Genomic DNA, 144,179 nt, shown 5'->3' with positions numbered 1-144,179 from the left:
GGAAATGGCTGAAGGGAATCTCTACGCCAACCAGAGGGAAAGGCCTGGCCGAAGCTATCTCGTAAAACAAACAAACAAAAATGTGGAGTTAGAAGGCCCTGAAGAAGGGTATTTCTAGAAGGAAATAACCTGGACAGGATAGTATGGTAGATATTGAAGGGAGTTGATACTCTTATTTAGAGTCCAAGCTGGAAGTTTTAGAGAGGATGGGAGGAGATCCCCTTCAACAGTTGTCTCGGAGCCTGCCACTTTCTTGGGTGCAATTCAGACCAGTGAGAGTTTGTGTCACCACTTGGATAATAACCCTGAGTGCCCCCACCTCTGCTACTTGTGACGCCCTACCTGGGACATACATACAGCCAGCACGCACGCCGTGTTTTGTATGCTGTACTGCTCTGATTCAGCCACTTTGAATCCAACAGCCTTCTAGCAGTTATCATGGACACACTCTGGTCTTACCATAGTTGATTAATGTTGGCAGGTGACCCCAACACATCCCTGGTCACGCACTTTCTCAAACCCATGTGCTCTGCGATGTACATCCCTCCGCCTGCAACATTCAGAGGAATAATAAGATCTGTTTGTTCCTTTAAAGAGACAAAGCCCACCAGCTTGCTGCACGAACTGGAATTAACATTCATTTTAATTCAAACACAGCCCTGGTGGTTTAGCTTAATAGTAAAACAAGTTTATTAACAACAGAATATAGGATTTTAAGTGAGTTCAGGTGTAAGAAACAAACTTAGAAATGGTTACAAGCAAATAAAAGTAAAAACATGTATCTAAAATGCTAAAATGTAATCTAGTAAGGTTCAGGCTTTGTTCAAGATGGCTTTTCTCACCCACAATCTTCCTGCAAGATAGTAACTGAACCCCCTTGTCAGGATCTCCTCCAGAAGCCTAAAAGTGCTGGTTCCTTTGTCTTACGTGAAAGAGAGAGCTTGGGATTTTCTTCCCCTTCCTTTTATAGTCCAGTGAACCTTTGAAATGAAGTCTTCTGAAGGTTACTCCTTAAAGTATAGTTTATGCAAGGTGTGAGGAAGGTGACATGGTGAAGGAACATGGTGAAGGACGCACCATGCTGTTCCCCCACCCCAACTGGTGTTTGCTAAAATGCAGATTGCTCTGTTTCCTGCAATCTCCTCCCCCTGCTGTTTTGATGGTCCTGTTTACTGCCTATATGTAAATTTAGGTAAACACACATTTCTTTGTTTCAGATAGACCTGCTTAACAGCTTTACCTAGGCAAGGCAATCCTGGTCTTGAACATGTGCTAGTGACATTCTACAGAGAGAATTAATAAGTTTACATATAATGTTGCTCTATACATTTTACCATGATGTTATTGACCAGCAAGTCATTAATTTTCAAATGATACCTCACAAGGCATATTTTGTACAAAGATTATTACAATAGTGTGTAGGTGTGAATACAGGGTCACAGGGACTGGAAGAAGAATGATAGCCCAGTGTGGGTGAAAACACTGCAGGGGCCTGTGAGGATCCACCCACACCTGGCTGGGATAAATGGAAGTGCTTTAAGGTATCAGCAATAATTCCTATCTAGTACATCTCAAAGCGTCATAGCAGACAGACCCTTCTTCGGACAATTTTAACTGTGGAATCAAACAAGGCTAAAACTTATCTTCCCTCCTAAATAACATTTATTTCAAAGCATGAGTGGAAATGATGAGATGATATTGGCTGTAATGCCACCAAAACGTTAATGTCTCCCAGCTCTTTGTTCTTTCTTTATCAGGAGCAGACAATGCCATCTGCCCAATTTTCCAAATCTCTGCAAAAACAAGCGTTTTCAAAGCTCAGGATGATGAAGATGCTTTTATTTTTTTCACTTGGAGCTGGATTATTTGGACAGTATCTGATGATAAATGTTATGGCCTTTTCTCTTTGTGTATCTTTTAAGCCTCAATCCTGCAAAGGAGATTTATGCACGTGCTTAACTTTAGACACTGAGTAGTTCTATTGACTTCACATTATTTAGTAAGTAATTGTTTTATTTTTAATTGTTTTACATATGGAATTCCACTTATTTGTCCCTTTTTAGCTGTCTTTTTTTAGAGTTTCATCCAGTTTTGTTTGTTCCTTAGCTTTCTTATAAATATATTATGATCAGCTGTTTGCTTTGATTTTCAGTTGGGTAACTAGACTGTTTTCATAAATATGATATTGGTCAATTGATGCTTTGTGTACAGTTACTCAGAGTTACTTACAGAGTAATTAATTAGCCTCTTACAGTTTGTATGGCAACTTCCACGTTCTCTGCATATATCTATCTATCTTCTTACTATATGTTCCATTCTATGCATCCGATGAAGTGGGCTGTAGCCCATGAAAGCTTATGCTCTAATAAATTTGTTAGTCTTTAAGCTGCCACAAGTCATTTAAATGGTTAACTTTTAAAATGGTATTTACATCTCTAGTAAGTGCTTTGCTAAACTAAAGTCTTAGGTGTGGTTTACACTTAAATTAGGTCAACATAATCATAGTGCTCAGGGTGTATGAAAAATGTCACTGACCCTGAGTGCTATAGCTATGCTGACCTAACCCCCAGTGTAGATTCAGCTATGTTAATGGAAGACTGTTTCCCTTGGCCTAGCTACCATCGCTTGCGGAGATGGAGTTTCTACAGTGACAGAAAAACTCCTTTTAGTGTAGGTAGTGTCTACACTACAGTGCTGTAGCACCTGTAGTGTAAAAATGGCCGTAGACTACGTCTTTTATCTACAGAAATCTAATTGGAGATTAAGTGTTAATTTAACTGATCTTCACAACTCTGGATACGCAGACCAGGTAGATTTTTAGGTTTGTTGGATTTGCAGAGCTCTTAGACCTCAATGAGGTACCCTTCTCAATCTGCCGTGCCAGTAGGAGAAGGGGAATATTGAATGGTAAAAGAGCATGAGTGTGGCTTTGTCTGATCATGGTCATTGCATGTGCAACTTGCATCTCTCCGTGGGTTGTAACTGAGGGCAGGATTTGTTGTAGTCTGGATGTAACTGAGGGCAGGATTAGTCTGGTTGTAACTGAGGGCAGGATTTGTTCCTTCTGCATATTTTTGGGGAACAAGGCAATTCCAGTGTTAGGAATCATTGGACAGAAGGGCAAAATCTTTTGCTAGTGTTATAGCATTGATTTCAGTGGATTTGGGCAGAACATTTGGCCCTAAATTAGTCATATATTTTATCAGATATCATGTATGATTCCAGCTAACAACATGTTGCGTTTAAAAAAAAATTAGGTCCATCTCTCCTGAAACACACCCATTAACTTCAGTGGAACTTTCCATGGAATAAGGCACCCTGACTCTCACTGAATAGTGAAGAGGGACATAAGAAGAATTTACTACACAGTGCATGTCTGAGAACTATTCCATAATTTTCTTTCTAATCCTGAATTTAGAGTGTTCTATTTTAAACCAACTACTGTTAAAATTTGCTCTCTCTATATATATAACATTATGGTGCAATGCAATCAGATGAATTAATACTTACCTGCATTCAAAAAGAATAATCACTCATCATTTTGGTGGTACAACCGTCATCTATTGTCAGAAATCACATCCTCATCACAGTCAAACTACTACTTAGTTAGTGCACTGCTGGGACACAGCAGTCTTTGCAAAGATTGTAGATAACAGAGTACAGTGCAGAATAGCTTATTTTTCAAAGGAAATCTGCTTTAATTTTAATTTAATTCTAATTTAAAAAAAAATCCAGAAGATAAATCTATGATTATTAGATTCTGTGTACTCATCTCCAGACCAATGAAAAATGGGGGGTGGGGAGAGGTGTGCAGGGGAAGAACACTTCTAGATTTTGGACCTAATCTATTTGACTGTTTCTTTTAAAGCTTGGAAGGATTAAATTGTGGCTTTGCCACAAACTCTGTGTATGGGTCAGGTGGTCATTGCACTATCCCAGACACAGATTGTGATTCAGTTGCAACCTGTCTCCCTGCCTCACCTGTTTCAGGTGGGACATACCCTACAACAGCTTTATACATAGTGCAGCTATGTGGCCAGGTACATTAGTGCAGCTTTGCTTCCCAGAGTGATGGGGAGGATTAGAGTCAGGGCTCAACCCATTTCTTCTGCACTTGCACAGAAGAGAGGAGTAATGGGCCTTTGGAGCTTGTTTACCCTTCTCAGGTTGCTACCTGCAGTGCACATAGATTTGTGTTACATGTCAGAGGGGTGCTGAGTAAAATTATGTAGCGCTATCAAAAAGTGGAACTTTTATCCGGTGGGAAATTCAGATCTTTCAACATTCATTTTTGTCTCTAGTCAGGAGGAAAAATTGGAATATTTAAATTTCTCATGGAACAATATACTGCAAAATAATTTGAATTGGAAACATTTAACAAACATATAACTTCAAGTCAATTGAAAATTAAAGTGTGTCTCTCTGTTGTGCCACATTCCTTCATGGGAGTTGTAGTTTAGGTCTGATGCCCCCATCTTCCCCCGTGGATCTGGTTCCTAGGTGGACTACATCTGATACACCTTTGACCATGTGACTTTCATAATGCACCCTGTTGCTCAGTCAGGAGTGGGACTTCATTGCAGCATGGGCAATGGGCAATGTACTCTGGTCAGGGATTTTGGCCTTTAGGAGAGAATGGGATCATCAGGCCTCCAAACTGAAACTTCTGTAAGTCGAAGCACCACAGTAGGGAACTACAGTTTAATGTTGAACTGTCTCAAAACAAAATGATTTGGGTTAGTTCAACAAACCAAAATATTTTGATTCAGCTCAAGTCTAAACAGATATTTCAGTTCCATTTTCCCAACAGAAATTTGGGGAGGGGAAGAAAATCTGAAACTTTTATGTGGAAAATTTTGATTTTTTTTACATAAACAGCAATGTCCAAAAAATCATTCAGTTGGAAAATTCCTGACCAGCTTTAATATTAGCTCTATTATACTCACCCTTTTCTGCAGCTCAGCTTACTTCTCTGTTGAAGAGCAGACAAGAGTTCTTTCTTCAGGACTCTTCAAAAAAATATTAAAGAGTTAAACTTCAGAGCTATAGTATGCAAAGTATGGTGTCAGTCAGCCAACCTCAGGGAGAGTACCATACAAGTTCTTCATGAACAAACATGTAATTTATCCATCAACATTTGAAAATGGTATGTGGAATACTTTTAAATAACTTATTAAACAAAACAATAAGTCAGTAAATTTCTTGGTGTTCCTCATACAGACTTCCCCATTCTATTGCTCTCACATATACTTCAGTGTAAGGGTTCAATAGACAGATATACTTTGGAACTCACACATAATTTCTCAAGTCTTTATAGTGCGGCCTCAGAATGTTGTGTGTATCACCTGGATTCACCAGCATCTGAGGAGGACGGGAGCCTCTCAGTTCATTTCCAAACACTTCAGAATCTCTTCAGCAAAATAATTCCAAAGATCCTCACAGCCAGCAGCAAATGCCAGACCCTGAGCTAACAGTTGACTGTCTGCTCTGTTTCTAGAAAGACAGGGAATCTGTAGCTTGTGGTACAGGTATTGAAAAGCAAACACGTTTCTTGACTTGAGGCCTGAGTCTACAGGGCTATGTCCCTATATATATCCCTGCCCCCGACCTGATTGACTGAGCTCTCAGATGGTGAATGTGTGGAACCTGCAAGATGTCGTGCCCTGAATAGAATCTTTCTGTACAGCTACTGAGCATGCCTGGTAGGCACTACACTTCTCACTCCCCTATCCTTAGATATCTCTGGGCCTTTCTAACTAAATTATCCTGCCCTGCTCCCTGCATGTGTGAAGAGACACAGAGGATTCAATGAAAATCCATGTCTCCTTCCCACTGTTTTCCTCCCTTTCTTTGGCATTAATCAAATGCTGCAGTGTAAACATATGGATTACACTTGGATCCCCTTTCTTCCTTGCATGGGAGGATTAGACAGGCCATAATCTGGCCTTAATGGAGAGAACAGATAACTAGCTCAACCATTAAAAAATTATCCCATATTTGGATTAATTATATTAGCACTATATAGAATTCTGAAAACCAAGGTGGTGATATCATAGTTTTTGGCAGCTTGCAAATAGAGGATAGCCAGTCTAATCTTATAGTTTGTTAAAATATTAATAAAAAAATACACCACATATGGTGCAGCAAACCACAAGGGAAATTATACTTCTTTTCTGTAAAGCATTCCCAGTAGAAAAATGGTAAAGCCTTCTGTTTATCATTAAAGTTTATGAGGTAACTTCAATGATATCATGAAAGTATTATCATATGAACTGCAAAAGGTTTCATTTATTTTCTGCCAATACACTAAACATTATTCTTTCAGGTATATCGTAGAGATGGAGACAATTTTCTGTAATGAAATTTAGGTCAATAAGAATGGACTGGTTGGGTGACACAGGTCTCATATTCCTTTGATAAGAAAGATAAAGATGCAGTGGGTTGCCAGTGTTTTCAGCAAAACTTTTATGTGGGAGAGGGTATGCATCTGATGTGCTCAATTCAGCATCTAAGTTTCCCTTGTTATAAATTTTATAGTGAACTAGCATATGGCCAGAATTTAGGGTCACCCTAATGTTCCAAAGTATATATAAAACCAGCTAGGTTTTACTGGTGATATCATTAATACAAATATCCGTAGCCATTTTCCTGCTTTCTTTTACCAACAAATGGACAAATAGAAATAAAAACAAAAACAACCAACCAAATAAAAATCCTCTTTCAGGGTGTCTTTCTGAATTTTTAATGTGTATGCATTTGTTTTGTTTTATAAAAAAAAAGTGAAGAGCAGGAAAAGGAGAAGTTATTCACCCTCTGCTGTAATTGTAGATCTTCGAGATGTGTCACAAACGGTGTGTAAGATTTCCTAAATTGTTTAGTACTGTCCAGGTAAAAGGCTAATGCCCTCTTGACATCAAGTATATGCCATACTGCATCTTACTTAGTCAAGTGTGGTTTAGGGAAGAAAACTGGAAGATGAATGGTTTGGTTAGCATAGAACTTGGATGACACCTCTGGTAAGAATTTGGGGTGCAGTCATAGCAAAACCTTTTCCTTGAAAAATACTGTGAAAGGGATATGTGCCAACAAAACCCTCTCTCTCCATCTCTTGAAGCAGATGTAAAAGCTACCAGGAAGGTTGTTTTCATTGATAAGTTCAGTAGAACAGGTTGCCATTTGATCAAAGGGATGTCTCATTAGGTATAAGATAAGGTTTCAAATCAAGATATGATGTTTGACTTCAGGGAAAAGATTCTCCAAGCCCTTGAGAAATCTCACCATTATCAGGCATGTGTAAACTGAAAAAACCCTCCACTGGGGAATCAAAGATCACAGAATCATAGAATCATAGAATATCAGGGTTGGAAGGGACCCCAGAAGGTCATCTAGTCCAACCCCCTGCTCGAAGCAGGACCAATTCCCAGTTAAATCATCCCAGCCAGGGCTTTGTCAAGCCTGACCTTAAAAACCTCTAAGGAAGGAGATTCTACCACCTCCCTAGGTAACACATTCCAGTGTTTCACCACCCTCTTAGTGAAAAAGTTTTTCCTAATATCCAATCTAAACCTCCCCCACAGCAACTTGAGACCATTACTCCTCGTTCTGTCATCTGCTACCATTGAGAACAGTCTAGAGCCATCCTCTTTGGAACCCCCTTTCAGGTAGTTGAAAGCAGCTATCAAATCCCCCCTCATTCGTCTCTTCTGCAGGCTAAACAATCCCAGCTCCCTCAGCCTCTCCTCATAAGTCATGTGTTCCAGACCCCTAATCATTTTTGTTGCCCTTCGCTGGACTCTCTCCAATTTATCCACATCCTTCTTGTAGTGTGGGGCCCAAAACTGGACACAGTACTCCAGATGAGGCCTCACCAATGTCGAATAGAGGGGAACGATCACGTCCCTCGATCTGCTCGCTATGCCCCTACTTATACATTCCAAAATGCCATTGGCCTTCTTGGCAACAAGGGCACACTGCTGACTCATATCCAGCTTCTCGTCCACTGTCACCCCTAGGTCCTTTTCCGCAGAACTGCTGCCTAGCCATTCGGTCCCTAGTCTATAGATCATAATAGTTGCCAAATATATTCTATTAGAGTTCAAAGAGAACTTTTTTTCAGTTCTAGGATGTAATCTAAAATATCTGACAGCTGGGAAAAAGCAGGTGAAAGGTGTTTTAGTACCAGTGATTGAATCTCATCCATTTTGCAGGTAAATATTATGTGTAGACTCCTTCCTACTGCATAACAATACCATTTTCCCTTCACTGGAATAGGTTGTTTCTAACCCCGTGCACTATCAATAAGCCATGCTTTCAGGTGAAGATCTCTGCGGTTGGAGTGAAGGATTTAGCTGGCATCCTGAGACAGAAGATGAGTATGATTGGTCAACAAGCTGCCAACTGGGTGCGATAAGTAAATCATGTTCATCCCGGCCATGTCAGAACCACCAGTATAACTATGGTCTTGGCTTTCCTTATATTGATCAACACCTTTGATATTAGAGGTTTTGGTGGAAACACATATAACAGACCCAATGTCCAATGAAGGAGAAGGGCATCTCCCAGGGAGTGGAGATCCAGTCCCCCTCTCAAACAGAATGGGGGACACTTGTTCTTGGCAGTGGTGAAGAGGTCTAACTGTGGAACACCCCAACATTGAAATATGTGGTGGAGAATAAGGGGATCCATCTCCCATGTATAATCCTGAGAGAAACATCTGCCAAGGGCATCTGCAGTGCTGTTTTGAATACCCAGACTGTGTACTGATGAGACTTGGATATGGTTGTATATACACCAGTTCCAAAGTCTCACTGCTTCAGCACAGAAGAAATATAACTTCACTCCCTCTTGATGTTTGATATATTAAACATGGATTGCCATGGATGTCTTGTGGGATCCAAAAGAGCCCCATTAATCAGTAGCTTTCTAAAATCTGCAATAGTAGGTTTGTGGGATACCTGTGCACCTGAAGGTGAAATGGAGCACCCATAGAGACACTACTCGAAGAACAACTTTGATTTTTGGAGAATGAAACAGACAAAGATAGTGGGGATGGAATTTTCAAAATGACGTAAGTACTGCGATTTAGGAGAAAAAATTCCAATCAAATGGACATCTGTTCTTAACTTATGTGCTTTTCAAAATTCCAACCCAGACATCTTTGTAACACCCTGTTGTCTGAAATGATGTACCAGTTATTACAATTTACACTGAAATGTCCTTCAAAAGCATCATTCCTCTAGGTCCCAGATTCTCAGGGTTGTTAATAAGAACGCCTATTGTATTAATAATCAGAGTATGTATTCTACAGCAACAAAATTGTAACATGCTATATAAAGTGTTTATCCAGAAGAAATATCTAAACAATCTTTTTTGGGCACACTAGCTTAGGAAAGTTACAATGTTTGGGCAGTGTAGTATGTCTGTCTCACTACTGCACAGAAACAAAAGGAAAATGCATCTGTTTCTGGAAACTGAGCTTTATGGTAAGGCAGAGAGAATTACCAGATCTTTATTATAGAGTGAATGAACCTATAATGGGGTGTGTACTCCCACACTGGCGATGAAAGGGTTAACCAAAGTCACAGTGCACCTGGGTGCACCTGGAGAGTGGGTCAGGCCCAATTTAGAATGAATCCTAGCTGTGGGGAGTGAGACTGACCAATAAGGAAGGACTTCAGGGCAGGAGAGGGAATGAAGCCCATGAGGAGAGTAGGTCTTGGGATCTTGTCCTGTGAAAGCAGCATTGGAGAAGGGTCAAGAGACTTCACTGGGAAGCTACCGGGGCAAAGCAAATTCCTGTGGGGAGCCATGACAAGAGGGGAGAGGCAGACCTCTATAGGAAAGAAGTTCTGGGACGTGTCCCTCAATCTAGGAGGCTAGAAAGAACTCTGTAGAGCCCTGAATGGGACTGGGAAAGGGAGCTAGAAGTAGGCTAAAGGAGGAAGTAGTACAGGGAAGCAACAAGAAGTTCTGGAATCAGATCTAATCTGCTTGCCACAGGACTGGAACTCAGAGTACAGAGAGATGAATGGGAAATCTAGGCATCTACCCATGCTTATTTTAAAAAGCAATTCAAACAAACAAACACTGATTAGAGTATTCGGTGCTCTCCCACCATCAATCAGTACAAAAAGATTGTTGGGACTAGTCTCCTGTCCCTGATCACAAGCCCAGAGCCATTGGTGGTGAAAGGCCACATTCCCCAGTGCTGAGGGATGTATGTGGTATTGTTGCCGGCACCCAGTGCCGAGAGGCTGAACAACAGCTTGAGTGGTTTGTCACTTGGTGTGCTATATTTAATAATTACAATGGGGTGGAGAAGCAGAAAAGTTTATTTGAAGCTTTAAAAAGGTACAGGGAGATTTGAATTTCAAATCCTGTATATAAATCAGGAAGTTACACAGGGTTTTATATATATATTTTTAGCATATTTATTTAATAGCAAGCTGCTTTAAATATTTATATAGCCAGCTAATTTAGTTTTTAGCTAGTTTTTTGTTTTTTTTTGTATTATTTATTAAATTATATATAAAGCTGCTTTATTTAGCATCGTTTTTTATATTTGCTTTGTTTGGCCTTGTTTAGTTTTAGGCAGTTTGACTCTGCAACATATTGTTGCAGATTTTTAGCATAACTGCTGTGTGTGCCTTTAGGCGGGGGGGCCAAGGACACCTGGGCCTAGTGCGAGGGGGCTTTATTGACACTCGTGGTTTTTTATTTCCTTGAGTTACCTAGTGGCCATGCCCCAGTGTCCCCAACAACTTTTTTTTTTTTTTGGAGAATATTTAATAATTTTGGCTTTGAGTTTTTTTATTTGGGTTATTTATTTTTTATAATAGAATTTTGCATAAGCACTTTGTGATAGCCCTGAAGAGAATGATTTATTAATTTTTGTAAAAGGGCTTTAATATATGATATTGCATAGCATAATATTAGTAATATAAGCAATACAGGAAAGAGAAGTTTTAATAGCAGGCTAAATAAATTACCAAGCCAAGACGACAAACCCCAGCCTGAAAACAAGGTTTGCAATTAATTGTTTTTTGGGGCAGTATAGGCAACCTGTGCCTTGGCTTGGGCATGGGCTTTAGCCTGTACTATTTTTTTATAGATTTTATAATTGTTATTATTTATATATATATAATATTGGGGTCCGACGAGGGCATAAATTTTTTGGGGGGATGTTAAGAGATAGTTTAAAGCCAGCCTGTTTTGGAGGGAAAATGTTTTGAGCTGCTGTATTTTTTTATTTAATGTTTTTATTGTTGATTTTAAATTATTAACTGAGTTTTTTAATTTTAAGGCTATTTTTTTAAGTATTATTTGCAGCCTTATATTATAGCGGCCTATGCATGCCATGGCTGGCTCGGTAAACAGTGGCGCTATTTTTAGTATAGAGCACCCTACAAGCTTTTTGGTTGTGAGGGGATTTTTTATATTGCTTTTTAATGCTGTAGTTAGTTGCCGCAGGTTTTTTTTTTGTGATTTAATAGAGGTGTTTTGGGCATTTTTAATTTTTTTTGGGGGGCAGTGTGGCAGTTATTGATAGATGAGGAATTTTATGAGCTATATAATAGCTATTTGTTTAGTTGGCTGGCAGCACCTTGTATATACATAAAATAGTGATTTTGTAGGGCTCAGTAAGGACTGTTTTTTAAGGGGATTTTGGGGATATTTAAGGCTGATTTGGCTGTTTTTTTAAATAATTTTTATGTTTTTATGGGGGCATTTTATTCTTTTGATCGGGTATAAGTGGGGGTGTTTTTAATTGTGTTGTTTAAATTATATTTGTTATAGGGATTATTATAAATTTATTATTGGCTTGCTATATTGGAGATATTAACTGGATGGCAAGTTATATTTTTAAATTTTTTTTTTGTGGTAAGATTATTTGTAAGAGTTTTTTTAAAAGGGGAGGAATTATATTTATATTGTTAGCTTTTTTTTTGGTTTTTATTTAATATTTATTAGCTCACTGTGTAAATAACACAGGAGCTTTTTTTATAGGATGTTTACAGTGATTGGTTTTAGGTAAAATATAACTTTTTTTAGTGAGTATTGCAATTGAATACTTTTGGTTTTGATAGGTGGCTTGTTGTAAAGAGGTTTTATTTTAGAACGGCGAGTCCGTTCTTTTTTGCTTTTTGGTGGTGGCTAATTTTGCTAGGGTTAAGGGCAGTGTGTTAAGGGGCATTCCCGTTTTGGGGGGGACAGTGGAGTTGGAGCACATACCCAGCAATTAGTTTGGTTTGTTAAATTAGCAACATTGTGCGCAAGTGAAACAAAGGAGTTATGCTTTTAATATGCATAGTTTGGAAATACCAATACAGAGAATAATAATGTTACCTAATTAATTATTATTAGAGTTTTTTTAACACAGGGTCTTCAGTACCTGGGTGGGCCCATTTTAGCATTAAGGTGCCCGCTATTTGTGTTTTTTAAACAGTAGCTTTAGCCCGAGATTGTTATTAGATGAGGAGTCAGCAGGTTGGACGGTCCACTGTTCTGCTGACGAGGGGGCAGGTACTGCCTTCAGACGATAGTGATGGATCCAGTTCTTGTGTCCCTTGACCTTTGCAACTCTATGGGAGATCAGCAGGACGGTATAGGGTCCTTTCCACTTTTCCTGGAGAGGCTCGTCTTTCCAGGTACGAACAAGCATGGAGTCACCGGGCTTTAAGGAGTGGAAGGGAGAGTCCAAGGGGAGAGGCTGGGAATCCTTGGTATACCTGTGAAGAGATAAGAGAACAGCAGACAGGGAACACATATACTGTAACAGAAAACCATTACCTAACTTTCATTTCCCTGACAGAACTGGGGTGCCATTTATAGGCCATGCTTTTTTAAACATAATTTTAAAGGGACTGAGCTTTAATTTCTTTTTTGGGAGAACGCGGATACGGAGTAGGACGAGGGGCAAAGCATCAGGCCATTGCAGTGAGGCTTTTTGGCACACACTTTTGAGAGATGCCGTTTAAGGGTCTGATTGGTATGCTTTACTACACCACTGGCTTGCGGTCTTCAGGGCGTATGGAACTTTTAGGGGATTTGTAAGGCATGTGAGATGCTTTGAATAATTTTTGATGTGAAGTGTGTTTTGTTGTTAGATTTTATTTACGGGGAAGTCCAAAATGAGGAATGATTTTTTTAATAAACTTGAGGGCCACTGTTTTGGCAGTGCAGTTACGGCATGGGAAGGCTTTTGGCCATTTGCTGAACCGATTTATTATAACAAGGAGATGTTTGAACCCTTGGGTCCGGGGAAACTTAGTAAAGTTTATTTGCCACACTTGTTTAGGGCCCGGAGTGGGTTTTAGGGCAGCTGGTGGCACAGGATGTCCCTGTCGGGGGTTATTTTTTTGGCAGACTAAGCAGTCTGCTTGTACCTGGGTTGTTAGTTTGTTAGTTAGCTGGGTTTTTTTTTCAGAGTACTGAGGGGTTGGAAGCTTTTTTACTGATGGGATAAGGGCATGCATATGGGCGTTCTCAGTCTGAGGGGATGGCAGGGTGGCAGCATGCTTAGCCTTTTTATTTGCCCGGGCGTTATTTTTGGCCATATTTTGATTTTTTTTTTGATGGGCTTTATAGTGTACCACCGCTACTTTTGAGGGAAGTTGTACGGCTTCTAGGAGCCGGAGGATTTTGGGCTCGTATTTGACTGGGGAGCCTTGGGCTGTTAGCATTTTTTTTTTTTGCTTTTATAGGCTAGCATGAGCATGCAGCACATCAAAAGCATATTGTAAATTAGTAAAAATGTTGACCTGCTTTTTTTTTTTGACAGTTTAAGTGCACGGGTTAGGGCTATTAGTTTGACAAGCTGGGCAGAGGTCCTAGCAGGCAAACCTTTAGCTTCCACAGTGTCATGGAGGGTCACAACAGCATAACCCGCCCTTTTTTGCTTATTTATTATAGTACTGCTACCATTAGTGTACCACTCATAATTTGCATTTGGGAGGGGTACATCCGTTAAATTCGGATGGCTGGAGTACTGGGCATGTATAATTTTTAAACAGTTATGTTTTTGTTTTTTTGTTTTTGGCAAGAGAGTGGCTGGGTTAAGGGAGGGGCAAGGCTGTAAGATGACTTTAGAGTTTTTTAACAGCTTAGCCTGGTACCGAGCAATCCGAGCCTGGGTGAACCAAAGCCCTTCCTTTGCATCCAATAAGGCTCGGACCATATGGGGAGTATAGATTTGCATAACCCCTCCCAATGTTAGCTTTTTTGCTTTTTTAAGCACTAGGGCAGTAGCTGCAACCGCCTGTAAACATGCTGGCCAACCCTTTGCAACCTGATTTAATTGCTTAGAAAAATAAGCCCCGGGACGTTTTTATGCTCCTAACAGCTGTGTGAGCATTTTTAGGGCCATTTTTTTTTGTTTATGTACATATAACTGAAACGGCTTAGAGAGATCCGGCAGGTCCAGAGCTGAGGCTTTTATTAATTTTTTTTTTAGGATTTTAAATGCCCTATTAGCTTTTGGGGTTTAATAGAAGGGTTATGATTTGCTTTTTTTACACAGTTATACAGGGGTTTAGCCCATAGTTTAAACTTTGGGATTTATATTTTGCAAAAGCCTGTCATACCTAGAAATGCTCTGAGCCACTTATAATTACTTGGAGAGGAACTTGACAGATAGCTTTTTTTTTTTTTTTTTTTTGTTTGAATGCTGACACTTTTTTTGCCTTAGCTGTAACCTGATTTTTTTTACCTTAGAAAACAGGGTTTTCAGGAGGATATTACAGTCGTTTTAATTTGGCTTGTGACTACTGAGGCACCCTTTAAAGACTGAAATAAACCTGCTTGGGTTTGTTGAGAATTCCCCAGCCTGTGTTTTAAAAGCTGCTAAGTCTATTGGATTGAATGGCACATGAGTGTAAACTTGCATAGTGGTAGCCTGACGTCTGTCTGCCCCTGGGCAAGCCACAACAGTCTCGGAAAGCAAAGGATAGAGTACCATCGAGGGGGCAATCTTTGTAACCCGAGGCATCTTACCCTTATAAGGGGGTGTGGGGAGCCGAAGGGGACACCGGCTCTGCCATTACAGTAGGGGTGGGGGTCTGGGGACTAACATTAGCTACTACCGAACCAGTCGGAGTTAAATTACAATTTTGCAGAATTACAGCTTTGTTTTATTTTTTAAAGCTATAAACGCTTGTGCATACAAATATTTATTTTATTTACTTATTTACTGACAAAACAAAACTAATTGGAGGATTGTGTTGTAATTAATTGACCCTCCTGGTGGCCACCACTCCTGGTTTTTTAGTTGATATTGAGGCCACTTAATTGTATAGAATTGTTTTAATTGGCTTTTAGTTATTGGATTTGCACCAAATATTTTTTAGTCTGCTAGAATGCACTTTAGGGGCGTACACCGTGCCCTAACCCCTGAGCTCTGTTCCTGTCCCATACCTACAGGGTAACTCTGGGCATTCCCAGGTTTCAACAGAGCATACAATTTGGATTTTAAAAGGTTCCTACCTTATTTAAGGGACCGGTTTTTTACCGTGTCCTGCAGCTGCTCCTTCCCCATGTCTAAGGGACCGGTTCTTCACCGCCATCCACAACTGCTTCTCCACTATATGAGTGCGTTGCACCAGTGTGCCCTCCGGGGTCGATCAAATCGCGTCTCCTCCGAGGCCCCCGATGAACTCACCGGTGCGCGCTGGGCGTCGGTTCTCGCCGCAATCCTCGACCTCCAGGAAGGGTCCGGGCAAGGCTAAATTGCAGCCTCGTCGCCCACCCAGGGACGCCAAAAGCTGTTGCCGGCACCCAGTGCCGAGAGGCTGAACAACAGCTTGAGTGGTTTGTTACTTGGTGTGCTATACTTAATAATTACAATGGGGTGGAGAAGCAGAAACGTTTATTTGAAGCTTTAAATAGGTACAGGGAGATTTGAATTTCAAATCCTGTATATAAAGCAGGAAGTTACACAGGCTTTTATATATATATTTAGCATATTTATTTAATAGCAAGCTGCCTTAAATATTTATATAGCCAGCTAATTTAGTTTTTAGCTAGTTTTTTGTTTTTTTGTATTATTTATTAAATTATATATAAAGCTGCTTTATTTAGCATTGTTTTTTTATATTTGCTTTGTTTGGCCTTGCTTAGTTTTAGGCAGTTTGATTCTGCAACATATTGTTGCATATTTTTAGCATAACTGCTGTGTATGCCTTTAGGCAGGGGGGCCAAGGACACTTGGGCCTAGTGCGAGGGGGTTTATTGACACTCGTGGTTTTTCATCCCCTCGAGTTACCTAGTGGCCATGCCCCAGTGTCCCCAACAGTATCTTCTCCATTTGAAGAGGGTACTTACCCCCCTAACTGCCATTTGAAGATGGCCAAGTCTTTTTTCTAGCTGGCCATGTGTCTTCTTTAAAATTATATTATTTATCTTACTGTAACAGCTGCATCAGTCACTGGGGCCCTAATGTGCTGGGCATTGCATAAACACAGTAGAAACATAGTCACTGTGCTCCAAAGAGCTCCAAATTCAGGTTATGACAATAACTGAAACTGACAAATGAGACAAACAAATGGAGGAGGAGGGCTTGGGAGATGAGATTGCTTTAATTGCTCGATGCATCATCTAATGTCATTACCAAAAGCACAATTGCCATAGCAATTAAACTGAGTAGAGACTTTAACTTAATACCTAGAGGGGAACTGGCTTAGGTGGCCCTATAAATCATAATCAGAATTGGGTAGCTATTTTTGATGGGGAGGAGAATAGCATTCCAAATAGGTCTGTGCAGCTGCACAGCCCAAGAAACACATGGTTCAGAAGCCATAGAAGTAGATTTGGGCTGGATAGAATCCTAAGTAGGTAATGTGCGAGTGAAAGCTAGCCTAGTTAGATCAACACATTCAATGACATTTTTAAAATTGCCTATTAACCTCATATAAAAGGTGGTACATTGAGTGAATGGAACATGCTACTTTATTTCATTGCATTACACTTGAGCTCTTGAACCCGGAGGGGCAGAGTGATTAATGAGACATTAATACACAAAGTAGGAAGGATTTAAAGAATAAGGAAATTGTGGAACAGAATCATTTCTCTTGTATGCTTCTCATTTCAGAATTCCCCCTGGGAACCTGTGTAGATTATGGAGGACATTAATTAGCAACCCTAAACTGCCTTCAAAATGCGGGTGGATAAAGCATGCAGTCTGAGAGAAAAAAATTCAAACAAAATTTCCTGCCTTCTCTACAAAACAGCGCTAAGGCTAAATTAACTACTCAGCAAAGCTAGGAACTACAGAGGTGGGTGAAAGATGCAATAATAACAAATCTTCTCCAGTTAAGTAGCTCAAAATTAGGTTTGACATCTCTTCAATTTGTATTGAGGTTTGAGCAAACCTAACTGGCTTAGCATTCCTTATCTATAATAGCAATTATTATTCACTGCAATAACCTTTTTTCAAATAAAAACAACATAAAATCACAATATATGGGGTCTCTCTTGTCAATTATCATTAAGTTCTCAATAGGAAAATGCCATTCCTGTGAAACATGTTCAGAGTGAATCCACTATGAACAGACCTGATTAAGAAAATACAATGATCATTCACTTAAGTCTATGAATTTCTGAGATTCATTCCATCTTTCATGAATCATAAAGGCATCGTTATCCACTAAACATAGATCATTAAGAGTATTTATAACAGTGAAAATCAGAAAGAAAGCTGCGATAGTGGCAGTGATCTTCCATAGTTTTTTTTCTATTCAACGAGCTTACACTTTGAGAGGTCTTCCTTATCAGTTTTTCATAAACATCAATAAGTAAAGTGGTTGACAAAATAAAACATTGACACCATCTGAAATTGCTTTAGAAAATGATTATCATGCTGTACCAAAATAATCTTCAATGCTATATCCTAGCGACACTAAATAGAAATCAAATTGCCATGTTTTCATAGTACTCAGAGGATCGTTGTGCCTTTGTGAAAGAGAGGCTTAAAGATTAGGTGTTGACAGAATAACACAAGGCGTAAATAGTAGGCAAGAAACCTGCTCTGCACTATCTCTACAAATTGGTGCATAAGCATGAAAATAATGCTCATTACTACTGGGTTCTGGACAACAGTCAAGAGCATGACAGTCATTTGGAAAAGGGGAGGGAAAAATAGTGGATCATTGTACATCTGGAAACGTTTCTATAAACGGACAAAGAATATTTTACCCCGGTCTACATGATATAACATTACTGTGAACAGTATTGGTGTAGTAAATTATGCTTCACTACAAGCAAAGCTGAAATAAGTGTCTTAGGCCTGGTGTACACTATGAGTTTATGTCAGGGTTAGCAGCGTTAAATCAAATTAACCCTGCACCCGTCCACACAACGAAGCCATTTTTTTCAACATAAAGGGCTCTTAAAACCGATTTCTGTACTCCTCCCCAATGAGGGGATTAGCGCTGAAATCGACATCACCGTTTTGAATTAGGGTTAGTGTGGACGCAATTCGAAGGTATTGGCCTCTGGAAGCTATCCCACAGTGCACCATTGTGACCACTCTGGACAGCACTCTGAACTCGGATGCACTGGCCAGGTGTACAGGAAAAGCCCCGGGAACTTTTGAATCTCATTTCCTGTTTGGCCAGGCGAGCTCATCAGCACAGGTGACCATGCAGAGCTCATCAGCACAGGTGACCCTGCAGTCTCAGAATTGAAAAAGAGCTCCAGCATGGACCGAATGGGAGGTACTGGATCTGATCGCTGTATGGGGAGAGAGAAAAAGAGTACTTGTGGCACCTTAGAGACTAACAAATTTATTTGAGCACAAGCTTTCATGAGCTACAGCTCACTTCATCAGATGCATGCAGTAGAAAATACAGTGGGGAGATTTTATATACACAGAGAACGTGAAACAATGGGTGTTACCATACACACTGTAACGAGAGTGATCAGGTAAGATGAGCTATTACCAGCAGAAGAGGGGGGAAAAATAAACATCCACTCCCACTGTGTCATTACACAAAGTAAAACTATTTCCCCATGTTTATTCCCCCCGCCCCCCACTGATCCCCCCCACTGTTCCTCACACTTTCTTGGCAACGGCTGAAAATGGCCCACCTTGATTATCACTACAAAAGGTTCCCCCCAGCCCCGCCCTCCTGCTGGTAATAGCTCACCTTACCTGATCACTCTCATTACAGTGTGTATGGTAACACATTGTTTCATGTTCTCTGTGTATATAAAATCTCCCCACTGTATTTTCTACTGCATGCATCCGATGAAGTGAGCTGTAGCTCACAAAAGCTTATGCTCAAATAAATTTGTTAGTCTCTAAGGTGCCACAAGTCCTCCTTTTCTTTTTGCGGATACAGACTAACACGGCTGCTACTCTGAAACCTGTATGGAGAGAGGAATCCGTGCTATCAGAACTACGTTCCAAAAAACGAAATGCCAAAACATTTGAAAAAATCTCTGAGGCCATGAGGGACAGAGGCTACAGCAGGGATGCAGCACAGTGCCACGTGAAACTTAAGGAACTCAGACAAGCATACCAGAAAACCAAAGAATCAAATGGACGCTCCAGGACAGAGCCCAGGACATGCCACTTCTACGCTGAGCAGCATGCAATTCTAGGGAGGGCAGCCACAACTCCCCCACCTCTGTCCGTGGACTCCGATGATAGGGTACTCTCTGCCATGCCTGAGGATTTTGCAGACGGGGAAGATGAGGAGGAGGAGGACGAGCTTGAGGAGAGCACACAGCACACCGTTCTCCGCGACAGCCAGGATCCTTTTATCCCGCTGACTGAAATATCCTCCCAACCCAACCAAGCCAGAGAAGGGACCTCTGGTGAGTGTACCTTTTTAAGTATAAAACATGTTATAAAAACAAGTGTTTTAAATGATTAAATAGCCTGAGGACTTGGGATGCATTCATAGCCAGTACAGCTACTGGAAAGGTCTGTTAACGTGTCTGGGGATGGAGCGGAAATCCTCCAGGGACATCTCCATGAAGCTCTCCTGGAGGTACTCTAAAAGCCTTTGCAGAAGGTTTCTGGGGAGAGTAGCCTTATTCCGTCCTCCATGGTAGGACACTTTACCACACCATGCTAGTAGCAAGAATTCTGGTATCATTGCATGACAAAGCCTGGCAGCGTATGGTCCTGGTGTTTGCTGGCATTCAAGCAACATCCATTCTTTATCTCTCTGTGTTATCCTCAGAAGAGTGATATCGTTCATGGTAACTTGGTTGAAATAGGGGAATTTAATTAAGGGGACATTCAGAGGTGGCCGTTCCTACTGGGCTGTTTGCCTGTGGCTGAAAATAAATCTTCCCTGTAATTAGCCACGCTGTGGGAGGGAAGTGGGGGGGGGGGCATTAGTGCTGAGCTGTTCGTGTTTGGCTAGCAGGGATCTTCCCTGATACCAGCCAGGTGGAGGGGGGAGGGGAAAAGCGATCATCCAAGAGAATTGGATGGCAGGGGGGTGGGTAGTTTGGTTTCTGCTGCTGCACATTAAACAAGAAAACCGCAGCACTAAATGGCCAACTCAGTGTGCTTTGCTTGGTATGGGAGAGGAGGGCGCTGCTGTTATGAAGGTTGCAGAAACCGAAAGACTATGGCTTACCATGGCCGCCTGCAAGCCGAATTCTGTTGCCCTGCACTGCGTGTGTGATCATAGAATCATAGAATATCAGGGTTGGAAGGGACCTCAGGAGGTCATCATGTCCAACCCCCTACTCAAAGCAGGACCAATCCCCAATTTTTGCCCCCGATCTCTAAATGGCCCCCTCAAGGATTGAACTCACAACCCTGGGTTTAGCAGGCCAATGCTCAAACCCTTGAGCTATCCCCCCCCACCCCACCCCACCCCACCCCACCAAAGCCGCAGGTACTCAATATAAGATGCAAAATGCGACCTTGTACCAAAATCACATGTGCTATGTAATGTGAATAGTGTTGTTCACCGTGAAAGAGTATAGCCATTGTTTTGTAAAACGTATCTTTTTAAATACGTCACTCCCTTTTTTTCTTCCAGCAGCTGCAAATGTTTCAAGCCTCCCTCCTCCGTCCCAAAGGCTATCTCAGATAAGGCGGTGAAAAAAACGCACATGCGATTAAATGTTTTCTGAGGTCATGCAGTCGTCCGGCACTGACAGAGCTCAGCAGAATGTGTGGAGGGACACAATAGCAGAGTACAGGAAAGTGGCCGATGTACGTGAGGAGAGGTGGTGGCAGGAAGATCAGAGGAGACATGATGCAATGCTGGGGCTACTGTGGGATCAAACGGACATGCTCCGGCATCTGGTGGAGGTTCATGAATGGCAGCAGGATCACAGACTGCTGCTTGAGCCCCTGTTTAACCACCCTCCCTCCTCCGCAAGTTCCATAGCCTCCTTACCCAGACACCCAAGAACGCGGGGGCGGGGGGCAGGGCTCCAGGCACCCAACCACTCCACCCCAGTGGACAGCCCAAGCAACAGAAGACTGTCATTCAACAAGTTTTAAAGTGGCCTTTTCCTTCCCTCCTAACCTCCTCCCACACCACACTGGGCTACCTTGTGAGTTATTGCCCTATTTTTATAGTCAATTAATAAAGAATACATGATAGTATTAAATGATAGTGACTTATTTTCTTTGCAAGCAAGCTGTGATTGAAGGGGGGAGAGTGGGTGGCTTACAGGGAATTTAGAGGCAACCAAGGGGGCAGGTTTTCATCAAGGAGAAACAAACAGAAGTGTCACACAGTACCCTGGGCAGTCATGAAACTGGTTTTCAAAGCTTCTCTGTTGCGCAGTGCTTCCTGCTGTGCTCTTCTAACTGCCCTGGTGTCTGGCTGCACGTATTCAGTGGCCAGGCAATTTGCCTCAACCTCCCACCCCATCATAAATGTCTCCCCCTTACTCTCACAGAGATTGTGGAGCACACAGCAAGCAGCAATAACAATGGGACTATTGGTTTCTCTGAGGTCTGAGCGAGTCAGTAAACTACGCCAGCGACCCTTTAAATGTCCAAATACACACTCTACCACCATTCTGCACTTGTAAGCCTATAGTTGAACAGCTCCTTACTACTGTCTGGGGTGCCTGTGTACGGCTTCATGAGCCAGGGCATTAAGGAGTAGGCTGGGCCCCCAAGAATAACTATTGGCATTTTAACATCCCCAACAGTTATTTTCTGGTCTGGGAAGTAAATTCCTTCCTGCAGCTGTTTAAACAGACCAGAGTTCCTGAAGACATGAGCGTCATGAACCTTTCCTGGCCCTCCCATGTTTATGTTGGTGAAACGTCCCTTGTGATCCACCAGTGCTTGCAGCACCATTGAAACCCTTGCGGTTTATGTACTGGCTGCCCTGGTGGTCAGGTCCCAAGATAGGGATATGCGTTCCGTCTATCGCCCCACCACAGTTAGGGAATCCCATTGCAGCAAAGCCATCTAGTATGACCTGCACATTTCCCTGAGTCACTACCTTTGATAGCAGCAGCTCAATGATTGTGTTGGCTACTTGCATCACAGCAACCTCCACAGTAGATTTGCCCACTCCAAATTGATTACCGACTGACCCGTAGCTGTCTGGCGTTGCAAGCTTCCACAGGGCTATTGCCACTCACTTGTGAACTGTGAGGGCTGCTCTCATCTTGGTTTGGCTAGCAGGGATCTCATTCTTGCACTTCAGGGCAGGGGAAAGCAAGTCACAAAATTCCATGAAAGTGCCTTTACGCATGCAAAAGTTTTGGAGCCACTGGGAATCATCCCAAACCTGCAACACTATGCAGTCCCACCACTCTGTACTTGTTTTCCAGGCCCAGAATCAGTGTTCCACGGCATGAGCCTGCCCCAGTAACACCATGATCTCCAAATTGCTGGGGACCACGGTTTTAGAGAAATCTGTGTTCGTGTCCTCATCACCACGCTGCCGTTGCCTCCTCATCTGGTTTTTCAGGTGCTGGTTCTGCATAAACTGCAGGATAATGTGCGAGGTGTTTACAATGGTCATAACTGCTGCAGTGAGCTGAACGGGCTCCATGCTTGCCGTTCTATGGCGTCTGCTCGGGCAATCCAGGGAAAAGGGTGCAAAATTGTTGCCTGCAGTTGCTTTCATGGAGGGAGGGAGGGTTAACTGATGACATTTACCCATAACCACCCGCAACAAATGTTTGGCCCCATCAGGCATTGGGAGCTCAGCCCAGAATTTCAGTGGTCAGCAGGGACTGTGGGAACTGTGGGATAGCTATCCACAGTGCACTGCTTGGAATGTCAATGCTTGCCACAGTACTGTGGACACACACTTCCGAATTAATGTGCTTAGTGTGGACGCATGAACTCGACTTTATACAATCAGTTCCCAGAAATTGACTTCTGTAAAATTGGAGTACTTTCGTAATGTAGACTTGGCCTCAGTTTCAGAGGATTCATATTGAAAGTAAGTTCATGTTATGAATGCAAGTATGAAAATGGAGCGTGGTAAAGATGAAATATGAGGGTTAGATTGGTATTTTAGGTTGAGCCCTGAGCAAGGGTTGGAGAATAAACCAACTGTACCAATCCAGAAGTAGGATCAGGAGGCATAAAGACTGAAATGCTCCTCTGAGTCACAGTTCGTCTGCCATCCCCACCCCATTTGCTCCAAGCAGATAACAGTTCACTACTTGCCTACACCAGCAGTGAATTACCATCCCCAATTGTGGTTCAGCAAATGAGAGGTGGAGCCAAGACTCCTTCCCTCATTCTATGCCCATCTGCTCTTAAGAGTAGCTGGGTGAGTAGTCCCACTTACTCCCACAAACCTGGACCCAAAGTTTGTGCAGTAAGCATGCAAGGATGGTTCTTACTACATTGTATAGTCTTAGTTGTAATGTGTGACACATCATGTGCCAGAAGGTTCCTTCAAGTCAATGATCTACAATGAAGATGCTGCACAGCTACTCCATATCAGGGGAAGTCAGGGTGGCACAGTCCATCCACAAGCAGCATGGTTCACTAGGAATCTATCTAGGCTGCAGCCTACCCACAAGCTGGTAGATGGCCTGCTTGACACTGTCCCCAATGGAGGGCTATGCATAACTACACAATCTATCCCTGAGAAAAAATTGTGTTTTAAACTTAGCCATTGCTTTGAATATAATTTGTCTTTTTACTCTCCCTCGTTTTTAATACGCTTGAAAATATTGTTTCATCCTGGTTGTATCTATTTTATTTGTCTTATTATCTTACCACATTCTCCCAGCCTCTTTACTTATGGAGCATGAAAAACACATGGCTTTACCTTATTTACTTTCTTGGTATTACAGTTCAAGATTATGTCAATTATGGGAATAGGGTTTAAGGTATGCTGTTTTTACATGTTTGGCTGGTTGGATATTCTGTGAAACTTCCTATTGCATTACAATTTATAGATATTTATTTATCAAAGGCTATTTTACAGACTATGCCAATTAAGTCTGATAGGTTGCCTAAAATACATTTCAACTGAAAATGGTACAAGCTGATGACAGATCACCGGATAATAACTATGCAGTCAATGTATGCAACTTCATTTTCTTCCTACAACATTAAATAAAACCTCTAATGCTGTCTATAATGATAAAGTGTAGAGGCTAAGCATCATAACATTCTACCCCCATTGAGACACTGTTCTTGAGCCAAAAACTTTGAAGGGATGGAAATTCATGAAAATTAATGTTAGGAGTTGCTTGTAGTGGAGAAAGCATTGTAACTGGGTTACAATATGTACATTGATACTTAAATGAGTGGTAGAGCTAACCACTTTGAAATCAGAATTAATTCCTTGTATATTATAATAACAAAGGATTAATTAAGATCTTATTGTTTGGTGATCTGGGCTCTGTTATGTGACATGTGAGATCAGATTCTCTTCTCGGATACATCAGTGGTGTAACTCCATTGGGTAACTCCTAATTCACAATTATTTATGTAAAAAAAGAATTAAACTCATAATTTTTTTAGCTATTTATAGCTATAAATTTAAGTGCCATGTTCTCTGCTGTGCCCAAGGTGCAATAGAGTGAGAGGGTGGTTTGCAGTTCCCTGGCTTTCTGTCCCAGTACTAGTACTGGAATAAGCTAGAATGCATGGTGGCCGTGGTCCAAAGGGACCATATGTCTGCTGGAGATACTTCCAGCCCAGGCACAGATTCCATCACCACAGAAGCAATAGCTCATTCCAGATATGATTAACATTACTTACAAAGTAACTTGAGAACTGCTCGTGCTAAGAAACACTTGGCTCTGTCACTGGATCACCAAGCTCTCTGGAGAAATTCCACTGATCAGGGCTTCTGGTAGCGGTAAAGAAACTTTTCCTTGCCTCCTGTAAATCCAAGGCATAAGATCTCCAAAAGTCTCTGTGCTCTGTTCCAGGTGTGACCAATCTATGGACCATACATAGGCCACCAGAGCATGTCCTACGGCCCCCAGCCAGCTTCAACACAATATACTAACAGCTGATTCATTAGCATTTTGTCATCATGTTTACATCATTTTCATTTACACAAGTGTGTAAATAGACAAAACTGTACACAGAAACAAGCTATCTAAATACATATGAAACAACTAGTACTTAAAATATAAATCAATACAGGTGACTTTAAATCTCATTAAAATATGGAACATCTGTTTGACCCACAAAAGGTTGTGCTTAGGTTTATGTGGCCCTTCTGTGTAGTAAGGTTGGGTTCCACTCCTCTATTCAGACCATTTTAGCCTGAGAGTTCTTGCCACTAGCACTCTCTTTCTTTTCTCCACTTCATCAGCTTCAGAACATCTGAACAGCACAATGACTGGTGAGGACAAAACAAAGAAAGATGACATCTAGGAGCCACCATTATTATTTCAAAGGCACGCAGTTATTCTAAAGGTCCACCAAGCCACTGTTATAGTTAATTCAATTATTGGGATTGGGTCGGGAACTTCAAAAGGAAAACCAGAACCTTTTGGGTTTTGTTACCATTAATCTGCATTGCCTAACACAGATGGCACACTAGAATTCTGTAAGGAGGGTCTCCAGCATGCTCACTCTTTTTGTCTCTGGTTCCCATTGATTAGATGTATACGTAATGTTAACAACATGTTGGCCGAGCATCTCATTTTCTAGCATGGATAGCCATGCTAATACAGCACAGTATGAAGAAAAAACAAATGCACTGGCAACACAGAGAAATGTAGCTTCCAAGCAAGGGGGTAGAAAAGAAAGAGATGATTTCAGCTGGACCTCAAAAATGATTGCTTTGCTATCCATGAAGTGGCATAACAAAAGAAAATGAAATGACTTTTCTGTAGAGAATACATATTTTCTAATACAGGGAGATGGTACATCTTGCCTTTATACTCCTCTGTCTCCAGGAATATTTGTTTTTGAAGGAGTTGCTGTAGGCATTGCTGCATCTGATGTCCCTTATGAGTTTCCTGTAGTAAACTGATGTTTTATTTTCTTAAGAATCTGGTTTCAGCTTTATATATATCCTCTTACCTTTCTAAAAATAATATTTCTTCTTTATCCCCTTCTGTAGTCTGAGTGTATCCATGTTCTTTTTTCTCCCTGTTTCAAAACATTTTCTTCCCCACTCCATCATTCTTATTAGAGATTCACATATTTCTTCTGTCTTCTTTATGTGCAGAATGATGATGTCATACACTGGACATTACTAAATGAATTATCACTCCATCCATCATATTGCCTGCCCAAAGATGGGTGTAAAACCCATTTAAAACCCCAACAGCTCTGTCTGAATTCCCACTATCTTTAACATTACCTTACTGACTCATGTATACAAGACACTGCCTTGGGAGAGCTCTTTTGTAAGAAAAGTCTCTCCCCACAACAATAGTTATTGTGCAGCCTACTGGCAATATTTTGGACATTCATTAATACTAATTAGGTGGGAGTGCTTTGGAATTACATGCCATATTACATTCGGAATAAAACCAAATGAACTTGCTATGATTAATGTAATTACACCAAACGCCAAGGGAATTAATAATTAGTGTTCATTTGTTATCTACTAGCAATTTTTTCTTTTTTATAAGTGTAAATCATTATTAATTCCTTTTATATTCACTGGGCAAATATTCATCATGTTGAACTTATTTTTGGCATTGACATAGATGGCATAAATAACTCTAAGAGTCTTGTGGCTAAAGCCAAATTTCTTTCCTCCTCTTTTAATTAGAAAAAAAATAAGCTGATTATGTTGCAGGTTGGTCTGGAGGAAGAGTGTGTTTGTGTGAGGAGAAGAGAATGGAGAGCTGTGTATAAGAAATTGGGGATGGGATGGGGATGGGATGAAGACTGAGAAGAATCCATTTGTTTCTACTTTGGTCATGCAGGTTTATGTCTATCATAAAACACTGCAACACATTAATTCTTTGCATGGGTCTTCACTGCAGAGGATGAGAAGGAGATTTTCACACCTGCTCCATTCTTTCTGTGTGACAAATCTGAGGAACTGTCCCAGATTGAGGTGTCAATAGAAGAGCTTTTAGAACAAATTGATAAATTATACAGTACTAAGTCACCAGGACCAGATGGTATTCACCCGAGTTCTGAAGGAACTCCGATATGAAATGATAGAACAAATAACTGTGTGTGTAATATATTGCATAAATCAGCCGATGTACCAGATGAAAGGAGAGTAGCTAATATAATGCTGGTATTTAAAAAAGGCTCCAGAGGCAAACCTGGCAATTACACACTAATTAAGCCTATCTGCAGTGCCAGGCATATTGGTTAGAAACTATAGTAAAAAGCACAATTGCCAGACACATAGATGAACACATTATGTTGGAGAAGAATCAACACAACATTTGTAAAGGGAAATTGTGCCTCACCAATTGATGAAAATTCTTTGAGGGTGTCCATACATATGATCACAAGGGTGATACAGTTGTTATAGTATACTTGGACTTTCAGAAAGTCTTTGACAGCATCCCTCACAAAAGGCTCCTAAACAATGAGGGAATCATGGGGTAAGAGGGAAGGTCCTCTTATGGATGAGAAATTGGTTAAAAGATAGGAAACAAAGGGTAGAAATAAATGGTCAGTTTTCACAATGGAGAGGGGTAAATAGCGAGGTCCTCCAAGGAGCTGTACTAGGACCAGTGCTGTTCAACATATTCCCAAATGTCTGGAAAAAGGGGTAAACAGTGAGGCAGCAAAGTTTACAGGAATACAAAATTACTCAAGATAGTTAAGTCCAAAGCTGATTGCAAAGAGTTAAAAAGGGATCTCACAAAACTGGGTGACTGGACAATTAAATGACAGATGAAATTCAATAGTGATAAATGCAAAGTAATGCACACTGTGAAACATAATCCCAACTATACATTACAATAATTAGGTCTAAATTAGCTGCTACCACTCAAGAAAGAGATCTTGGAATCATCATGGATAATTTTCTGAAAACATCTGCTCAATGTGCAGGGGCAGTCAAAAAACTGAACAGAATGTTAGGAACCATTGAGAAAAGGATACATAATAAAACAGAAAATGTAATAATGCTACTATGTAAATCCATGGTACACCCCCACCTTGAATACTGCAAGCCGTTCTGGTTGCCTCATCTCAAAAAAGATAAATTAGAATTCAAAAAACGACAGAGAAGGGCAACAAAACTGATTAAAAACTTCCATATGAGGAGAGATTAAAAAGACTGGGCCTGTTCATCTTAGCAAAGAGACAAGTAAGGGGAGCTATGACAGAGATCTATCAGATCATGAGTGGTGTGGAGAAAGTATTGTTTACCTCTTCACATAACACAACAGCCAGGGGTCACTCAATGAAATTAACTGGCATCAGGTTTAAAACAAACCAAAGGAAGTACTTCACAATGCACAGTCAACCCGTGGAACTCGTTGTCAGGGAATGTTGTGAAGGCCAAAAGTATAACTGGGTTCAAAAAAGATTTAGACGTGTTCATGGAGGATAGGTCCATCAAACTATTAACCAAGGTAATCAGGGAAACAACCCCATGATCAAGGTATCCCTAAACCTCTGAATGCCAGAAGCTGGGACTGGGTAACAGGGGATGGATCCCTTGATAATAGCTTTTTTTCTGATCATTCAGTCTGAAGCAAACCAGCCACTATTGGAAACAGGATACTAGGCTAGATGGATAATTGGTCTGACCTGTATGGCTATTCTTATGTTCTTGACATAGGAGAAATGGGTGTGGTTGGAACTGCACTCTGCACCACTGTCCAATTTGTTTGAATAGCCCCCCAGGAGTTATGAGGAGCCACACACAACTTAGAGCAACCCTGAGACTGTTGTCTCAGGAGGAGTAGATAGATCGCCATAAAATATAAAGTTGTCTTTCTTCCACTCTGCTGCAGCTGCACCTTGCACAATCTGGTACAGCTGATAGTACATATATTGAACTGGAAATTCAGCAGTAAACACTGGTGTTACTGTTTGCAGATGCCTTGGTTTTCATTTTTTAATTTTAAATAGCAATAGTTTTTATTTTGAAAATTAAACTGTATTGCTGTAATAGCAAATTAATACTAAAATATCAATAAAATAAAAAGCAGCATCTGTCTGATAAATGAAGTGGCTTCAATGAATTCAAACATATCCATTTGAACAATAATCAAAATTAATGGTAACTTTTAGTTTTGTTAAAAATATTCAGTTTTACACCTACAGAATTTTTATTCCACTACCTATACAAACATCAAGCTTGTTAATTTGTGTTCAAATTACCTTATTTCTTAGTAAATTTAATCTGGTTTACAGTTAGATATATTAGGCATAATGGAATCTTAAGGCAACAAAGAATGGGGCCAATTTAGTTTTAGTATTCAAAGTAACCAAAGTTAAACACTGACAATTTTATTCTTGCTATCTTATATATAAACATTTCTATGGCACTTATTGCCATTGAAATCTGAGTGTGTGTCTCCATTTTGCTTTCAGACATGACTGATGGAGATGATGTGAGGATTAATTAGACTGGTAGAGCCATCCTCAGTGTTTTCCCTTCTGAAAATGAGAAACAACTTGCTGAGTGTTAGACAGGAAAGGAGATTCTGATTCAAGGAATCTTGGCTGAAATACATTGATAGGACATTCCAGGCACTCTTGCATTGTTCCTGTTTCTGCAATGCCTAGTCTGCAGCTATATTTACTTAAAATGATATTTGTATAAAAAACAAAAAGACAGAATGGGCATACAGAGTTATTACTTCACATTTCAGTCATTGCCTTCTTGCAAATCTCTCTTTTCCCTTTGCTCCAACATTAATGACAAGCCTTGATTCACCAATGTGTTGCCCATTTCTTAGCTGTGCTGGCAGCCAGTCCATTGGCCAGAATACAGAAAAGCATTGCCAGTACCTATTTGACATTTTTACTTGATGTATTTGGTATTTCAGTGACATCCATCACTGTCCTTCAACAAGTATGTCTTAGCAACAGGTTTACGTGGGATTCAGTAAAAAACAAACATCATGGTAAAGGTCATTGTTTTGAAACCCACTTCTCCTTCAGACACTGTTCAACATGAAAAGACTCTTGTTCAAGAGCAAAAACGTGCTAACCCTCAGGCTTTGAGGTTTCCTTGTAATTTAATTGAAAGAGATACATTACACAACTCACATTTAATCTATGCAACATCAGTATTGTACTGCCAAATATGTGCATTTGTGGGCTCCAGTTGAGTAATATAGGTGGACATGAGGAGAAAGTAGACAAAAAAAGCAGAGAATGGCCTCCATTAATAAGAGTACTTAACATGTCCCTAACTTTAAGTAGACAAGTATTCCCTTTGAAATCAAAGGGACCCAAAGAGGAAGGTAACTTGCAGAAACAATACTATTTTGCAGTTCTGTAGTACCTGACAGCCAAAGATCTCAAAACACTTTCCCAATAGTCAATAATCCTCTCATTTCACCAGTGAGTTAGATAAGTATTACTACATTTTCCTTATTTCACAGATGGGGAAAAGCCTGATCCAAAGCCCCCAGAAGTCAATGGAAACAGTACCATTGATTTTGATGTGTTTTGGATTAGGGCCTCATAAGCAGGGGAGCCCCCAGAAATTTTTCACATGGCATGCACAATGCACAGCACCTCCAGGGATTCTGGCCCAGAGTTTCTTCTCCAACAAAATGGAGAAGAAATTCTGGGTCAGAACCCCTGGAGACACTGTGCATCATGTGTGCTGTGTGAAAAATTCCTTGGAGTTCACTGCCTATGAGCAAGACTGCAAAATGGAGCCACCCACCAAGACGCATCACTGGGTCTAAGACAAAACCTCCTTGTAACTACTTCCATCTAGGGCTCCTGGCTGGCTTCTCTGTCTGGGCAGTCACTGCAGCTCCCCTTCCTTGAGATTGGACATGGGCTGCTGGAAGTGGGGTGGGGCCTGGCAGGCTCCCAGGGGGAAGCCTGGTGCAGGAGCCAGCCCCTGGGCAATGGCAAGGAGAACAATGCTGGGTGTCCCACTGCCCACTCAGTCTTTGTGCTGCAGCCCCTCCATCATGGTGGAGGATGAAGGGGTGAGCCAAACTTGAATGAGCAGCACTGCGACCCCCTTGCACCAGGTTGCAACACCAATTACTAAATTTTAGACCTTCTTCCTCCTCCTCATGACAGAGGGCCAAGGGCCATACCTGAGTGCACAGTGGGGCAGCCAGCACTGCTCCTCTTTGCTGCTGCTGTGGGGCCAGCTCTGCTCCTGCCAATGATATGTACCATACATAACGTTCAAATGGTGCTGGTGCCCCAGATCATAGGCACTGGCTTCTGTGATCCAGTTCCTCCCCTTGTGGGTCTGTGCAGCTGCTGTATCAGTGTACACTGCCTGGCAGGGGTAATGACTGAGTTAGCCAAAATTCTTCCCGGTAATTGTGTCTGAAGTGAGGCCCCATCCTATCTTTTCCAGGGTGCCCTTACCATTTGTTGAACTGAATGAGATCACTCGCCCGTGGTTATTTTGTTGTATGATGATGATTAAAGCACACAACCTTTTGGATACTTATCTGAGTCTTTACTACGACTCTGCAGAATTGGAATGGAAAGCTTACAAAATAAGGCTCTCGCGAGATTTCCAGTATTTCTTGCTTCTGACAGAGGCAGAAATACTTCCTGCTCTGACAAAGCAATATACTAAAGCAGTGGTTCTCAAACTGGGAGTCGGGACCTTAAAGTGGATCGCAATGGCTGGCTTAGACTTGCTGGGGCCCAGGCCAGAGCTGAAGCCTGAGCCCCACTGCTTGGGGCCAAAGCTTGAGCCCCACTGCCTGGGGCTGAAGCTGAAGCCAAAGCCTGAGGGCTTCAGCCCTGGGCAGCTTGGCTCAGGTTACAGGTCCCTTGCCTGTGGCTGAAGCCCTTAGGCTTTGGCTTTGGTTTCCGCGCCCGGATCATTGGGGCTCTGTCTTTGGTTTGCCACACCCCCATCCCCACCTGGGGCAGTGGTGTTTGGGCAGGCTCAGGCTTCAGTCCCTTCTTCTGGGGTCATGTAGAAAGTTTTGTTGTCAGAAGGGGGTTGCAGTGCAATGAAGTCTGAGAACCCCTGTACTAAAGTACTCAGAACAGATGCACAAACAGCTGAAAAATATTCTTTATAAATTATAAGAACTTTTTAAAAATGTCACCAGAACTTCAATTTGGATCCTGTTAGAGTTTGCCATGAACTTTTAGGTTGGTTTTTGTTTGATTTGCCCACTCCTGTTACAATAATATCTTCTATTGCAGAATAGGTGGGAGAACAATAGACAGCTGCATAATTCTACATGTTTCTGGAAGGGCTTTTAGGTTTGATATATTTTCATTTTAGTATCACCATTAAGCATATTTTAGGAATAGAGGGGAGGGGTAAGCTTAGGGTGAGCTTTCATCTACTAAAAAATACTGGTAGATTATCATCTGTTGAACATTTCAGATCTCTGACCTGGTTTACCACTACTGCAGTTTTACACTGGGGTAATTCCATTAATTTTAATTGGAGTAACAAAATGGTGAATCAGATCATATATTTCGGCAGTGTTTCTTGTAGATTTTCGTTTCTTTTAGTGGCCAAAATATAGAATATTGATCATGGATCATGCACACCTCTTTCCCCCATATTTTTCCACCAAAGCTCTGAGATCCTCGAAGTATTATTCAAAATTTCACCTTTCTGCAACTTATACTATGACATGGCAGCAAATTTTTAGGGGAACCACTACAAATAATGCAGGAAGATTTGTTAAGCAAAATATAGGATAATGAAGCAAAGAGCAAGCGTAAATGAAAATAGAGACTTCACTTATAATAGAAAAGCTGAATTATTCCCCTTTGATGTTGACAGTGTTATATTGACATTGCAGTTTTCTCCTTGACCTTCATATGGTACATCAAAGGCAAAAGGGTAATGCATTTTTATTGGAAAAGAGTTTAAAGTGTTTACAAGGCTAAGGGAAGGGTATCCATATGATCAGGGGCTGACATTTCTGTTTCATGAATGGAATGATTTAATTCTTTGACTCTGCTGCTGATGTCTGGTGAATAGTGTTAAGTCTGATACACATTTGAAATAAAATAATAATAATTAATAATAAAACCAACAGCAACTTCCTGACAACATCCACAAAGCTAGATGATTATCTTGTTGGAGTTCCCTTCCCTTCAGAAGATGTATAAAGTGAATATGAAGTCTGACTTACAAAAAAAGAGAAGAGGTAGAATTTCTTTGCTCACCTTGCCACTCTCCTAAGAGCCATTCAAAAGAGAGATAAGGAAAATATTTTGAAAGATCTCTAGTGTAAATATGCACAACTGTTTTAGACTTTGCAGCATGTACAAATTCAAAAGATACATCAAACAAATTAGTGGTGAAATTTCTTTGTTATAGCCCTCAAATTTTAAAAGTGAGTTAACTCCTTGCTTATCTGACCATTAAACTGTCACCAGAGAGCTATTTTAAAAATTTATGATAGTTTGAAAACTTAGTGCTAAATAATATCTAAAGATCTATTAAGATCTTCCTGGGATCTTAGATCTAAGATCTGCCTGGGATGTGAACCAGAGACTGGTTTAACTTTAGTGCAACGTCACTGTGTCAGTGAAATGGTTAAGGGGTGAACAATGAAACTGAATCTTAGCTCCTTTTGTCATAATGCAGTGATGACAAGTTACTGTCAGCATTAGCCTCAGATTAACACCATAGCATTACTGAGAGTCTAATCTGATTTCACAGGTTTTCACAGGCTTCCACTTTTCTTTCTATGATTTCTACAACTAGCATAAGAAGTGAAAGGACATTAATATTTAGCTCATTTTCACACATTTGTTTTTGGAAATCCTATGTGGATTTATTTACCTATTTATTTATGAAAATCTTAACCTTTATGTTTTATTACAATGAGGTCTTGTTTACACTACAGTTGCAGCCATACGTGTTAGGGGATTCAGCTTCAATGCAATAGTGTTATAACCATGTTAAGGCACTCTACTTGAACAAAGAAAAGGAGGACTTGTGGCATCTTAGAGACTAACAAATTTATTTGAGCATAAGCTTTCATGAGCTACAGCTCACTTCATCAGATGGCTTATGCTCAAATAAATTTGTTAGTCTCTAAGGTGCCACAAGTCCTCCTTTTCTTTTTGCGAATACAGACTAACACGGCTGCTACTCTAAAACCTCTACTTGAATAGTTAGTACTAGTAACAATCATATTAAAACCATTTGGCTTGATGTACAAAGGCAAAACCAAACTGTGATACAGCATGGTTAGGACACAACCCGTGTTGTAACTGGATGACTTAACATGATTGTAACTAAAGTTCAGACAAGATCTACGTTGTTTTTGGTTTTTGAAATCAATTTTAAAAATAACTGTATCTAACATATTAAGTAGCTGCAAAATGAAGTTGCATATATAGGTGGTTGGAACATCTGAAATTTCAGCAAACCATGCCGTGCTTTCAATGCTAAAATATCTCGGTGCAGACATCATTAAATAAGTATTTTTGTGGGGTGGGGGAGATTTTGAGAGGGATGGAAAAGGTAAAAGAGATTCTATAGCTCGCTGGTTAGGGTACTGGGTGGACTGTGCTTCAACTCCCTGCTCTGGACCGATTTTCAACTCTCTGCTCTTCCTGATTTGGAGTGATCTGGGATGAAAAAGTCTGCTCTGAATCAGCTAGAGCAGGGACTTGACCTGCATTGCGAATGCCCTAACAACAGATAGTACGTGATGTGTGCACACACACAGTTCCACTCTGGTTTTGTTCTAATGCAGAATGAAAACAAATGCCAAAAGTTACTGTAAAACGGAATTGTTGTTCCCCCGTTGCCTTTAATGTTTAGTCACTATTAATTAGGATATTTATCAACATGTTTTATCAAGATTATGAACAACTTGATCTCATGAATGAAGAATGACCAACCACATGTTAAGTAAAATAATATAGGATTATTCTGTGCATGTGGAAAGATGGAAGCAGATTGAGTTCCAGTTAACATGTATCAAAGGAGACACACAGTTATGACAGCTAAAACAAGCTCACATTTCACAAAACTACTTCATCTTTTCCTATGTAGATTGGAAAGTACTTATTCTTGAACTGCAGCTTTTCCAGAAATTTGTAAATGTGACATGTCGGTTGTTGATCCTCATCTATATTGTCATGCCCTAGTGTTCCTTCAAACACACTATAAAGGATCTGGAAGTTGTCCTGAAATACAGTTGCTACCATGGAAAGCAGGACCAGGGGACCACACACAAATTCAGACATGGTTATTGGAGGATTCACACACGTTCTCCTGGGCCATTACCTGCATTTTGCATAGCCATGGACTGTCAGATGGATTCTGATCTCAGTTAAAATGTTGCAGTCTCAAGTGACTCCACTGACTTCAGTGGTTCTATCATGGATATTGTGATAAATGAAGGGGAGGGGGGAGGGTAGCTCCCTTTTATGGACAGCCAGCCAGCCAGTAGCTATAAAATCCCTTTTAGTAGCTGTTCTTTAAGAGCCCTACCTATAAAGGGTTAAAAAGTCTCACTGCTATGCATAGGTAAAAGGAAGTGAGTGGGCACCTGGCCAAAAGAGCCAATGGGAAGTCTAGAACTTTTTAAAATTGAAACAAGACACCCTTTTTGTCTGTCTGTGGTTGTTCTCTGGGAAGAAGCAGACAGGACAAAGCTATGCTGTAAGACAGTGGTTCCCAAACTTGTTCCGCCGTTTGTGCAGGGAAAGCCCCTGGCAGGCCAGGCTGGTTAGTTTACCTGCTGCGTCCACAGGTTCGGCCAATCGCAGCTCCCAGTGGCCGCAGTTCGCTGCTCCCGGCCAATGGGAGCTGCTGGAAGCGGTGGCCAGTACGTCCCTCAGCCCACGCTGCTTCCAGCAGCTCCCATTGGCCTGGAGCAGTGAACTGCGGCCACTGGGAGCCGCGATCGGCCGAACCTGTGGATGCGGCCGGTAAACAAACCAGCCCGGCCCGCCAGGGGCTTTCCCTGCACAAGCGGCGGAACGAGTTTGGGAACCACTGCTGTAAGAGCTTGGAACAGGTATGAAAAAATTCTCAGTCTCAGACCTAGAAACTACTCATTTAAAAACCACAGAGATGTAAGTAAATCAGGAAATGTCTAGGAAGACGCAATTAGGTTTATTTCTTTTATTTCTTTATGGCTTGTGGATTCCTCTGTGCTAATCCCAAATGCTTTTGTTTTGCTTTTAACCTTTAAGCTGGACTTCAAGAAAGCTATTCTTGATGTTTAATCCTTGTGGTTGGGTTTTTTTTTTTAAAATCTAGCAAAAGCCTAAATTTCCTGGTTTTTTTTCTTCTCTTTTTTTATGAATAAAATCTACTTTATTGGATTTTTGTGTCGTAAGAGGTTTGTGCACATGTTGTTTAATTAGCTGGTGGCAACAGCTGATTTTTTTTTTCTTTCTCAGACCTTCCCCGGGTGTGTGTGTGTGTGAAAGGGCTTGAGGGTACCCCACAGGAAGGAATTCCAAAGTGTGCCTTCCTGGGTCCTCAAAGGGATTCTTCACTTGAGTTGTGGCAGCATCTACCCATCCCAGGTCAGAGAGAAGCTATAACCTTGGGAGTTTAATACAAGCCTGGAGTGGCCAGTATTAATTTTTAAAGTCCTTGTGGGCCCCCCACCTTCTGCACTCGAAGTGCCAGAGTGGGGAATCAGCCTTGACATATGTGCAACACTGTACCTGAAATCAGAATCTAGCCTTCTGTCTTATGCTAACTCAGATGGGGGGTTCCACATAGCAGGCTCGGCTTATGGCCTGTCCTGTCATCTTTTCCTGGAAATTAGGACTCCCCTTTTTCTTCCCAGTGGGACCAGGAGTTATCTTACAGCAAGATGACACTGTCACCTGCCTTGGAGAATAATGGGCTGTCTTTTGTATAGAAAGATCTGGAAAGAAAGGAATAGTGGGTATATAAGTCTAGCCAATTCATTTTCAATTTGACTATTTATTGCGTTGGCATTACAAGACATAAGGGTGTTGCCAAAGCTAAAACATAAAGGACAGCATGTGTGTCTGCTACAGATTTCACAACAGTAGCATTAGGGAAGACTCATTTTCATGTACATGTCCCTTTTTATACTGACTATAATAATCCTCACGACTGAGGTGGCACAAAAGCTCTCACTCTTCCCAAATTGACCCACTATCTCCCACCCATATTCGATTCTAGGATACATCCTGCACTCTCCCACACTCCAAACTCTGGATTCTGGACCATAAAAGTGGAGGAGCAGCCCAAAGGGAAATTTCCCCAGCACAGAGACAGTGTAGGGTTTGTATTCCCTTGCTGCAGACAGATAATGTGATTTATACTTTCTATAGACAATCCAGACAAAGTGGTTTGTTGACTGCTTACACTTCTTTTTTGCACTTTGATAATTTGTTTTCAACTGGTTTGTCATGAGGCACCTGAGGTATCAGGAATGATAATTTAAATAATGTTGTTTTATTATTTTCATTTTGCAGTACTGCCATTTATGGCATTAGTCCTCCAGTCCAGTGGCGGCACTATTGTGTAGTCTCTGACACACAAGTTTACCTTCCTGTCACCGACTAACTGCATATGGTATAAAATAGATTCAGTACTGGGCAATGGTGGGACAGAGGGCAACGTATCCGTATGTCCTCAATGTTGCAGACATTCTGTTAGAACTGCAAACGTGGTAATACTCTTATAATTTCCATATGCCAAAGCAAGAAGGGGCCAGGAAAAGGGGAGGGGGACTGTATTTTTAACAATTTGAATACATCTTCTATATCGATGTAGGTATTTTTGAAGACTTAAACAGCTCCCACTCTGTGTCTACCTTGCTCTTTGTTAACAAGGATATGTAATAATAAGCAAATAGAAAACACACATGGAATCCCAGAAAATAGGCTAACTCTATCAGGTACAAGTTCAGTCCCAGAATTTCAAAACCTGAAAATAGATTTTAACCCTTTTCATTCACTATAAATCATCGTCCTTGATTATTACCATGTGTAATAATGTTGTTACTGTATTAAGGGAACTTAAAGTGTTACCAGACATACTCTATTGACCTCTATTTCACTTGAAACTAAAGTTCAGTGATTTTACTTTCCTTGAAGTTACTATTAGAATACTTGCCTATGCTTACTTAAATTAAACATTTGATTTGAAAAAATAAACTCTTTCAGAACATTTTACATTTTAAAATAAACATCTGAAATAGACTAAATGCTTTTAGAGTATTCAGTCATTCCCGCAATGTGAGCCCCAAACTACAGTAATAGATCTTTAGAAGGATGCTCTGCTTTCTAGATTGTTGATATAATATCTCAAGGATCTGTTTGCACACAGTCCTATATTTCCACTTTGTTTGGATCTGTTTTATTTCACTGAGTGTAATCCCACAAAAATGTAAGCTCAAAACAACAAGGCTGCCATTGAGTCCCTAAATAACAGATATACAGCAAGAAGAAATGTGCACACTGCACACAGGGAAAATATAAAGAGAGAGAAAATTAAATGTAAAATGAAATCTGTCTACAAGGGATCTCAGAAAGATTACTGTCCTGGTGTCCAGTTTAGAGAGACAGGTTTACAGCCAAGGAAAACAGTTTTTCATACTAAAAATCTTTGATTTTCACCAGGGAGTAGAATAAACATGTATGGGACATTACTATGGGATTTTCTACAGGCATTAAATGACTTAGAAAAATATTAGGCATTAAATAAAATGAATTTATAACAAATGCTGAGATTTGCCAGAGTTCAGCAACCCCTTATCTCCCAAGTTATCTAGAAAAGATGGAAATATCTGGGACAAGTGCGAAGAATGAAGCCAGAGTGTCTGCTGTGGTGTCTGCGATGAAGGCATGTGCCATTGGACAACTGGACAAACATGAAAAATGAACCAACTGGAAGAATCTCTCCATTGTACACTAGTCAGAGAGGGAAAATTTATGGGACTGAACAACATAGAGGCCATGCAAAGAGCAGCCCAGGATAGACAGGGATGGCAGAGACTTGTTCATACCTGAAGCAATGTCAGTGTGGAAAGGATTCAGATTAAATAACCACTTGTTTCTTCCAGGAAGTTCATTTTTTTGATTTTGTTGCATAAAAGTTGTGGCCTGATCATCATCCTGGAAAGGGTGATTATACATCTCTCTTGGGAGAGAGTCAGGGGATTAGTATGGTGTGATGGGGGATTTCATGTGTCCCTCACATGCCATTATTTTCTTTATGCTCTTTCTTCTTTCAGAAAGTCAGTGAATGAGCTTTGTAAATGGGAGCTAGTGCACTTAACACAATGAGATATTTATTCATGGGTTTGGAAATATAGTTGATGTCAGAATGGGGACCAGATATGAACAGCCTTTTCCTCTAGGTCATTGCTTTTAATATTGCCCCGTTGAAAGTGATTAAAAGTAAATAGCTTTCAGCTGTGCGGGGAGGCTCAGCCCTATTTCTAATGGACAAGGTTCACATCACATCGCCCATCTCAGCTTACACTAGTCTCCCACCCCCACTGATACTATCAAAGGGGTCACAGAATGAATGGCCAGGAGGACTCCCTCTGTGCAGGTGACCGACTGTTCAGTGCAGTGCTGAAGTGCATTGCTGGGGCAGTGCAGGGATGCTTAGAGCAGCTGCTCATGCTGTACCAAATCTGTGAATGAAGAGAGCTCCAGAGCAGCCATTGCCCAGCCATGCTGGAAGGAGGACAGGAGGCAACTGATGTAGTTTAATTAGCCTGCAACTCTACTTATCTTAAAATATCTGGGAATACCTGTCAATAAATTGTACAGTGCAGGTCATCATTATTTCCACCTATTTGGGGGCTGCCGTCAGCCCTCGATTTTTCCTGCCTGGCCCCAGTCATTCCATTGCTGTGCCCCCACTGCTCTCCCCTCGTATGGGGTTAATAAATTTGAAAAGGAAGGGGGATTGGCTCCATGCTTTAGGATGTTAGGAGTCCTGAACCCAACTTCTCCAGCTTACTTATGGGATGTTTTCCTCTAAGTTCCCTTCCAATCCATTTTATCTAATAACTGTATCTCTTCCATATTGAGTACTGCACTGGACACCTGCCACAAGGAGGTGCCAATCATTAGCTTGGCTGCCTTTTCCCCTTCCCCACCAGGTTCACAGATATTTATCAATTCTTTCCTTAATATTTAACAAAAATGTATCCTCTACCCAATCAGATAGGTGCACCCAGGCCTTCCTGAATAATTCAATATGATATGTCCAGATGTAACCAATCTCCCTCAGTTACATATAAATTTAGCCATCTCCCTATTCACATACCTCCTGGCCTTATCAATCTGCGGAGGTTTCATGACTCCCTGCCATGTGCCCGTCTGCAACATTTCAGACCAAATAATCACCCCCAGGAACAAATCCTTGATTTGCCCTCAATCCCTCTTAGCCCTGATAATCAAGTCAATCCCTTACACATTCCTAAATAGTTTTCCCAGAGCTCATCCAAGGAGTGGACCACCCACTGTGAACCAGACTCCCATGCCACTGCCCGGGGCAGCACTGTGCTGAACTTTTCACATGCTGGGCATAATATTACACATCCCATCGGCATTGCTTTACTGAAATAAAAAAGTGTCTTCCCAAATTTCCCAAGTTCTAGCCCCCAGATTCATTTGGATTTCTTGTTGTCTTGCTCGTCCTGTCCCAGCTTACTTTCTGCTGGAGCTTCCCTGTGCAACAATGACAATATGTTAAGATATCGAGAGCTGAAGTAAACAGAAAGTGCACTCCCATGGGATCTGACGCTCGCACATTCTCATACTCCTGACTTACTGCCACGGAACCCGCAATGATTTGAGGCTCCCACAATATCCCCTGGACAGGGATCCTATCCCATGTATGTACATCCCCATTGCTTGAGGACTGCACTATCTGGTTATCCCAGCACTCCAAACCTGAGCCCGTGCTGGTTGATAGTTACTATACCTGCCAGCCTCCCCAGCAAGAAAAGCTCCCAGCTTCTGTAATAACTGTAAATTAGCCCGCAACAGCTGTGTAAAACTATTGACTTCTTTAAGAAGCCTGTGTACCCCAGGTGCTCCAGGCCCAGGCCCCAACAGCGGATTTCCCCCTGAGCACACTGACGAACATTTTCAAATTAATTTCAGGTAGATTTTGTGGTGGTACTTAATTTGCTAGTAAGCCTCGCTTAACAGACCCGCAATATAAGTTTCCTTATATTACTTTGTTACATAAGACTATAGAGATATGTACTTAACTTATTAATGATCTTGGTGAAGTTCAGTGAACGTAGCACTCTGCTTTCTTTAGCATCTCTTTACTCAAACTGAACTGGTAACTGTTTGCATGTAACTCATGATTCCCAAAGACACTCTGGTTTGAGCTGATGATCCCCAATTCATGCCTGGCTTCCAGGGAATGGGAGGTGGTTTTTCAGAAGCAGCATCAGGTACTGGGAGACCCCCCCACACTTGCTCCCATAGCCCATAGGTAGTGCAATCACTAGGACTGAAGAAGGCTGCTTCCTAGAGAGAGGACTGAAGATAGGCTGGCATGGAGAGCTTTGGAAAACCTGCAGGAAGAGTGATCATTTATAAATCAGCAGTTCCTGTGGCAACACCAGAAGGCTGCATGGGAAAGTTGTTTAGAGACAGTTAGGGCCAGTCGAATAGTCCAGTCCCTGGTTCAGGATGCCATACCTCCTGCCCCTCCATACACATACATAGTGCAGAGGGAAAAATTGTATGTGCTCCATGAATATTTTCAGGAGGTCCTGCCCATCCCTGCAGGAGAGAGTGAGACACTGCTACGCCTGAGCTGGCAAGAAGGTGACTGCAGGTGTTTGTGTGGTGGTCTCTAGTCCCCGGGGGAGGCATCACCAGTACCCTTGCACCGTCCTATCCCTTCCCAGCCCCACAGCTCCCCATTAGGTGCAACTCCAAGCTCTCTCCACCCATCTCTCCCCTGAATTCTCCTGGCCATCACCCCTTGGTGCTGATGCAACTCACCCCTACCTGCAGTGTCTGTGTCTGTCTCTGATCTCATGAGTTTCCTCCTAAATATAGCTCATTTCCCCGCTCTGGCACTGATTGTCCTGTAGCACCCTGTAATACCTGAATTACTGTGGAAACAATCTTTGTTACTCAGTTGAGGAGGGGAGTTGCACCTAACAGAGAGCTGTGGGGCTGGGAATGGACAGGACAGTGCAAGGTGTTGACCTCCTCTCCTCTGGTGCTCCAGTGGTAAATCACACTGGCATGACCTGATGACATACTGACCAAGTCACCTAGTATGGCAGGGAGGCTCCTGTTTACAACCCAAAATCTCCCTATTCTCCTTGTCCTGCAGCACCCTGTAGTACTTGAATTGCTGTTGAAGCAATTTCTGTTACTCGTTTGCGGAGAGGAGTCCCCACCTGGTTTCCCCCACCCCCTCATCTGCCTGGAGAGTAGCCCAACAGCCCTGAACCATGCCAGCCTGGCATCCCTCCCTTATAGGCTGGGAGAGCTCCCCTTCCTCCCATGCATCTGGGATCATGGGTCTGCACTCTTCCGTTGCTGGTTGGGAGGTTTTCCCCTCCTCCTACTTGCTCAGTACCCTGATCCTGCACCCTTTCCCACGTGTGTGAGGGAGGGATTCCCCTCCCAGGCCATACTGACCCAGTGCTCTCCCTCCTCTCACATATTAGGAGGGGGGATTTCCCCTCCCTCTTCCTGATCTCACCATATGGCAGCAGTGAACATGTGAAAGCATCTGGAGCTATTGCTGTCTGCTCAGAAGTAGAGATGCTTATGCCATTGTGAGCCTGTGAGCTGTGGCTGCTTCTGGCACCTTTCATGAACACTTAAAATAAAGAATGATAGTTGGCTACCAGTAAGCACCCGAAAACTACTACAATTATATTGAGGCTTCCACTTCCAAACTGGATTACGCTAAATCAGAAAAAGGGTGCTCTTATTCCAGTCCACAAATGCTTATTAAGTATTTTGGAGTAGCTGTTCTGGTAGATTTTCAAGTGCAGAAAAGCTAGTTATCAAATTTTACCTTCTGTGGATTGTTCTACAGGCTGCCTATGTAATCTCTAATTAGAAATATTTTATTTTGTTCATTTATTGTCCTGTAATCATTGCAGAATTAGATATCAGAGTGTCTGTTTGGCTTTTGTTGTAAATTTCAGAATCTTATATAATATAGTTAAATCCTCTCTGACGCTTTCGTTGATCAAGACTAAAAACTCACAATTTTTTCTATTGCCTTACTCCACTCTAATACATAACTCTACTGTATCTAATCATTGTTCTCTGGACTTTTTTCTAGCAGTGCAGTGAGGAAGAGAAGCAAGGGCATGGCTATTGAGTCCATGAACTATGAAAAACCACTGGCCACAACTCCCATAAACATGTTGAAAAGTGATTCATGCTCTCTAGTAGCTGGCTGAGTAAATTCTTAAGGCCTAATTCTGTTATCAGATGTTCACACAGAGATACCATTGACTTCAGTGGGAGTTCTGAGCAGAATTTGGTTGTGATCATATTATTTTGAATGCTTCTGATGAAAATTAGCTGCTACAAATGCACCAAACTTTTCAAAGTTTAATTGCTCCCCCATAACATGAACTACTCAACTGCCAAATCTGCTTCTTTAACTAGAACAAAACCACTAAAGTATCATCTGCACATCCACATTTTTGGATACCTCTCAACCATTTTTGGATTCAGTGCTGCCAAAGCCAGTGATCATTTTAGCAAAACTGGCACCTAACTATTCCATAAATTAGTATTCTGGACCTGGTTCACACTGCAACAGACAAAACACAATAATACATCTTCACTCCGATAGTCCTCATGAATTAACTTAACTGTATTCCTTCACAGGGACCAATGTTTCAGCCCTTCATCAGGGATTTGTTACAGAACTAGAGTAGATAGACAGCAAGTTCAGCAAGTCTATAAAATGAATTGGCATCAGTGGGGATAGAAGATAAAGTGATAGCTTTATTTGTGATGTTATGTCCTTAGGTAACTTTGTGAAACAGCATTATTTAAATATACCTCCCAGTATGTGTATGTTATTTCTGATTGACTAGATTAAAATTATTTGTTTTAGCATAGTCTAGTGATCTGAGCATGTGGCTTCCTTGCTTCCAGCCCTAAGTTCTAGTTCTGGCTCTGTAAATGGCTTAGTCTAAAGTCTGTCTGTATCTCAGACCTGTACTCCAACTATACAATGCATTAATTTACCTCACAGAAGGATTGCATGAATTAACTAGTTAATGCAGGTAAAGAGCATTGGAGACTTGGGGCTCAATCCAAGACCTGTTGAAGTCAATGTTATTTTTTCTATTGTCTGCACTGGGCATTGGCTCACGCTGTCAAAGTGCTACATACACTGAACAAGATGATTATTATTGTTGTATAACTGCATACCATCTTATTTACCAAGATCTCTCATCTTGTAAGCTAGCTGTTTGTGTTTAATTCAGTAAGAATATATAGCAACATTAGAAACATCCTATGTATAGTAACCAAACAACAGAGGGACATGTTCAATATATAATGCACTGTGCTGAATACTTTGATTCCCTAAGTCAATTTGAGTTTTGCATAATTAAGAACCACAGAATTTGTCCTATCGATATTAATTTCTTATATAAACTAAATAGAATGTAGTCATTTTGTATTCAGTTAGGCTTAATACAATTGTTGTCATTTACTTCAACAGCCCTATTTAAATGCTTAAAGTTACACACATGCTTAAGCACCTTCTTGAAATGATGCCAAAATCTAGAGCTGGAAGAAAGAGAGGAAAGACTGGTGAAGGTTCAAGACAAAAGCTCATGATGAAATACAGAAAGAGAGAGAGGATAGTTTAAGGATAACAGTGTTCCCCTTCTTTGTTTAAAATTAGAAGAAAACAACTGTCTTTGTGCCTTTATGCCATTGTCACATAATATGTGCCACAGGATCATGCTTTTGTTTCTGGACTGAATGAGCCCACAAGTGAACAAATACTTGGTTATGCAAAACTGCCATCACAAATACATCCACAACTCCGGAATTTGTTGTCTGTAAATGTTTGAGCTAGTAAATTTGATCACTTCACTGTTCATGGAAAGTGAACATAAAAGGGGTGCAGCCACCTCTGAAATAAATTTACAATTTGAGTAAATATTGGCAGACATTTTTCATATTATTTATCCTGCTCTAATACATTTCATAAATGTCTTGATAGATAGATTTGCATAATTGTATGTTATTCATAATTAGTCCTCTGCAGCACACCTAGTATTGTACATTTTTTAAAATTTTAACATCTCACAATTAAAACTGTATATACATCCATGCACACACTCATATAGATGAGAATAGAAAACACTTACCTCTGATGTTAGGTTTTGGCAGTTACTGTAAGAAGTGTTTCCAAAATGTATAGGATAATTTCTTAACTCTCCCTTTAAAGATTATGCTACTTGAAAAGGGACATTGAGCTTACAACTCTGATTTTGTGATTTGAGTATATATAGGGCTATGTGACTTCCATAAAGCTATTGAGATTTACATCAGCTGAAGATCTGGTGTCGTTCAGTTTTCTTACCCAATAACAAAGACAATTATGAACAGTAGGAAGTCCACAGAACCTAGGAAGTCCGCGGAACCACACCAACACCAGGAAGAGGCAGATCAGTGTGATTTGTGACTTCCTACTAAAAAAGGATAGACAGGCCTGTCACCAGAGCTGAACCAGAAAACAGAAAGGTAAGAGCTAAGTTATCGGATGTAGACCTGAGGCTGAAGAGGATTCAAATGGGAGCAAGAAAGAATTCATTGATTGGCCTTCACATGGGAACAAATGATACTGCTAGATTCTCTCTGGAATGGATCAAGGGAGATGATGCCAGGATGGGGAAGACACTTTAAGAAGTGGAGGCTCAGGCGATCTTCAGTGAATTCTATCTGTCCCTAGAGGAGGAGAATGAAGGCAAGACAAGATTATAATGATCAACAGATGGCTAAGGCAGTGGTGCTATAAGGAGGAATTTGGGATGTTCAACTACTGGGAGGCATTCATGGGCAGAGGACAGTTCTCATGGGATGGATTCCATCCGAGTAGGGAGAGAAATAGACTGCTGGGATAGAGGTTGGCACAACTGTTTAAAAGAGCTTTAAACTAGGAACTTGGGGGAAATTCTTGGAAGAAGCTCATGTAATCTCCATGCTTGATTCTAATATTGACTGGGAGGAAAATCAAAAGAGAGAGAATACAGCAATAGAGAAAGGAACAGCTATGGGTAGGAGAATGGACATTAAGAGGAAAGATACTGCCAATACCAATGAAGCTAACAGTTGTTAGGCGATACTGGCAGTAGAATGACTGTACCTAATTGGGTGCAGAATCTGGGCAAAGCCAAGCAAAAACACTAAGATATGTGCACGCCAAACAAAGGAGCCTATGTGACAAAATGGAGGAACTAGAACTATTGGTGAAGGAAGTGAAACCAGACATTATAGGGATAACAGAAATATGATGGAATAGTAGTTATGACTGGAGGATATGTGCTGTTCAGAAAAGACAGGAATAATTGTAAAGCTGGGGGACTAGCATTGCATATTAATAATGAGGTAGAATGCAAATAAATTAGAAATGATGGAATTGATAAAGCAGAGTCTGTTTGGGTCAAAGTCACTTTGGGGAAGAAAACTACCAGAGGGTCCCCTGGAATAGTGCTTGGGGCATGCTTCAGACCTCCAGAATCTGATATGGATAGAGACCTCTTTAATATTTTTAATGAAATAAACATGGCTGGGAATTGTGTGATTATGAGAGACTAACTTTGCAGATATAGATTGGAGGTCAAGTGCCACTAATAATAGTAGGGCTCAGATTTTCCTGGGTGTGATAGTGACAGATTTCTTCACCAAATAGTTGCCAAACCTACAAGAGGTGATGCCATTTTAGATTTGGTATTGGTGAGTAGTGAAGACCTCATAGAAGATCTGGTTGTTGGGGACAACCCTTGTTTGAGTGATCATGAACTAATTCATTTTAAACTAGGGCCGTGAAGCGATTAAAAATATTAATCACGATTAATCGCGCTGTTAAACAATAATAGAATACCATTTATTTAAATATTCTGGATGTTTTCTACATTTTCAAATATATTGATTTCAATAACAACACAGAATATAAAGTGTACAGTGCTATTTTAATTTTATTACAAATATTTGCACTGTAAAAACAAAAAAAAGTATTTTTTAATTCACCTAATACAAATACTGTAGTGCAATCTCTTTAACATGAAAGCTGAACTTACAAACGTAGAATTATGTACAAGACCCCTGAATTCAAAAATAAAACTGTGTGAAACTTTACAGCGGTGGTGGGCAACCCGCGGGCTGCATGCGGCCCATCAGGGTAATCTGATGGTGGGCCGCGAGACGTTTTGCTGACGTTGACCATCTACAGGCACTCTCCCTCCCCCCCTCCCCGCAGTTCCCTTCATCTCCTTCACTTGCAGGTGCCACTACCTACAGCTGCCATTGGCTGGGAATGGCGAACCATGTCCACTGGAAGATGTGTGGGGGCATGCCTGTGGATGGTCAATTGAATGCAGCCCGCAGGCCACGGGTTGCCCCCCGCTGCTTTAGAGCCTATAAATCCAATCAGTCCTACTTCTTCTTCAGCCAGTCACTCAGACAAACAAGTTTGTTTACATTTGCATAAGATAATGCTGCCTGCTTCCCGTTTACAATGTCACCTGAAAGTGAGAACAGGCATTTGCATGACACTGTTGTGGTCGCCGTCACAAGATATTGACATGACAGATGCTCTAAAGATTCATATTACCCTGATGCTTCAACCACCATTCCAGAAGACATCCATGCTGATGACGGATTCTGCTCGATAACAGTCCAAAGCAGTGTGGACTGATGCATGTTCGTTTTCATTATCTGAGTCAGATGCCACCAGCAGAAGGTTGATTTTCTTTTTTGGTGGTTTGAATTCTGCAGTTTCCACATCAGAGTGTTGTTCTTTTAAGACTTCTGAAAGCATGCTCCACACCTATGTATGCACATCCTCCACACCTCATGCAAACAACATGTGCTGAGTCATCAGCCGAGACTGCTATAACATGAAATATATGGCAGAATGTGGGTAAAAGAAAGCAGAAGACATACAATTCTCCCCCAAGGAGTTCAGTCACACATTTAATTAACACATTTTTTTTTAACGAGAGTCATCAGCATAGAAACATGTCCTCTGGAACGATGGCCGAAGCATGAAGAGACATACGAATCTTTAGCGCATCTGGCATGTAAATATCTTGCGACGCCTGCTACAACAGTGCCATGTGAACGCCTGTTCTCACTTTCAGGTGACATTGTAATTAAGAAATGGGCAGCATTATCTTCCTGTAGTAGTTCAGCGGTGGATTTCTTCCCCCTCTGGGTCTGTGGGAGGCCAGTTCACCTCACTATGTCTCTGGGCATTGCCTGTCATGGGGAATTAGCAGCGCGGCAAGAGTCTATAGCTCGAGCCTGTAGTCAGGGGCCGAGGAACAAATACAGTGAAGTAGCATGGAACCTTAGCCAGTGTGGGCTAAGGGGAGTCTGTAGCTCAGGCCTGCAGTCAGGGGCGGAGGAACAAAGGCAGTCAGGTAGCCCACGTCCTCAGTCGGGGTGGGGCTATGAGTCTATAGCTTGGGCCCGTGTTCTGGGCCGAGCAACAAAGGCAGTTAAGGAGCACCAGCCCTCAGTCAGGGCAGGGCAGCAAAGATCTATCGCTCGGGCCTGTGGTCAGGGTTGAGCAGCAAGGGGTTTGGGCATCCTAGCTCCAGTGGATGGCAGACAAGCATTGGCTTCTCAGCCTAGAGAGGGAGAGACTGCCACCCCAGGGTTTGGGTGGCCAGGGGGAGGGAGTGCAGGCCCCCTCACTCCTCTGTGCCCTGGCCCAGGGCCCTAACAGTGGTAGTGGGATTTGTCACTGGGTCAGCGGAGATCCTGACTGCAACATGCTGACCTAAACTCAGGCGGTGCTGCAGTCAGACTAGGGTCATCTGCCCCTGGGCCACTTCCTAACTCCCCCTCAGGGTGTACCTGGGTCTGTAGAGGGTTGTCAAGATCGTCAGGGTAGAAGGCCTATGGTAGTTCTGGCAACTCCTCTGTGGTCAGATCAACGTACAGTTCCGGCAGTCCTCAGCTCCCCGGGGCCTGCAGCAGTCTCCCAGCTTGGAAGCAAGAAGGAGGTGACTGGCTTCTCCAGCGGCTGCAGCTCAATTGAGCTTCCAGACCCACTTTTTATACTTCCTGTCCTGCCCACTGACTTCTGGCAGGAAGGGTGAGCATGGTCTGTCTCCGCCCACCCAGGCTCAGTGAGGGGTTCCTCCCCCTCCTGGTCCATGGGAGGTGACTCCACCTCACTACACTCCCGTAAATGTAAACAAACTTGTTTCTCTTAGTGATTGGCTGAACAAGAAGTAGGACTGATTGGACTTGTAGGTTCTAAAGTTTTACATTTTTTTGTTTTTGAGTGCAGTTATGTAACAAAAAACCTACATTTGTAAGTTGCACTTTCACGATAAAGAGATTGCACTACAGTACTTGTATGAGGTGAATTGAAAAATACTATTTCTTTTGTTTATGATGTTTACAGTGCAAATATTTGTAATAAAAATAATATAAAGTGAGCACTGTACACTTTGTATTCTGTGTTGTAACTGAAATTGATGTATCTGAAAATGTAGAAAAGCATCCAAAATATTTAATAAATTTCAATTGATATTCTATTGTTTAACAGTGCGATTAATCATGATTAATTTTTTGAGTTAATTGCATGAGTTAACTGTGATTAATCGACAGCACTACTTTAAACTAAATGGAAGGATAAACAAAAATAGGTCTGCAACTATGGTCCTTGATTTCAAAATGGGCAAACTTTAAAAAATTAAGAGAATTAGTAAGGGAAGTGGACTGTACTGAAGAACTCAAGGATCTGAATGTGGAGGAGGCTTGAAATTACTTCAAGTCAAAGCTGAACAAACTAAATGAAGCCTGCATCCCATACAAGAGGAAAAAATTGTAGGGAAGGCCAAGCATATGAAACAAGTTATTAAGCGAAAGCAGGAGGCCTACAAGAAATGGAAGATGGGATAGATCAGCAGAAAAAGCTACCTCTTCAAGCTCAGAAAGTATAGGGACAAAGTGAGAACTGCTAAAAGCCAAGCAGAGATGGTCCTTGCAAAGGAAATTAAAACCAATCGTAAAAGGTTCTATAGCCATATAAATAAAAAGAAAACAAGGAAAGAAGCGGGACTGCTAAACACTGAGGACAGGGTGGAAATTAAAAATAATCTAGGTATGGCCCAACACCCAAACAAATACTTTGCCTCAGTTTTTAATAAGGGTAGTGAGGAGCTTAGGGGTAGTGGCAGAGTGGCTAATGGAAATCAGGCTATGGAAGTGGATATTACCACATACAAGGTGGAAGTCAACTAAAACATCTTAATGGGACTAAATCAGGGGCCCCAGATAATCTCCATCCGAGAATATTAAAGGAATTGGCACATGAAATTACAAGCCCAATAGCAAAGATTTTTAATGAATGTGTAAACTTGGAGGTCGTACTCTATGACTGGCGAATTGCTAACATAGTTCCTATTTTTAAGAAGGGAAAAAAACTGAGGCAGGAAACTCTAGGCCTGTTAGTTTGACCCCAATTGTATGCAAGGTCTTGGAGCAAATTTTGAAAGGGAAAGTATTTAAGGACATAGAGGTAAATGGTAATTGGGATAAAATACAACATGGTTTTACAGAAGGTAGATCATGTCAAACCAACCTATCTCTTCCTTTGAGAAATAATTGATTTTTTTAGACAAAGGAAATGCAGTAGATCTAATCTACCTCGATTTCAGTAAGGCATTTGATACAGTTCCACATGGAAAATTATTAGTAAAAATTGGAGAAGATGGGGATTAATATGAAAATTGAAAGGTGGATAAGGAACTGGTTAAAAAGGAGACTACAGTGGGTTATGCTTAAATGAGAACTGTCAGGCTGGAGGAAGGTTATGAGTGGAGTTCCTCAGGGGTCGATCTTGGGACCAATATTATTTAACATTTATTATTTTTATTAATGATGTTGGCACAAAAAGTGGGAATGTGCTAATAAAATTTGTGGATGACAGAATGTTGGGAGGTATTACCAATGTGCAGGAGGACTGTAATATCATGCAAGAAGATCTGGAAGACCTTGAAAACTAGAGTAATAGAAATGGAATTAAATTTAATAGTGCAAAGTTCAAGATCATGCATTTAAGGGCTAACAACAAGGATTTTTGCTAGAAACTGGGGATTTATCAGTTGAAGTGACAGTGGAGGAGAAAGTCCTAGGTGTATTGGTTGATTACAGGAGGACTATGAGCCACCAATGTGATAAGTCTGTGAAAAAAGCTAAGGCAATCTTTGGCTGCATCAGATGAGGTATTTCCAGTAGAGATAAGGAGGTTTTAGTACCATTATACAAGGCATTGATTGGTAAGACCTCATCTGGAATACCGTGTGCAAATCTGGTCTCCCACGTTGAAGAAAGATGAAATCAAACTGGAACAGGTGCAGAGAAGGGCTACTAAGATGATCAGAGGCATGGAAAACCTCCTTTATGAGAGGAAACTCAAAGAGCTTGGATTGTTTAGCCTAATCAAACAATGGCTAGATACGATTGCTCTCTATAAATACGTTAGAAGGATAAATACTAGGGAGGAAGATGAGACTATTTAAGTTAAGTGTCAGTGCTGACACAGAACAAAGGGATAAAAACTTTAGGTTTAGGCTTGAAATTAGGTGAGAGTTTCTAAGCATTAGAGGAGTGAAATTCTGAAACATCCTTTCAAGGGGAGCAGTTGGGACAAAACACCTAACTGGCTTCAAGACTGAATTTGATAAATTGATGAAAGGGATGGTATGATGAAACTGTCTACAATGCTATTAGCAAATGCAACTGCATTTAGCAAATGTCCCATCAGCAGCCATTGGGGATACTAGATGGAGTGGGCTCTGAGTTACTACAGAGAATTCTTGGCTGTTGCGTCTTGTCGAAATTTTCAGGCTCCAACTGACCACCATATTTGGGATCGGGAAGGAATTTTCCCACAGGTCAGATTGTCAGAGATCCTGGGGGGATTTTGTCTTCCTCTGTGGCATGGGGAATGAGTCACTGGAAGGTTTAAACTAGGGTTAAATGGTGGATTCTCTGTAACTTTAAGTATTTAAATAATGATTTGAGGAGTTCAGTAACTCAGCCAGAGGTTAGGGGTCTATTACAGGAGTGGGTGGGTGAGGTTCTCTGGCCTGCAACATGCAGGAGGTCAGTCTAGATGATAATGATGGTCCCTTCTGACCTTAAAGTCTATGAGAACATTTAAGCATTGGTCTGAATTCAATGTGACTTTTGCCCCAGTAAAATTTACAAGATTACTCATCACTACATTTATAACCAACACAGTCAGATCAGCTGATTCCTCACTAACCTGCAGCTTATGTAGTCAAAATGTCTATACAAATCAGATTGGTAGCATTTTATATTCACTTTGCACTGGTAAAAAATAATTACACAACACATAAGATAATGGCTGAAGTTCATTCTCTTCAGTTTATAAGTATGATCTAACTATGCACACAAGAGCAATTAAAGGCAGGTAATATTGTCCTTTCTACTTTTGCAAGTTTTGCAAGTCTACAATGCTGCCTTTCTAAAAGGAGTATTTGTTACATCATATTCTACATGTAAAGGAATTAGCTTATTGCTTCTATATTTTGCCAAATCTGTACAATAAAAGAGATTCCCCTAAGTGAGCCAAGCATAGATACACTGTTTCATGTAGGGAGCTCACACTTTGTTTAGACTCCACTAGAATTACATTGACCACAACACACACATTTAGTTCTGAAAATGCACTAGTCTCAAGGCAGTATACTTGCTAACAAGAAACACTTGACCCATCCCCCAGTACAAAGTGGTTTTGTGTCCTTTATATTGTTAGTGTACAAATAAGCAGACTTTAAAGCGTTTTTTGAAACCATCAGATATGGCTGATGATCCCTTCATTCTTCACAAAAAAAGGAAGAGCTGTTATGTTAAAATATTCAAAAATACTGTACACAAAGCATATGACTTCTGTTAGCATCTTTTTCAAATTAACGCAATGAAGGAATGATAAATATTCATTTTCTTTTTTCCCACTGGCACCAGAATGTAAATAAAGCTAATTATGGCCTTCTAAATACAATTATTAATCAGTTTTGTAGCAACATGTTACTTGTGCCCAGATGTATGCAAGTGTTCAGGTTCCTGTCCCAGATGGATTTCATTAAATTAAAGCAATCACAAGCTGAACAAAGGTCTGATCAAATTCTCTGTTATCAATTCTCTCTCTCTCTCTCTCTCTCTCTCTCTCTCTCTCTCTCTCTCTCTCTCTCTCTCTCTCTCTGTCACACACACACACACGTCCCCCCCACCATGTTAAAACAACATCCAGGATCTGGCATAAACCACTACAGCTGGAAAATATACCATAAGACAAACTTCAGTATATTTTCTCCATACCCTCTGTGGCAATAGCAGAGGGGATTTGTTCTATGGAATCTACAGACCTGCAGACCTCAGAGCATGGAATCTGCAGACCTCAGACAGATCCACTAGGCCAATTCCATCAGGATGGGAGACTTGACTCTTCACACTGCCTACTGGCCTTCCTCATATCAGTGTCAGAAGAGCTTTGATCGACTCCTGCTCCTATGAGCTTGCATGCTAGACCCTAGTTCCACAATCTTCTTTGGTTGCAGGGGGTGTGGTAGTCCAGAGCAGACAGGGAAGAATCCATTATTCTAAAACCAAACAAGTCAGAATTAATTTAGGTTGGGAATCCCAGCAGCATGGGCAAGAACTACCCTGAAAAGCATCCATCCCTCTTGCTCCACCCCCTTTGACCTTAATCCACCACCTTCCCACCTGTGTGGATCCCACACTACATTCGGTCTGCCAGTTTTTAGATCCAAAAAGGCAAAGGAGATGACTTGATCTACTATACATAGTGACCTTTAAGTGATAAGTGAAAGACTGAAACACGTACCAATATAGCAAACTGAGTGATGAGTAACCAGGTAATTTTTCTTTCACTAAATTGTGAGACTCTCTAAACTGAACTAGGAAAATTAGTATTAACTAACCTTAACTTAAAAAAGAAGTGCTGGAATGCAATTCTAGGATTATCATTCATAAGTGATTGTAATGGAAGAATCAGAATGCCCTTCTGACTCTCAAAATAAAATAAGGATGTTTCCTGAGTGTTCTAATATGACTCAAGCTCTGGGCTTAATTGATGGATAGCAGGTGAAATTCAATTTAGATTATGGAGCAACAGCAGTCGCTCCATAGTTAAGGCTGAAGTTATCTCTCTGTTACATTACTCTGCTCCAGAATTCTATACAAAGATACCAAATTCCTCAAAGGTGAAGAGCCATATTGCTATCTAGGTTACATGTTTCCCCTGAGATTTAGGCAAAGTTAGAATTTTACAGCTATGATGTTGTGAAAATTTGATATTTGAGTAGTATGATAGGCCACACTGGATACCGCTTATCTTTTATTCATGAATATTAACACTTTATGTAAATCACAGGAGTATCTAAGTGCCTCCATGAGTAATGGACTGGCATAGCCAGGTCCCATATGGATGCTGTGGAGTCCTTATGTCTGTTTCTTCTCTGGTTATAGAAAATTCTGCTTGAGGTAATATTTTTGGTTCACCTAAGTCAAATAGTATTATTTCTGTTCCATGACAGACATTTCAAGGTGGTTCCAGGAGCATATTCAATGTGAATCTTCATATGTATTCTTATTTACAAAAGTATTAATGAGAATTTCACTTTTAACAAACATTTCTATTCAATGAAAAGATTAATTACCCTCTATGTCAGAAGGGTTAGGTCACTACCATACCAGACATAAGTGCTTACAAGATGGTCATCTTTAGAATACAGATAATCATGAGAGACTTCATGAAACATGGAAGCTTTTTCTGGACTATGACATCATTAACTCCATTTTGAATTGCATGGTACATCAAAGCATTACTTTCTTTGATAGTAGGTACAGTTTTATTTCAAATGTAATGTTCCATGGTTACTGGTGATAGTCCATCCACATTATCTCTCAAATCCCCATTTGTAATAGGAAACATACAACTAGAGGAACGCATGAGTATGGTAGTTAGGTTTACACACATTCACCTTTAAAAGACTGAAAAGATTAGACAAGTATGTCTGAAGGTAGTATTCTATAAACGTGAAACTTAAACACTGAGAGACTCACCCTATGGGAAACCCATAATTCCTACACGAGGATGCCAAAATGTTGCTCTGCAAAGTATAGTTCATGTTCCTCAGTAAACTCCCCTTTTTTAAGATACTTGAGTGAGTGACCTTCACTTCCTCACAGTGCTGTTCCCTCCTCAGAAATAAGACACTTATAAAACCTTTTTGTATTCCTCTGTATTATTAAAATATAATATTTTGTATCTATATAATCCATCCCATCCATAAATCTTAAAACCCTTTACAAATATTAATTCTCACAACACCTCTGTACAGATAACTGAAACACAATGTGGTTAACACTTGACTTATCCAAGATCACGTAAGTTAGTTGCAATTGTCAGGGATAAAACGAATAGGCCTCAGTTATGTCTGTAAAATTGAACTGCCTTAAAATCTACCCTCAGTTGCATCTGTGCAGTGTTGTGTATCCAGGTTGCACCTGTGCAAGTCCATTGTCCTGCCTGGCGTGGACTTAATTTTATTCTACACATACAACTTCATTAGTGGCTCTTTTTTAATTACAAAAGAAGGAATAGAAACTATTTAATGATCTTGTATCTGCTTTGACCCTGAGGTGTTAACGGGAATATTTTTTTAATTAAAGTGAGAAGATCTGGCTCGTAATATTCCCAGGGAACAGATCTTTTAAGTAAGACAGTGCCATTTTTACACAGTTTCTCTTCAGAGCGCAGCCACACTCTGCAGCTGCAGGTCCACAAAGAACACAGTAGCAGGTTAATGTAATGGAGAAGCTATCGTAGATGCCATGGACATGATTTTTGCAGACATTTCTGTGGAGATGAGAAGCACTAGCACATATCAGTTTCAGTCAGCAGAAAGAATGTCTCCTTTGATTTGCTGCTAATAAGATCAACAGTCATGCTGCTTTAATAACATTCCCTCTCACATATTAAAACTTGTTTTTCAACACACTACACAATGAAATTATATATGTGGTATCTAATGATGCAGAAAGAGGAGAATACTTTAATCAATAAAAATTTCCCATATACCTGTATCTGTATGTATTTTTCATATACCCGCCTTGTTTGGACACAAATAATTCAATGCTCGACATTGTTGGATATTTGGAGCAAGATAGCGCACACCGTTAAACTTCTTTGAAAACCCCAGCCATTATGGCAAGCCAAAATCAGGTACTTAAGAACTCAACTGTCATGTTGAACATCAGCATCATTATTGCCAAGTAGCAGTGTCTGATTTCTATCAGCGATACAGAGCTGGGAACAGCAATGTCAACAGTATCACAGGTTTGCTTAAAGAAAAGGAGTACTTGTGGCACCTTAGAGACTAACCAATTTATTTGAGCATAAGCTTTTGTGAGCTACAGCTCACTTCATCGGATGCATTCCTAAGTTAGTAGTATCTTGAAGATCACTATACAAATACAGAACTCTCAAAAATTTGCTTTATTACACTTTACTGAAATCTCAGTTACAACGAAATAATGTGATAAATGTAACCAATGATAAAAATGTTTTAACTATTAAATTATACAGATGCCTTGGGTCGTCAGCTCTTGTGCTCAATGCAACCCAAACACTTTATCCAATATGAAATGAAAACAGAGTTCATATGTAGCCTGAAATGAAATAATCCATTATCACTAAAGATAAACATCATTTATTTGCTCTCACTTGTGCAGCAGGGGGCCTTCAAAGCTCCTTACTCTTCCAATAACTTGAAGTGAATAGATGGCTATTTTGGCAAGAGGGTTTTGAATTTGCTTCGCTTTAAGGAATTAATTTTGCCTCAAAAGTTTTGTAAGAAAACAATTTTCTAACTATGTATTTGTTGAAGTACTAAAAAATCATTTAAAATTCAGTTGCTAGTCAGGGAAGACTAAGATCTTGTTGCCAAATTATTATGCACAAGATGTTTTTGCACAAGAGGAGAAATGAGCTAAAGGTTAGAAAAACATATTCTCCATTTTAGAAATCCAACAAAGCATTTTTGTTTTAATTTTAAATCAAAAGTAAAATAATGTACCAGATGTAAGTAGAATACCACTGGTGTGACTAAACAATTTACTTGTTGGTAGATTTTAGTGTTCTGAAGAGTAGAATGTTCATTCTCTTTGTTGAATCACAGCTACATAGGAATTCACAGTTCATTTCCGGGATTTATTATAACAGAAAAAATATATCACTTTGGAAAGTCACAATATGAATTCAGGAGTGAACTTCACAGTGAAAGATAAAGTAAATACCAAAATGCGATACTTATGGATTAGAGATGGTCCATCTAAAACCTCAGACATGAACATCTCAAACTTACAAGAATCTCAGATCCAGATGTCAATACCAATTTTGCAGCTGTCCCATATCTCTCTAATATGCCTGAATCAAAATTCTGGTTCCAACCAGCCCATTGGCTACCCACTAACTACATCTAATTATGAGCACCTAGGTACATGCAGTATCTGAGGGTTGGCAGTTTGAATTGGGGTTAATAAAAGGAAACAAGGCATGGTAGAAGGAACTGGGGAGTGGTTAAAAATGTCAAGAACCAGGCCCTTTACTTTCTTGCTCTTCAGATTTGTTTCCCCTGCTGGCACAGCAGATGTTCTCACGGCAAAAAGTGGACTCAGTAATGGATCATACATGCACATTCTCCTTTACAAAAAATATGGCTGCTGCACTGGGAGAAACTGCCTCTGGCTCTCTCTTAATTTCTCAGATCATGTGAGTGTCAAGGAAATTTGGCTCCAGGAAGTTCTGTTCTGGTAGGCTTAGGTGTTTGTCAGAGAAAAACACCAGCTCAGCATGGGATGAATTTCAATCTAGCTTTTTGTGTGAGCGCTTTAGAGCTGGTGCTCCTGAAATACCCCACTGAGCCTCTAGGGGACTTGCCCCTGGACTACAGCAGCAATGGAACAGAAGTTTAGGACTTGGTGTCCCAAACTGCCAAGGGTCCAGGGAGGAGATAGAACTGGCTACGCTGACAATCGGTTGGCAAGAGCAAATGGGACAAATGCCCATTTTTGCCAAAAAAGTCAGGACGTCCAGGACAGGGCTTAATAAGGGGACGGTCCCACCAAAACAGGACATATGGTCACCCTAGTAAAATATTATACCAGTTACTTAAAAGGTAAACATGAGCAGCTTGCTGAGGTGTGCCTTGAGTTGTTCATGTCTAGAGGGGATGGTCATATTAAATCCTGCTTTATAAACTTATGTCTCACTTAAAGAAATTTGTGTAGGTTAGTCACTTCTCAATTCTGATGAGCAGGAGGACCTGCTTTAACTGCACACCTCGAAGTACTGGGGGCCCAATCCAAAACCCAGTGAAGTTAATGGGCATCTTTCCATTGACTTCAGTGGGCTTTGGATCAGGACATAGTAGAGTTAGTATTACTGCTCAGGATTTTCTCCCAATATGCCCTGAAGTATTAACCATATAGCATTATACCTTAAACAAGCATGATGCCTTTACCCATCCTCAGCTGGGCAATATTGTCCCATACCTTCAAGCACAAGTGTCAGCAGACCAGGTCATAGGTACTGAGAGCTGGAGTCAGCCCTAGTGGTCAGAGTCAAAAAGCCAGAGCCAAGGATTGAGGCACAGCCAGAACCAGATTACCAGGAATTAGAGAAGATAGGAGCAGGGATAGTAGGAGGCAGGAACAAGGCTGGAACAGGATGGGAACATGGCTGGATGAAGGACAAGGTCTGGGCTGGAACTATGAAGGAACGGAGCAGGACTTGGAGAGACAATCACAGGGAGACATGAAAGTCCATAGGTGTGTGCAATGAGCAGCCAGCAAGCTAATGCAGCTGCTAGGTTTAATTGGCCTTCTGGCTTCCTCAGCCAATTGGGCAGGGTCGTCCACTAGTCCATTACTTCTGATGACAGGCTCTCTGGAGCCATAATAACTGCATTTCGAGTAGGATGCAAAGATGGTGGCATTCTAATGGATTTCTCCCCTCTACCCCCATTTGGACTTTTAAGGGGACACAGGAAAGATGACAATTTTTACCAACTAATTCCTCGTTTTGGTTTTTAACATTAAACCTGCTAGAATTCTAAATGTCTGATTTACTTACTGCATTTGACTCAGCTTGGATGAATCAGTTCTATTTTAATGTATAGTCATTTTAACTTTCTAGGTCTTATACTTAGCACAATGCTGTTTCCAAGTTTTACAAAGAAAAGTAAAATGTCATGAAAACCTTTCTATTCCTAGTATAACTGAGCCTTTTTATTTTAAATTTGGCTTGGAATTTGCCAATTTGCGATTCTGTTAATCAGTCAATTGCAAAGTTAGGGTGAATGAGGAATTTGTAGTTTTAAAGGATAATTTTGTAAATGCATTACATGTTTTTTTCATTAATTGATATACAGAACAAAGATTTTGCTTTTCAGAATTTATTTTTGTATATCATGCTGAGTTGTTTGGGAGTGATCACATGACAGGAGACATACAGCATATGTTTTAATTAATTGATTGGCTGTACCTAACCCATATGATCACTAAGCTAAGTAGAAACTATTTTCACTCTGATTCTCAGAAAGAGGAGTTGAGTTTTGTTCATATCCTCAATTCTGAGGCACAGGGGTTCTCTAAATTCTTCCCATTTGCTCCTCCTCCTCTTCAGTCTTCTTCTCTCTTTTCTCCTCCCTAATACCTTTCTTCTCTTCTAATCTGTTCCTTCCCCATGAAAAAAATTCTAGTATGGCCACAACTCTACTTCCACCCTAAATTTGTTCTGTGATTAAATGAAGTTCACTAATTTTGGCAATGACTTAATGGGGATAGGGATGGGAGACGAGAATGAAACAAAAAGGATCACATCACATCACATCAGCCACACTATCAGAGACTTGTTCACCTGCACATCTACCAATGTGATATATGCCATCATGTGCCAGCAATGCCCCTCTGCCATGTACATTGGCCAAACTGGACAGTCTCTACATAAAAGAATAAATGGACACAAATCAGACATCATGAATTATAACATTCAAAAACCAGTTGGAGAACACTTCAATCTCTTTGGTCACTCGATTACAGACCTAAAAGTGGCAATTCTTCAACAAAAAAAACTTCAGAAACAGACTCCAATGAGAGACTGCTGAATTGGAATTAATTTGCAGACTGGATACAATTAACTTAGGCTTGAATAGAGCCTGGGAGTGAATGTGTCATTACACAAAGTAAAACTATTTCCCCATCTTTATTCCCCCCCTCCCCTCCCCCGCACTGTTCCTCAGATGTTCTTGTCAACTGCTGGAAATGGCCCACCTTGATTATCATTACAAAATGTTGCCCCCCCAGTCCTGCTCTCCTACTGGCAATAGCTCACCTTACCTGATCACTCTTGTTACAGTGTGTATGGTAACACCCATTGTTTCATGTTCTCTGTGTATATAAAATCTCCCCACTTTATTTTCCACTGCATGCATCTGATGAAGTGAGCTGTAGCTCACGAAAGCTTATGCTCAAATAAATTTGTTGGACTCTAAGGTGCCACAAGTACCCCTTTTCTTTTTGCGGATACAGAGATACAGACTAACACAGCTGCTACTCTGAAACAAAAAGGATGACACATTTGTTAAACTCTTTGCAAAATGAAATACATCTCTTGTGCCCTTATTCAGAACAGACTTTGTATACCATCCTTCCCTCCTCCTCCTCCTCTTCTTCCTCCTTTTTTTTGTAAACACAAAACCTAATCTTGGAGTCTAAGCTACTTGACAACAGCTCTTTAATCAAATAGGCAATTAGCGATTTTCTCTGCAACCTAAAATTGTTAATCAGAATTAAGACTAATTTGATGGAGCAGTTCAGCTTGATATCATCCAGTCTGCCGTCTCAAAAGTAATAAATTCTATTTTGGTGCTATATTCAGAAACACCATCTTTTAAAATGAGGGCTGGCAAACTCTTTCAAGTGTACCTGTCAGTATTAAAATATACACCAGTCAGCTGTCTTTTTTCCATATTTTTTTTGTTTCAAACTATTGGTGGTATTTGTGCCTAAATCCAGATACTTTTTATCCCCCTTTTCACTAATTTATCCTGTAGCCAAGATCCTCAGCCTTGTGAACTTGCAAAACTTGAAAATCAGTGGCTATTTTCTGCTGGATCAAGCCTTTTGTTAGATGGTCATATAGTTCTGAGTAATGTGATATACTAGTTACCTGATATTTACTTTCCAAATATTGATTAACACTTCAAGTGTGGTATAATAGTTACACGAGATTTAATACAGCAATTGTGACAAGAGGCAGTGTGGCAGAGGTGCAGTTTTGAATAGTTGATTGAGACTGGGGTAGGACTGTGTGGAGAGGTACCATGTCCCTTCTTCCTTCTCTTCCTCCCTTTCTGTATGTGACACTGGAGAGTAGAGGTGGAGCAGAGCATAGGGCTGTGATTCATAGGGCTAGACCAGGGGTGGGAAAACTTTTTGGCCTGAGGGCCACATTGGGTTTCCAAAATTGTATGGAAGGCCGGTGAGGGGAGGCTGTGTCTCCCCAAACAGCCTGGCATGGCTCAGTCCCCGACCTCTATCCAACCCGCCCCCCCACACTTCTCGCCCCCTGATGACTCCCCTGGGACTACTGCCCCATCCACCCCCTCCTCCACCCCTGACTGCCCCCCGCTGCCCCATCCAACCCCTCCTCCTTCCTGACTGACCTCCCGGGAACTCTGCCCCATCCAACCCCCCGGTTCCACGCCCTCTGACCGCCCTGCCCCTATCCACACCCCTGCCCCCTGACCACCACCCTAAACTCCCCTGCCCTCTATCCAACCCCCCTAACCCCTTACCGCACCACACAGAGCCGTGGCGCAGTGAGCTGAGGCTGCAGCAGAGGGGGAATAGCAGAGGATGGGGCTGGGGGCAAGTGTCCCAGGCCAGTAGCTCAGGGGCCGGGAAGGACGGTCCCGTGGGCCAGATGTGGCCCGTGGGCCGCAGTTTGCTCACCTCTGTGCTAGACCCTTATGCAGGACATGCAACAAAGTGCAGCCTTCCCACCACTGCATACTTGCAGAAGTGCCAGGTGGAATCTGGTTCTCAGTGATTCTAGTCATATGGATCATATTATACTTGGCCTCCCTTCAAGTCATTTCCAGGAAGGGGGAAATCCAAGTAATTGACTTTGACTATATGGCTTGGGTCCTGGCTATCTATGACCTTAAGTTCACTGGCAGCAGAGTATCGGGTAGGCTATGCATAGCTATCTCTCTGCTGCCTCTCCTCTGTCTTTCCCTGATGCTGGAGTCTTTCTTTGTCATAGTGAAAGGCTCCAGTAGTGGAGGAAGCAGAACACTGCACTGCTAAAAATAGCTGTGTAGACATGGGAAGCATGGCTTGGGCAAGAAGCGAGCTGTGTAGGGTATATACCCTAAGTTCAGGCATGTAAGGCACTTTTTCTACTCTACTTACCTAAGCAGTACCACACCATCTACACTGCTGTTTATAGCCATGCTAACTGGGCATGCAGGATCAGTACATACTGCTGTAAGTGTAGCCATACCTTAAGAGACCACCTCTCCCCTTGTGTTCCATTCCAACTGCTGACATCTTCTGAGGTGCTCTTGCTTACAATCTGGCCTAGGTTTTGCCAGAGAGGTTTGGAATCTGAGCCCAGATCCATATTCCACAGCTGGGTTTTATGTGTAAAATGAGTGGATCCATTTAACCCAGAATCCAAATGCTTTGAATTCTGCAGGCTAGACACATTTTTTTAAATTACCTTCATTACAGCAGTATTGCCCAATAACTTCCTGTTGTTACTATTGTGTACATAGGGCAACTAACGCGCAAAGGAAAGGAAAGTACAATTTTACATTAACAAGTCAACGATTATGTTTTTTCTTACTAAAATCTAGTTCAGAAATTTCTCACCTTCCAAATTTGAGTTTGCTTTAAAACAATAGTTTATATCACACAAAATTGCACATATCATTTGGAAGAATCTGTCTGTAGTCATTATAATATACTACAAGGGAAAAAAATCAATTTATTTTTGATTGGTATAATTCAAACATTCTACTGTAGGGTCCAAATTATGGCTCCACTACCACACAGATGGTTAACTTAGCAGCAATCATTATTTTCATTACATTTTCTTCAGGTTAATGATCTGTGATTGGTGATTGGTGCCATGCAAGGCAAAAAGAAAGTCGGCATAAGGAATTAAAGCAATCAGGATTACACATCCTTGGATCACACCTGAGTCACCTTGAAAATGTTAAATGTAAAAAGGAAAAAAGTGTCTAAGTAACTTGAATTTGAAACTGCGAAGTGCCATGAAAAAAAAAGACCAAAAGAAAATAGATGAAAGAAAATACTATTATTTAATTTATTATTACTGCTAACAAGGAAGAAAGGCTATATCATACTGTCTGGTATGAAAGACTGAAATAGTTATGGTGTCAGAACAATTTCCACTATAAATCCATTGTTTTTTGTTTCATAATCATCAAAAACACCAATCTTTTGGGCTGATTTTTTTCTGCTTTGATTTTTCCTCCGTTATTAATTTTTCTGGACATTTGAGTAAAATCCCTTTCACATTTTTGAGTTCAGCTCTGATAAGATGTACAAAACAAGCCAAATTTGAAGAAAATTGGTTCAGCAGTTTTGAAGTTAGGAATGTGGTGGGGAGAGGAAGAGGGAAAGGAAAGTCTTGTGGTTATCATGTGGAACCATGAGATAAGAGATGTCAGCCATGGCCTTCTCTCCATATTGTCCCTGAGGATGCCTGGAGGGAGCAGGCCCTTCACTGACCTTTGCACAGGCACATGATTGTCATGCTTAGAGGAGGAAATGCTGTTTGTACATTCTCCCTCTTCATCCATACAAAGGCTGAGAACAATCTGACCCTAGAGGGAATTACTCAATCATCAACTCAACATACTAAAGTCTTTATGAATTCCAAATACTGTCTTGACCCAATCCTGTTTAGCTTGTGAAATTTGAGAGGATCCCAGCATGCAGCATAGTTGTAAGCCTTTCTGAGGTTATATTTAGTATATATAGTATAAATGGAAGAAACATAACCATGTTGGAAATTTCCAGTCGGGACAGCCAAATTTGCAGATCATTTACCTACAGTCCTGTGGCTTTACAGCATATAGAGGACCCTCTCTGAGGTTAGATGCATATGTAATGGTTCTCTTCTTTTACATAACAATTGTAGCTAGTTTAAGAAAGACTGATGCTACAAGCTCTTTCGTTAGCAGCACCTTTTATTTATTTCTGAAATAATAAACAGTGAAGTGACCATATTTTGGTGTCCTTTGTTTTAATTGCTTTGAAATGAAATTAGGGATGTTACATCCTGAGTCACATATTATTGATGTCATGTCACATCACAGGTAAATCAAGTAGGAATTATGTTTTAATGGCCAGTTTACAGTCAGCAGCCATACACTGGGAGCTCTTTGTTTTCATTTCCATTTGATTTATTTTATTGCCTGCATTTCAGTAAACTCTAATATTGTCATTTTCCTAGCAATAATAGAACAGCCTTTAGATGTTCCATAATATTCTGAACTGTGCACTAGGTTGTCCTGTCTGCCCAGAAAACCTTTATGTTTAGAATAGAAATTTGAACTGTGTCTTTAAAGAGATGGAGGATAGAGCCTAAATAAGTCAATAATTTAATTTCAGGAGCATTTGAATGTTTCCACAGTTCCTTTTCCTCTCTGGGGAACAAGTGCTACAAAGGCTTTCCTCTAAGAAATTCCATACAGAGATGTTAAACACACTCTGAAAGAGACAGTGAGGGACAAGAAGACTGTTTTTATGTGCTTGGGTACATTCTGACATCTAACCACAGTGTAATTCTGCTCCACTTTCCGTCTTCTTATTTCTGGCTTCAATGCCACAAAGTGAATACTTATGACTGAAAGCAAATTTATATTTAAAGGAAAACAGATTTTAAAAATATATCTATATACACTTCCATAGAGAAATAAGAGGTCAAGGAAGACCCAACTCTGAAATAATCCTCCTCGGTATTCAGTCCTATCGTGTCCCATGGTGTGACTCTGACACCATTCCAGAGCACTGGCAGAGGCAAGCCACTTCCACATAAAGGTTTGCAAACTACATGGCTTAAGCCCTCTCAGTTTCTCTGTTGTCACTGAGCTTGAGGACTTGATTCCTGCAAAGTATTCAGCAGACTCAACATACATTGAAGTCAGTGCTTAGGACATTGCAAGGCTGAGGCCTAGCAGAGATCATCAGACTATGCTTACAGCTTACAGCTCTGGTGACCACAGGCAGACTTATACATTGTGTTCAGATACGAGGAAGAGTATATCCCCCATATTTATCCCTAAAGAGGGAGTCAGAGAAGTGAAAATTTTCCTCAAATTCAACCCCAACAAAAAGTGCTCCCTATCCTCTGATAAACTTAGACAAAAATACCCTCTGAGCACTAGAAGAAAAGAATTTCTCTTACTTCACTCTTAAGCTCTTCATTTTAAACCTTAAAATACTGAGTCAATTCATTGCTGTCCAAATATTTCACACTGACAGACAAAAGAAAAGCACAGTAACATAATGGGCAAAAATAGGTCTCGGCAAAGCTTTACTTTTAGTATCCCTATGCATTGACAGCGAGGGTCTGCTTGCTTAAAGCATGGGACTTGTGGTAACAAGCCCTTAGATCTCTCCTTTCTATTTTGCCCCACACATGGACCCATGGACATAAGGAGGGCATTTCATGGCTGTTGGGGTAGTGAGTAACAGTGCAACAGAAGAAATGAGAAATGGGAGGTTGCAGAAAGAAAGCAGATGTGACCTCCATGTGCTAAGGCAATCTACTCAGGGTGTCTGAGCTGCCTTCGTGAAAACTAATGATCCCTGCACGATGGGAAATTCTGAAGTATGTGGTTCTTTATGTCAGGGAGGAGTGTGAATTCCCATTTGTGGAAGAGTAATGTGGCTTGATTGCCCAATTTATATAATCAGATTATAGCATCTTTTAATGCAAAGATAGGTAATTCTGTACAATCTAGGGGAAGTGTACTTGGTACTTGGCTTGCAGCAACTTCAAAGGAAGAGAGGGACAAAACTGGCAATTAAGCCTTATTTGCATCAACATGCTCCTCAGGGCAGCTGGCTCCATTTTTGGTTGCCAGTGCAAGGTGGAGGTGTTCTACGGCTTCACTGTCTAATGCTGGATGCCAGTGTCCCTAAATTGCTGTTATGGCAGCTTGGGATTGGGTAGATATAGAAGTTTCTGCTACATTCTCTTTTCCCCACCCACACCTTGGAGAAAGGTTGTGTAGCAGTTGCTAGACAGGAAATACCCTACACAAGTATTGCCCTGTGTTGAAGGAATCCCCAGACAGTTGGTGAAGGGGCTGTCCATAAATTACCTAATGCATTAGGGGGTGGGTGGGTCCTTAATTTTGTGTTTGTTTCAGTTTTATAAAATGTTACAAGAGGGCGGGTGAGTCTTGAAAATCAACAAAAAATGTAACGTAATTCAAGACACCGCTAGTTTGTTTTGCTTTCCCTTTTTGAGAGGTCTGTAGCAATTATTGTATATTTCAGGCATCTAATATTTGTGTTGTGTCTGGTCCAAACTAAATGAAACCGGAAAAGTATGAATTCCAATGACCTTTCTTTAGTCACAAACTTTATCCACAATCCAGCCACTGGATATTATTTAAAGGGGAAGGTGATAATAATGCATGTGAAAAACATGTATTTCAATTCTCCTTGAGTAAACCGGATTGGTTGTTTTTAAAAGCGACAAGAGCAATCAGATTAATATTAGAAGGAATGTATGATAAACACTGTATAATGCATTATTGTTTAGGGTGGTTCAAAGGCTCTTTAAATGGGAAGAGAGAGAACAAGCAAAAATGTAGAGTGAATATTAGGGAAAATGTTAACAATTAATTCTATTTAGTCATATTCATACTAGAAAATTTTATCTCAAAATTTCAATTCCACTGTTAGCTTTGTTAGGAGCCCTAGACTAGACAAAGCTCCCGCAAGTTTTGGCATTTTTACCATGTTGGTTTAACTCTCTAAGGTTTGGCAAATTTCCCTAGTGTACAATGACTTAGCCAGGGGTGCCAAACTGGTTGTGAGTCGCATATGGCTCTTTTAAAGTTAAAGTGCAGCTTGCAGAATCCCCATGCACCCGGCATTCTCTGCCTACCAGACTGGGGGAGACATGAGTGGTATGTGAACCCCTGGCTTGGGGAGGCTAAGCCCTTGGCTCCACCCCTTCTGCGCCCATCAGAGCCCAGCCCCCGCTGTGGCTGCTGGCCCCTGCCCCACGATAGTGCTCAAATCCCCACCCATGGCCCCAGAGCACGAGAGAGCCAGGCAGCGTGGGTTGACTCCCCAGCCGTCCAGGCCCCCCTGCCCCTGAAGGTGCCCCCTGGCCAAGCTGCCAGCCCCAGCTCTGGGCAGGTGGCACAACCAGAGTACCCCCAGCCCCAGTGCTGGGTGGGTGGTACGGCCGGAGCAGACCCTGCCCCAGCGCTGGGCAGGCTGCATGACCGGTGTGGCCCTGGCCCCAGTGCTGGGAGGACAGGTAGCGTGATACGGACCCAGGGGCGCACCATGGCCCCATGACTGCCTGCCCCAGAGAACTGTAGGTGGGACGAGGCCTGGGGGTAGAGCATAGGCCGGGGACCATCTGGCTGTTTGGTAAGGCAACGCCTTCCCATGCCTATGATGCCTGTTGCCCATGGCGGGAGAGCTCAGGGCTTCTGCCCTGGGGTGGGGTGGTGAGGCTAGGGGCTTCTGCCAGAGATGACAGGTGTCTGCTGAGCATGGATGGGGACAATTTAAAGCTTCGTCTCCCTCAACAGCTTGAGTCCCAGACACAGCCCCCTTCTTATGCTCAACATCCCCACCCTGAAGCTCCCAGGTGTTAGCTCCATGTGGAGAGGCAGCGGCAAACAGCTGAGAGCTACAGGAAGGAGCCACTGCTTTATCTCCATAGGGAGTGGCAGCAGCCAAAGCAGCAGCTCCCAGCTGTTTGCTGCTGCCTCTCCCCACAGCCGGCTATAGCTCCCAGCTTGCCGGCTCCAGTAGCTGCCATGCAGTGAGGGGGCCCAGTGGCACCATGTGATCGAGCGAGGCCAGCAAACCCTGGCAAAAATCTGGGAGGTCATGTGACCCCCCCATGTCCTCCCATGCATTGCCTCTGGCTTCTGCCCTGTGGGGCTTTAGCTAAAGCTCCGAGTCCCCAGCTCCCACAGGGCTGAAGCCCTGAGCCCCGGCAGGTGCTTCCTGTGAGGCTGAAGACCTGAGACCCCCCTCCCCACAGGGCTGAAGCCCTGAGCCCTGGCAGGTGCTACCTGTGGGGCTGAAGCCTCAAGCCCCAGCAGGTGCATCCCGGCTCTTGAACATCTGAAGATTGTCATATGCGGCTCAGAGGGTCAGCAAGTATGGCCATCCCTGTCTTAGACTATAGACAAGCCTTCCCAGGAGGTGGTGGAAGTGTATTTTGGATTTATTACTCTGGTTTTCATCATCCACCACAGGTATAAATGTTTCAGATAATGTTAAACTCATTAAAGTGGATATTCTGTATGCCATATTTCAAGATACAGAATCACTCATGATCACTTCTTTATTAGGTAGCCAGAACAACAAAACATTCTTATCCCCAGCTATTGAATAAATGCTAGCTATCGTTTTGGGTGGTTCTGGAAATCACTCCTGCAGCAGAGACAACCATATTTTTCTTGATTTCTCTGGTCCTGGTCCTGTGCAAAGATCCTTTGACAGCTGGGAGATCTTTGCTCAGATTTCTGTTGGTTCAGTTTGGCCCTCAGTATATTTGTTCAAGAGGTGAGGAGGTCAGCCTAGAAACTGGAATTAGAGAACTTTGTCTCGCTAACTGTAATGAAAGAATGTTCATGTTGCATTGTGAGAAGAATACTTTTCATGTGTGAAATGTAAACCAGCAGGGTACGTTATGAAAAGGAACAATAAATGATAGAAATTAAAGAAAAAAGAGGTGTAGTGCTGCAAATGGGAGATCTTGTGTCAGTCCAATTAACATTCCTGAACATAAAAGAAAAATCATGTTATTTAGCAACATCAGTTCCTTCAGTACCTCTTCCATATGCTGTTTCTGCTTTTAAATATTACACATGACAGTCTGTTCCACAATTACATAAGGCTAATGCAAATACGGTGCTTGAAGCTATGCTTTAAACTATGAGTTCCCATTGAAGAGATCAATGTGTTTATGGGTACATTGGATACTAGCATTTTTTGTGAGACTTTTTGAGCATCCCTTTATTTATAGAACCAAGGCTAGCATTTCCACAAATGCTTCAACGTTGCATCAGAAGCGGTTAAAAACACTAACTGCACTGAGATTGTGCTTATCAGACTATTGCATCATATTATTTGGATGGTGCTTGGGGGAATTCCTGGCTCCAGTGAAGCACAGGAACTGTCTTTCTATGTTTGTACAGTGCCTAGCACAATGGGGCCCCACTCTCGATTGGCACTATTCCAATGAACATGATGAATAATAAAGATATTGTTCCAGTGTACTGTATATTTATCAAAATAAAAACAAATAAAAACCCCTATGAATTATTCAGAAGCCTATATTTTATTTTAGGCTTTTAACACTTTGCTTTTTATATTAGGACAAAATGTTCAAGGATGCAAATTGGTACACATGTGGAAGCACTGAAAGATCATTTATTTTTAAGGAAAGTACTTCACTTTTTGAAATCCACTTGAGAATCCATGTACATTAAATTATTTTTTCACATTTCATTCAACCCACAATGGGACAATCAGCTTCAGGTTTCTGTAATGATTCAGTCTTTATCATAGCACATTCTTATAGTTACACAACCATCATTTGCTTTTCTTTCTCCAACTAGAGATGATTGGGTTGCTTGCAGCTTTCTTAATTAAAACACTGCTTATTTTGACTGGATTTAGGATAAGAAGAATAAAGAAGACTGTGAATATACAGTTTATGACTAAAATTAAAATTACCTGGGAAGAAAAGTGAAATAGGACTTTAGAACTGGCTCCTCTTTCTCTGACAAGTAACTTGGTTCAAAATGGGCCAAGTTTTCAAAAGAGAATGCACAGTAATTGCATATGTGCTTTTCTGTGAGCACAGCTTTGTAGTCCTTTTCAAAGAGCTATATGTGCATTCAGGCAGGCTGGAAAATAGCACAGACAAAAGTGTGGCCAATTTCACACACATGGAGGGATTTTGTAAAGCATTCACGGTGCTGTTAGGAGATAATGTCAGCTATAATGCTCAGCTATAATGTCCACTCTTTTAATCCCATTTACCTCCACCTCGTGAGGCAGCTGCATTTTACAATCTCACCTTTTTCTCAGCTAAAGCGAGGAAGATCACTGCCCAGCCACAAGTGGATTAACCCAGGGATATTAAGGTAGGTTATCCATTCTGCTTGAGGTTATGCATGGCATAGGTTCCCCGGACAGGCAGAGGCAATACAAGTATAGTAACAACTTGTAACACATTCATGTTTTAAAAAGTCACATCGATATTTGCAGTGACCTGAAATAAGCTTCCTCCCATTTCTTTACCGTCTGCCTGTAACAGAGTGATTGTCCCCTTAAGGACAGGTTTCAGAGTAGCAGCCATGTTAGTCTGTATCCACAAAAAGAAAAGGAGTACTTGTGGCACCTTAGAGACTAAGAAATTTATTTGAGCATAAATTTGTCAGTCTTTAAGGTGCCACAAGTACTCCTTTTCTTTTTGTCCCCTTAAGGGTAGTAAGGTCTAGTGGTTAGTCAACACCTGTTCCATGGTATGTTTCTTTATGATTCCTGAGACTTTTAGAGTGGAGGAAGATCAAGAGAAGGGTAGATGTAGGTGTTGGGATAGATGAAGATGTCCCCAGGGGAATAGTTAATGTTTGGGGAGAACCAAGCTGCTGTTTCTTTAAGGGCCCAGGACCAGTAATCTAGCCTCTTTAAGGGCTTAGGACAAGGACCCAAACAGTACAAGCTCTAGGAAGAAGGCTGTGTATACTGTGTCTCTTCCCTCAGCTTCTCAGGGTCTGTGCTTCTCAATCCTGGCCTCACTGGCCTATCATCTCTTGTCTTGGGTTCAGGTGGTTGCACAGCCCTACTCTCCTGAGGCCTGTGTTTCTGGGGTCTCAGCAGCTCCTCCAGCCACTTCCTCAGCCATTTCCTTCAGGAACCCTTCCATTAGTTCTCTGCATAGTTCTTTCCCTTAACTCCCTGCGCTGAAAAAGTTCTACATGTAGCAATCCTTTCCCTGCTGCTTTCTCTTCTGTTCTGAAGAACAGTAACAAGGTTTTCCCCAAGCCTCGACTGTTCTCTTGGAACCATTTTCCTTTCTCCCAGCACTGACTTCTGCCCTTCCCTTGGTCTTTCTTTTCTCTAAAAGTCTCATGGATCCTAAAGGAAGACACCATGGTCAGTACTGACTGACCACTACTCCTTATTAACCTGAAGGGGACAATCACCATGTTATACTGCCCCATCTCTCTTCAGTGTCTAAGTCCATGACTAAAAGATTGAATTTGGTATAACAACCTAATGTTCGTGAGACATCTGTTGTTGGAAGTTTGTTTTTGTGTAATCTTCACTTTGTCCTCCATATAATGTCTGGATCAACCAGTCAACATGCTTCCTTTCAATAAAATGTGCAGCCAGCTAAAGTATCCATCTAGTCCAGGAAGAATAATACCATGTGTGAGAAAGGAGGATACACCCAGGCCTGTCTAGTCCCCAGGATGTTCCACCTCCCATACCTTCACAGATCCCCATTGTTGTTAGCTAGAGAAGTGGTAAAGCTGAACTACACTTCAGTAAATTCAGGCCTGATGATATTTAGGGATAGGACACGATGAATTTAAAATTCATATCTGAATGAATATTGGCATTTGAAAATTACCATAAACATTCCCACAATTAAATTCATATGCAATGAAGTCTTATGACCTAAATCAGACTAGTTGAAAGCAAATGTGACTCCACTGAAGTCTGCTTCAATCAGTTCTAAAAGTTTCCTTTTATGTGCATAGTGACTTCACTGATCATTACACAGATTCAGATTTGTTGACAAAATGTAGATGCTAATGTTCAGTACAGTTGGCTGAAAAAGTAAGAAACATTTTGAAAGAAACACATTTTTGACTGAATTGTTTGATGAAAAAAATTGATACTTTTTTTTCAAACTTTTTCAAAAAGATTTTAAATGTTTTGTTTCCACAGGGAAAAATATTTTCTTACACTTACACCAAAAAATTCTCCCCCCAAGATTTAATAAGTATACAGAAGACCCTCCTTCCATCTCTTATTGCAGAATAACAACATATTTTACATCTCTTTCTTAGTCATAACCTCAAATTTGTGTTCTAAAGAGACTAAGTTGTACCATGCTTAATTTTGAAAACTTTGCCATATCCTAATATTTAGTTAAGGGGAATATAATTTGAAAAAATCCCTATTAGTTTTTTAAATTTAATTAAATAATCATAAAGCAGGGTGACTGCTTTCACTATTATGATTCTACAGTGTAGCTTAAACTTTTTATCAATTTAGGTTATTTTGATAAAGTCCTGTACCTAACACCAAAAATTCCTGACATGACTAAAGACAATCATGCTGTATGTGCAGGGGTTCCTGTATGGAATCAAAACCAACATAAATCATCAATTTTGTTAAGTGTAGCTCTGTCTATTAAATAGCGGCCCATCGTGTGTTCAATCCCATATTTTTTCTACTCCTGTTCAGTCAGAAAATTCTGCTGCTTGTAACAATATATAAACATGAGAAGCTGTGTGGCTGACTGCCACAAATTCTTGTACTTTATCATAATATCAGCATGGCCAATATTAATGGTCTTTTATTTCAAGCTCCAAGATAAACAGCTTTGTAATGGCAAGTATTTAAATAAAAATTTGATTGATAAATTACACTTCTGTTATAATTCTTTGAAAGGAATTAAAGTATTAGTTGGAAAAAGACCACAAATGTTGGCAACAATTGCCTCTAACCAATCATCCCCATGAAATTATGTCTTTCATGGGACAGAGATATGTCAAAAAGTGCCTCAATAATGAAACCAAGTTTAACTTTGGATGTTGTATTCCACTTACTATAAGCTTGATCAGTAGCTCTTGAGATAAACTATCCAATATCTGCTATGCTAGCAAAATAGCTGGTGTTAGGCTAATGGTAAAAGGCTTAATCAATTTTTCTTCTATGTTCAATCAATTTGGAAAAATATCTGTTCTGAGTCCTAGAATTACAGAAAGTGTTACAGGAGGACTAGTAAATGATGGATTTTTTTTTTTTTAACCAAACTCAAACCATTTATTGTATTGAATAGATAATCCCAATCACCTTTGTCAAACGTTTTTCAGTGTCGACAAACACAGTGCCAAAGAGCAATTAGGGTTACCCTAATATGGAATACAAAGAGTGGGCCTCTTTATTCCTTTTCCTCTGGTATCCCTATTATTCTGATGATATCTACCTTTGTACTGAAGGTCTAAACACCATGGGTGAAATCCTGACTGCACTGAAGTCAATGGAAAACTTCCCATGAGTGCACTGGACCCAGGATTTCACCCTTTTTTTCTATCCCACTCCCCCCCAAAACCTTTTGTTCCATTTTTCATTCCCTGACATTTATTTTGTCATCAGCTATATCTACTCACCTTCAGTGATGCCACCACTCCTTTTATCCAGGTAGGCCAGAGGGTATCTAGTTCTTTGTTACTTGACAAATTATGTTCTAGAGGAAATAAGCAAAAAATTCAGGAGGATCACAAGCTTCATCTCATTGACCACGGGTTATTCTGTCAGAGTTAATTTTACTGGTAAGAATGGGCCTTCTTTTTGTTTCTTAGAACCTCTGTGGCCCCAATCCTGCAAACCTTTAAGCCATTTGCGTGACTGTATGTGCATGAATACTCCCATTATATTCAATGAGACAACTCCAACATATAGTTTCACATATATTTTTCCTTTCCTATCTTAGTGGATGACATATTCAACTTTTAATGTACACCTTCTGAAAGGCCAGATGGTGATATGTTTCAACATGTTGAATAATACATTACTTTCTGAGTGGTCACATTGACTTCAGTGAGACTTTTACTGATGTAAGGTACTACTCAGAATGAGTAAGGGTGTCATAATATGGCCTTTAGAGAAATCTTTTTTTTTCTCTCTATCATTTCCTTTTTTATATATTTCCCAATAATTTTGGAGAGTGTATTAGAAGTTCTTGGCTACTATTTGAGGAAAATTGTAAACTGAAAGAACCTCATTGGAAGGTTATAAAGCTACTCTAGATTCTCTGTCCTTCCCTAATATAGAGAGTGATCAAAACTACTCAGAGAAGTATTTATTGTTAATATCCACCAATCAGAATTAATTTATTCATGTATTAATATGAATATTAATATTAATATTTCCCAGGGATAATTTTCCATATAATTTTTATTGATGTACATGAATTCTTGGAACTCGATGAATATCTTAACAATTAAAAACAAGACAAACTTTCAAAGCTTAATAATAATTTGTTTTTATATTAACTACAAATAAAAGTTATCTCAACTACAGAATATTTCAATTCAGTGTTTCAATACTTAGTTTTATCATTAGTTGAGTACTAGTCACTCTAGGGCTTGAGGCAACAAATTTAAGAATATTCCTTTAAGCCTATGGTACAATCCATCCCTTCTCAGCAAAACATTTAAGTATCTGGATACTTAGCTTTAAGAGGTGTATAAGTCCCATTGAAGGCAGCCACATGCTTAAATGGTTTGCTAAACTGGGGCCTGCAATATTCAATATTCAGTTTAAGTAAACCCAATATATAGATAGATATAGATATCACATGGATTTACAATTAAAGATATTAAAAATGTATTAATTAAACTCATCCCTGGTGTAACTCCACTGAGCTTTGTTCAGTGTTGTTAAATTATAGTAACATTTTGATGTCATAAGTATAGGCAAATTATTTGGGATTTGTATTATTGAGGTGGGTCTTTGAAGATTTTTTGATTTATTATTCAGGGTTATCGTGCTTTATATTGTCCATTGTTTAAACTATGTTTAAAGGAAGATCTAGATATTGGTGATGACTCCGATCCCATTACTACTTTTTAAAGTGTCTCTCAGGAAACCTTCTGCCATTTTCCAAAGTGCTTCAGGATTTACTTCAGTGACTGCAGATGTCTTAGTTTCTGTTCCAAAAAATATGAACTTCCTTTCGAATGTTTTTGCTAGATTTGTGTGTTGTCTGACAGAGACTGAATTTTTTTTCACAAGTAGATAGCATTGGTTTTCCTAGATCTATCACAAATGACAAAAATTCATCAGAGACGCGAAGTGACGTTGATCCCAGAAATAGAATAAGTCTATGCAGAAATCACGTTATTCTATTTCATGCCTTTGCCATATTAAATATTAAAGAAATATTCTTTTCAATTGTATGATCTAGATCAGACCATCAACTTGTATTTAATAAAAAAATGGTACTTGCCTTAGAGAGTTTTCATCTAGTCAAACAGTACATATTCCTACTGCTATTGCTAGCTATCTGCTATTGGCTAGCTTAGATGACTCCCTGCTTAGTGTGCTGGCTTTTGTGAATCCCATTCTTAGGTGCCTAACTCTCCCCTTGCATTGCATAGGGAGCCTGGCCCATAACTCAGGGTTGTGAGTTCCACTGGTTGGCCAACTGCCTAAACAGTAGTCAGTGCAAAACTGAGCATTGCAATGCATAAATCCCCTTTGTAAATCTAACCCGTAGTCCCTGATCTTGAATTTGATAAGGTTACTTACATGATTAAAGTGGAGAATGTATTTCAGTGTTTTGCTGGATTGGGACTGTGTTTCATTTCTAGGGTGAAATCTTGGCACCTTTGAAGCCAATGGGAGTTTTGCCACTGATTTTAATAGGGACAGGATTTCAGCCCACATCTCTCATTCCTTGACGTAGCAGGGGCTGGAAAGGCGCATATTCAGCTCCAGGAGAAAGGTAATGCTTCTTTCTCAATAGCATCCAAAAGTGGAGAGGACAGTCTCTGAATGAGGTCTGGTAGCATAGAGAGTTATTGAATTATGGAAACCTGTAAAATGGAGTAGTGCTAACAGACTGACAGTGTTCAGTTAACAGTGAGTTGCTAACATTGAGTAGTAACAAAACTAATATTTTGTTCATACTTCAGTGGAATGAAATTGTCTCATCCAATCAGGGTCCAGGAGTGCTGCACTATTACTGCTCTAACACTTTACAAATGTGGCTGAGATCTAATGGGAGCAAAAGCCTATTGTTCCTGATTCCCCCCAATTGGCTGTGTGACTTCAAGCAAGTCACTTAACCATCCTGTGCCCAAGTTTTCCCAAATATAAAATTGGGGGTAATAAATGCTCACCCACTTTTGTATAAAGCTTGGTCAGCTGTAGCTGAAAGGGAATATTTATGTGTACAGGTATTATTTTTATGCAATTGCTTGTACTCTATTTGTGAGAGTTTGATTTGCATAATATCGATATGGTTATTTCTCTACCACTATATGGTATTCAGATCCCTTGACTCTGGTTGGCAGACATTGACTAATTCAATTGCTTGGCTCTACATAATAATTTAATAGGTATATCTGAATAATTTTACACAAATCTCTGCACTCTAATTGGCTCTATAATCTCTCTGTTCTGATTAGCTCCTGGAGTCCAAATCTTAAAACAGTTTTCAGTTGGCAACAAAGATATTGCCTCAGTTTCTCCTGCTTTTTTTACATCAGCTTATTTCAGTCGATGCAAAAATCTTCAAGGTTTACACAAAGGGAAGAAAATATAAGCAAAACAAATCTTTTCCTCCTATCTCACTTTTCAACCATCTTCTTTGAAATAGTGAGTGGGAAAGGAAGAGGGAGAGGGGTTGAAGAAAGGACAAAGAGATTTCCTTAACCTTTTATTAAATATATAATTGACCTTTCAACAGTTTGACATCCCTTTCAGTTCTTTGTATTTTTTTCTCTCCCCTTTCATTTAAATTATGGCCATATGCCTCCGAATATATTCAGTTGAGAATATAGTCTTTAATTTGTACAATCTTTCAGATTACATTTGGTATATTTATATTTTTATGTTGGAATGTTTTCAGAATAAACCCAATTTTTTCATGGGTTTATTCAGCTAGTTTTAATTTAATTTGCATTAGATTGTAACTTGGTACAGTGCATATGTGAATGTATATTTCTATATATCCATCTATATATCCACTGTTTATGTATCAAACATACATGGCATATAAAATGTTTGTATGGGTATATAATATTTTGATTGATAAATACATTCAAAGTTTCATAAATTTGCCTCATGCTTTACAGCTATTAACTAAAAAGCACGATCCTGTGTATAACTTCTAAAGCCCAAACACACTGTTTTCATACTTAAATCCCTGAACTGGATAGATGGGAGTTACTTAGGTTAAAATTGTGTAGAACTGTAAAAAGTTTTAGGAAAAGTGGCCTAACTCCTATGCAGAAGGTGGTGTTTTATTATCACAAGAGGTGTTATAAAAACTCTGAGAGGAAATTAGCATGAATTCCATTTGATTCATATTTAGGCTGCTACTAGAGAGTCTGATCCTATATTTCTTACTCAGATTTTTCATGTGGGTAAAGAAAGGTTCTAGGTTTGAACCAAAGAAATTAATAAGTCTGGATGAGAAAACATTTCCATATAATTTTATCATAACGGGAAAAAAATCTGTTAAATCTGATCTCAATGAATTTATCAGTTCATTGCTATTAGATTTCTCATTCTGTCCAGCAGTAATGCTTTAATCTCAATCATTTATCTGGTCTTCTTTAACTGGGTAATAGCTGGTATCACAGTTATTGGGATAGCTGCATCTTTGCTCTCTCTGCATGCACTTCTCATGTCTCATTCCACATGCCTTTATCTTTCTTGAGGTGGAATCCCACAATTTTCCAGCTCTTAGACCAGGTCCTGGGCCACAGTACCCTATGTGTCACCCCAGCAGGTCTGACTGAGTTCAGCATTTGCTATTTTCCCCTTTGGGAGCTATGATTAGAGGCGAATACAGTGCCAGATGGCCTTTTTAAACCAAGGTATTGCTTAATCTTAACAAAATGAAGAATAAGAACAAAGCAAAGGAGAAAGCATCAAAGAAAAAGGACTTTAAAACAATGGAGAGTCTGCATGCATGTCTATCATGCCTAGAGTTCTAAGCAAGCCTATCAGACCACTAATCTCTAGAATCTGGGTTCCCCTTAGCTCTTCCTCCTGTCCTTGAGGGACTGTCTGTAAATCCAGCCAAAGTTCTTTGTTCTCTCTGCTCACATCTTGGACTTGCTGCCCAAAGTCAGTTTGGTGAGCCCTGCCAGAACTTCAAAGCAAATAGCTCCTGCATTGCCTCTAGTGTTTGCTGAGAAGGGTGTATCTGGATCCACCTCCCATTTCCTGGGAACATTTCCTGACAACCCTGCTATTGAATCACATCCGTACATGCATATAGTACACACCACAATAACCTGGTCATGGCACAGTATTCATGAATTATTACAGGCAACTGCAAATCCATCATAGCTGGGCAGGTGAAATTATAAATAAAGAGCTAAATTATGGCTTACCCTGAAATAGTATACAGCATGGACTGGAGAAAAATGCAGAGAATTTCTTCCTCCTACAGTGCACCCATACTATATGCACCAGGAATTTAAGGCTAGTATTCCCTGGAGCACTGTGGAGTAACTAACCTAATTTAGGAAGCCTGCTTAGATTCAAGGTCACATGAGGTCTTGATTCTGCCCTGTACAAGTCAATGGGAGTTTTGCCACCCGATTCGAGAGAGAGGCAGGATCAGCTATGTGATTGGCGTGGTTGGAATGTGGTCAGGCTCTTCTTGCTGTTTCTGGCAGTTGGTGCTGAGGGTGGGGGATCACATACTGCATCTTTCAGAAGTAAACCTGCTGCTGCAAGTGCTATCCTAGGCGCCCTGTACCATCCTATCTGTACAAGCCATGCACAGACAGAATCGCTCTAGAACCTCTCCTTTCCTCCATTATCTGTCATCTCCCAGCATGTCTCTAGCACCAGAATTTAGGTTGAACAACTTAAATTTTTAAATGAAAATTACAGTAATGTGATAAAGTGCTGATTCTGTGTCTGAAAGCTCTGTTCATAAAGGGCTAGATTGTGCAACTCTAACTCATGTTAGTGAGCACTTACTAAAATGAGTAATCTCATTCACTTCCACTGGGTGACTAAATTTCAGGAACATGAAAGTGAGCTCCACAAATTGGACCAAAGAGATTACTTTGTGTCTGTCACAAAGTGACATCTTCTGGCAGTTTCTCAGGTCACAGATACTTCTTATAGGTTTTGAACCACTGCTGCAAATATGTTTTAAAAGAAAATAAAATCATTTGTGGCTGACTTCTTATAAACTTGGTTGTTCTGGTCAGTTCTTTCTTCTTCCATATTAAACAAGAGGTCAGATTTCATTCAAGCAAAATTTCAAGTGTTGGCATTGTGTCCTTCTCTGTGCTCTAGGTCCCAGCAGTTGTTTGTTTTTGTTTTTGGTCATTATTGAAGCTGGACCTAAAACAGCAAATCACAATTGCAGCAAAAACTACCTCCCACCCTAAAAACTTAAGTGAGAACTATACAAAACTCATCAGTTTGGTTTCTCTTCACCAGAATTTGCGGCTCATTTTCTCTGGTTTTGATCTCCGTGAGTTCACATTTCTAGAACTTCACAAGTCCATAATTTCAAATTAGTTTTAGTTGAAACTATTGCGTTCTACCTGATTTCACACTGTAATAATTGGATGTCCGAATTCAACAACCATCTAAGCATGCACTTCAATTAATCACTATTCAGCAAAGCACTTGAACTCAATGGACTTATGCATGTGTCCAAAGATAAAGCACTTACTTGAGTGCTTTGCAGAATATGGATGGATTGGGGTCCAAAAGGCCAAATTTTCTATGAGTTCCATGAAAAAATATAAATCAGACTGGATTCGCACAAGAGGGTAATGAACCTTTTGATATTGTCTGGGTTTTTAGTTAAAAAAATATATTACTGGGGAGGTTTGTAAAGTTTGGGATTTCATTGTAAACATTTTACACAGCTTTACCAAAACTAACTAACAAGGAAAAGAAAAGGATCAATAATTCAGTTGTGGAAGAAAGAAGAGAGGGGCAGACAGCTATTACAAAACTGGAAAAGTTTTTTCTTTTTAACAGATGGCTCAGGATATGATCCAACTCCAGATCCAAATCCTCCCTGGATTTTTCTATGTTTGTAGATCTGTTTATGAGAGATAGAAATACTCATTCCAAAGAGGGAACTGGAAATGAAGGGATGGACTGTACAAAAGTCTTGATTCTGCATGAATTATCCAATGTGTGGGCAGACAAGGGGACGACAGCAAGTTAGAGCCAACAATTTTAAGAGTACCTTATGGACTTAATTATTAAAGTTCAAAAAGTCTTCAAAAGCCAATTATAACTGCTATTTGTAATAGCTAAAGCAATTAATATGGAAATATAGCAAGAATGAGCCTTTTTAGCTTTGGTGCCCAAAGGAATTCTTTGTTACAGGTCTTTCGAATCACTTTCAGAAATTTGGAAAGAAAATTGAATAGGGATTTCCTGCTGTTGTGCAAGATAAACAGAAAATTTTCCTGCATGGGTAACACTCTGTAGTTGCAACACTATATTTAAATCTCATGTCTGACTGAGACAAAATGTTACAGGAAAGGTATTACAAAGCCCTACCATCATTAGGCATTAGCTAACAATGCACTTGAGAATCATTTACACTAGAAGATGAGTATTGTCTTTTAATAACCTTATTAAAGCATTATCAGATACACTGTGACTAGTAAATCACGAGAAATATAATGGGACAGGCCTAATTTAATTCATTTCAAAGTTAGTTATAAGGGGAGATATATATGTACTGTGACTGAATAAAAAGGCAAAATATTTATTACTTTGCCTGAAAGAAGATATTTTTAAAAAGCCTAATAAAAAAATCTCATTCTCTTGTTCTTTGCCTCACATGTATCCTTCAAACTTGATGTCTGCCACAATCACAGGTGCTGTAACAATAAGCAGAATTGGAACAGTATTAATTCAAATGCATGTAAGATGTTTTCAGACAAGGACAAAGGTCTATCCTTGGCCATTTCCTTCTTTTTTTTCAGATTACACTTAAATATGTTCTTTGAAGTGCAGTGTGAAAAACCTTTCCAGCTTGTTAATGCAAAATGAAGGCAAAAAGCACACAGTCATGCATTATTCACACAATACTCCCATTAAATCATTGTGGTGTTCTGAATGAGTAAAGAAAGCTAGCTCATGCCCATCAGTAGCAGCAAAGACAAAGAAATTAAACAAACTGTGAGTTTATGTATTTATGTTACAGAATCACTCAGAAACTCCACTCAGGGCCCCATTGTGCTGGGTGCTTTACAAATGTTTATGACGACCCATTCACTGCCTTTGCTAGAGAAAGTGGGCTTGATCCAGAGCTCATTGAACTCAGGGCAGTTATTTCCACTGATTTCAGTGGGCTTTGACATATTCCCTTGGTTTATTGTCTACATTTGTATGTTACTACTTGGTTCAAGTCAGAAGAGTTTTCTATGCTTACTTTATTTTTGCCTGATTGTTTTGGAAAACCCTTCCTCCTTTCATAGGTGCTAGAACTAGGGGTGCTGGGGGTGCTGCTGAACCCTCTGGCTTGAAGTGAATTCCATCATATACAGGCTTTACAGTTTGGTTCAATGTCTCTCAGCACCTTCACTATGCAAATTGTTCCAGCCCCCCGGCCTCCTTTTCATTTTTCTATATATTCCTGGCCATAGACATCATGCTTCCACTCTAGCCAGACTGTGTGATGCGTGTTCCTATTGATGCTGATGGCAGTTACACTATTGACTTTTGTTGGCAAAGGACAGCTGCAAAGCAATCTTCACCTTGAATGGCCCCTGCCTCCTTAAGTGCACAGGACGGAACTGCTGTGGGGATGAATTTGTATACTTCACAATAGGTGCCGACTCCATGGGTGCTCGGGGGCTGGAGCACCCATGGGGAAAAATTAGTGGGTGCTCTGCACCCACCGGCAGCCAAGCTCCCCGCCCCTTCCCCCCGCGCCACCTCACCTCCTCCCCTGAGCGCGCTGCGTCCCAGCTCCTCCGTCTACCTCCCAGCACTTGCCACCGCCAAATACTTGTAGCAAGCTCCGGGAGGGAGGGGGAAGGAGCAGGAACATGGTGTGCTCAGGGGAAGAGGTGGGGCCGGGGAGGGAATTTGAGAAGGAGTTGAATAGGGGCAGGGAGGGGATGGAATTGGGGCGGGAACTTTGGGGAAGGGGTTGGAATGGCGGTGGGAGGGGGCAGGGCAGGAGCGGAGTCGGGGCAGGGCCGGGCCAGGCCGGGGGGCCAGGGGGGTTGAGCACCCACCAGCGCCATTAGAAGTCAGCGCCTATGCGCTTCACACCAATCCCCCTTAATATGCACAGTATTCCTTTAAAATCCATTTTTAATGAATCCTGCAGCCCTTTCATGTGATCTCAGAGTTGGGCCAGAAAGTATTTGAATGTAGGCAGTGATGCTGGTGATCCAGTGGGTGGAACTCTTTATGTTGCAGTCCCAGCTTTAGAATGAAATCTCATAGCATTTTTCATAAAAATAAAAGCATCAACCCTGGTGTTCTGGTCAAATTCCAGTACTCTGGCAGGCGGATTGAGAATGTTTAAAATTAAGAAATAAATAATATGGTGTATAAATCATGCTGGTTCAGAAATTCTCTGTTTCTTATATTAAATCACTTCATATAGATAATTGCCTGCAATCAGTGCATAACTTGATTAAACATTTTCCGAAAAAAATAAACTAATAATACTTTTTAATCAACATGCATTCTGAAATTGCTCTCTCTAAATTAACACTGGTAAGCAGCTGCAAAGTAGAGACAAGACACATAACTCAATGATCTAGAATTTCTTCTGGGCCAACTGCAGAAAAAGAAACCTCGAGGAAGAAGAAAAAAATATTTTATTGCAACATCATTCTATGCTGTACATTTTCACTATGTGCACACCTGGACCAGACCATCTCATGTGCTAGCATTATAAAGTTTATTTGACCTGTACTTGGCTCAATAGCCATTCTTGGGACTTCTGGTCTTGGTTATACAATACCATATGCTTGCAGAGTACTGTAGGACTGACCGTACAACAAAAGTTGCACCTGGGTTTTGAAGCAATCTCAATAGTTGGTATTGCAACATGGTTTTATGTTTATAACATTTCTAGATAAAAGCAGCTAGAAAGTACCAGACTAACTTTACCGAAGGACTAGAAATAGCTTACGTTGGTTGTTTTCCTGAACTATATCGAATTAAATATTTTCTACTATATTTATTTTCATTAATGATGGATTATCCATATCACCTTTGAATCAGCGATAATAATTCCATTTGATGGCAGTGATCTGCATTAGTGGGAGGGTGGAGATTCTTCATTGTAAGGCCTCCAGCTGTGGAATGCAGACAAAAGGTCACTTTGGAAACTAGCAGATGTTCTCACTTTTTTAGGTCAATACAAAAACTCTTCTGCTTCCCTCTCACATCACACCAAACAATATTCAAAAGAAAGAGGTTTCCCTTTGCAATTTCAATGCAATACGAAAAGCAAAAGTCTGACAAAGCTGTCAAAATATAACTATAGCAGGGTAAAAAGCCAACCTTTTATGTAATACATATCACTGGAGTACATCCAGTCTACAGTGTTCTCATTCTAACCGTAATAGTATATAGTTGTTACTGACACACAAGAAGTCCTTATTTTGTGAATATTCTTGAATAGTAAATATGCATTATCCTGCACAAGAATGTATGTGAAGGAATGCATGAACCAACAATGAAATTTGGTTGGATTCAGTGAAGTGGATAATGGGTACATCATCCTTTTCCTTTTTCATAATTTATATTTGTATATATTTTATATTTTCCCTTTTTTTAACAAATAGTCTTCAGAATAGCTGATAAATTTCTGTAGACAAGACAGAAGAACTTGGGACAAGTTGCCCAGAACATTTGCAAAATATTTTAAAACTTTTTCTGGTAAACAATGATTCTTCCAAAGATCAAAAATGTCTTTTTTTCCTTTTGTTTTCCTTCCTAAATTGGAAAAAAAATCTAGAAAGCTTTGGATTTTCGCAGCCAGGATGTTCTAATGATGGTTTCTGGATTCTATAATCTGCAATTTATAGCAAAATAAACTGTATAACACAATTATATTTAAGAGTCTAGTGCCTTATCTATCCATTCACCTGTGCAAGAAATTTTCCATTGAAATCATTAAGGTAATATGCATAAAATTGAAGAGAAGGATATGCTTTATGGGAATTACTATTATTCTATCTGTTCTAATATTATATCTGTGAGTGATTGATCAGTATCTGATGTTTCAGAAGAAGACAATTTTCCCTTTTCATTGTACATCTAGATAAATGTGCAGTGTTATGAAATGAAAGGACAAATAATTTACTAACTAATTTCAGGACAATCAGTTTATGTCCTGAAGCCAGAAATTTGATTACCCACATCATGGTCTAAGTTTGCATAGCAACAAATGTTAGTAATGAATGTAAAATTATCCTTTTTTAAGAAAAAAAATCTAGATATTTAGATGCTCTCCTGTTGATGAGGTGTTTTACAGGTTAAGAGCACTGTTTGTCAGGACCATTCTTTTATTTCCAGCTGCTTGTTCTTAATTTTCATATAAAACAATCTAGTGCAAAGGAAGTTACTCTCTCTGGGCTTGATCCAAAGTCCACTGAAATGATGGACTTCAGTGGGAACTGGATCAGGTCTTTTTTCAGGGCATATTCAAAAAGGCTCAATGGAAATGGGCTAATTTAACCAAATTATATTAATGAAAACATTTTCCATTACTTTGTTGACGAAGGAGAAATACTGTGTAAGTTACTTTATAAACTTTCCAAGGAATTATGAATTTGAAATTCACTGGAGAACAAGAGCTTCAAAAATGTTCAGTGATACCTAGATAGAGAAAAACATATATATTAAGCTTTGATAAAAATACATAGAAATGAAGAACAACAATAACAAACAAAAAGAAAAGGAGGACTTGTGGCACCTTAGAGACTAACCAATTTATTAGAGCATAAGCTTTCGTGAGCTACAGCTCACTTCCTCAGATGCATATCGTGGAAACTGCAGCAGGCTTTATATATACACAGAGAATATGAAACAATACCTATTCCCACCCCACTGTCCTGCTGGTAATAGCTTATCTAAAGTGATTTCCAGCACAAATCCAGGTTTTCTCACCCTCCACCCCCCCACACAAATTCACTCTCCTGCTGGTGATAGCCCATCCAAAGTGACAACTCTTTACACAATGTGCATGACAATCAAGCTGGGCTATTTCTTTAGATAAGCTATTACCAGCAGGACAGTGGGGTGGGAATAGGTATTGTTTCATATTCTCTGTGTATATATAAAGCCTGCTGCAGTTTCCATGATATGCATCTGAGGAAGTGAGCTGTAGCTCACGAAAGCTTATGCTCTAATAAATTGGTTAGTCTCTAAGGTGCCACAAGTCCTCCTTTTCTTTTTGCGAATACAGACTAACACGGTTGTTACTCTGAAACCTGTCAATAACAAACAAGTTTCAGAGTAGCAGCCGTGTTAGTCTGTATTCGCAAAAACAAGTGAACTGTTTCTGGTTTGTGAATACAGGTGATGCACTAATCAAAGCTGATGCTACATTTGAGGAGGTTTGAGTTTGATGTTTCACACAGGTTGTAATATTCTATCCCTATTTATATTCTCAATTATTCCCCCCCAAATTGAAGTGAGATTTGCTGGTCCATAATCCTTGAGGATCCGTGTGTCACCTTTCTGACGATTAGGAATCTTCTCAGTTGGATCCTTTTTAATAAGCACCTAAACCAAAGATGAACATGTGCTGTATTTCCAGTGTATCAAATTACTTGCTAGGCTAGAGGGAAAAAACAAAATGAAGTCACCAAAGACATTTCCAAAAAAGCATGATATTGCCTTTATTTCTGTTGGGTTTTTTTGTTTTTTAATATAGAATAATTTGTACTATAAGCGTAGTGAACAATACACATTTGGTAGGTAAGGAAGAATAATATGAGCAAGCAGTGGAGCTGATTGTGAGTGTAACACCAAGAGACCCTGGTGTCCGGCTGGTGGGATTGAACCTGGGGCCTCTGGAGCTTAGTGCATGATACTCTACTGCATGAACTAAAAGCCAAGTGCCTCTTATCTAAGGCTATAGAACAGACTCATTCATCTCTAAGTGGTCTCCGTGCCACTAGGTAGGACAGAACACCTCACCCAGAAGGTGTATGGGTTACATAAGCTCTATGGAGCAAAGACTGCTTCTTCATGTCTTATGAGGTGCCTCATCACTATTAGATGCCAAATTATTAACAATAATTATATTAAGTATGCACTCTGTTGGACTATTCTTGTTAAGCTGGAATGATGACATTTTGTTCCGAAAATGCCATACATGGGTATATAAACTCAGGGTATTTTGACACCACTGCCCTGATGTTTCAAAGAGTTCAGCCCTATGTCCACCGCACACAAGCCTTGAGTGAGTTAGTGTGAAGGGACCAATTACACTTAGATGCTGCACGTGGATGGGAACCAAGGATAAATAGGGCCTAATAGCAGATGAAGCCCAGCTGGGGGAGGATCTGGACTAAATAAAGCCAGGAAGTGGGACCAGGAAGGGGCTGAAGGGAGGAGATCTAGTAGTCAATCCTAGGAGAAAGGGAGTTGCCAGGGACAAGGAGGTGATCCAGCAGAAGAGTAAGCCCTGGGAAGTCTGGCAAGAGGCCAAGAAGAGTAGAGTAGTCATGGGGAGCAGAGGAATCTCCAGTGGTAAACCCAGAGATAGGCAAAAAAGATAGAGAGGTAGATAGGAAGGAGCCCAGGGAAACAGGAGCAGGATTGCTAGTCATAGGGTACCTGGGCTGGAACCCAGAGTAGTGGGGAGGCCCAGGTTCTCCTGCCAGCCATTTGGAAAGTGTCATAGGAGATGGAGACTTGGAATTGAAGACCATCTGGACAGCTTGTTCCGTTGGACCTTGTTACCCTGGAGGTGGGGACTGTATAAGTGACCTGGTCAGAGGGCTGAGTCACAGAGGGAGAGAAAGAGGCTCCAGCACAGGCAATTGATGAAAGGGGGTGTTGTATGGGGGGAGAGCTAATTCCCAGATGCAGCCACCAGGAAGTGCACCTGTGCTGATTGGAACTTCCTTCACAAGTTGACCCCCTCACTGCTGGGGTTAGATTGTCAAAAAAAGCTCAGCACGTTAGGCTCTAAGTTCTTTTTGAAACTCTAGCCAGAAGAGTCATAATGGGTGCTGCTCTGTTAAAAATTGAGCCGGAGTCATTGGTGCTGGCACTGGATAATCTAGCTCTGAGCAGTTCTGAAAATTTAGCTCTAATCTTTTATAGCTCTAGGCAGGATGCCCCTGCTTCCCATGGAGAAACTTGTCTACATGGGGCAGGCCATAGGAAAACTATAAGACTTTCCTGAAAGTGTTTTAAGCCAAACTAAGTAGGGTTTGGAGTTTATAGGAGGTAAAGCCTACTCACCACCCCACCCTGCCCTGCAGACCTCTATGAGCTTGTGTGACAACTCTCACGAAGTCAGTGGACATTGGGTCAGGTCCCATTAGTGTGCTTTTCAGCAGAGGGCATCAACCAGTAAAGGGGACTGTGCTCAGAAGATCCTTGGATGAGAGTCCTGGCCAATGCATGGAATTCTGCTTATCCAAACCAAAGATTTTCATAAATAAATCTACATTTCTTCAAGGCATATCTTGATTTGAATTAAATCCTGTCATTTAAAAACAGGCCCTTATAAGTTACCGACTAATTTATGGAGTTCTAAAAGATAGAAGTATTTTATCATATGTTTAGCTATGGTTTTCATTCTAAAAACAGTGAATGTTATTTTATTTATTTGCTTAATTAAAATGTGGCTTGATTACACAGAGTTAACTGTACAGGATCTATTAGCTCACTAAAACGACAGCCTTTATTACTAGCAATAGCTAGCTTATGCTTGTGCTCCATTCCTTAAAGCCACAATGTCTGTGTATTATGCTAAGCTTGATTTTAATTAAAATATTCAAAAGAAAGTCATTGGTTTGCCACCGTTCAATATGATACCAGGAAAGTGTCCATTTCCCCACCTCTCTCCTTGTTTTCTTTAATTAACAAAACTAAGTCAGATGTTCATTAGAAAATAAGATATACTATTTGAAGAAAAAAAATGCTTTCAGAGGCAGATCCTCAGCTCTGCTGCCTTCACTGGACAATTTATCTCAGCTGAGGGTCTGCCCCTGAGATCTTCATGGATTCAGTAGCTTGCTTCATTGATTTAGGAACTGATTTGAGATTAACTGTTCATTATCAGAAACAGTTGCTTGTTTACCGCTTAGAGATTGCCATGTCTTTGGCTAATAGGGAACCTTGATTAAACTGATGATATTTAACAGTGACATTCGTCCCAATTTCTTTAGGAAAAGGTTATAAATAGATTTCAGCTCCTTGATTGTACAGTACATGTAACATGAAAAGTTAATTTATGAGAAACTTTTTTTTTGCCTTGGCAGTTATTGTGTATCCATATTCTCCCTTTTTCCTAACTAATGCATTTTTCTTATACACACTCACACACACAATTTTTTCATTACAAAAATTACAAGTAACCTTAGAGAGGTTTAAGGGAAGGAGCATATGGAGCATCTGCATCATAGTCATATTTACAATACTGCTTGGGGGAAGGGAGTGTATGTATTGATAGCAATGTGTCCCCATGCCTCAGAATCACAGGGTGTGGAATCCACAAAGCTACTTAGCTGCCTAAACCAGATTTGGTCACCTAAATCCCACTTTTCAGTGCCTTAGTCCCACACTGCTATCCATAAAACTCCTGACCAAACCTGTATGCACCTCAGTTTTTTTTTTTAAATAATAATTCCCTAAGGCCTAAGTTTCTGTCTCTGGTCATGCGCACTGCTTCCTCAATCTAGGCATCAGGACATCTATCTCCCACCTAAGCCCCAGAGTGATTAAAGAACCAGGGAAAGCCAGGTGTTCAACCACAGACCCAATCCAGAAAGCATATTCAGAGCGGTCTACTGGATCAAGTCTCATTCAAAATAGCCAGTGCACGAGGTGGTGCCAATCTTATATCTTTTAGCATAGCGGTTAGCGCACTCAGATGTGGGAGATCCAGGTTCAATTCCCGCTCCATGGCAAGGAAAGGATCAGAACTGGGCACTCTTCCATCTCAGGGGAGTGTTCTAACCACTGAACAACGGGATATTCTGATGTGGGGCTCCCTTCATTTCTCATGTAAAGCTGTGGATAATAATGAAAGAGCGAAGAGTTGCCTGTCCCTGAGATAGATACCTTAACTACTAGACTACAGGGTCATTCCCTCCCTCTTTTTCTGGCCCAATCACTCTTTCCTTATTGATCGACAGTGGAACAGATTCAACAGGAGAGACATAACTGATGTCTACACTACGAAATTAGGTTGAATTTATAGACGTCGGTTTTTTAGAAATCGGTTTTATATATTCGAGTGTGTGTGTCCCCACAGAAAATGCTCTAAATGCATTAAGTGCATTAACTCGGCGGAGTGCTTCCACAGTACCGAGGCTAGAGTCGACTTCCGGAGCGTTGCACTGTGGGTAGCTATCCCACAGTTCCCGCAGTCTCCGGTGCCCATTGGAATTATGGGTTGAGATCCCAATGCCTGATGGGGCTAAAGCATTGTCTTGGGTGGTTCTGGGTACATATCGTCAGGCCCCCGTTCCCTCCCTCCCTCCGTGAAAGCAAGGGCAGACAATCGTTTCACGCCTTTTTTCCTGAGTTACCTGTGCAGACGCTATACCACGGCAAGCATGGAGCCTGCTCAGCTCACTGTCACCGTATGTCTCCTGGGTGCTGGCAGACGCGGTACTGCATTGCTACACAGCAGCAGCAACCCATTGCCTTGTGACAGCAGACGGTGCAATAGGACTGGTAGCCATCATCATCATGTCCGAGGTGCTCCTGGTCGCCTGTGTGAGGTCAATCAGGAGCGCCTGGGCAGACATGGGCGCAGGGACTAAATTTGGAGTGACTTGATCAAGTCATTCTCTTTAGTCCTGCAGTCAGTCCTATTGAACCATCTTATGGTGAGCAGGCAGGTGATACGGATTGCTAGCAGTCCTATTGCATCATCTTCTGCCGGGCAGGCAAGAGATGAGGATGGCTAGCAGTCCTATTGTACCATCTTCTGCCAAGCAGCCATGAGATGTGGATGTCATTCAGTCCTTCTGCACCATCTGCTGCCAGCCAAAGGTGTAAAAGATAGATGGAGTGTATCAAAACAAGATATAGACCAGATTTGTTTTGTACTCATTTGCAAACCCCCTACCCCCATCTAGGGGACTCATTCCTCTAGGTCACACTGCAGTCACTCACAGAGAAGGTGCAGAGAGGTAAATCTAGCCATGTATCAATCAGAGGCCAGACTAACCTCCTTGTTCCAATAAGAACAATAACTTAGGTGCACCATTTCTTATTGGAACCCTCCGTGAAGTCCTGCCTGAAATACTCCTTGATGTAAAGCCACCCCCTTTGTTGATTTTAGCTCCCTGTAAGCCAACCCTGTAAGCCGTGTCGTCAGTCGCCCCTCCCTGCGTCAGAGCAACGGCAAACAATCGTGCATCTGAGTTGAGAGTGCTGTCCAGAGCAGTCACAATGGAGCGCTCTGGGATAGCTCCCGGAGGCCAATACCGTCGAATTGTGTCCACAGTAGCCCAAATTCGACCCAGCAAGGCCCATTTAAGTGCTAATCCACTTGTCAGGGGTGGAGTAAGGAAATCGATTTTAAGAGCCCTTTAAGTCGAAATAAAGGGCTTCATCGTGTGGACAGGTGCAGGTTTACATCGATTTAAAGCTGCTAAATTCGACCTAAAGTCCTAGTGTAGACCAGGGCTGAGGGAGCCTCACATCAGAATATCCCATTGCTAAGGATTACGGCACTCTCCTGAGAGATGAGATCAGTTCTAATCCTTTTCCACCACTTGCTAGAGAGTGGGGAATTAAACTTGGGTCTCCCACATCCCAAGTGAGTATTATAACCACTGGGCTAAAAGTTATAAGGTGGGCACCATCTCTTCCACTGGCTGTTTTGTGTGGAGTGAGCTAGGTGCCTAACTCATTCCTGCAAAAAACTACTACAGAGGTTTCTCTTTGTGGATCACTGGCAGAGCTAGGCATCTCCTTGCAGCCCAGACACAGGCACCTAGCTCTGAGAAAGGGGTGGGGCTTAGCACCCTCACCCCCTTTCTGGTTGGCATCTCCCAAACTGAGGCAGCTTCCTACCTAGTGTGTTAGCTTTTAGTGATCACATTCTTAGATGCCAGTCTCTTAACACTGCAATCCACACATCCTCAAGTTCAGTGCCGAGGCTCCCTGTACAATGAATGTGGTCTCTGTAATTTTCTAGATGCCGAGAAGTTAGGTGTGGATTCAGCCAAGGTGCTTTGCCAATACAAATTCTCACCCACCATCTGTGGCACCTTGCATGGATAGGAAGCAACTTCCTCCCTTCCCAGGCCTCTCTCTATAGCTTTGGTTTACCTGTGAGCTAGTTAACCCCACCCATTCTCTGTTCTCCTGAGGATAAAGTTTTTCTTCTCCTCCAAAATAGTCGTTCAGGACTTCTTTCCCCAACAATACATCAGATCTGAATTCTAGTTGCATTTGAACAAAATTTTGCTTACTTAAGAAATGGAGGGGTGAAAAACAGATCAAAGTAAAGAAAACCGTTTAAACTTAATTTCATTGAGTTGCAAATTAGAAAATGGGAAAAATTTAATATTTGTTACTATTTCAATGGTTTTTCTTGTAGTTTAATTTAAACGAAAAATATCTATGCAGTCCTATTGCAAACTATGAAACTTCTGGGGTATGGATTAGGAGGGTTAATTACAAAAAATAAAGATTGATTAGACTCCATAACTTAAAATAGTTTTGAAAAGGTAATATCAGCTTCTGACAATCTCAATCCAAAAGTCTGTCCATTTCCTTTCCATGGAGCTGCTAGCAGCTTGTCCCAAATCCAGACATGGAGTCAGTTACTATTTTGTTTTAAACAAATTTCTTTCTTTACAGGAATTACTTTCAGGGAATCCTAATCGTTAAAAATCCATATTAACATATACAGCAAGCCTAAACTCGGCATGCAATGACAATAATATTTTCCAAATCACAATATATTTGACTAAATCCAGTCTGTCTTGACGTACAATCTTTTAAACGATCATTTTCATGAGCATTTCAAAGATTTCTTTTGGTCTTTAGTTACCTATTGAAAGAGCCCCCATCTCCTGGGAGCTGACTGAACAAACTTTTTTTTTAGTATCCTCATCATTGCTCCCTGATGAACGTAAATAGATAACTTTATGTTTTGAGAAACGGAACAGAAATTATGCAGTATTCCCACAGGCTCAATAAAACCTGATACATTATATTTTCCAATGCACTCTTCATAGCATTCATAGTACCCGTTGCTTGAGAATCACACATACTAAAGTGTGTACGTGGGTAAGCATTAAGGTGCAATTTGACTCTTAAGTCTCTCTGCAAAGGTGGCATCGAGAGGTTCCATGTTTGTTGTGTCTCAGTGATTTCCAGATTTATATGCACATGGCTTAGATTTCTGTGCAAAGTACAGTCTACTATCTTCAGTATATTATTTTGCATGCTTTTAAAATTACACATAACAATTGTGATGTGCACTGAAGGATTTTGGAGTATTTTTTAATAATCAATATTATCTTTGATTTTGCAAGCAGAAAAAGATGGTATGATCAAACTGTTAGTTTAATAACAAAATCTGAAATAATCGGAGAAGTACGTTTTCTGCATACAAATGCTATCTCATATAAAGCTCAAATGTGTAAGAAAAGCCTGTCCTAACTACCATGGGAAATAATGGATGTTGAAATGTTCATCAGTGCTTCCCTGTAGGTATTCAGCACCTAGAAGGATTGGGCTAATTATGTGTTTTATTAAATGCTATATGATGTTAGGAAGATGATCAGTATGAAGCCAATTCACTTCAGAATATGTCCTAGGATTAGCAGACAGAAAGAGGCACCTTGAATGAATAACAATGTTTAACTGTAGCACAAGTGACGAGCCTACCTATTAGTTAGTTGCACACCTAACTGTTGGATGTTCTCCTATTGAATTCACATGAGTAAAGCAAGCAAGATGTAGCCCTATTTGTTTCAAAATGCAGATCAGTAAAACCTTTTCCAGCTGACTTTCATATCAGCAAATAAAGATTTTGTTTCATAACGTAAGTGAGAGCTGCGCAGCTCAGAGTATGCAGAGATGTCCCTTGGAGATTATACAAAAGTCCAAATTCTCCTTTTGGGCCCATACTCTGAGCCTTATCATCCTCCTGTTGATACTTATACAAATTTTACTATTGTCTTTGAAGTGAGAAGGATTGTACCTCAGTGACGTAAGTTTGTGAACTAAGTAAAATGTGAGAACCTTTGGGTTTAACTGACAACCGGCTGCTCTTTTGCCATCCTACACAAAGTGAAGCTCTCCACTCCTGTGGTGATTGCACATTTGGAAGGGATGCAGTCTGGCCCAACTGGACTTTTATAGCAAAATCCTTTAATATTTCCTATGCTATGCTGCCAGCTGCAGTTGGTGGAATGGGAACCAGTTTAGTAATCATAAATTACAGCTGAATTTGGAAGCATTCATATATAGACTTGGCTTTCCTCAGATGTGTAACTAAGAAGGAGCTGTTTGACTACATAGCTTTCTGAAAATCTTTCCACTAATTCAGAGTTCCAAGTGCAAAATCTAGCACTGAGATTCACTGTTGAAGACACTGGTTAATGGTGAACTAAATTGCCAGATTCAGTTTCCGAGATTCCACTATCTGGTAGACTTTGCTTGGGGGTTCTACTAGTGTTTACTTTTATTACTTTATGGTAACATTTTAAATGGCTGTATAAATCTCCATATCTAACAATATTGCAAACTACAATTTCTGTGTCAACTTATATTTAATATAATTCAAGCAATTTCTTTACTTTATATACACATTTTAATATTTAAACTTTAATTAGGGTAATCATTAAGACCAAACTTTACTAAAAGCAACTAATCATAAGCAATGCCAGTGGGAGCATGCACATACTGTTTTCTTATGACAAAATTTGATTTCTAATATATACTTTATGATAATCACAGATAACAAGTTGCCCTGTGAAATTCCTCTGCACTTTCCAGCAAAACTTGTGAGTTTGTGTATCTTTTTGTCTGTTTGCAGTGTTGTAGCCATGTTGGTCCCAGGATTTTAGACAGACAAGGTGGGTGAGGTAATAAGGTTTATTGGACCAACTTCCTTTGGTAAAAGAAACAAGCTTTCAAGCTTATACAGAGCTCTTCTTCAGAAGTTGGTCCAATAAAAGGTATTACCTCACTCACCTTGTCTCTCTTAGCTACATATAATTAGCTTCTGGAACATTTGACTGACTGTCTTTTATCTGGCTAATTCTATATATTGCTGGAAAGAAATAGAACTGTTTGTTGTTGGTTTTCTTTTGTTTTTAATACATGATTTCTTCTTGTTTTCTAGCTGCAACCAAGAGCCTCAGTATATCAAAGGAAGAGGCTGTGAAAATTATAGCTTCCTTTTCTCCGTCATTCTACACTGAATCCTTTGGTGGGAGTCTGTAGGTTCCCTATATAAATTGTTTCATCATCTGTATTTATTTCAAACTTTATGTTTTAGAAGATGAGGAAATGCAATTAAGTTCTCCCCTTCTAGACCCACAGGAACCCCCCAGCAGCCACACTTTTGTTGCATACTTAGTTTTTTCAAAGTTCAGTCTTAAAGCACTTTCTTTCCTTCTATTTGTGCTCCTGCTAAATGTATAGCCAATTGATTTGGATGACACTTGCAGTTCAAAAGGCTAAATAACCAAGTTTAGCCAACGCATTGCTTAAAGACAAAGTAGTACAGTACGAAAAGAAGTTATACATACTACTCCCTCCAGGAAGCTGCTTCTAACAGCATACAGTTCAACTTACACAGAAGATGTGCACCAAAGTATGCCCCCTCAAAATAACTACATTTATATTATAGCTCTTTATGAACTTAAAGCACTTTGTGTGTCATCCAAGACTAAATTTACCTATCAGTTTTTTACCTTGTTTTTCTGGATCCAGAGTGTAACTTCCCCTCTCTCTTCAGTGAAATTTCCCAACTTGTACCCGGGCAGGACATTCACATGTCTTGTATTTGACCTGTTTTGTATTTGCTAGTGCCAGAGATGACTTAAGCTTTGCAAAGTGTTGTGAGATACCTAACATGGATGACCAGAATTGTGGGTAAGCATAATACAGTAATTGACATAACTTCTCATCACACACGCAGAGACACACATCGTATTACACTCACAACAGTAATGTTAATGTTATGTGCATAATATCTATTAATGTAAAGTGTATATAACATATCTGTGTTGGCTGATGCTAGGTGTAATGAGTTTCCTTATTTTCTCTCCCTGCTTCTTAACTTCATTTTCATTCTAAAAATCCTATGAAGTATTCATATATTTTTACCAGGATAGAGACCCTGGTAAATAAACCAACCAATGTGGTATCTATGGACACAACAAGAGTTTGCAAAGAGTCTTAGCTCTAATTTTTTTCAATTTCTGCTAGACACTGTTATTGGACTTTGTCCAATTCGGGGAGCTCTGTAGCCTGCAGACAGCTGTATCAGATCTGTAAGATGGCAAATCTGCCAGATTCCTCTTCCTCTACTTACACCTGCAGGGTTCTAGAAGAGTCTTGCCCCACTGGGTTTTAGGTGTCCTCCTGACTTCACAATGATTTTTCCTTATAAATTAAGAAGTTGGAAGTGGCTAACGGGGAAACTTACAGAAATTTTAGTTCAAAGTAGTAAGATCTTCTCATTCTGGTATGTCTTTTCCTCTTGGCTTGCCACTCAGATTCTTCCACCTTTATTAAGTTCTTTAATTTTTTTTTTGTTGAAACCACTTATTGATATTGGTCAATTAATATGGTTATTTAACTAATGTGTTAAATATAACCATTCTATATGTGAGGAGGTTTGTTTAATAGGTACATTTTATAATTTGAAAAATAAAATGCATTAATGTTGTAGTGCCAAAAACCCTTCCACTTTTCTAAGTGGATTCACCAGTGTGGTCCCTTGTTTCTGTGATTATATGGCTATAACACTCTCCAGTATAATAAATCTCTAAAGTTAGTGGCCCATTTCTTCATGGTATTGTTTGTCTTTTAGCTTCAGAACAGCCATGCATCATTTATATTGCTTCTGTCCATAATGCAAAGGCTGGCTTTGCAATCAGAAGTAGGAACACTTCATTTTGACTTTAAATGGAAGTTTGTATTCTGGAAAACACAGCACAGTTTCTTAAGATTGTAATTCCATGGTCTCTGAACACAGAGGGCCATTGTTCTTGAATCTGTGGATTGATGACATTCCCCGGTGGATTTAATACCCCTGTGAATGGAGCATACTGATCCATAATATGTTGTCTTCTCATTCATGGCAGACATTAAATTCGTATCTTCAATTTATTTCACTGTTTTAGTATCCTACCTGGAAAGAACACAGCAGAATGGAAGATGCCTATACAGTATTGCAGTATATATTGGCTAGGTCTTCTGCATTACTGGTCTATATGCCTCATATAGTTGCAATATGTCCAGCCACAATGGATATATGCAAGAAATGCATGAAAGTGGGACACTGGTAGTATGTTTGTTAAGCCCAATAAGCGGCCAGTATGGTAAATAATGAGGAGATGGCCTATAATTTCTGGGTTTGTGCCAAGTACTCTAGAAAGTAAAGAGACTGTTCAGCTGTTTTAATGATATTTGTGATAATGGGCAAGTCACTAAATGTAGTTTTTCCCCTCAGTTTACTTTATAGTAAAAGGGCAAATTATTAATTCCTCACATTCATTCACTAATATTTGTAAAAAAAACTGTAGAGATCCTCATATGAAAAGTGTTAGCTTAATGCACAGTGCTAGAATAAGTTACATAGTTTACATAATCTTTTATCTGAGACAGTATGTTCCATCAAAGCATGCAGTTTTGCAAAATCATCTCTATCAAAATATCCCACAACCGTAATCCACTGTGTTACCTCTTTCCTCAGCAAGAGTCAGTTTTGCCTGAGATTAGACGGTGTGTCAGCTCCCTGCCACACCAGTCTATCTACTTCACTAGCAAACTCCTTGAGATTCTGCCAGTCTTAACCTTGCCCTGCAGGTAATCATCAGTGAACCCCACTTCCTGAGCTCCCTAGAGACATCTTTCTGTATTGTCCAGTTCCTCTCCAGGAACACTCACAGAAATTAAGTTCAGTGCCTCCAAAGAGACAAAGTACATCCCAGCCTGTTAGGTTAGCTGAAGACTCGCACTTTATTTCAATACAACAGCACCTAGATGGTTAATAGTAAAACTCAGAATAAGTTTATTAATAAAGAACAGAAATTTAAGTGATACTAAGTAAGAGAAATAGAGCTAAGTACAGCTATGAACAAATCACACACAAACAAATCACACTGAATTTTAGCAAATAATCTTTGCATAAACAGTTTTCTCTCTTACCTCAAGTTACCAAAGGGATCCAACTTTCACAGAATCAGCGGGTGCTGCTCCTGTTGTCTCCTAAGAGATGGATAACTGGAATGCCTTTTTGCTTTCCCCTATTCATAGATTCTAAGATCTTTAGAGACCATTGTGATCATCTAGGGTGGCCTCCTATATAACACAGGCCATAGAACTCCCCCAAAATAATAGCTTGAGTAGATCTTTTAGAAAAACATCCAATCTTGATTTTAAAATTGTCAGTTGTGGAGCATTTGCCAAGACCCTTGTCCATTGTCTTTGTCTCGAGAGTCAGGGTGACCTCCTGGGTGTGCAGATTCAGACCCCGGGTGGGCTAACTAAATTGTTTCCTTCACTGTTTGTTAGCTTGATTGCTTTGTTTACCTTATGCGTGAATGTATTTTCATTGTCCCCTGCCTGTAATCAAGCTGGGAAGCCAGGTAAATCCACAATCCTTTGTTTAGGACAGACTTGATTTATGTACTACCTCCTAACACATTTTAAGAACCTATTTCCAGCACACATGCATAATTCTTCATACGTCACACAATGATTTTCATGATCAGCATGTCCCCAGGTTACCTGATATCTTACTTCACAACTGTTAGATACATAATATAACAACAATGTGTTGGGGGTAATGTCAGGCCTGATATGCAGTAACATACAGTAGGCCCTTTGCCAATTGGCACTGAGGGCTCTTAGGGTCGAAGAATTCTGTGAAGTTTGAAAGATGGTACCTTACACCAATAGAAGTTGGTAAAATAAAACATATTATCTCACCTATCTTCTCTCTTTCATATTCTGGGATCAGCACAGCTACAACAACACTGCAAACAACTATGGAAAATAATGAGTCTTTCAAAATAGTCATAGAATCATAGAACTGGAAGGGACCTTGAGAGGTCATCTGGTCCAGTCCCCTGCACTCATGGAAGGACTAAGTATTATTTTGATCAGTTGTTCTCAACCTATTTACCATTGTGGGCTGCATATGCTGCTTTCTGTGTTATGTGGGCCACATCCACACAAAATATATACTACCTGTTTAGCCCTGAGGATGTCACATGGGCCGCAGCTGTGTGCTGATCGGGCTGCAAGTGGGCTTTGGGTTGAAAACCACTGATTTAGACCATCCCTAAAAAGTATTTGTCTAACCTGCTCTTACAACTCTCCAGTGATGGAGATTTCACAACCTTCCTAGGCAATTTATTCCAGTGCTTAATTACCCTGACAGGAAGTTTTTCCTAATGTCCAACCTAAACTGCCCTTGCTGCAATTTAAGCCCATTGCTCCTTGTCCTATCTTCAGAGGTTAAGGAGAACATTTTTTCTCCCTCCTTGTAACAACCTTTAATGTACTTGAAAACTACTATCATGTCCCCTCTCAGTCTTCTCTTCTCCAGACTAAACAAACCCTTTTTTTCAATATTCCCTAAATAGTCAACATACGAACATAACATAAGAACACAAGAACATAAGAATGGCCCTACTGGGTCAGACCAAGGGTCCATCTAACCCAGTATCCTGTCTTCCGACAGTGGCCAGAGGGACTTAGCCCCAGAGGGAATGAACAGAACAGGTAATCATCAAGTGATCCATCCCCTGTCACTCATTCCCAGCTTCTGGCAAACAGAGGCTAGGGACACCATTCCTGCCCATCCTGGCTAATACCCATTGATGGACCTATCCTCCATGAATTTATCTAGTCCTTTTTTATCCCTGTTATAGTCTTGGCCTTCACAACATCCTCTGTCAAGGGGTTCCACAGGTTGACTGTGCGTTGTGTGAAGGAATACTTCCTTTTATTTGTTTTAATGTTTTCTAGACCTTTAATAATTTTTGTTGCTCTTCTCTGGACTTTCTCCAATTTGTCCCATCTTTCCTGAAATGTGCTGCCCAGAACAGGACACAATACTCCACTTGAGGCCTAATCAGCAATGAGTAGAACAGAAGAATTACTTATACTAATAGAGTTTAAAATGAGAAGGGACAGCTAGATCATCTGGTCTGACTTCCTGTATATCATAGGCCACCAAAACCACCAGGACATTCACACTAAACCCTACATCTGAAATGAGTATTACAGCCCACAGGAAACTAGACTAACATATGCCACAGGTGGAAAATAGGAGAGACCAAGGTGCACCAATGCACAAGGAACCTGCAATGGCAGGGAAATGATTAAGTGAGATATACCCAGATATACCCAGCTGACCTGCACCCACATGCTACAGAGGAAGGTAAACCGCCCCCCCACCCCCCCCAATGTCACTGCCAATATGACCTGGGGAAAATTCCTTCCCAGCCCCACATGTGATGCTAATTAGGGACCCTGAGCACATCAGCAAGAACTAGCCAGCCAAACACCTGAGAAAGAGAATGTTTGGTGCTACCTAAGAGACTTTGCCCACTGCATTCAATGTCCCATTTTGTTGTGACCAACGCTGATGCTTCAGAAGGAGATAAAAAAACTCCTAGAATACACTGTGGGGAATCCTTTCCTAGACCCTGCTGATGGCTTCCTGAAACCCTGAAGTATGATCTTTAGGAACATAAACAGAAGCTGGAAGTAAGCCCCATGGCTGTTGATCCCTCTCCCCTACCATCACAAGCAACCCCGTCAAATAATTGTGCTCAGACATTTTTCTAGCTCTTGTTTAAAACGAATTAAATTGTTTGCCCCCACAATTGCCCTCCCTATTGGGAAGCTATTTCAGAACCTCAAAGCTCTGATGGTTAGAAACCTTCTTCTAATTTCCAGCCTGAATTTGTTCATGGACAGTATATATCTATTTGTTCTTGTACCAACATTTTCCTTTAGCTTAAATAACTCTTCACCCCCCCTTGGTGTTTACCCACCTAATGTATTTATAAAGAGCAATCATATCCCTCTCACCCGTCGTTGTTGCTAGACTAATCAAGCCAAGCTCTTCCAGTCTCCTCTCATAAATAGACCTTCTATTACCCTGATCATCCTAGTAGCTCTTCTCTGCACCTCTTCATCTTTCTTGTACGTGGGTGACAAGAATTGTACACTGTATTCCTTGAACAATGGCATAAATGCATGTATGCCTTGAACAATGGCATAAATACATCTCTATCTGTACCGGAAATGCCTTGCGTAATACACCCCAGGATCACATTTTCCTTTTTCACAGCCAGATCACATTGGTAGCTTATAGTCATCTTGTGATTGACCTATATAACCAGATCTCTCTTCTCCACTCTCCTTTTATGTTGCTTTTCATTTATTATTAAATGAAAATATATATAATTGAGAGAGTCTCACATTAATTTAGTTGGTGCTTTGATTTCCTTCTCTCTCATGTAAAATAAACCTGTTGATTGAAGAAGGCCCAACAGACTATAAAGGAAGGGTAATTCATAGATTCACAGATTGTATGCAGTGTTGTTGTAGCAGCTACGGGGGCGGTAGCTGTGGACAGGGCAGCCCGCAGAGTGGTGTGGCCCCGCCTCCGGAGGGGGGACAGGCCGCTGTTTCCAGGATCTGCTTCAGGTAAGCACTGCTCAGATCCTGCACCCACCCCCCGCATCCCAATGCCCTGCCCCAGTCCTGATCACCCTCCAAACCCTTTGATCCCAGCCCTGAGCACCCTCCTGGACCCCAAACCCCGCATCCCCAGCCCGAGCTTCACACACCCCCTTTGTGACCCAATCCCCTGTCCCAGCCAAAAGCACCCTCCCGCCCTCCGAACCCCTCCCAGCCCAGAACACCCTCCTGCACCCCAAACCCCTCATTCCCCGCCCCACCCCAGAGTCTGGACTCCCAGCCGGAGCCCTCACTCCCTCCATGCACCCCAAACCCCTGCCCCAGCTGGCCCTCCATACAATTTCTATACCGAGATGTGGCCCTCCGACCAAAAGTTTGCCCACCCCTGTTATAGCTGCATCAGTCCCAGGATACAGATGCTCCCCGACTTACACAACCGTTCTGTCCGGAAAGCCTTGTGTAACTCAAATTTTGTGTAAGTCGGAAACGTATACCTGTACGTTATGCAAAAATTTCCGCAACTCGAAAAGTCTATTTCTGGATTACAGAGTTTTTTCCGTAAGTGCGAATTTGTGTAAGTCGGGTCTGGTGTAACCTGGTGAGCATCTGTATTAGAGAGGCCAGGTGGGTGAGGTAATATATAGGACCAATTTCTGTTGGAAAGAAAGACAAGCTTTCGAGCTCTCTCACCAACAGAAGTTGGTCCAATAAAAGATGTTACCTCACCCACCTTGTCTCTGTAAGGTTCATATATTATAAGGATAGAAGTGACCACTGCTATCATCTAGTCTGATCTCCTGCATAACACAGGCCATAGGACATACCTGAATTAATTACAGTTTGAACTAGAGAGTATCTTTTAGAAAAACACCCTATCTTGATTTTAAAACTTTCAGTGATGGAGAATCCACCACAACCCTTAGAGCATTGCTCCAATGGTCAGTTACCTTCACAGTTAAAAGTTTGCACCTATTTCTAATCTGAATTTGTCTAGCTTCAACGTCCTGCCATTGGAACGTGTTATACATCTGGCTGCTAGCCTGATGAGCCCTGTATTATCAAATTTTCTGTTTTCCATGTAGATGCTTATAGACTGTGATCAAATCATTCCTTCACCTTCTTTTTGTTAAACTAAACAGTTTGAGCACTGTGAGTCTTTCATTATATGCCCTATTTTCCATTTAATCATTCCTGTGGCTCTTCTTTGAACCGTTTTCAGTTTATAAACATCCACCATAACTGAACACAGTATTCCTGTGGCAGTTACACCAGTAACAAATGCAGAGATACTATAGACTCCCTCCTCCTATGATATTTCCCTGTTTATACATCCAGCAATCACAATAGCCTTTTGGGCCACAGTGTCGCACTGGAAGGTCATGCTCAACTATCTATCCACCGTGATCCCCAAGTCCTTTTAAGAGTCACTGCTTCACAAGATAGAGTACCCAATCCTGTAAGGCCTACAGTTTTTGTTCCTAGAGATATGACCTTAAATTTGCAGTATTGGAGCATATATTGTTTGCTTGAACCCAGCTTACCAAGCAATCCAAATTGCTCTCTATCAGTAACCTGTCCTCTTCATTATTTACCACTCCCCTTGTCTTTTTCATTCACAAACATTATCCATAGTGATTTTATGTTTTTTTTCTACATCACTGATAAATAAATAGAATAGGGCCAAGAATCAGTTCCTGGGTGACCCCACTAGAAACACCTGCTTGATGATGATTCCCCATTTACAATTTTGAGTAGAGCTGATCAGGAATTTCTGACTTTTTTTTTTAAATGCTGATTCATCAAAACCAAAACTGTTTGTGAAACATTGTTGGTTTCAATTAATCTCCTGACTCAAAAATGTTTTGGTCTAAAAGTTTCAAAATTGTTGGAATGAGATGTTTCAGCATTTTCAGTCCAGAAAGTTTGAGTCAAAACTTTTTTTTTTGAAAATTTAATAAATTTAGACAAAAATTTCTAAATCAAAATTAAATGTTTCAAAATTATTGAAATAAGAAATTTTAGTTGAGGTGGATTTGTGGGGTTTTTTTCTTTTCTTTTCTTCTTCTTTTTTTTTGGTTCATGAAAATTTGAGATTTTTTGTGTGTCCGAGCTGGGAATGGGAAATTTTTTTGATATCTCAAAATAAAAATCAAGATAGGAAAACAGTTAATTAATGGTTAATCCATTTTATGTGTACCAACTTGGGTTTTATGGAGTTACAGAACAATAGAAAAAGTGCAGGATATGAGTTACTTAGGTAGGAAAATGTGACAATTCATGGGCCAAATTTTTGCCACATAATGTAGTTATGTTTCTTTATTAGTGAAATAGGCACCTGGGAAGAATCACGCCAATATCACACCATATGCAGTAGACAGCTTTCCTCTTCTAGTTTGTTTGTGGCTTAAAGATTTGTGATAGAAGTTTTAAATGACCCAGGATGAACACCATTAACCGATTTCCTGGAGAAGTAATTAAAAGTAAATGATTTGCTATTTTGGTCTCTGTTTGGAGTTTGCCTTAGGTCTCAGAGGTGAGATGAATAAAAGTGTATGTGGGGGGGAAAGGCATAGCTAAAAAGAATACAAAATAACACATTTTCTTTATTATTGTATGTATCTAATTTTATATAGTAGAATTTAGCAGCACTGTAGCAGAACTTATTCAAGCCTCATCAGAATGTTTGGCAGAGAACCGAATAAAATTTCCAAGACGAGTGCAACTCTCTTTTTTCATCTCTTTGACCTTTAAACTTAACATGCGTGCTACCATTGTACAGAGGTACAATACTGCTATGACTTTGATGACTGCTCCTTTGATGGTTTGTTTACTCAAATAAATTTCACTCTTGTTTCCAGAAGTAATTGAATTACATTTCTATACTACAGACTTTATCCAAGAGGTTATACAGATTCTGGGACATCATCTTCCTTAGCTTTCATTTAGCTGTTGCACCTCATTTGCTACTTCCACTTCTATATAAAGACATTGCACAATGCTTGAGTGCTTGTGTGAGTGTGTGTTTGTATGTGGATCCGCGCACGCCTGTGATTTCCTTCTCCCATGCCCTGAATTCTGACTGCACTCTATTATCTGGAGAGAAACTTTAGAAGCTGTAAGTTCAGGAAGCAGGAACTGGCTTTTGATAAAAGGCTTCCTTTTCTCCTCCACAATACATCTGGGAATTTTCACTGTTGATTACTGTAATAGTAACATAATATAGCATTGACATAGAAATGAGAACTGTAGTGAAATTTTAACACTGGAAACAAAATTGGCTAGCAGCAGGGACATTTAATTAACTGAAATGTAGCCAGTTTTGATAATCTCTAATCAAAGAGTCTCAAGCTAGTCACGTCACACTAATTTTTTTTGTATGTGTGGTAGTTTCTTAGAAACTGCTGAAAAAGCTACAGCTTGATAACCAGACAATAGTTTTGACATAAAGGCACTTCCCTGTTGCAGGTTAATATTGGCTGAAATGTCCGACTATTATGTACATGAATTCAATTTCACTAAGTTTTATGAACTTATTAAGATATTCTTTGTATGTGAGGCTACATCATCTTGAATAGATGAGTTTTCAATTGTTGTATTTGCTCTGGATTCTGAATGGTCAGGAAGATTTACAGTTTATTGATAGTAGGTGCAGCCTTTTTCAAGGATATTAAATAGAGGTGATCAGAAAATGATATTTTTTTCCTGTGGAATAGTCTGATGAAAAAAAAACCCCCTGAAATTCTCCAAACAACTTTTTTTAAAAAAAGCACTTTTTTTTTTCTTATTGTCACAGTTTTTTGACACTAAGAATTTTTTGGTCAAAATTTCCATTCTATTGTAAGCCATTTCTATTGAAAAAATATGTCAAATGAATAAAAAAAGAGTTTCAGAATTTCCCACACTTTCTTTCTTGATAAAGATAAAATGTATCTTTATTGCTCTGAGCTGTGTGTTTCAATTCCTTCCCAAACACAGGAAATCCCTTAGTGTTTTCTGGGTTATCGTTCAGAACTGTCATCCTAAATCACATGAAACAGTTGTCACTCAAAATCAGAGGGGAGCAGGGGACCAACACATCTGAATTTTTCCTGTGATTGGGTATATGTGTCTACAGCTGTTTTAGAACTTGGAAAGAAAGCACACCTGAATTTCATCATGTAAATATGTAATAGTTTAGGCTGTTACTCTGAAACCAGTTTAGCATGGCTCAATGATGACTAAGGGGACTAGCTGTTGACAAATGAAAACGGATCACTAGTATGTAAAATGTAAAAACACCAAAAGGATATAACTAGAAATATGGAATAAAAGTAAGAAAAGGTAAATTTAGGCTGAGTATCACAAAAAAGTCCCAATGGTCAAATCTATTAGACTGTAGCGAAGTCTCACAAAAGGAAGTGGTAGAAGTTCCATGCCTATAAAATTTTATAAGCAAAAAGAACAATCCTTTATTCACAGGGGCTTTAAGCACATGAGCAGTTGCCTCGACTTCAATTCTCCTCCTGTTTCAAGGAGACTGTTCACATGTATTTTGTTAAGCATGTGCTCAGTGCTGTCCTGGATCAGGCCTGAGTGTTCAGCCCCTCACAGGATTGAGCCTTGTATTATTTGGCAGGACGGCACTTTAGAAGTGAAGTAATAGTTAAATCCCAATAAATGTTGCTGAATGCTGACAAGAGTGCCATTTTTGTGTGTGCCAAACCTGGTGTTTTTATCATGGGGGCTCAAGAACTAGAGTATGAACAGAGAATGGACCACTTCACTTGACATAGACCACCAAACACTGATTAATGCATATCAATGTTCAGTCACTTCTACCAACCTAGGCTGTAGGGTTATGTAGAAAACTTCATTTCCCAAGGGGTTCATATCACAGGAGAACTTCTACAGGTTTAATTGGAAGTTACAGTCTGAACATCCGCAGGCCCTAAGGAGCCTCTTCACCAATGCTGTATTCAGAGGATATGGAGAGGAAAGGCAGCTTGAAATTATGGGATTGCTGTGTGCTGTCTAGATTAAAAGCAGGGACAAATAGTTTCCCGAGGTTCCTAGCATAGTGACATGGGACCCCTTAGATCCAATGGACTTTTGGGCATCTCTACACATTTGTGTTTCCATTAGAACTACAAACCCTGATTTGGGGGCACAAAGATTAGAGTTCTAGCTGAATATTTCCCACAGCTCTACTCTTTGTCCTGTTACCAGTCCTCTTTGTCATCCAGTCCCAAGCCTCTTTTACTAGACATAAGTTTACATTATAAAATACACGTATTGATGCTGTGATGTTGCACTCTGTATGATTTTATGAAAGTATGCTGATGAGTGTGAATATAATATAACTAAATTATGGTTCATGCAAAAGGTCTCTTGTCAGGTACATTTCAAAGCTTATAATCTACTGAGTGTGGTCATCCTATTTGTATAAATGGTATCACTCTTGTATCTGAAACTAGAAATATGAAATATAACTAAGAGGTCCTATTATAGTTATGCAAAATGTGAGCCATTAATGGTGGTTTGGAATCTTAATGGCTCCTATTTGCCAGGACAATTGACTGTAGATGGCTCTGTTTTACTTGTAAGTCTTCCTTATACCTGAGTGCTGGCAAGTGAGTAATGAAGTTTTACAATGACATGAGATCATGTCACCTGAACTGGAATCTATCTTTAACCTGGTACTTTTCCACTGAGAAGGAGGGGTGGGAACCCAGAGGGATGGGGGTTCCCACCTTATACAAAAGATGTGTGGGTGGGTGGAACAGAACAAAAGAGGGCAGCCATCATGAGAAATTCCCTACCTACCACCTGAGCTGGAACAAGGGCTGTACCAGGGGAAAGGATTGTGCCCAGACTAGAAAGGTGTCTGGTCTGTGAAAGAAACTTATTGAAACATCTTTAAGGGTGATATTTTATCTGTATTCAGTTTTTATTACTGTACTAGACTTAGACTTGGATGTTTTATTTTATTTTGCTTGGTAATTCACTTTGTTCTGTCTGTTACTACCTGGAACCACTTAAATCCTACTTTCTGTATTTAATAAAATCTCTTTTTACTTATTAATTAACCCAGAATATGTATTAATACTTGGGGTGGGGGGGAGCAAACAGCTGTGCATATCTCTCTATCAGTGTTATAGAGGGCAAACAATTTATGAGTTTACCCTTTATAAGTTTTATACCGGGTAAAATGGATTTATTTAGGGTTTGGACCCCATTAGGAGTTAGGCATCTGAGTTTCAAGGACAGGAAAACTTCCTAAGTTGATTTCAATTAAGCCTACAGCTGTTAGGGTACCTGGTTCAGACCTGGGTCTGCGTTTGCAGCAGGCTAGCAGGTCTGGCTCAAACCAGGCAGGGCACTGAAGTCCTAAGCTGACTGGGCAGGAAAGCAGGAGCAGAAGTAGTCTTGGCACAAGAGTTGGCAGCCTCCAAGGGGGTTTCTGTGATCCAACCCATCACAGATGCAAATTGTGATCTATACAGATCATTAGCACAATGACTGTTGAAAAGACCCCTGGTTATCTCAGTTTTCAAACCTTAATCGTATTTCTGTAATCAAAACTAAGGTTCATACTTGGCTGGAAAGGACGACCACATGGGGAGAAACATGATCCATGCTGGAATGGGTTCCTTTTCTGTGAGCCCCTCTGAGCTATTGTTGCAATATGATATTGCAAAGCTAGTAGTATCATGTTGTGCTGTTGAGTCTGCTGAACCCAGTCAAAGAGGGCCTGCTTCTCCCTTTCTTTGCACTGTGGTAATCACTTCAATATTGTGCAAAGTGGCGATAAAATACTACCATCTGATTTGGTGGCATTTCACTACCACTTTCCATTAATTTTATACAATAGCAAAGGACTACATATGCATAGGGCAGTGGAGAATGAGCTCCATTTTACTCTATCAGTTTGACCGACTTGTACAGGGATGATTCAGCTAGGTTTTGATATTTTCTTAACCCATTGCCCACTTCTGGTTTCTAAGCTTGGCCCCCCTGTGGTATTATTTCCTGTCCCATGCCCAATATCTTTCCTGTGAAAATCAATTTCTCAAAGGCTGCATAGATCAGCAAAGAATAATGTAGCTGGTATGTTTGATGAATAACTAGCAAGATTTTGCTGCATGTGTGTTCATCACCTATATACTTGATGTTTAAAATTAAACAGCCAACTGGTTGCAGATGAGAATTAATGTTTTTAAACAATTCCAGATATGATTGTTCTTTTGTGTTTGAATTAAATACCCACTGGATACTAGCTATTATTTTCAGATATGAACATGCCTTTCTTCTCATATGGTTTTCCTTTCAGCTGCTATGGCTTAAGTCCAGACTTGCAGGGATATGGACAATGTCATAAATATAGGGGAAGAGGGGATGTGTGTGTGGGAGAAATCTCTAGTACTGTTTGAAAACAGAATTCAATTATTTTAGCTAGGTTATTACTCTTAAGTCTGCTGATACAACCCCAGTTCCCTGTCACATTATGATTTCAAGATTTTATCTTTTAAATGTATTTTTCTGTATAAAGAAAATTTTAAAACATTCAAGTCACAAAATTGTGACATATGTTACTGTATATATATCACTGTTGTGTTGCTCTGTAGTTGGCCGAAAGAGTGCAAAGATGCTGTCTCACCTTTCATTAGTGGGTGCTACTGAGATTGGTGGGGTAGAGAGGATTTCACCCATTTCAGAAACCTACCTCTAAGGTCTCTCGTCCAATTTGTTTTAATCAGTTTATGAAACCACATGGCACAACTGGCATGGGTCTAATTTACAAATATTTGAGAACATATGCAATAACATGCTCCATTTGCTTTAGCTTCTGTTTTCCCCTTTGTAAGAATCAATACAAAGGTATACATCCATAAAAAGAAAGACAACATTCTTGGGGAAAGAATGACAGATCTTGTTGGGTCTGGCCAGAAAAGCAAGGACGCAACACATCATATAGTTCTTAATTTTGTGTGTGTCATTTAGTTCTTAAACTGCAAATCTTGTTTCCAGGCTTCCTTTGTAGTGCAAGCTTCAAAGCTTCTTTTGATTATTATTAATGTGGCTTATGCCAAGAAACTAATTACTCAAAGAAAAGGAGGTAGTAAATGAATGATGGAAATTTCACTGAAGTCATATGAACTTTGAAAAATACAAACTGCAATGTATTTCTTCCCCCAGAGGCTGGGTGACTGAGTGCATAAACCCCAAGTTTTTCTTATCTTGGACTTCAGTTCATGTCTCAGAGGCATAATTTATTGTTTACATTCAATCCCTAGTGGATGTTATTTTACATCTGTACATGAAAAAAGCATAATCTAAATAATCTAGCAGTATCCCTAGAGAAAGTAGATTATATATTTATATTAATTAGGTAAAGATTATCAAGGGAGTATTCATTAAGGCCCCAGTTCAGCAGAGCATTTCAGCTTGTACATAAATCTATCCCTATTTAGCAAACCACTTAAACACAATGGGATTTAAACATGTGTCAAGGCTGAATCCCCACTCTGTCACTCTGAGTGCAGAAAGTGGGGGCCACAAGGATTCTAAAAATTAATCCTTGCCACTCCAGGCTTGTATTAAACTCCCAAGGTTACAGCTTCTCTCTGACCTTGGCTTGGTAACGCTGCCACCACCCAAATGCAAAAAAAAAAAAAAAACAAAAACAAAAAACCCTTTGAACCCAGGAAGGAGCACTTGGGAATTCCTCCCTATGGGGTACCCTCAAGCCCTTTCAACCCCCCCCCCAACCTTCCACGGAAGTGCTGAAAAAGAAAACAAAGGAAATTAGCTGTTGCCACCAGCTAATCAACAGCATATGCAAAAACCTCTTAGGACACCAAAAATCCAATCCTGTTCTTTAAAAAGGTAAATTTTATTAAAAACAAAAAAGAAAGAAAATACATCTGGAACTTAGGCTTTTGCTAGATTTTAAAAGAGCAATTCCAAAAATAAGTACCCAAAATAGCTTTCTTGGGGGTTCAGCTTAAAGGTTACAAGCAAACAAAAGCATCTGGGGTTAGCACAGAGGACAGCCACAAGCCAAAATAAGAAATAAACCTTATAGCATCTAACTAGACATTCCCAATCCAAATTATTTCTTCTAGGTATGGAAAATGCCTTTTCATACCTGGTTAAAACCTTACACAGCATTTCTATTTATATCATTGCTGCTCCGTGTCCCTGCAGCCCAGAGAACAACAGACAAAGAGGAAGTTTTTTTTCCCAATTTTAAAAAGTTCTACCTTCCCATTGGCTCTTTTGGTCAGGTGCCCACCCCTTTTCTTTTACGTATGGGTTTGTTAACCCTTTAAGGTAAAGCAAGCAGAGGACAGACCAAGGGGGATTTTATAGCTAATTGGCTGGCTGGCTGACCATCAAAGGGAGCTACCCCTTCCCCTTCATGTATCACAACATGTATTGAAAGTTAGATGTGAGTTTAAGTGCTTTGCCCAACATGGATGGTCTGCTGAATCAGGGCCTAAGGTTTCTGCATTGTTTTCAGGTCCAAATATATTATCTAAAGTTATGTTTTCCTTAAATAGTTATGAAAATCACTGTCAATTCCCTAGAAATTGATTCCAAAATATGAAGAATGGAAACTTTTCAAAGCAGTTTTTTTCCATGTGAAAAATGACAAAATTGTCCATCTATAGAAATCATAGAGGTTAGCGATGGAAAAGACCTAATAGGTCATCTACTCCATCTCCCTCCCAGTCAGTGGGCTAGTGTTAAATGTATAAAGGATATTAAAAGATCCAGGCCTTCTACCATCAACAAGAAATAAAAATACAAATGGGGGAGGGGGAGAGGAGTAGCTCAGTGGTTTGAGCATTGACCTGCTAAACCTAGGATCATGAGTTCAGTCCTTGAGGGGTCCATTTAGGGATCTGGGTCAAAAACTGGTGACTGGTTCTGCTTTGAGCAGGGCATTGGACTAGATGATCTTCTGAGGTCCCTTCTTCCAACCCTGATACTTTATGATTCTACAGCTAAGCTTCTGTAAAGAACCATGCTTAGCCATTCCTACTCCCTGGGATGATGTTCATATTGAAGTTCTTTCAGACTTCCTGAATTTACCTGTTACTCTACTCTAGGGGATGTTACAAGTTTGATTCCCCTCAAAACATAAATAACTCAACCAACTCATGCTACGTCACTGATCTGTTGTATAGATTACCAACACTAATACTCACATCCCAGGGTCATGCTGACCTCTCATTTAACCATCAGCTGCCAAAGAAGGCCTTGACATTAAGCACTGGATGATTCTGTCACTTACAGCAATGCACATCAGGAGTAACTCTACTGAAATCAATGATGTTATACTAGTGTAAGTGAGAGGAGAATCAGTTTACACAAGTGTAAGTGAAAGGAGAACCAGGCCCCAAATTTCTAGCAGCCATTGAGATAAACTTAAGCATTAGACAAGAGAATTAAAGAATCCAACTGAAAACACTGCACCATATATTTTATTTAAATTTCTACAGGCCATAGCATTTAGCAAAGCTAGCACAAATCATGGTAACAACTTCATCAGATTTATTCTTCTTTTAAGTAATATGTTATCAAACCATTGAATGTGCAACCAGGGCAATCTGAAGTCTGTGAATGTTAAGAATTTTTATGGTGCAGAAGGATTTTTTTCCGAGCCAGACTGACATGTATCACTTTGTCTAAATTAGTATTCACCTACCTTTCTCTTTGTCTTCTATGCGGTTTCATAAATGGTATGTGGTTACATTTTAAACATCATGGTCTATGGAAAGAAAACTAGTTGCACTGGGATTCTGGGATTTTCCTGAAAAGCTTTTATGTAGGAGTCAAAGATTATGGGAGGCTTAGTACTCGACTTAAAACAAAAAGTGTTCAGGGTCTATCTGAATCAGGCAATTGCACATGAAAGATCATATATGGTCACCATGAAAAACGAAATTCATAACGTAATGGAGGCTTTGTACATTATAGAGTAAATTTGATGGAGAAACATTTACAGCCACTCTGAATGTGGCACAGAAATATTACTTTCAATCAGCTATTTCTGAATAGAAACATGCTTTAGAAGAGATCCTGATTCTTCCATGCCTCTGCCTTTATATTTTCTGCTACTTTCTGCCATTGCCGACAGAAAAGTGGCTGTATCCATTTCCTCTGTATCCGGAATTTCTTCCCTTAATAGCAGCGTAGTGGGTCAAGGATTGTCACATGCTAAAACTTGGAAGGTTAGTTGCATTAACCCAAATCCTAACTCTCATGTAAAGACTGAGTAACAGTGGGCTTTGTGTAAAGAAAGTACTTGGGATATAGGTTAAACTGATCCTCCTCTCAAAATATACATCGGGCTTGATGCTTCTGCACAGACATCTGTTTTCACAGTTCCTAAGTATGAGGAGGTGTAGTTGATGTAGGTACATTAAGTTTTGGGCATATAAACACTTACTGTATGTGGACCTATTGGCCACTCCAGCACCCTGTCCTTTTTTCGTTGTCCTGTGGAGAGAACCACTGAAGAGCATTTCTCTAAAGTTTGAAGAAGATTACAGAGTTCTCCTTCAGCCTAGTTTTAGCAGCACAAACATGGATTATTCACTGCATTTCAGGTAGAGTAGGGTGAAAATTTTTCAGCGAATAGAAATTTCACCAAAACTGCATTTTTAGGGCTATGAAATTCTTCGCTAATTTGGGTCAAATTCAACTAATAGTTTTGGCTGAAAAAAAAACCCCTCAAAAAAGTCAAAATGTTTTCTTTTGACCATTTCAAAACATTTAATTTTGCCTTTTTCTTTGATACAACATTTTCTGTACAAATTTGGCTGGTTGAAAACAAACACACAAACATCCCCCCCCCACACACATGTAAACAGATGTCCTGATTTTATAGGGACAGTCCCAATTTTGGGGTCTTTTTTTTATATAGGCTCCTATTACCCCCCATCCTAAGATGTAACAGCCCTTTTGGTTTTCTCATTCAACCAGCATAAACGATGAGGTTTACATAAAACTGGACAATTAGGAAAACGCTCAGGTTTAAGTCATCATATTAAAAATGTATGACAATTGTAATTATTTAATAATTACACATTCCTAATTATGCTTCTAAAACAATTACAATTAGGCACCAATCCCAGTATTTGTATATAAACGTTCCCCTGTCTTAGAAGTCCTATGGGTATAGAACTGAAATAAATACATATTGAAATAAACAACCTTGGAGAGAAAATGCTATCTGAGCACAACTGTTTTAGAGAACAGTATTATTTAAAATATAAAGAGTAAGAATAATTAATAATGGACAAAGTTACCAATTTGCAACTTAAGTGGGTAACCCAAGGAGATTTCATTATGCCACCTGTTCAAAATTATGCCAATCCAAAATGACAAATAACCACCCTACCACAAACCACAAATCACCCCTCATATATCATGCTTAGTGGATTGGGCCCCATTCAAGCTCCAGTGCGGGAGGAGGAGGTGCCACCCTTACAACTTTTAGCTTAATGATTAGGGCATGCACCCAGAAGTGGGAGACCCAACTTCACTGCCCCCCTCTGCCTGATGTGGAGAAAGGATTTGAACTTGGGTCTCCCCCCAACCCATTTTAGGGGATTGCTTCAAACACTGAGTTGTGGGATATTCTGATATGAGTCTCCCTCAGTCTGTCCTGTTCAAGCTCTTCCACAGCGTGTTATATAATTAAGTAGTCATAGGGCTAGAGAGAGCACCTGACAGAATGACTCACGGCCTGCTAGTGAGGGCACCCACTTGGGTGTTGGGAGACCCAGGGTCCAGTCCCCTGGCTCCAAAGTGGAACAGCATCAACAGGAGAGATTAACAGAAAGCCACATCAGAATAGCCCAGTGGTTAAAGCAGCACTCTCCTCAGAAGTAGAATGCCCCGTTTCCAATCATTTCTTCCTATCAGGCAGGCAGAGTGGGGGATTCATCGGTGAGTGCTCTGACTACTGGACTAAAAGTTACAAAGGAACCATTACTGCCTCCTGCTCCAGTGTTTCTTGCAACTATGCCTGCGGTTCCTAAGCTTGCTAATGCTGGAGGAGGGGTTCCAGGATGTGGATTGTGAGCAGAGATAGGCACCTCCTTGCAGTCCTGACTGAAGCACCTAACTCTCTGAGAGGGACAGGGCCTACCTCTCATTGGCATATCTCATTGGCTATATAAGGCAGCTCTCTGCCTAGCATGCTGGTGCTTGTGGATCCCTTTCTTAAGTGCCTATCTCTCCCCTTGCATTGTACAGGAGTCAGCAACCTTCAGCACTCAGCCCACCAGGGTAATCCACTGGTGGGATGTGAGACATTTTCTTTTCATTGACCATCTGCAGGCACGGCCCCCCGCAGCTCCCAGTGGCCACGGTTCACTGTTCCCGGTTAATGGGAGCTGTGGGAAGCTGCGCAGGCAGCAGGGATGTGCTAGCCACCGCTTCCTGCAGCTCCCATTGTCCAGGAATGGCAAACTATGGCCACTGGGAGCTGTGGGGGGCCATGCCTGTGGTCAATGTCCTCAAAATGTCTTGCAGCCCACCAGGAGATTACCTTGATGGGCCACGTGCTGAAGGTTGCCAACCTCTGATATAGGAAGTCTAGGCACAAAACACAGGCTTTGTGGATCTCGTTGTTTCACTGATTTTCTAGGTGCCTGAAGTTCAGGCACTGCAATACTGAGAGCTACAACACCTAACTTCCTTAAATTACTATAAATTACTTACTTTATACAAGTGAAGTAGGTGTATTGACTCTAAAAGGACAACTCATAAGATTAAAGTTAAACACATGCTTCGAAACTTCAAAATTTATGGGCCATAAATGGGGATAATAATATAGATGGGTTCTGAGTCTAAATTCTGTTTTGTTTGTGTTTTGCTTAGATACTACAGTAATGAACACTTCTTAGAAAAGACTATGAAAAATAATAAATATCTAATATCTTCCCTTGTTCCATTATTTGTATATAGAGCTGGTTGAAATTTTTCAAACTAAATTTGTTTTCACTGAAAAATTGCTGTTTTGGAAAATAAAGAATTCCTCAAAACACTGCAGATTTTAGAAAATTGTTTTAAAGACATTTTTAATGACATTTTAAAATTATTTTTTAATCAAAAACAGTACTGAAACATCAATATGTGTATCGAGTAAATGAAGATTTCAATTTGCAATGACTTTTTGAAAAAATGATTTCACACAAAAAATTAAATATGAAAAATGGATCAGTTTCAAACCCTTGAAATTGAAACAATCTTGAAATTTTGAATTTTTTCACCTTTTTTCATTCAACTTTAGTTGTACTTTGTGTTCTTATAGTATCAGTAATTTTTTGTTGAGTTTACTGATTTTATCTAGCTACTTATTATTTATTTTCTTACATTTGTTCTCTATCAAGTACCTAGAGTATTTAAGGTTAGAAAATACTTTTATTCCCAATTAATTCCATTCAACGTTATTTATGCCTTTTGGATTTAGTGGCAGCTTGTTTTTTGTTCCTGAACATTATCTTCCTAACACTGTGTTGATTTTGCTTTGACTAGTTCCTGGGTCAACCTAGTATGATGTACAATCATCTTTATCAACAGTCAGTCTTCTGTTTGTGCTTTTAGCCAAAAAATATAGCATGTACAGGCTGCTGAAACTATGCAGGATCAGCACAGCTTGCTGTCATGCAGGCAGCACAACATGTCGGTACATTCAGAAAATTTACAACAAGGTAGTGGTAACAATAGAAGTAATATCACAACAGAGGTCTCACATGAAAGAGGCAAAATGGTCTTTTCGTTGTAAATTAGTTTATGCACAGAATGGCAATATGGAATCAATTTACAACACTGAATAATCTTTCAGTGAAGTGGATTCCTGAAAACCACTGAAGGATTAAAATAAAAGATTAATGGGTTATCTCTTGTTGCACCAATTAGCAGGAGGGTAAGAGAGAAGTCATTTATTAGCAGTTCATTGTTAAGTCATTGAGAAAGCTGGCACTGTAATGCTACAGAATTACGTGATCTCGCATACTATATGAAACCAGAAGGATATTGTTTTCCATAAGCCATGTTGTTTAATTACTTTTAGATAAATACCTATTTCGTCTCTACTATATCAGATTGTGCAAAATGAAGGATCTTAAAAGTTCTCAGAGAAGATGGTAGATTCAAGAGAGGCCAAGGGGGGTTGATCTTTGGGTGTACTTGAAATGTATATTGAGGTCCTAAGCTGCAGCTGCTTCATAGTCTCCCACTTCCCTCCACGGAGAGTGCCTATGCAACAGGAGTCCAGACAGTAATTATTTCACACAGAGTTTTTTACTTGTCAAAGCTTAAAAAAAAAAAAAAAAAAAAGAAGATGAATGGCCGCTTTGCTGACTGAGGTTGTCTGGTTTCATGACTGCCTTTGTGACCAGAACTGAGCTGAGCTGCTGGGTTCAGGGTTGTTTACTTACAAATCAGCAAGTGACATTAACGCAAGGCTAACAAAAAGTGACTAGCAGGAGTCTGCAAAAAGAGGAGTTAGGCAGAAGCACACACTCCTTTCTCACAGCTTGCTTTGAAGGTTTGGATCATTTGTTAACATTCTGGTGACCTGTCTAAACTTTTCCCACCACTGCTAAAACAGGTTCTGCTCCACCAATATAAGCAAGTTTGTGGTGGTGACCAATGGCTGCTGCCACTATTACATGGACCATGTCAATTTGCAATTCATGTTTTAAACCTATTATCTTTTTCACCTGAATTATATGAGATAAAATAATGGGTCACAGTCTGGCTCCTCTCCAGGTCCTGTATGCCACTCTTGTCATAAACAGGCTGCAGTATCTCAGGAGGAGCTTTTCCTTATTATAGGCATAGTTGTGCAGAACCGGTGAACATGGCTATAGGCTTCCCTGCCCTCCCACATTGGCCCTGGTGTACAGGTGTGGCTAAGGAGGGGAGTGGGAGGGACCACAGCACTCTGAGCTAGGACCATTTGGAGCCATAAAGCAGCCCACTGGCCATCACAAGGAGTCTGCTGTAAGTTAGAGCAGTCCCTCTGGCTGCCCTAACCTATAACAGGTGCTGTGCTGGTTCTGAAATAGGCAGAATCCATGTGGCACAAAGGTGTTTAAAAGACATATTTACCATCAGTGCCCCTTTTCTGGGCTGCACATTCTGATGTTTCAGCAACATGATGTGTTCAAATATCATGAATCATGCTAAGAGAAAAATGAGATTTAAAATATCATAACATTTAGGTCCCTTTTGTTTGCCTTCTGGGGTTTGAGCCATTAGGTTGTATATTTTCAAGATTTTGTCCACAGCCATTAGACTGGAAACTTACTTTTAAAAAAAGTTGAGATTCTTATGTAATTACATGACTCCAGGAGCTGGAGATTTAAGAAAATTACTAGATATCACAAGACTGAAGATAAAATTATAAGAGGTGGTGACACTGATTTTTCCTACATCAGACTCTAGTTTAATATGAATAATATTATTATTTGTTGTTCATGGGGTTTTACATGTACATAGCATTTTACAAGTACTTAAAAGACAGAGGGACAAATATAAATCTCAGATACACTGGTGTAAATCTCTATAGACATGGTCAAGGTTCCTCCCGCACTCTGAACTCTAGGGTACAGATGTGGGGACCTGCATGAAAACCCTCCTAAGCTTATCTTTACCAGCTTAGGTCAAAACTTCCCCAAGGTACAAAATATTCCCCCCGTTATCCTTGGACTGGCCACTACCACCACCAAACTAATACTGGTTACTGGGGAAGAGCTGTTTGGACGCGTCCTTCCCCCCAAAATACTTCCCAAAACCTTGCACCCCACTTCCTGGACAAGGTTTGGTAAAAAGCCTCATCAATTTGCCTAGGTGACTACAATGAAAAAGCATTCAGTGTTTTACAAGAAGACTTTTAATAAAAAATAGAAGTAAATAGAAATAAAGAAATCCCCCCTGTAAAATCAGGATGGTAGATATCTTACAGGGTAATTAGATTCAAAAACATAGAGAACCCCTCTAGGCAAAACCTTAAGTTACAAAAAAGATACACAGACAGAAATAGTTGTTCTATTCAGCACAATTCTTTTCTCAGTCATTTAAAGAAATCATAATCTAACACATACCTAGCTAGATTACTTACTAAAAGTTCTAAGACTCCATTCCTGGTCTATCCCCGGCCAAGACGACTACAGACAGACACAGACCCTTTGTTTCTCTCCCTTCTCCCAGCTTTTGAAAGTATCTTGTCTCCTCATTGGTCATTTTGGTCAGGTACCAGCGAGGTTACCTTTAGCTTCTTAACCCTTTACAGGTGAGAGGAGCTTTCCCCTGGCCAGGAGGGATTTCAAAGGGGTTTACCCTTCCCTTTATATTTATGACACGCCCCCCAAATCTCAGCTAGGGTGAAACACTGGCTGGGATTTCTTCCTGGAGCTCTAGGAAAACAGAGTTAATAAGACTCATGCATCTCTAAATATACTACCAAGTACATAAAGACTAACAATATTTTCCACATCTCAAGGACGATTTTAACCAGTTGATTCTGGGAAACTTTCACGGGAGAGTGCATCAGCCACTTTGTTAGAAGCTCCTGAGATGTGTTGGATGTCGAAATCAAAATCTTGGAGAGCTAAACTCCACCGAAGAAGTTTTTTGTTAGTTTCTTTGACAGTGTGAAGCCACTTTAGTGCAGCATGGTCGGTTTGCAGGTGGAAACGCCGTCCCCAAACATATGGGCGTAGCTTTTCCAGAGCGTAGACAATGGCATAACATTCTTTTTCAGTGACTGACCAGTTGCTTTCCCTCTCAGACAGTTTTTTGCTGAGAAACACTACAGGGTGGAATTCTTGATCAGGTCCTTTCTGCATTAAAACTGCTCCCACACCACGCTCGGATGCATCTGTGGTTACTAGGAACGGTTTGTCAAAGTCTGGGGCCCTTAGTACAGGGTCAGACATGAGTGTCGCTTTAAGCTTGTTAAAGGCCTTCTGACACTTTCCGGTCCACTGAACAGCTTTTGGCTGTTTCTTTTTGGTTAGGTCTGTCAGTGGGGCAGCGATTTGGCTGTAGTGCGGTACAAATCGTCTGTAATAACCGGCCAAGCCTAAGAAGGATTGAACCTGTTTCTTTGACTTTGGGACAGGCCACTTTTGGATAGCATCCACTTTGGCCTGTAGGGGGCTGATAGTTCCTTGACCCACCTGGTGTCCAAGGTAAGTCACTCTGTTTAGGCCTATTTGACACTTCTTAGCCTTAACAGTTAGTCCTGCCTCCCTTATGCGCTCAAGGACTTTTTGTAGATGTTCCAGGTGGTCTGCCCAGGAATCCGAAAATATGGCCACATCGTCAAGGTAGGCGACTGCATATTCTCCTAATCCCGCTAGAAGACCATCTACAAGTCTTTGGAAAGTGGCGGGTGCATTTCGCAGCCCGAAAGGGAGTACATTAAATTCATACAGCCCGAGATGTGTGATGAAGGCTGACCTTTCCTTGGCAGATTCATCTAGCGGTACCTGCCAGTACCCCTTGGTTAAGTCCAAGGTAGAGATGAACTGGGCCCGTCCCAGTTTCTCTAATAGTTCATCTGTGCGTGGCATGGGATAGTTGTCTGGGCGAGTTACAGCATTTAGCTTACGGTAGTCCACGCAAAAACGTATTTCCCCATCTGGTTTGGGAACTAGAACCACTGGAGATGCCCATGCACTTTCAGAGGGGCGGATTACACCCATCTGTAACATATCCTCGATCTCCCGTTCTATAGCAGTTTTAGCTTGAGGAGACACCCGGTAAGGTTGGACCCTAATTGGGTGAGCATTACCTGTGTCAATGGAGTGGTATGCCCGTTCAGTCAGTCCTGGGGTGACTGAGAACGTTGGCGCGTAGCTAGTGCACAGCTCCTGGATCTGCTGTCGCTGCATACGCCCAAGGGTCATGGAGAGGTTCACCTCTTCCACACCACCAGCACATTTCCCTTCGTAATAGACACCTTCAGGCCACTCAGCGTCGTCTCCTCCCTGGGCTGTAAACTGACAAACCTTTAATTCTCTGGAATAAAAGGGCTTTAGAGAATTAATATGATACACCTTAGGCTTTCGGTTGGAGGTGGGGAATGCTATGAGATAATTAACAGCTCCCAGGCGCTCCTGGACCACGAATGGCCCTTCCCACGATGCTTCCATTTTATGGGCCTGGAGCGCCTTTAAGACCATGACCTGGTCTCCTACTTTGAAGGAACGCTCTCTGGCATGTTTATCATACCAGGCTTTTTGCTCTTTTTGAGCATCCTGTAAGTTTTCTCTAGCAAGGGCTAAAGAGGTTCGGAGGGTGTTTTGTAGGTTGGTTACAAAGTCCAGAATGTTAGTTCCTGGAGAAGGTGTAAATCCCTCCCATTGCTGCTTCACCAACTGCAATGGCCCCTTAACCTCACGGCCATATACAAGTTCAAATGGGGAAAACCCTAAACTGGGATGTGGTACAGCTCTGTAGGCAAAGAGCAACTGCTGCAATACTAGGTCCCAATCATTGGAGTGCTCATTTACGAATTTACGTATCATGGCCCCCAAAGTTCCATTAAACTTCTCCACCATGCCATTTGTTTGATGATGGTAAGGAGTGGCAACCAAGTGATTTACCCCATGAGCTTCCCAAAGGTTTTTCATAGTTCCTGCCAGGAAATTAGTCCCTGCATCTGTGAGGATGTCGGAGGGCCAACCTACCCTGGCAAAAATGTCTGCTAGTGCCTGGCACACACTTTTAGCCCTGGTGTTGCTTAGAGCTACTGCTTCCGGCCATCGGGTGGCAAAATCCATGAAAGTCAGTATGTACTGCTTTCCTCTGGGTGTCTTTTTCGGAAAAGGACCCAGAATATCCACAGCTACTCGCTGAAATGGAACTTCAATGATGGGGAGTGGCTGGAGAGGAGCTTTGACCTGGTCTTGGGGTTTTCCCACTCTTTGGCACACCTCACAAGACTGGACATAGGTAGAAACATCCTTGCCCATTCCCTCCCAGTGGAATGACCCCCCCCCAAACGGTCTTTGGTCCTGTTCACCCCAGCATGGCCACTAGGGTGATCATGGGCTAAGCTCAAGAGCTTGGCCTGGTATTTAGTTGGAACTACCAACTGTCTCTGAGGATGCCAGTCTTCCTGGTGTCCCCCAGAAAGAGTTTCCTTGTATAAAAGTCCTCTTTCTACAACAAACCTGGATCGATTAGAAGAGCTGAGAGGTGGTGGGTTGCTCCGTGCCGCCGTCCACGCTCTCTGGAGGCTTTCATCTGCTTCCTGTTCGGTCTGGAACTGTTCCCTTGATGCTGGAGACATCAGTTCCTCATTGGATTGGGGACATAGGCTTGGTCCCTCTGGAAGCGATATAGGGGATGGAGCTGTTTCTGTTGACTGTGAACCGCTCTCCGCTGGTGCACTATGTTGGGATTCAGGCTCCGGCTGAGCCTCTTGTGTAGGGTTATCGGCTGCTGCCAGTTCAGGTTCGGTGGGGCCCTCTGGTGTTGAGGTTGCAAGTACTGGATTCAGTGCTGGCACGGGGTCTGGTGTTGGTTGTTTGGCTGGTTCCGGTTCTGGGACTGGTTCCGTCTGGGTCTCTGGGACTGGATCCACTACTGCTGTTGCAGACATTGGCCTGGGGTCCGGGTCCATCACCTCTGACCGGGCCCGGATAGAAGTTTCCGGAACAGAGCTAGGCCCCACGGCTTGTTTAGCCTGGCTGCGGGTGACCGTTCCCACCCTCTTGGCCTGCTTCACGTGATTGGCCAAGTCTTCCCCCAACTGCATGGGGATGGGACAATCATCATAGACTGCAAAAGTCCACATTCCTGACCAGCCCTTGTACTGGACAGGCAACTTGGCTGTAGGCAAATTGAAAGAGTTGGACTTGAAGGGTTGAATCGTCACTTGGATCTCTGGGTTGATTAAATTGGGGTCCACTAAGGAAGCATGGATAGCTGACACTTGTGCTCCGGTGTCCCTCCACGCGGTGACCTTCTTCCCGCCCACACTCACAGTTTCCCTCCGCTCCAAGGGTATCTGGGAGGTATCTGGGCCTGTGGACCTCTGGTGTGATTCCGGTGCAATGAACTGTAATCTGTTGGGGTTCTTGGGGCAGTTGGCCTTTACATGCCCCAGCTCGTTACACTAAAATCATCGTCCAGCTGACGGGTCACTGGGGCGAGGAGGGTTGCTGGAGAACGGGGTGGTGGGACGATAAGGGGTCTGGAGGGTTCTTTGGGAGGTAGGTGGGGCTTTGGGCGGCCCCCGGTAATAGGGTGTGGTCTGGGGTGGTCCCTTCTGGTCTCCGCTCCAACTGCGACCAGTTTTCTTCTTCTCTGCCACCTCCACCCATCTGGCTCCAATCTCTCCTGCCTCGATTACAGTTTTGGGTTTCCCATCTAGGATGTATCTTTCTATTTCCTCAGGAACACCCTCTAAGAATTGTTCCATTTGCATTAGGAAGGGCAAATTTACTGGAGATTCAACACTTGCTCCTGATATCCAGGCATCCCAATGTTTCACAATGTGGTAGGCATGTCGGGTAAATGACATGTCTGGTTTCCACCTTAGGGCTCGGAACCTCTGACGAGACTGCTCGGGTGTTATCCCCATTCTGACTCTCGCCTTGGATTTAAACAGTTCATACTTGTTCATATGTTCTTTAGGCATTTCAGCTGCCACCTCAGCTAAGGGTCCACTGAGCTGCGGCCTCAGCTCTACCATGTATTGGTCAGTAGAGATGTTGTACCCAAGGCAGGCCCTTTCGAAGTTTTCTAAGAAGGCCTCAGTATCATCACCTGCCTTGTAGGTGGGGAACTTTCTGGGATGGGAAGTGGTACCTGGAGAAGGATTGCTAGGGTTTGTTGGTATATTCTGCTGGGCCTTTATCCTCTCCATCTCCTCCACATGCTTCCTTGCCTCCATTTCCCTCTTGTGGGCAGCCTCCTGTACCTCCTTCTCCAGCCGCATGAGTTCTATCTGTCTTTCATGTTCCCTTTGTTTTTCCTCAGCCTGAAATTTGGCTAATTCCAGCTGTAGTCGAGCCGAGGATTTGGCCATTCTAACCTCTCTGTTTTTAACTAACTTTACACCCGAGGTTTAGAAATAAACAAACAAAACTTGGCTGTAAAATTTTGCTGTGCTGGAATAGAATACCTATTCTCTGATAGTGATTGTCAGCCTACAGAAAAAGACAATTCCCTTGTCTCTGCTCTGGGCCCAAATTAAAGCAAAAAACCTCCAACTACTTGGAAACCTGCTTACCCAGCCCAAAGAAAAAAAAATTTCTTTTCAAACCTGTGCTCCTTGTAAAACAAAAAAAAAATCAAAATCCTAAAAAAAACCCTGCCACTTTTGTCTCCAGGCAAATGGGTAGAGCACACACCCCCTATTTACTTTTAGGAAGAAAAAAAAAAAAACCCTCTGGGTTGGAAGACTGTGAATTTCCCTGCAGGAGTTAAGTACCCTGCCTCCAGGCAAAGAAAACCTGCAATTCACAAGATAATCCCCTTTTGTCTCTGCTTGGCCACAAAGCAGAGAGAAACCAAGCTGCTTTCAGTTTCAAAGCTGCTTTCTGGACTTCCTAAAAATTCCTTTTTAAAATCTGTATTTCTAGTTCAAAAAATCTCAACTGGATCTCAAAATGATTTCAGGTTAATCCCACCACTGTGCCACCATGTCACGGTTCCTCCCCCACTCTGAACTCTAGGGTACAGATGTGGGGACCTGCATGAAAAACCTCCTAAGCTTATCTTTACCAGCTTAGGTCAAAACTTCCCCAAGGTACAAAATATTCCCCCCGTTATCCTTGGACTGGCCGCTACCACCACCAAACTAATACTGGTTACTGGGGAAGAGCTGTTTGGACGCGTCCTTCCCCCCAAAATACTTCCCAAAACCTTGCACCCCACTTCCTGGACAAGGTTTGGTAAAAAGCCTCACCAATTTGCCTAGGTGACTACAGACCCAGACCCTTGGATCTTAAGAACAATGAACAATCCTCCCAACACTTGCACCCCCCCTTTCCTGGGAAATGTTGGATAAAAAGCCTCACCAATTTGCATAGGTGACCACAGACCCAAACCCTTGGATCTGAGAACAATGAAAAAGCATTCAGTGTTTTACAAGAAGACTTTTAATAAAAAATAGAAGTAAATAGAAATAAAGAAATCCCCCCTGTAAAATCAGGATGGTAGATATCTTACAGGGTAATTAGATTCAAAAACATAGAGAACCCCTCTAGGCAAAACCTTAAGTTACAAAAAAGATACACAGACAGAAATAGTTGTTCTATTCAGCACAATTCTTTTCTCAGCCATTTAAAGAAATCATAATCTAACACATACCTAGCTAGATTACTTACTAAAAGTTCTAAGACTCCATTCCTGGTCTATCCCCGGCCAAGACGACTACAGACAGACACAGACCCTTTGTTTCTCTCCCTTCTCCCAGCTTTTGAAAGTATCTTGTCTCCTCATTGGTCATTTTGGTCAGGTGCCAGCGAGGTTACCTTTAGCTTCTTAACCCTTTACAGGTGAGAGGAGCTTTCCCCTGGCCAGGAGGGATTTCAAAGGGGTTTACCCTTCCCTTTATATTTATGACAGACATAAGGAATTATTCCAGATTTATATTGGAGCAACTTGAGATCAGACTCTGGAGTTTATAATCTAACTCACATAGACAAATATGATATATGGATATGAGTCAACAGTGTGCCCTTGTTGCCAAGAAGGCTAATGGCATATTGGGCTGCATTTGTAGGAGCATTGCCAGCAAATCGAGGGAAATGATTATTCCCTGTTATTCAGCACTGGTGATGTTACATCTGGAGTATTGCATACAGTTTTGGGCCCCCCACTACAGAAAGGATGTGGACAAATTGAAGAGAGTCCAGCAGAGGCAACAAAAATGATTAGGGGGCTGGGGCAAATGACTTACGAGGAGAGGCTGAGGGAACTGGGCTTATTTAGTCTGCTGAAGAGAATAGCGAGGGGGGATTTGATAGCGGCCTTCAACTACCTGAGGTGGGGTTCCAAAGAGGATGGAGCTAGGCTGTTCTCAGTGGTGGCAGATGACAGAACAAGGAGCAATGGTCTCAAGTTGCAGTGGGGGAGGTCTAGTTTGGATATTAGGAAAAACTATTTCACTAGGAGGGTGGTGAAGCACTGGAATGGGTTACCTAGGGAGGTGGTGGAATCTCCATCCTTAGAGGTTTTTAAGGCCCAGCTTGACAAAGCTCTGGCCGGGGTGATTTAGTTGGGGTTGGTCCTGCTTGGAGCACGGGCTTGGACTAGATGACCTCCTGAGGTCCCTTCCAACCCTAATCTTCTATGATTCTACAGTAAAAAGAAGGGAGAAGATGAGGGAGATTAACACTGGCAGTCTTCATTAAATATCTGTGTTTTAAGGAAGGATTTGAAAGTGGGATCTTAACGGACAAAGAAGTGGGACATTTCAAACTAATGAATGGATATTTTATCTGTATTAATTATACAAGTATATTAAATGTGTTGGATATAGGCTTTAACTGCAAGCCAAATCTCTCTTTAAACAGCTGTTATTTACTAAATATGTTGTCCAGCCTGACTGTGAGAGGAAATGCAAGTACCTCTTTAATTTCCTAACATGCCCAGTTGGAGGGAGCAGCTCGTGGCTTGGCAGCTCTGTCCTCTTCTTTTTCGGCTTGCTTAGAGACAGAATGTGGGTATGTGTGACTTCACTGAGTTTACGTAGATTTCATGAATGTGAAAACCATGCTCAAATAAATAGGCATATGGGATGCAAAGTCCTGGGAATATCTCCTCCAGATTCCTGATGGAGACTGTGGACTCAGTAAAAAGAGGGCCCTGGAAACTCTGTCCCAGGTTTTGCCCACTGTTTGTGAGGAGAGGATTTTGGTAGTAGTTCTAGCCAGTGTTGCATGAATTTTCACACAGGGCAAACATAAACAATTAACTCATAACTTACCTACCTCATTACGGAGTTGCCATGATTTAAGGAGATCCTCATGAACTTGGGACATAGCACAGAAGGTGGAAGTTGAGGATAGCTTATCTTCCCATTCCTCCCTTCTACTGTGGTTTCAGGACTGTGGGAGCTCCCATACCTGTTTTGCCCTTCCCCTATAAACGTAGCCATTGGAGGCAATGGCTACGGACTGTTGTCATAAGATTGAAATAACCTTTTGTAACCCTGGTACATTTCAGGCAACTGGGACCATGAAAAAAGAGTAGTCTCAGAATAGCACTGAGTTACCAGGAGGGCTGCTGCAGTGTGTTACTCATGATGCTGTAGTAAAATGAGGAGGAAGGAGTTACACCCCAATGGGCCGGAAAGATCATTATTCCCAGTATCCATCAGGAGCTGTCAAGCAGCTGGCTATGAGAGATGCTGGTTCACAGAAACAGCCAGAAAACTGGTTGTAAAACACCGGGCAAAAGTGGAAAAAATGTAATTGATTTTCCTCTTTCCCTCTCTCCCACCATTTAAAAAAAACCTAAATGGATACCACTGTGCTCGGTGGTGTGGTGAAGGCACCTTGTACCTATACAGTGTGTCTAAATGGCAATCATACACCCGCAGCCGGCCTATGGCAGTTGACTTGAGCTCCCGGGGCTCAGGCTGTGGGGCTGTTTTATTGCAGTATCGACGTTTGGGTTTGGCTACAGCCTGAGCTCTGGGACCGTCCCACCTTGTATTCCCACCTGGAATACTTCAGGATAAGTAGTGGAGTAGAGATAGCAGAGGAGCATGAACAGAAGGACATTCAAAACATGTCCTTAGTAGAGAAATAATTGAATCTCTATCTAAATACACAGGATTTTGATTGTGAAATTAAATGGATAGAACAGAAACGTCTTGGATATTCAGAAATAAAAAATGGAAGAAAGGGAAACAATGAGGTCACACTCTAGTTCTGTTTGCCGTATAGAAGGCATAGGGATTCACTCTACTTGATTTCAATTTCTTTATACTGACAGCCGTTAGAACAGAACTTATGAGAATGCTCTTTTGGTGACCTAGTAAAGAAAACTTTTTTCCTTTTGTTAAAAGCGGCAGTGGTGTGGTTTTGTGGTTAAGGCATTGCACTGGAATATACTTCTGGCTCTGCCTCAGACTTCTTCTGTGATCTTGGGCAAGTCATCTTAACTCTCTGTGCCTCAGTGTTACAGCTGTAAAATGGAAATAATAATACTGCACTTATCTTTTTTCAACTCTCTCCTTGTCTGTCTTGTCTATTTAGCATTTAAGTCCTCAGAGCAGGGACTGCCTCTTTCTGGCCATGAGCCAATGCCCATTAAAGTCAATGGAATGACTCACTGAGTTCATTGAGAACTGGATTAGGCCTTCTGAGTACAGGTATTGCATTTAGTACATTGCTGTCCTGATCTCAGTTGAGGCCTCTGGTTCCTACTATAATTCAAATAATGAAAACAGTCCAGAATATTGGGACTGAAGATGCAAAATTAGTAACAACAATCACCACCTTTGTTTTATTTCAACAATGTTTTTTTAAATTTAAGAGCTAAATAGCACCTTCTACTTTTGTGAGTGGAAGAGCATGAGGTCCCAACTACATTGCCTTTATGGGTCCAAGATTTGCATGGGGGGTATCCAATACAGGTGATCTGTGAAGCATTAAATTCAGCGTTATTTGTACAGATTGATAAAAACAGACAAAATTAGCACCTATCACAGACCGTAGCAACCCATCATTATTGAAAACCATTTTCAAACATTAGGACAAAACCAGCAACAATCTTCATCTTGAAGATCAATCTACAGGGGCTAACTTTTGTTTGTTTGTATTTGTTATGAACAGAGTGCCAAATACCTTGACTGGATCCTAAGTCTAGTCATTCACATTGTCTGGCTTCTTATAGTCAAAGTCTTGTGGAGAAGATTTGAAGCTGGAGAGAGCAGCTAAAGTCCTTGCCCCGATTTCTAATTGTGTTTGCCAACACATCAATGTCCTTGCCTCTTCCCTCTTTGAGATTAAGGCCTTGTCTACACCGCCACTTGACAGCGCTGCAACTTGCTTGCTCAGGGGTGTGAAAAAACACAACCTGGAGCGCTGCAAGTTTCAGCGCTGTAAAGTGGCTGTGTAGACAGTGCACTGGTAGCTACTCCCCTCATGGGGGAGATTTTTTTACAGCGCTGGGAGAACTCTCCCAAACAGCCACGGTAAAGCGCTGGGGCACTGCTGCCGCAGCAGCACTTTTAACATTACTAGAGAAGACATACCCATACGTCTGTGCCTTCAAAATGAGTTCCAGACACAAATCAGGGTAATTGCAACGTCCCCTACTTACCAGACTGAGGAAAGCAAACCTTGTAGATTTGTGCCTTACAATTAGATTATGAGTGCAAATGTAAGCGGGGGAGTAGTCCCGCTATTGTGGGGAACTTTCCTGGCTTCTGCACTACCCCGGTGAAGTGGGCTAGTGAAAGGATCTGAGTCCTCGCTCCCACTTCCTTTACTCAGTGGCCTCTCTCCCCTTGAGGACTCCCCTTCCACTCTCCTGTTGGGCAGAGTCCTCATAACCTCAACAAGGCTAGGCCCAGGATTCCTGGGGGGCTCAACCCCCAACCCTGCTGTGGTCACCTAGGACAGGAGCTAGGGTGTCCCTACTCCGGGGTACTCTCTCTGCAATGGGCACTTCTCTGACCCACTGACCATTACATACAAGTTAAAGCAAATGCAAGTTATTTAATCAACAATTAATTTTAAAAAGAATAAGGAAAAATGGGAAAGGTTAAAGGAAACACATCACCCCGCTCTGTGGCAGGGAACATCACAAACAGTGCCTCTGGAATCTCAGGGCAGTTCCCAGCCTGTTCCTTGTAAGTCCCAGGCCTTCTTCTCAGGCCCTGGCTGTGCTGCAGGGATGCTGTGGGTTGGACACTTGCTCTGGTGGTGGCCACACACTCTCAGGCTCTAAGTGGTAGGACCCTTCTTCCCAGTGTCGCCCCCGCCCTGTCGGGATTACGATCCAAGCCTGGCCTGCAGAGCCTCTTGGCTGAGGCGTCTCCCTGTGCTGGGCCTGCTGCCCAGGGTCCCCCTCGCTCTCCCCAGCTGCTCACTGCACCCAGCTCTGGACTGCTCCAGCCCCAGCTCCACCACTCTGTCTCTGCACTGCTGCTGCTGCTCTGCCTCCAGCTCCCTGGGCTGCTTCTTGGGCCCCTCTGCCTCTGGTTGCTGCAGCTCTGCTCCCAGGACAGGTCTGCTCTGCAGGCTGCTTCTGTGACTCTGCTCCCAGCACTGACCTGCTTCCTGGGCTGCTTTTCTAGCCCCTCTGGCTCTGGTTGCTGCAACTCTGCTCCCAGGACAGGGCCTGCTCTCTCTGGATCTGGCCCAGCTCTGCTCCCCAGCTCAGCTTGGGCCCCTGCTTTCTCCTTAGCTCGGCCCCACTCTGTCTGACCCAGGCAAATCCATCTCACAGGGAGGATGGGACCTTCCTGGCCTCCTGACTCCCTGATTAGCCTGCCCGCCCTGACATTCAGGCTGACCTGGAGCATCGGCCTCTCCCCATTGTTCCTGGGGACTGTCAGTCTCAGGGTCCTGATTCCCATAGACCCTTCCCCTTTTACTACTGAGAGCTAGCCAACCAAAACACCCCCACTGAATGTTAGTAAGGGGGCAACAGTCCCGTTACACAAATGTCACTTGTAAAATGGAGGTTGGCTTTCTGACAATTTTACCTCTAGATGATAATGGCATATCTCATCAACAGTCAGCCTCATCAAAAGCTAACTTATCTAGGGTTTTATACTGCTGCCCATCTCTGCAGTATCTGAGCACCTTCCACCTCAAATCCATAACAATAGTGAAGTCTCTGGTCACAGAGGACTTCACGGTGTCTCTGGCCCTTCTCTCTTTTCATGGTAAAAATTCTGCTTGGGGCAGGGTTTTGTTTTGGGTTGTTTTGGTAGGGGTTTAATGATAGAAGGGGACGGATATTGGGTTCCAAATCCTGGTCAGAGATTTTCCAAAACCTGAGGTTTTCATTTGGGCCCATATTCACATAATTGAATATTACAACCTCTTTGGGGCTTGTCTAGATGAAGAGTTAGTTAGTGCATGGCAACCTGAGGGTGAGGGTAGGGTTGGAAATCTATCCTGCACTAGCTTGCTGTGCATTAACTGTTCCTGTGGACCTTGCTACCACTCACAAAAAATTCCTTTGTGTTCATTGACCTACTTCACTTTGAATGGCAGCACGTCAGTGCTCACTAGGGAACTTTTACTGCATGGTAGCAGGGTCCCTTGGGACAGTTAGTGTGCAGCTGGCCAATGCACTATAGATTCACAGCCCAGCTTGCCTTGTGCTACCTGTTCATCCACACAAGCCATTACTGAAACTTAGGGACCGTGAGCTTGATCCTGCAAAGTGCTGGTCCAGAAAAGCACCTTTTGGTGCTTTTGGTCCTCATCCAGAAAAGCAGTAAAGCATGTGCATAATGCTAAGTATATGAGTAATCAATGAGACTACTAACATGATTTTGGCAATTAATTGATCTTTAAATATTCATGGTAAATAGGCCCAATGGCCTGTGATGGGATGTTAGATGGGGTGGGATCTGAGTTACTACAGAGAATTCTTTCTTGGGTATCTGGCTGGCGAATCTTGCCTATATGCTCAGGGTTCAGCTGATCGCCATATTTGGGGTCAGGAAGGAATTTTCCTCCAGGGCAGATTGGAAGAGGCTCTGGAGGTTTTTCGCCTTCCTCTGCAGCATGGGGCACAGATCACTAGCTGGAGAATTCTCTGCTCCTTGAAGTCTTTAAACAATGATTTGAGGACTTCAATAGCTCAGACATGGGTGAGAGGTTTATCGCAGGAGTGGGTGGGTGAGATTGTGGCCTGCGTTGTGCAGGAGGTCAGACTAGATGATCATAACGGTCCCTTCTGACCTTAATATCTATGAATCTATGTTCTTACGTGCATTGCTGCAGCAGATGCTCAGCACCTTGCAGGAACAAGCTCTATGTAAAATATATGTTTGTATTAAATGGCTGCTAAAACTCAATGGCCCTAATCCTGATTTCACTTACACTCTCAGTGTAACACTATTGGCTTCAATATTTACTGCTGGATATACCCTGTTTTAGGTAAATTTAGAACCAGGCCCAGAAATTGTTGAAGTTTTCTGCTAGCAAGCATTAAAGTAGTCCACAATGACTTAGTTGAATCTAAACAAAATGAATGTTGTATTGGAGAACTCTGCATTCAATGTATTTCCCATGTCTGAATATGATAAATGAAGTAATGATAAATGATGATTCTAACAAATCAAGACAATGTGTTGTTTAAAGGAATCCTGAAAAACAAGTCAAATCTACTACAAGAAAATTAACAGTGTAGTTGTCTTATACTAGGCCAGAGTTTACATTTCGATACTGACACTGATGGGGAGGTTTTTCAAGAATATCGAACACCACATTGCAATATTTGTTTTGCCTGTGTTTGCCTGGTGCCATACGATCAACTGACAGTATCAGCTCAAAATTGTCCAGTTTTTATGGTGTCATTTATGTCATTCATTCTTGTTTTCTATATTGTTTTTCCTAAACTTATTCTTTTGCAATATACATTTTCACTTAGTGAAATTTAGACAGCCCTCAATTTGAAAGCAGTTCAATATGTAATTTCATTCAACTTAAAAATTAATTCAGTATTTCAAGCAGGGTTTTCTCTTGTGCTTGCTCATTTGTTTTTTATAATGATTCAATACTTAAACTGATTTACATTTGAAAGCAATCCAAATTCTAAGCTGATTTTGTTTTTAAAAATATAAATTTATTTAACTTTCAATGGTGACAAGGGCTCTTTCCCTGGGAATTTCAGTTCTTGCATTGAACATTTCCAGAGCAGGCAAAATACGTGATTTTTATCTTAGACATGTATCATTTCCTACAAAGCTGGTTGGATTATTTGTTGTCAATAAAGAATCCTATAAATTTAACCCCTTTTTTGTGTTTCTGAATCATTCATGAACCAGCCATGATTTCTACAACCTTATTTTTTATTAATAACATTGTTCACCAAATAGATTATGCAAATAAATTTTAGACTATTACAGGCCTCCTCTATTAGAGGGGTCTCTGAATTTATTCAGGAATGTTCCAGATGGGAGAATCCTGAGTGCTGCAATACAACCTTGGAGACTACAACTCCCATGATGCCTTGGAGAAGAAAGAGATTTCTGCTTCCAGGGATGAGGAGAGCCTTGTTTTGGATTCAGAGGCAGCATGCAATGGGCTCCATTTTTGTGAGGAGCTGAGATCCTGGTCAGGGGACTGGAGATTGCTTTGTGGAGCTCTCTCCAAGCCAGAAGGTGCTACTGAGAAACTGCTGGGACTTGACCAAGCAGGGAATCAAGAAGGCTGTTGTTGCGGGCTTCACTGGAACCAGGGCTGAGACTGTTGTGGTGACTGGAACTGACTGAGGTTGGTATGCACTGAAGGCAGCAAGAGTTTGTTATTTGGGGAAATGCTTTTAGGGAAACAGGGATAACAAAGAGACTTTAAGGGCTTTCCCTCAGTCTGAGAATAGATAAAGTGGTCTTATCGGCTAATCAGGATCTACGGTTACTGACCTCTGGTTATAACTACTCTTGTCTTCAGAAATGATCCCAACTTAGAATTGCTCTGCCCCTTATTGCCTTGGCTCAGGCTGGACTACTTTACTGGACCAACAGAGTGATGTCCTGGTTTCAGGATCTTCAAGTGTGCCCATGCAAGCATCTAGATCTCTGAAATATGAGGAGTGCATACTCAGAGGTGAGGTAAATGGTGCCAGTGTATATGGAAGTCGGTTTTCATTTACTACTGTAAACTTCATTTATTAATTGATCTATTGAAGAGCCTCCTATTGATTCAAAGTGGCTGTGACATTTTAATTAATCTCAGTCTTATATCGTGTTTGCATACATTGTTAAATAAAGGTGTGTTAACTGTAGTCTAAGAGTGTATTGCTTGTATATTGGTACTTTTGGGTTACAGCCATTGCATAGATTAGCTCAGGTTTATTTCTGGAAGCTCTCAAGGCATGCCAGTGAGCATGTACAGGCCAAGCAAGGTGGAGGTTCTGCCAAGATTGATTTCTTTTATAAGTAAAAGGGCAGCAGCAGAGCAATGGATAGAGGATTCCCACGAATCCAACATCACCACTGGGATACTCAGAATCTCCTTTACTGTCAACAACATCAGGCATCTGGGCACAAAGGTGAATGTTGCCTGCTCCCGAGAATTCAGGAAGGAAATGAGGGGATTATGCTGTTTTTTTTCCTAACAGTTTGCTTTGATAATTTGCCCTTTGCCCTTAATGGTGTATGTCTGATCACTTGAATCACATCTGCCTCTTGATTGGATGGCTGAATATTTTAAAACAAGAGCAAGATGAATATTTAATGATTATCCAAAGGCACTTTGGCCCAGATACTCAAATACCCAGACATTTAGGAGTCTGTCTGCCTCTTTAGGTACTTACGTCTGCCATTTTAGGCACCTCTAACATTTTCAAAACTGTCACTCAGCTGCCTTCTAATCACAGAGTGCCTAAATCTCTGCCAATTGGCATTCAGACAGCCACCTGAGCCCTGATGCTGCCCCAAAGCTAATGCACAGCTTGGAGCTGTGTCAAGCTGGAGCCCCAGAGGCCCTGAAGTGGGATCCTCAAATGAAGTGGCAGAATCCGTACTCCACCAGTGGGGCCCAGTCCTCTAGGGGCATTCTCTGAGCATGCCTAAAACCTGATATCAGTCGGACAGCATAGCAGAGGGCCAGATGCAGGCCGCTGTTGAGGGGGAGGACAACACCTACACAAAAGAAAGCCAGGGCACAGGGAAATGTAGGCTGAGCATGAGAGCGGTCTTGAGTGTGAATAAGAAATAGAGAGAGAGAGAGATACATGGTTTTGGCTGCTAGGGCATAGGCTACCTAAGTGGCTGACCTGGCTGAAGCACCTACCCCTAGGAGAGGGATTGCAACTGAGGTTCCTGAGCAGAGGGATGTATCTATCTCTAGTACATCAACCAGGCACCTAAGCCCCTCTCCTCTTCCTGCCCTTCTCTTTGGCATTTTATGCCTAGCTGGTTTAGGCAGCTTACTGCTCACCTTAGTGGCTTCTAAGATCCCTTTCTTAGGCATATAACTCTCCCCATGCATTGTATGAGAAGCCTGGTTGTCTAGCTCAGGACTGAGGATTCCACAAGGGGGCAGGCTACCTAGGGGTCAGGTGTTGCAACACTGAGCTGAGCAACACCTTAGTCCCTTTGAGGATCTGGGCCTTTGTGACTGGCGGGTTGTGCCTAAAAGTCATGCACCTACTGACAGAAGTGCATAGATAAGAACTCATTACTGAAACACACAATATAAATATCTCTTCACATGCTTTCATCTGGTTCAGGGGAACACTGATGGGGGAAAGGAAAGACAATGACCCTCCGTTTGGGAATTGGGGGTTTGTCTGCAGAGTGTTTTGAGGTTGCGGTAAGGATGAGGGGCAAAGAAGAAAAAGTGAGTTATAAACCATCTCCCCCCCTCCTCCCATCCTCAAAGTGACAGGCTGCAATGAATGGCCTTTTTGGTTACAGACACTCGCAAGTCAGTTTAAAAAATTAATCTAGGACAGTTCATTATTCTCAATTGAGTGGTTAGAAAAGTTGAAATTGGTTGCTGAGCTATACATTTCTCCTGAAAAGGCAGCAGCTGAGTGTTGTGTTCTAAAGTTTAACACATTTGGCTGGGAGAAGTGAGTCATGGCTATAAAGTCTGCCTTGGAAAGAAAAGTTTGTAATCTCCTGGCTGGATGGAAACAAACAAGGACATCTTAGCAACTGCTGAAACCTGAACAGTTAACAAGTTGGAAACAGTAGTACCAAATGGCAGGTGAATACCGGACAGTTAATTAGATTTGTCATTTAACATTATTTAAGTCAGTTTACCTCCATATAACTTGTATAGCTTGTCTGTCATATTTTAGAGCTGTCATTAAGCCTGTCCCGGCACAAGATATTGCTGATTCTGCAGTCCTTATGCAGTTGGAACTCTCTCCTGAACTCAGTTGATGACTCGTGCAGGGTGTGATGTTACACCCCATATTCTTTATAGAAATATGGTTATGATATGAATATTGCGTAACTAAGATATACGTTATGCCAGATGGCTCATGTAAGATATCATTGGAAAGGTTATGATTTACTGAGTGTGATTATCCAATTTGTATGCATGTGTCATTTCTGTATCTGAAGTTAAGAGTATTGACTATGTAATTGACTGTGCAATTACAACTGTATGTGTACTTGGGGAAACGCCCACAAGACAGTAAGCAATCAGACTTAATGGGCCATTGGAAAAAGACAATGAGTCTTTGAAGATGTGGCTCTCACTTCTCCCTGGAGTTCCTTCCTGTGGACATTGCAAATAAACCTGGTTTCATAGTTGCTTTGACAGTGCAAGGTCAGGTGATAAGCTTACCTGATACAAAATAACACCATGGATACTGCTGGTACTTCTCCTCTGTAGTGGGATGGGGATCAAACAAAGGTTTCCCGCCTTAGATAAATCCTTTTTAAGGCTGGGGAGGGAGTTAATGTGGACTCTCCTCCATTGCCTACCAAGAACAAAGACTGCTGAAAGTACCTGAAAAGAAAAAGGAACTAATCTGAGAGGAAAGGCGGGGTGAGTCCAGATTGAGACAGGGATCCAGTCTGTAAGAAGAAATAACTGGAAGTCTAAGCTACAGAAACTCAGCAACTTGCCTAAAACGATATTTAGGGTGAAAAATTATTTCTTGAAATCAGTCTCTAAGATCTGAAGCGTAGTATGCATGTTTTGTTTTATTTGCTTGGTAATCTGCTTTGTTCTGTTTGCTGTCCCTTACAATCACTTAAAATCTGTCTTTAGTAGTTAATAAGCTTATTTCTTGTTTATAACATAACCCAGTTTGTGCAATCCATATCTGGGGTGGGGTGGGGTGAAGAAGTTGTGCATAGCTTTCCTCACATTGAGGGAGCGGGAGGATTTTTATGAGCTTGCGCTGTGCAGATCTTTCTATACAGTGTGAGAAAATACACCTTTCGGTCTGCACTCCAAGGGAGGTGGGCACCTGAGTGCTGAGACAAATCCCTTAAACTGAGTCTTCCCAGAGCTGATCTCAGTGTCTGTATCTTTCTGCAGCTGGGTGTGGCTCTACCTGTATGTGTGCTAGAGGAGGCATAAGAGCCTGGCTCAGCAAGACAGGGTAAAATGGGCCCAGGCTGGCGGAACAGGCAGGCTCAGTGGTATCCCAGTACATCAGATGGCACCTTAAAGGGAGCCGTCATGCAGGGGATTACTCATGGCTTGGGCTCTAAAATATTGTACAGGAACAGACTCCTGTGCTTCAGGTCTCAACACCATTTGGCTCAGTTGCCCTTCCATCTGAACAGAGAGGCAGCCAGGCCAAATCTCAGTTCAGTTGTAACGCTGGGCACCAGATCACAATGCCGCTAACAGGAATTTGGCTTGGCTGCCCTTCCTTCAGTACAGAGAGGCAACGGATTTTCAGTGGATGAGTCTGGTCGGAGCCGTGCTGATTTAGTATTGGACCACTGCTTAAAATGTAGCCCGGGCTTGCCTCCCTGCTCCCAGCTCGACAGCCTGTGGAACTTCGTGCAAGTGCAAAAACCTTTGGAGGAGGGTATTTGTCCCCCTATCCTCAACTGCCCTAATTGGAACCACTGGTGTATACTGTAGATTCTACAGGTTCTACTTGAATAGCCTTTACTCGCAGGCATAGTCTTTCTGAGTTCAATAGGACTACCCACATAAAAAAGGATTACTCAGAGTGTAAAGCTGCTGTCCCACATTCCCTATGAAACACTAAAATACTATACACTGAAATACTGATCCACCCTTCATGATGTTCATCTTCATTCAGCACTGTTCCAATCTTTCTTCCTCTCACGTGTGTGAATTTTGCCATTGACTTCAATAGGAGCAGGACTGAGTCACCAAGTACTTTAGCACCTACTTCAGTCTATCCCTATCCAGCAAATTACTAAGCACACACTCATCTGTAGCAATTTGCTGAATAAGATTAAGGTTAAGCATGTGCTTAAATGCTTTCCTAAATCAAGGCTTAAGCAAGCAACCACTAAATAAATGAATTGGATTTGAGAACTGCCTGGTGTCTGCATGGAAGAATATTTTTTCATATTTAATGTAAAATGACTCATTTATAAAAGGAAATAACTACTTGATGCTGCAGCCATTGATCTCAGCTTTACCGCTGGCCTCAAATGGAGCAGTAGTAGGTTGTTAGTTATTATAAATACTTTATAGTTTCAACAGACTTATGTGATGTGGTCAAAACACATTAGTCCATTTGCTGAAATGCTGTTTCTGATTACTGCAGAAGCAACAAATGTCTTTAATCTGTCACTGTACAGAAAATTTATTTAAAAGGATGGAATCTACTAGAATTCTACTAGAATTCTTTGAGGGGGTCAACAAGCATGTGGACAAGGGGGATCCAGTGGATACAGTGTGCTTAGATTTTCAGAAAGCCTTTGACAAGGTCCCTTACCAAAGGCTCTTTAGCAAAGTAAGCTCTCATGGCATAAGAGGAAAGGTCATCTCATGGATTGGTAACTGATTCATAGATACTGAGGTCAGAAGGGACCATTATGTTCATCTAGTCCGACCTCCTGCACAACTCAGGCCACAGAATCTCACCCACCCACTCCTGCGAAAAACTGGCTAAAAGAGAAAAAAAAGGGTAGGAATAAATGATAAGTTTTCAGAATGGAGAGAGGAAAATGATCTGGAAAAGGGGGTAAATAGTGAGGTGGCAAAATTTGCAGATGATACAAAACTACTCAAGAAAGTTAAGTTCCAAGCAGACTGTGAAGAGCTATAAAAGGATCTTACAAAACTGGATGACTGGGTAACAAAATGGCAGATGAACTGCAATGTTGATAAATGCAAAGTAATGCACATTGAAAAACATAATCCCAACTGTACATATTGTGATAAAGCTCTGTCCTTGCCTCCGTGGGTCCCGTGTTTCCTGGCGGATTTCGCGAGCCTCTGAGGCTCACTGTGACCCTCCATGTAACCCTTCTCTCTCTAGAGACAAGGGTCACAGTCTACTGAGCCATTTTCATCATAAGCCAGCAAGGGAGGTGAGGAGAAGTTATCCTTCCTTGCACAGTCTCTGTTGTCTCCCAGTCTCAGTGATTAATCAGGCGGCAAAGGTGTGTGTGGGGGAGCCCAGGCCCACCCTCTACTCTGGGCTCCAGCCCAGGGACCCTAATAGTATCAGCTAAGGTAGCTGACCTTTTAGAAACATGACATGTACAATTCCCTGGGCTACTTCCCCCACAGCAGCCCTCAATTCCTCAAGCTCCACTTCACCCTTACCTGAGGGACTCCTTCCTTGTGCCTGATATGGTGTGTACTACTCAGCCTCTCCAACAGCACAACTTCCTCCCACAGCTCCTGACATGCACACCCACCTGACTGGCTGGGAGGCTTTTAACTAGTTTCAGCCAGCCCCTGATTGGCTTCAGGTGTCCCAATCAACTTAGCATTCTCCCTGCCTTCTGGAAAGTTCTTAATTGGCCCCAGGTATCTTAATTGACCTGGAGCAGCTTCCATTTCACTTAACCTGGTACCAGGGATTTGTTTAGCCTGGAGCTAATATATCTATCTCCCACTACTTTTCTATTGCCATCTGGCCTTGCCCGGTCACAATATAAAATGATGGGGTCTAAATTAGCAGTTACCACTCAAGAAGGAGATCTTGGAGTCATTGCAGATAGTTCTCTGAAAACATCCACTCAATGTGCAGTGGCAGTCCTAAAAGCGAACAGAATGTTGGGCATCATTAAGAAAGGGATAGCTAATAAGACAGAAAATCACATTGCCTTGATATAAATCCATGGTTTGCCCACATCTTGAATACTGTATGCAGATGTGGTCTCAAAAAAGATATATTGGAATTGGAAAAGCTTCAGAAAAGGGCAACAAAAATGAGGAACAGCTTCCATATGAGGAGAGATTAATAAAACTCGGACTGTTCAACTTGAAAAAGAGACAGCTAATGGTGGGGGGATATGATAGAGATTTATAAAATCATGACTGGTGTGGAGAAAGTAAATAAGGAAGTGTTATTTACTCCTCATAACACATGAATGAGGGTTCACAAACTGAAATTAATAGGCAGCAGGTCTAAAACAAACAAAACAAAGTATTTTTTCACACAATGCACAGTCAACCTGTAGAACTCTTTGCCAGAGGATGTTACTATTTTTTATTACAGTTTAAAAGGCCTTTTAAAGATTTATCAAAATATTTTACATCTTTTTTGGGGGGGAGGGGTTACTGTATAATGGTCAACATGAAAAGGCACTAGTGATTTTTGGACACCCCAATTTGTGGGTGCTCAGCTTGAGACACCTTAAAGGGTTTTTTGAGATAGTATTTAACACCCACCCTCTCAAAGGCAGACCCCTTTAACTGATCTGAAGTTGGACACAAGAACTGAGACGCCCAAACTTACTAATCACTTTTGAAAATGTTAACCGATCACTTTTTCTAAATGGATAATAACATTAGAAAGTGTCTACACTCTTAAATTCTAGAATCTTCTACACTGAGTTCTAGGCTCTTTCTTTTACCATCATAAAATAATGCATACTAGCAATGTACTGATACTATGAGGAGAGAAACTCTACGCAGAGCTGTGGGTGAATATATTCACCTGACTTGAATTCTAAGAACTATGACTCCTTTCTGCCACTCGTCTGTAAGTTCCTAAGTGTAAGCAGTGTCAGGATGAGCTCCACCCTGACATCTGGTGGTGAGGTGTGGCAAGTTGTGGAAAAGAACTTCAGGGGCCGATCTCATTTGCATAGGCACACCCACCCCGCCTAGAATGAGGCCATAGCTGCCCAAATGGTCACTTTGGCTGCTGTGGGATCCCCAGTGTCTCTGTTATTGGGGCAGGAAGAATAAATTGTTATTACCCTGATTATAGGAACTGTGCTTGGAACTGTACTTGGCCTTTTGTTATGATGGAGGGACTCACCATCAACTAAGTGGCACTCGCTAGGCAAGGGTCATGGGTTCCAAAACTCTGTGAATTGAGAGAGGCTGGGGACAAGTATTAATACTTGGTGGCATGGGCCCCCTTGGTGAGGGCCTTACATGCTAATTGTACTTCCTCCTCTATCCACTGTGGAATATCAGAGCTAATTTTGATTTCATTAGAAGTCTAGTTACAGGCTGCTGAGCTCACTTTGGGCTAACAGTGCACCAGCACTGAGGCTCCCCTACTACAAGCTGAATTCACCAAAGAGCTGAACTGACTAAGAGCTGAAATCACTGAGTGTTTTGTGTTAAGTAGCGGGGGAGCATGAAGATATATTATGGAGCAGTTTGTGGGACGGCTGGAGTGCCTTGTGGACAGGCTGGTGGAGCAGTTTGTGGGACAGCGGGAGCTGCTTGTGGGCCGCGGAGCTGAGTGAAGGAGTTCGTGGGGCGGCTGGTGGAGCGGAGCGGAGCGGAGCGAAGGCCTATGGAGCTGTGGGGCAGTCAGCTTCAGATCATGTAAGGTGCCTCTTACCCCCGTCCCATCTCTACCCAGGTTGGGAGGTAAAGCTCCGCAGATAAACTTTCGAACTCTGGGGCCATCATAAAATAATGCTCCAGAGACTTTTGGGTCATTGGACTTTTGGGACTTTGGATGATTTCGGGTTGCTGGACTCAAGAATCAAAGGGAAAGGGGCATGCTCCAATTTGCTTGGGGTGGGTTTTTTTGCTCATAGGTTGTGTTATGAATCCTGTTGGTGGTGTTTCCCCAACATAATGCCACATTGTTTCTCTCTGTTATTAAAAGGCTTTTGCTACACTCAGACTATGTGCTTGCGAGAGGGGAAGTATTGCCTCTTGGAAGTGCCCAGTGGGGGTGGTATATATTTGTCCCAGGTCACTGGGTGGGGGCTCGAGCCGGTTTGTATTGTGTTATTGGAATGGATCCCCTAGATATTGAACCCGGCCCTTGTTGCTGCCAACTCTGATGGGCAGAGGGTTACATAAGTGTCTCCAACGTGGACTTCAATGGGACTATTCTCATGCTTAAAGTTATGCATGGGTATACATGCTGTGCTGGATTGTGGCTAGGTTACTAAAGGGAAGTAGCAAGATTGTGGTGTTGAGGTTGTGCAGTTAGGATCTTAGTGGGGCCTGCAGAAAAGGCATTGGATGGGCAACTTGGATTCTTGCCCCACCTCTACCTTTTGCTTGCTGGGTGATGCTGGGAAGTCATTTCATGTCTCTGTTTCCCCTCCTGTGCTTTGTCTATTTAAAATATAAGCTCTTTGGGACAGAAACTGTCTCTTATTATGTGTCTGTACAGTAGCTAGCACAACAGGGCCCTGATCTCAGTTGAGGTTTCTAAGTAATACAAATAATAATAATAATAATAATAGAGTAAGAAGGGGAGAGAGAGACTGAGGAGGGTGTAGATGGAGGGAAAGGTTGGCAAAAGGGCAGAAAGATAGAAGGATATTGGGGTGGGGAAAAAGAGAATAGAAAGAGAGAGAGAGAGAGAGAGAGATTGTTGTGGCTAAGAAGATAAAAGATGGAGGAAGGGACTCAAAGAGCATAGGGAAGAAAGGAGACCAAATAATGTGGGCAAATGAAGGAATGAAGGTAAAGAGGTGAAGAAGAATGAACACTGAAAATGAAAGAGGAAAAGATAGTCATATATACAACAGAAAGAAAAATTGGTCAAGGGGAAAAGAGAAGTCAAAAATAAGTGAGAGAAACAACTTTTTAAAATCCATTTAATAAATTTCAAAATGATGGTAAAACACACATGATTAATACTCCTACACCAAAATTCAATATGAAGCAGGTATTTCCCTAAAGGAGTACACTACCTTCCATCTCTGCCAGGGAAAACTTCCATTCTGACTCATAAAATAGATTTCTGAGGAGTAAACCTCCCTACCCCCTTTTTCCTTTGGAATATATCAAGTCATAGTGAAAAGCCCATATTTCCCTGTGGAAGATACCCCTGGGTGAGAACACAATGGTATGCCCCCAAAAAGGCTTACTTCATTCCCTCAATGTTTTGTGGACTGTCCAAAAGATATTGTCCAGGCCACTTGCACCTGTCGGTGTGGCCCTGTGGGTGGCAGGGTGGATTGTCAGACAGCCTACTCTGCTCAGCTTCAAATGGTAATAAAATGAGAGCATTACTTCCTTGAAACATTGTGTCTAGTTTTTTCCTTATTAGTGTAGCTCTCACTCCTTCTTTTTATTATTTTAGAGTTTGATTTGTTCCCTGGGAAGTTGCTAGAACTACTGAGGTGCTCCTTGTTACCTTCTTTTCATGTCTTGCTACTCATTTCAAAGTGCTAGCCTGAAATTTTTGCACTGAGCTTCTTGCCACATATAAATGGATCTGAAAGCAATGTTTTAATTAAAATCTGCTTTTATGAGCCAACTGTTTCCATTTAATTTTGGTGGCAGCTGGCATTACTTGTGACACTGACAGTATGGGAGCAAGATGTCAGAGAAAGAAAATTGGTTGCTCTTCTTTTTTTATGCCAGTCTAACACGCTGACAAATAAATCCAGTGTTTATAAATTAAACTATTAAACATTTACTGTTCCTCATCTGGCTGTTAAACAAGAACTAAAGAAGGACAGAAATGCATTTTTAGTCTCCGATTTTGGATGTTAGTGCCACTAATCACAAATGTTGTACCTTTCAGCTAAATAGCCGCTGACAAGAATGTGCTCAAAATGTAATTTTTAACTACGTTTTCTTCTCACATATATTTCACAGGATTGATGTGTTGACAAAGGCTTCACACCCTGCAGATGTTCAGATGCCCGAGGAAGTTGCCTGCACTTTACTGGACACAATTAATATAGTTTCATTATTCACTGCCTGCCACACTGGGGCCCAAACTGGTTGAGCCCTTTAAGCCCTGCCACAATTTAAATAATAGTGCTAATTTTTAGAAAACAAAGGGCCAGTCACCATGGTATCTAATCTGCAAATATATGTGATTGTGTGAA

This window comes from Lepidochelys olivacea, assembly GCF_965140295.1.
Source record: "Lepidochelys olivacea isolate rLepOli2 genome assembly, chromosome: 1".
NCBI lineage: Eukaryota > Metazoa > Chordata > Testudines > Cheloniidae > Lepidochelys > Lepidochelys olivacea.
The sequence above is the reverse complement of the archived record's forward strand: the minus strand, read 5'-3'. Positions refer to the sequence as shown.